The 126,852-nt window shown below is 37.6% G+C and overlaps 2 protein-coding genes across 3 annotated transcripts; one reads left to right on the top strand and one right to left on the bottom strand.

The window, feature by feature from the left end:
* Positions 1–23,364: 23,364 nt before the first annotated feature.
* EFCAB11 (EF-hand calcium binding domain 11) lies at positions 23,365–79,976 on the bottom strand. Its single transcript, XM_032111707.1, is given in 6 exon segments — positions 23,365–24,397; positions 70,352–70,442; positions 71,809–71,835; positions 71,838–71,925; positions 78,341–78,406; positions 79,971–79,976. Coding segments are annotated over 6 exon segments (378 nt in total). The 3' UTR covers positions 23,365–24,297.
* On the top strand, positions 79,471–123,607 carry TDP1 (tyrosyl-DNA phosphodiesterase 1). Of its 2 annotated transcripts, none has more exons than XR_004240700.1 (16): positions 79,471–79,574; positions 80,274–80,824; positions 82,347–82,390; positions 83,029–83,084; positions 85,019–85,115; positions 86,224–86,258; positions 87,347–87,439; positions 89,048–89,218; positions 90,817–90,895; positions 93,696–93,881; positions 94,625–94,673; positions 97,614–97,680; positions 100,480–100,587; positions 102,090–102,192; positions 109,352–109,504; positions 111,985–112,072. XR_004240700.1 is itself a non-coding variant. In XM_032111587.1 (16 exons), exons 2-16 carry the CDS (start codon positions 80,278–80,280, stop codon positions 123,198–123,200), a joined length of 1,824 nt encoding a protein of 607 aa, XP_031967478.1. In that variant the 5' UTR covers positions 79,471–79,574; positions 80,274–80,277; the 3' UTR covers positions 123,201–123,607. The 2 variants fall into 2 exon arrangements, 1 of the variants encoding a protein (XP_031967478.1); XM_032111587.1 differs by lacking the exon at positions 109,352–109,504 and adding an exon at positions 123,127–123,607 and having other exon boundaries at positions 111,985–112,099.
* The last annotated feature ends 3,245 nt before the right edge of the window (positions 123,608–126,852 follow it).

Here is a 126,852-nt window from a genome sequence, read left to right as displayed (position 1 = left end):
GTTCGCTAGCTTGCAGTCAATTCAGAAATAAGTAGTATGCCTGCTGGGCTCTCCTAACACACCTTAACAGAGGTATAATAAAGTGTTATGTGAGCAGACGTTGATACTGACTGACCTGGAGCACAAGTGCTAGCAGTTTTAAGGAAGCTGAGCTTGTATGTGCTGGAAGGAACTTTTGAAGTTCCCACCTATATTTTCTCAGTTGTGCCTAAATCTTATAATTTGCCTCTGGAACTGAATCAAACCACAGAGAGCAATTTGGGCTCATTGTGGTAATGGACAAATTGATGTTGCCTGAGGACAGCAAATGCTCCAACTGCCCAGGAATTTAAGAAGCATCTCACACTTGCTGTGAGAAGCTGAAGTGTGGATTTTTAAGCTGTAGAGCTTGGCAAACTTTGAAGAGGCTTGAAAATTGGATTGATTGAGCTTCACACACAAGATTATTCTTTTAAAATTCCTTCATTGTTTCCAATAAATAGATTGTTGTGAGAACAGAAAAGTAAAGTGCTTTGACAAGAAGAAGGAGCAGCAAGAAGTAGACATTGGCTGACTTCTGTAAATCTGAAAAGAATTACTCTTTTGAAAATAGGAGTCAGATTCTTAGCTGTGGGATAAAAAAGGCTCAATTCCACTGGCTTCGACATAATTGTGCTGTCAGAGCTATCTACCACTGTGTCATAGTCACAAGACACTATTGTACTATTATCATAGATTCCTCATTTTTCTAGTATGGGCAAGGAGACTGAAGGGCTGGATATGGTGGGGAGATAAGTACAAAATAGAAGAAGGGAGAAAAAAACTATAGGGGGAAAAAAGGAATGCAGTGAAAGAGCCCAAGCATCTGCAATGTTAGCCACTGTCTAGGTGTGATTGCTTTGACTACACATGGTTATCATGGGTTTTAAAGGAGCCACACCACATACTTGAAAGAAGTACCCTCAGACCAGCTTTCTTCAGGGCATTGGCAGTGGGAAGCCTGTCTTCCCAGCAAGTCATCTAACACCCTGGTGTCAGAGTACACAGAAGAAATCCAGATAAGCAGAAGCCATGTTGTCAGTCTGGAGGGGACCAGAGATTGCAAGGAAGAGAGAGATGGATGCACCATTGCTGGTTTCATGGGGGCTAGCAGGGAAAATAGTCTCAGTTCATACAACAATTGGGATTGCAGGAATGAATGAAAGGAAAAGAGCTTGGCCCAGCAGGGTCCAAGGACTGTCTACAGGAAGGGCTGAAGCAGGGATTTGGCACCAGGAAGAAGGGTAAAAAAGGGGCCCAGCTGGAGCCTGCAGGACACCAGCAGGCTTGTGTGGCCATTGGGACAGCAGCAGAGGGCACCAGGAGCAGATACAGCAGAGGCCTTCCCTGTGCTCAGATGTCCCATGCTCTAAATGGCCTTGCTGCCCTTCTCTCCAGCTGTTCCTCTTCCTGTCATCAGTTGCCCATACTCAAGGCCTCACCACAGTGCCAACATTCCCCTCATCCTGCTAATTCTACAGGAGCCCTGCGTTTCTCTATGTTGCCCTTGTCCCATGGCTTTTCCTTTCTAGCCACCCTCACCTAGCCACAGGTTAATAGGGAGATCTGGTGGGCTGGAAGCCCACCTGCATTGACCATGTCATGTGCCTGTGCTGCCAATTCTGGCTTCTTAGGACCAGGCCCTATCATCAGCTGGAGGCTCAGGAATGAGCCTAATGACCCATGTTCTGTATAGAGCACCAGTACCTGGAAAATGAGCAGTAGGTACAAAGGGTAGAGGCTTTCTCATGGCTCTGTGTGTGGGTGAAGGAAGAGGAGAAGTAGGCCATGAGGCTTGTCACAAACCTAAAATGGGCAGCAGAGAGAATTTTTTTTGAGGGGGACTACAGTATGCCAGTTGTCACCTCAAGGAAATGAGGGGAGCTGCAGTTCAGAGCAAACGAGTGCCCTCATGGCCCTGAGTATCCATTAGATGACCCAGTGTGGTTGTTCAGCCAAGGAGGACCAGGGACTGCAGCCTATTGTCCATCTGTGCCTGCCAGGCTCCAGCCAAAACAACTCCCCGCAGGAACCTGAACTGATGTTCACTCTCATTTTGCCAGACAAGGAGGGGGAGATGACGAAGAAGTGGTACAAAGATCTGTCTTAAGGCACATAATTAGTGTCAATGAATTCCTGTTTTCCTGTAAGAGCTGTGACTGATTGCATCAAACTCCTCCTGCAGACAAAATCTGAAGAGCACAATATAAAAAATGCATGTTATGCAGAGCCATACCTGTCTTGTTGCTCTCCTACCTGAGACACATCCTGTGTGCCACTGACTTCATTTATCCTTTATTTGATTGAGAACTTATTTTAAAGAAACACCCACTATCTAACTGAGAAGTATCAATTCATATGGATACCTACACTCAAGCGTCAAATATTGAACCCCTTGTCTACTTAATTAAATGCCCGAGAAAGGCAAATTTGGATCTGAATAAAAGCCTCTTGCATATTTATCTGAGTCTAACAATTCTCCATGAAATATTAATGTGCGTGTCTAACTATCTACTTGCACATTAAGACTTCACACTAGTACATACGGCTGGACTTTAGGAGCAGCAACTTGTGAGTAGTTCTCAGTGCAGCAAGGCATCAAGTGCCTGTGAGCATTTTAACTCTTAGAGTGTAATACCCTATACTTCTCCCAGCCCACATATTGTTAACTACTTCTCTCTGCCTTAAACATATGCAAAAAGAAAAGGTAGAGAAAGGGGACTGGGTGAAGGGTATCCACCATCCATGTGGCTCTCAGCTGTGAAATGCTGCGTGTGCTGGGGGTTGTATTTTTGACAAGCCTTCAGATACAGTGAATTTTTCCTAGCACATCCCCATCCTATGAGGAACATAGTCTGATCACAGACACTTCACTTCCTTTATTTAAGAAAACCTTCTAGCAACGTCAATGGGAATTTGAGGAAATGCCTCAGGCTTCCCCAGCTGCAGGCTGCAGTGCCTTAGCGATGTGGAGTTGCTCGTAGTGTATTTGCCATGTCTGAGTCAGACCAGATGATGTAGTCAGAAGATTGTTTTGAATTTGTAGGTAATTTAAGAATAAAATTGCATTGAATGAAACATTAGCTTAATCAAAAAGCAAAATTATGCTGAAGATATCAAACATCACTCAGCTATGAACAAAACTCTGTTATTCCTTCTCTGTGCTTATTATCTCTTTTTATGTCCCCTGAATTAATTTCCCTCGGGTTTCCTACCCTTAAGTGCTGTCTGGTGAGAAGAGTCTTGTATTTGGCCCCTGTTACATGATCCTCCAACAGTGTGCTGACAACAGACATAATCAGCCCAAATGGGAGGCAAAAGATAATCTGGGAAATGACAGCTGCAAACATCCCATTTGATAGTCTTCAGCATGTGCTAATAATTGTTTTCAACACATGCCAAAGAAACACAGTGCAAACATGGCTGTAGAGTGGGCACACATGAGAGCTGAAGAAATTATTGCAAAATCTTCTACCAAATGATAAATGGGAAAAGAATCATTATAGATAATTCCTTGCTGACATACACAAGCAGATGGATCCTGGTCCATTTCTGCCCTCAATTACATGGTGCAGTGGCCAGGCAATTTAAGGGGGATGGCACCTGTGTTAGCAATCCTCCTGCATCCTCCATATATTATGATTACAGGCTAAGTTTTGAAACATGCCTAAGCACAGCTTATATTTAGTTCTGTGAATGAAGCATATTAAATGTGGTGATTAAAAAAAAAATTATTCTATTGTATATCTAATAAAATCTATCTAATAATTATGCTATTATTATTAATTTAGCAAACACAAAGTGTGTAGCATTTTGTCACAGATACGTGTACATTTTTTGAGTTTCACATTCCTTGGAGCACTTACCTTAGTCTAGTGAATGGTCTTTCATCTCCTCAGCCTTTTAGAGGATATATCAGATTAGAAGCAGCTGTAACTTACCTTTACTGTAAAACCATTGAAGTGACTTGGCTTTTTTGGAGATCAGTTTGTTCATCTACATGTATTAGCCTTAAGAAAGGGAACAGAATTCTGGAACTACAAATGTTCTGCTTCTTGGAATACACTTACGCATAGATATTTAAAAATTTATGTCTTCATTGTCATGTAGGACAATGTAAGGAAGTAACTGTTAAGGGAAACTCCATTGACAATATTTTCTGCTTACTAACACTACTAATAAAATGTCAACCTGATTCTAAAAGTCAAAAAATGATGTGCTGGATTTAATGTGAACAACAAGCAAAGATAAAATCAGACTATTCTGGGGGACAGCTCAAGTCAGAGGTCTTGCTATGAGATGAGGAAAAGGAAATTTGTTACTTGGCATGACAATGCTTTTATGTTTCCTATGTATATTGAAAAACAAGATTTACTGTGAGGCTAGTACAGTCTTTCAGTATTAATTTACTTGGTTTAAGTCTTGTTGTGTAAATGTTGCGATAGATAATTTTCTGTAGTCATTTCACAAATACAGCTTTATAAAGATGTCTATGCTGTACATTTTCTGGTTCTTTGGACATATCTTTTAGATTTTACTTTTCTGATAGATAGCTTGAAAAAATTATAAAATAAATAGAGTTACCAAGGTCATCAGATAATTAAAAGAGAGCAAAGGCAGTTGTGGCTGGAACAGTATATTGATGTCCCATTGAAATTATATGTGGAAAGCATCAAAGAGCAAAGTGCCCTGTCTGCACAGGATGTGAGGTGTTGATACACCCACAGAGGTGTGGGGCACTGCATCTGGGTGCAGCAGCACCTCAGCCAGGCTCTCTGCTTTGCTCATGGGCAGGAAGGACACACGGACTATGCACACATGTTCTGCTTTGCCCTCAGCTCTGCTATGGACATGTGCTCCCAGCTCTCAAATAAAGATAATTCCCTTGCCATTGTACTATTTCTCACTTTGAATACTATGTGATAATACCATGAGGTTTAGTATCAAAAGTCTATCTATTGGCATCTCTAAAGCACTTATCTCCATGGTGTAACACTTTAGCATTAGACATGGAGTAAAATAATTACAGTAAGACTGCCTAAGGGCAGCTTGTAATGATGGTGAATATTTTCACTTATACTACTATTTCTATAGGTAGTTTTGAAATAAACAATGTGTACTTACTCAGCTTCCCGTAAAAAGGTTTGTTAAATTCTTTCCATTTTCATTTTTCTGAAAAGAAAACCCTCTACTGAGTTTCGTCCTCTTTTTGCTTCCTGCACTTGAATTTCCTCCTTTACTTCTTTCACATTGCCCTAAAAGATAGGAAAATAAAAAAGGTCAGAATCTTGTAAAAGAACATTTCCAAAAGGTTTTCTAAAGAAAATTATTGTGCTGGCTAAAAGAAAACTTATCTATTGTTTGAGTTATATTGTCAAAGGTTTAGCTAATAATCAAATCTGGTTTTACTATGTTACTATTTCCGGTGAAAAGATATAATAACTAAATAAAATCAGGTCTATTTAAAACTATAATTAGAAGATAGTCATCATTGTAACTAAACTCTGATATAAGCCTGAGAAAACTATGAGTTTCCATCTTAATTCGAATGAGACACAAGACCCCCTGTTTGAGGGACAGTGCTCAGATCAGCAAAGGGACTCAAACACAGTTATGAAAAAGAGACAATCCACTGCAATTATAACAGTCTAATTAGAAAAAAAAGCTTAAATTATTTAAATGGTTTGCAGTGAGTTCCTGTTCTCATGCAGCTTTTTTTTCCCAAAAAATAAGAAGTGTCTTTCATTTTCTTTGCGTACTTTCTCTAGACCTTACCTGGAATCAGTTTGCCACTTAGAATCAGATGTGGATCCATCCTTTTACTGTATGATTTAATAATCCCCCCAAAGCTCCTGGGGTTCTTAAAAGGCCTATACTAATCTTCAGCAAATAAACAACTATCATGTAATTAACAGTTTACATCATTATTTACAACTGAGTAACAAAACTGCCAGCCAATTTCCTTCTCCAAGAAAAAAAATCACCAATGAGATCAATGGGTAAAAGAGAAAGCTTGTAGTTTACCCTTAATTCAACAGGATCAAAAGAGGATTCTTAACAAATCATTGCTTATCCTTATACAAGTTAGTAGGAGAGGTTGCTGAGAGCCTCTTCAGTTTGGGAGCATCGGCTGGGGCCATGGGGGAGAGACCTCAGGGTACACCAGGAAGCTGGCAGAAGGGAGCAGGCCTGGAGCTGTGGGGACACAGAAAGCAGCAGGTTTCCCCAGGGTACTGCAAGAGTTTCATGGACTTGCTCAGCCCGAGAAGCCACTGAAAGCCACAGTTTGGAAAAGCCAAGCTTGAGGGAAGGACATACCCTGCAGGGAGATGGGAGCAGGGAGGAGGCAGGTTTCCAAACCTTGTACTTCATTTTGTGTCAGAAAGCTATGCTTATCTATGGAAAATGTTATCCTGGCTTATTTTAGTATTATAGCATATAAATAAGACAGCAATCTAAGGACTGGACAGTGCTGATATCTTTTCACATGCTCATTTCGAAGAAAGAGAGGGACATGCCTGGCTCAGGGTTGCATCATGGGTGAGTGCTTGTTCCCAAAGCGCTGCTCTGCACAGACAGGAAAGACTCAGGCTTCTGGTGGATTAAGAACAGAAGTATAAAGCAGAGACAACTGGAGGAAATTTACTTTTTAAATTTTTTCTTTATCCTTCATGTTGTTATATTCTTGTTGCATGAAGCATTCAGAAACAATTCCATTTTCAAGAGAGGGAAATTTCAGATTCTCGGCCTTTGAGATGCACTAAGGACAGGTCTCTGGCTTTGAGCAAATGTTATTCCTTATGTAATCATGACAGATGCTAAGGATTTCCAGGGATCCAGCAATCAGCTCTGTCAAAATACTGCCCTACAAACGAGAGTACGCACCACATGCCACTTCCCAGAGCCAAACAGCTTGACATGCTTGTGGCTGCCAGCATGTTGGCAAATTCTGCTTAATGTCTTAAGCAAAAAGGGGTAGAAGAAAGTTTCTGAATAGCAGGTGCCTGAAAGTTTCTGAACAGCAAGCTCTGCTTTCAGAAAGCCAGGGGCACAGAGGAGAGCAGTCCATAGGTTTCTGTCAGCTCAGCAGTGCAGCAAACAAGGGAAGCAGCACACCCCCCTCATTTCCAACTGGTTCCAAGGAGCATTTGAGTTGGATCAAGGCAGAGACACCTCTCTCCTTCACTAAGCACGTCACTTTAAACTGCCAAATTTTCAAAATGTTGAGCAGCCACAGCTCCCACTGAGATCGCTGAGGGTTGTAGCAAAACAGCATGTGTGAAAGATTGTGGGATTTTAGTTTCCACATTTAAATATCAACTTTGGTGTCTGACTTCAGGTGTCCAACACTTACAATGGGAGCTAAAGCAAATGAGCATGTCTGCTCCTGACTAATACTGTTTGGAAAGCCGGGCACACCAGAAAATAATCCTGAGAAGGAAGGTTTCTTTCAGTAAAATAGTTTTCACATAAAGTTTATAAGAACAAAGCAATTTTTTTTTTCCCAGTTTAAATATTTCTTCACATATTTACTCATACAAAATAACAGTCATTTCTAATATGGGACCATATGTGCAGAGCAAATAATAGCAGGTACTGGAGTTTTCTCCAGCATATATTTTCATATCCTCACTTATTCTTCTGATTAGGTTGGAAGCACAGTGCTGGGATGGAGTAATGAACATCTACTCAGTAATTTATGTGACAGGAAATTGAACAACCATCTCCTCAGCCATTATTTCTGTGAATTTCCCAAGCTGTAAATGCATCAAACAGTTACAGAAAAACATAAATTCTGTTAAGCAGACAGTCTCATTTTTCTAGAGAAAAATGTCTCTAGATGGCTGAAATGTTTTGTCTACAGGCTTGACCTGTTGACCGAAAACCTGTAAACCAAATGTTTACTCCTTTGATAATGAATTACCATGGTGGCCTAAATTGTCTGAAAATGTTAACAATTTTAGATGCCCTGTAACAAGGGATAGTAAAATATAGAAATTATGTTGTTTTTAAAAAAACCCAAACCACCCATCTGCTACCTAAACCTCAACACTGTCACAGAATGTTTTAAATTGGGAGTTAAAACTGCTGGACACCCAAAACATTCTTACCCAAATGTGAGCTGGTGCACTTAGAAATGGAGAAAGGGGAGGTTGTTGGTGAGGAACATTCCTCTGACAAGTCCACAGCTAGATGCTAAAGTACCATTACTTACCCAATATTAGGATTAGTGCCACTAGGAGTTTATAAAATTAGTTTTGAAAACCTGGAGAGAATGACAAATTTTATGAACCTGGCAACCATAAATTTATAATCTGAGAAAAATCATTTGAACAAGCAATACTCTGTGGTTCCTTAGTGACCAAAACTTCCATGAAGTTTCATGCTTAGGTGTGCTTCAATTGTCTCAAATATACTGTGTCAAAACCCTCAGCAGCAGCAGCAAAGAGCAAGGTGCCTGTGTCCATTGAGTAGTACAAGTATAGAATTCAATTCTATTTTTTGACTTTGACTGCCAATTTTATGGCACTTCATTTAAGCCTGAATCTCCAAAGAGTCAATTCAAATTAGCTTTCTAATTTTCCCCAAAGAATCTGCTTTAAAATAAATTGAATAGTAACATAAGGCTTAGTAAATGAGTGTAAAATTCAAGTGAACTTCTCTGAAGAAAAACCTCTTTTAATCTGAAGACCAATAAAGCTCAGGTGCAATAATATATGACAACTCTAAAAATAGTTTGTCCTTGCTGGTGGTTTAACATTGGACCAGATATACTTTGTGTAGTTGCAGTGTCTAGGGTTTCATGCCATGATACTGGGAATATGAGTTGTTATTCAAGATTCTGTTTGAAGGCAGACATAAAAATCTTTTTTTGTTTTTTTTTCTTAAGAATTGTCATTTCATCAAATCTTAGTGATGTCATGGCAGAGTACTGGTGTCTTTTAACTTGTTTTTCTACATTTGTGGTTCAGAGTGAGATTTTTGCAGTTTTCCATCACTTACAGGGGCAATATTTCTTACAATTTTACATGTTTTCCAGCACAGGTGTTAAAGTTTCCTCCCTAAGCAGATGATAGGAAGCTGGGAGACTACACACCTAAACCAGGTAACTAACTGGCAGTAAGCACAGGCTACAAGGGACGGAGCAAAGAGGTGATACAGTTGTAGCAGACACCTGCAAATTCCACTCAGTCTTCTTCCCGAGAAGATAGAAAAGAGCGTGTCTGGCCTTGGGCTGGAAATGAAGGCACAAAAGCATAGCTGGCAGCCAGTGGAGTTGTCAGGGAAAAGCTTAGGACACTCACCTAAGGTGATATTAACAGATTTTAACCAATTACTGGTGTTCAGCAGAGCACTGAGCCCAGATGTCCAGAGCCCTTCTGAGTTCTATCCCCATCATTAATTTCCACTATGTTTCCTTGACAATTCATTTAGCTTTCCTTTACAGTTCAGAATAGTAAGTGCTGAGAAAATGCTAACTTTGTCGTATTACATATACAAAAAAAAAAATCACTTTGCATTCTCTTTATACACAGCTACATTCAAGGTGGAAAGCTGAAGTTGAGATAATGTTAATTCCAGACACAGAATCCAGCTGCCTCAGTGTCAGGCTTCCTCAGTAATCTGTCTAAAGGATGGTCAGGAGATGGTGGTGTTCCCCTGTGGAATCTTGTGGCTCTTGCCCCATTGTTGTATTCAGAAAGTTCACTAGAAATTTGGCTGAGGGAGATGTCTCCTGATGCCTCAGCACAGCAGCAGAAATTCAGCTCTCAGTTTGCTCAGTGCTAGTCACAGGAATGTTAATAAAGTATTCAAAGGGAAAAAAACCAAACATACCTTCACTTTGCCTGATACCACATATTTACAGAGGTACCAAGTAGCCACTCATGTTGTCACCTTTTTTAGTAAAAGCAAATGAAATCAACAAACCAGATTACTTCCAATTTATATTTTAAAAATGCGATGAACAGACAAAATAAGCAATTGTTTATCAATGGCTGAGGCAGATCTGTGGCTGAACCCAGCAGCTCCTGCCCCTTGCTCTGTCCTTAGTTGCTCCATGGACTGTGAGAAGAGTTGCCCTTTGTGCCACTGATGTACCACTGATTTGAATATTTCCATCCATTGCAAAATTGTTATGTATGGAAGATACCATCTGCATCCAACAAGTATAGAGTCATGAACCATAGAATCATTACAGTTGGAAAAGACCTCTAAGATCACAGAGTCCAACATTAACCTCATATGACCATCTTTACCACTAAACATGTTCCTAAGTGCCACATGCACACACCGTTTGAACACTTCCAAGGATGGTGACTCCACCACTTCCCTGGACAGCCTGTTTCAGTGCCTGACCACCCTTTCCATAAAGAAAGTTTTCCTAATATCCAATCTAAACCTCCTCTGCACAAGTTGAGGCCATTTCCTATTGTCCTGTCATTTGTTACCTAGGAAAAGAGACCAACATCCACCAGGATAGAACTTTCAGATAGCTGTAGAGAGTAGTAAGGTCTCCCCTGAGGCTCCTTTTCTCCAGGCTAAGCAATGCCATCTCCCTCAGCTGCTCTTCACAAGACTGTGGGCTCTTAGTTCCGTCTAGTAGTTACATGTGAGTTCAACAAGCTGCCAAGTCTTGGTGTTTCGGGAGGAGCTGATGAGGGAATGGCACCATTCCCTCAGGAGTCCTGAAAATATAAAGATGGGGACTTGTGTCTTTCCACCCCAGAGGAGGCCTGGTGTTGTCTCAGGTGGCCAAGCAGGACAGGGGGACCCAGTGGGGGAAACCATCTGTATCCAGGAGGCGAACAAAACCCCAGGTCTGTCCCTGCAGCAAGAACAGTAAAACAATTTACAGAATTGTTTTTTATCAGGACAGACTACACATCACCTCTAATGTAGCTTGTCTGCATTTTGTCTGAGGTTAAACCACCTCAAAAGCTGTGCAGCAGAAGGCGCTGGTGGCTCTCTGTGGGCCATGGGAGCTACCTGGGGCAGCAGGCGGGATGGGGACACTGGGGACAGCCCCAGGGTGGCAGGGCAGGCTGAGGGCACTAGGGAGAGCTCCAGGATGGCAGGGGAGGCTGGGGACACTGGGGGGAGCTCCAGGATGGCAGGGCAGGCTGGGGGCACTGGGGACAGCCCCAGGATATGGCAGGGCAGGCTGGTGCCAGCAGGGGCAGCACTAGCCGTGGGCATCAGGCACATCCTTGGGGACAAGGCCGGGCTCAGGCCGGACACCACCTGGGAACACGGGTCCAGAGCTATGCCAGGCTTGTCGGAGCCCATGGCTGGGCAAGGCTGCGGGCAGCTGGAGACCAGCCCTGCTGTGGCATTGCTGGAGCAGGGGCTGATGGCCCGGGGGGCTGACATGGGGTCCTGAGCCATAAGCAGGGTGGGGTGGCCCTGGGGGAAGCCAGGCAGGGGCAGTCAGGCCTGTCAGTGTCCTTGGAGCCATGACACAAATTCTACTATTTTTATGTTTTCCCCTTTCCTACAGACAGATAGAGCTCTGAAGAACAAAAGCCTCTCTGCATATCTGACAACCTTCGTTAATATTATTTCTGGGTTCTGCTTGAAAAAAATACATTGTAAATATACATATGGGCAATGTGCTGCCCAAGACACCCAACAGAGAACAAATGACAGGAGTACAAACATTCCATAGATACCGTCAGAGAAGTCTTCATTCAGGACACCTCATTATTCACTTAATTATTCATTTTGTTTATTTACAGTGGAGATATTAGACATAATATGGTGTAAGTCCCTAGCATCCTCAAACACCAGATGCTGGCTTTTCTCTCCAGACCCAAAAGGAAAAACCAAAGCATCACTGTGAGAATTAACAAAAGTCCAATTAAATTTCTTGCTAGAATGTTAATATCCCGAAAATAAAAGCAGCAAATTAAAAATAAGCTGCTAGTCACCTCCCTCACTGCTTTTGCACACATTTGAAATGGCAATAGTCTGTGTTTAAAACAAACATTATCAGATAGACAAGAAAATTTTAAAACTGATTTTGAAAAACTAAATACATAATGCTACACCTTTGTCTCGTCTCAAATACAGGTCAAAGGGAAGAGCTGCTAAGGGCATTGCTCCTTGATATGACGAGTTATGCACAAATGTTCCTACAAAGGCATGGGAGATGAGGAGTCTCCATGCAGAATATAGAGGACCACAGCAGGGGTTGGAAGGATCTCAGAGGTCATTCTTTCATCTCCCTGCCCCATGGCAGAATGGGCTAAGCTTATCTTGGCAGGTATGTGTTCAACCTGTTCTAGAGCCTCCCTGTTAATGGGCATTTGACAACTGCTTCAGGGAAGAGATCCCTGCCAGTCGCTCCCTGTTCATTAAAGAATTTTCCCTGCTTTAAAGTAAATCTCACTTGCCACAGTTTAATCACATTACTTTTTGCAGTATCAATGGACATGAAGAAAAGGATTATCAGGGGATTTTTTTCATATCTGCAAGTCTTTTGTGCATTCAAATAATATTTTTGCTCAGTTGTCACTTCTTCCTGTGTTTTTTTCCAATTGCTCTGACACCACCCCGTGCTTTGAGCAGACAAGGGCAGTGCCATATATGTAGGTGTCAAAGAGAGTTTTGCCATTTACTGCAGTGCAGTCTGGCCTGAGCCCCAACCACCTTTTAACCTCACTCTTCCTTCTCCTTTCCTCTGTGCTAGGGAAGCCCTATGGGAGGCCTATAGTGTGATTAAATGGGCTGAGCATGCACTCCATGCTCATAGCAACAATTAAATTTTTCAATTCCAAAACAATAAGGTCTTTTTCAGCCATATTTTCATTCTATTTAGAAAAATTATTATTAAATACACATTTCTTAAAAGGTTTTGACAAGGCATTGCTCTTTTTTTATATCAGGGCCCTACAAAATAATGCAAACTTGTATTAAACAGACTTCCATTTTATGTGTGGGACCGAATCAGTGCTTTCATTATCAATGAGCAACACATCTTAAGTTGCAACCAGATGGCACTTGAGCAATTATGCACATATATTATCTGCTGCAGGGAGGAGAAACATCAAACATATATTGCCAACCTACTGTTGCCCATGTGATTTTTATGATAATAACAGAGACTATTTCACAGAGGTGAAATATTCAGGTTTGCTGTTGATTGATTCAGGAAGGGGTGTTAACAGGTTTTGCAAAACATGCAAAAATGTAGTATTTGCATAGCTGGAGATAAGTAAAATCAGTCATAAAACAGTAGAGTAAGTATTTTATTTCACCAGCACGAAAGATGAACTATGTACCCAATTCTGAGAGGCAGAGACCCTTAGACATGTTTGCGGAGTACTTTGCCTACTGGTATCCTGTGCAAGGATAGATGCTGATGTGGTAAATATTCCTGAAATAGTGATCAACTGTATTCAAAGGAAAGAAAAGTGGTTTTTTACTGGATTGCATGCAGTTTACAGCATGACGGCTTTAAAAGGCATAAAAATGCCAAGTTTAAGATAACCCTAGCCCTAGATTGCAGGTAAGTGAACATCACATATATTTTCTAATATACACTAACAGTGTAATTGTAGAGTTAGATTAACTGCTGTGCTCTGAAAAGTGACTACAAAATGGCATAATGGTATTTCTTGTTTATTGGGCAGCAATGGTTTTTGAATGAAATATAAGTTGTAAGTAAAAAGATGTTTTGTGTAGTTGCAAATCTTCCAACAAAACTTCCAACAGTTGACATGTAACTAGATTACTGTTTTCATACATATCATCAGCATTCGAGATTATGCTGACAAAATAAAATCTTCTCTGATACTTCTGATTCCACTGGCTATGGATAGGATATTGAAAAATGTGCAGGGGTATTTCTCTGCTGTGGAGCACAACATAGAGACATCTACAATTAGCAAGAGAATAATTAACTCAGATATTTGAAAGCATCCTAGTTTCAGTTACTTTTCACTGACATAAATTAGCTCATGTGTATCTTCTTGTCCCAAGTCACACCCTAAGGGCTTCAGAAATGTGTTGTATGTAACTTCAGTGAGTCACAGTTCTAAGTTTCATACTTTTAAAAATTCCACATTTACCTTCACTGGTGCCTATGTAGTCCTGCTAGTGTTGGATTTACATTGGGTGAAATGAAATGCAAATCAGCAGATACAAATAATATTACAAATATTACCATTACAATAATACTATTACAATCATGTCTAAACCCAAAATAGTTTTATGATAGTATAGTTTCTTTCATATTAAACCCACAAATTAATTGTTTGTGTATCTCCCTCAATACTTGAAATGCATTTCTAATGTCATATTCCAAGGTTTCTCAATTGTCCTGAGATGCTCTGGCCAGCCTGACATGACACTGGCAGTCTTGGTCTACTTTGTTTCTGGGTCCTTTTCAGTTTTATTCTTCAAAGCAGTGCCTTTAGTGAGTCTCCATCAGCATTCCTCCTATACAATCAGCAGGACTGTTTAAAGACAGTAACGTTTAAACCTCCTCTTTGCATATAACAACTTTGTCAACAGAAGTCTAAATCTTGTTTAAAATATTGTAAACTAAATTCATGCTGTTGAAAAGTAAATAGAAAATAAAGTAGAAATGAATTTGAAGTCATTCATGTAAGAGTATGAAGATTCAGGCTACCTCTGGAAAACACTGAAATGCAATCTATTTAACATTTGTCTTGGCTTCAAATTCTCCTTCAGAAGAATTTTTAGCTACACTTCCCAGTGATGTACGCTCAAAGGGTCCTTGTATTAATTGAGATTTTATCTACTGGAAATCTCCACTTTTTCATGTAATAACAGGATGTCACATCTATAATGATTGTGTAACACAGGGAGTGAAGAAAACCTCTAAAGTAAGAGATGGAAGATAGGTACTTCAATTATTGCCATTCACTTGGGAAGATGTAGTATTTCCTGGAATCTGAGATTCTCTGTACAATCTCACAGAGAAGCCCACACCTTTAAACACATACAAAGTTACATAAAATAACCTTGCTTATGGTCTTCATTTGTTCATTTTCTTCCATTTTAGGAATATAAATGGAGTATAAAGCACATTCATCCTCATTCTAACGTCCCTTTACAGTGCAAGAATGACATAAAAAGGACCAAATATAAATAATAAATGAAGACAATGCATGAAAGAATACTATACCCAGTCAATATGAAATCACAAGGTGGTACTATACTTATGTCAATCAACACATTTTTAAAAATCAGACCTCGTGAAATAAACTTGGAATTATGAGTCTGCTGTATTAATCATAGAATTGTGAGAGCATTTACTTTGGAAGAGGCCTTTAAGGTCACCAAGTCCAACTATTAATGTTGTTTGGCTATGACAGCCTCTGTGAGGGATTTGATCCCATACAAGTGGCATTCGGATTTTGAAATTACTGTATAAAAGCAATGCAGCATACCTTTATTCAGAAATTTATGAGGAATCTTTCCTGAATGGTTTTATAGGAGACTTACATCGTTGTTCTCTTGTTTTACTATTATGTTACATTTTAATGATTGTGTTAGTTTGCAGATTATTGAAGACCTGCAAATAATTGAGTGGACAGCTCATTATTTTTACCACATTTGAACACTTAATGCAATACACAAACTGCATTGGGAACATCTTTGAGAAATACGGGGCTATGTCATTGAGAGAAATAATTTTCTCATTTTTAGCCCAAATAGAAGTTTTGAAGTAAAATATAACTGAAGGATTTTTGTGTGCAAGTCCATCTTTGAATCTTTCCATCTTTGATACCAAGACCCCTGTTAAGAGCTATAGTCTTGCTGAAAGCATGATAAAAGTAATTTCAAAGAAAGTAGGTGCAAGGGAGAGCAAAGCTGACACTGAAGAATTTCCTCTGTTGTCAGAAGGCTGTGGAACACTATTAATTAGCAGCTAAAATATAATCTCATTTTTACGCTTCCTAGGAGAAAGGAGCATGCTGTAAAACAATACTGAATGATATATCTATATAAAAGATCACAAATATACTTTGAAAGTCTTTGACTGTTTACATTTTCTTATGACAGAGTCTAGGTTTTATTTTTTCAACAATGATTGGAAGGGTCCCAGCCATTTCAAGTTTAGCTTAGCCTGTGTTTAGCAATTCTGGTAAAAGTAAATGTTTGGGGGTTTTGCCTCATAAGTCTTTAAGACTATCAGAGTGCCCTCCAGCTTTCTTAATCTGGTGTCTGTGGATGCTGAAGCAGTATGAGGGGACTGAACTGCAGGGCTGAAGCAGTATGAGGGGACTGAACCCTGGCTTCTGTGCCCTTTCCAAACAGTGTTTCCCACAAGCACCATTGGAGGCAGGCTATTGAACTTAACAGACTACAGACCTGACCCATAGGGCATTTCTGAAGTTCATATTACTTCAGGAGGACAAAGGTGCCTAAATGTCTTTATGTCCCTTGTCCTATGTACACCATTTCTAAATTTTTTTGTTCCATATTATAGGTAGAGAATTGCCATGGAGAACAAAGAACTGCAGTGATGAATCACTGCAATGGAGAACAAATGGGTACAAATCAGAGAGTTACAAAATTTTTTTTTTTTGTGATTCTACTGTTCTTTGTGCCATGACGAACTCTCAAGTAGAGATCCAACATGATTTCTCACCCTTGATTTACAGCCCTCAGTTCTGTATGTCTAAAAATTGGTCTTTTACTGATCTAAATTATAACACATCATCCCAAATTGTAGATCATTACAGTTTTCACAATAAGGAGCAAAACATTATAATTATAGCAACAATTTTAACATAGTTTCTGACCAGTCTTGGTCAAAGCACTTAATAAGTTGCAGTATTAAATGATTTTTAAATAAATCTGTATGACTCACTTTTCTTAAGGTCCAATAAATTTAGGTGATTTGCTAAGTTTAGAAGTCTGCAGCTGTTCTCATGATCATTGTGAACAGAGCAAACCTCTCTATGAAGCAGACTCTGTCTGATCATAATACACCCAGGTTGTGGCACTGCATAGAGGTTTGAACACTCCTTGCCTAACAGGGCAGATGGAGCATGGGAGAGCAGAGGGTTCTCAGCAGATGCTGGGAGGACTCCTCTGCCACTCAGGGCAGCATAGCTGTATCAGCACAGCAGAGCATGGAACTCAAACCTTGTTTCTAGGCAGCATTCTGCATTATATTGCTCTATAGTTTATAAATCCACCAGTGGTCAAGTACCAGTTTGAGGATCTACCTCATGTTCTCAGTGAACTGCATGACTGAGGCTTTCTATGATAGGTGTCTGAATTTTAAAATTCTTCTTTTTCCTATTTATTCATACGAAGTGTCTAATTTTAAAAAGAGACCTTAAACTGCAGGCTAAATCCTGCAGGGTTTTCAAAGTGATGTACTATTAGATTTCAGTACAAGCTAGCACTTTGCTGCCTCAATCATTTTGTAGATTACAAGATCCACTTTCCTATTTGTTCAGGTGCTTAAATATTATAAATAGTCTGACTCCTAATTTTTATTTCTTATTTATTATATTGTCTATATGTATTTTTGTTTATGATAGTAGAATTATATATCATGTATGAATGAAGATCATGGCAAAAATAAAGAGAAATCTAACTGCTTCCTAACATTTTTTCTGAATTAACTCTTACATCCATTTCACTACTGAATCTTAAATTCTTAATATGAAAGCTACAGAACATAAAATGGGAAACATTATTATGCTGGTATATAAAGCCACAGTTATTTCCACAACCTCAGTAGTGAGCATACTTCTGATCATCTCAAAAAGACTGTAGCAGGACTGAAAAAAAGACACAGAGAAAGGAGCAAGTGTGATTGAGAGCAGAATCACGTCTACAGAACAGTACAGGATGGAAGGGAGATGTGAACCTCTGGCTGCTGGACACACAGAGCATGTTAGGGAGGCATCACTCTTCTGCACCCCTATTGCTACATCACCACTTCTACCAACTGTCGGAGACTGCACTTTGGAAGAGGTGGATCCCAGATCTGTCTCGTAGTACAATTACAATTTTCTTGCATTTATCTTAAATTTCAGGACTCTGCTTTTGATCTTTCATGTGGAGAAATTCTGTCTCTGTACAGAAAGGTCTTTGGGCTCCATCATTTATACTGTTCTGTAATTTTCCACGCAGGTCCGACTTCAGGGTATTATTAAAATATCCAATAAAAAGTCTTCATTTCACAAAGCTAACTATGAAAAAAACCAAGTAACACTTCCCCTCCCGAAACATTTAATTAAATGTATTGATTCAGATCAAGACCCTCTCAGAAAAAAAAGAAATCTTTAACCATGTTCTTAATATATATGCTAGTTTATCAGGTCAGGTTTACCTGTCTTCCAAGTGAGGACTTGAAAAATCTAGGATACTTGTGATCCTATCTCAGGGTTGCTTTCTTTTGGCATGGTATATCAGTTCTGGAATAGGGCTTTCCTCTTCCAAGACAGTGCTGTCAAAAGTCAGAATTTCATGTGATTCAACTTCAGAGGCCTTTTGAGATAGATACATATGTCTGTATGCTGCCTTCCCAACAGAGTGGGTAAGCAGAACTTCAAATGTCTCATTATTTGTACTCTTTTATCACTAGATTTCATATTACTAACTCTCAAGATTGCCCTTAGCCAGAAATAGGAATGCTAACAAATATATGACACTTACAAAATTAGTACAATGTTTGACTATAACATGATTCCATAGCATCTGTTACATCTCAATATGTCACTGAATATTTCACAATTATTTAACATCTATCACAGCTTTCCTCTCCAAGAAGGATTAAGTATTTAAAAGTTTTTTTCCTTTCTAGCATAAATGTTCTGCAGCTACTAGGCTTTTCTCAGGAGACCTATCTCAGATCTTTTAACACAGTAACTCATTCTAAGATGTGCCATTGTAGGTGTCTTAATTTTCATAGCTAGTTTGTAAGCCATCTTTGTCCACATTATTCAACTTTTTGCTTTATATAGTAAAGCCAATGGTAAATTAAATTTATATAAATTAGAATGACTCTTTAAAAGAATTTTATAAACAAATGCAAACTTGACTGGGGCACAAAAAGAAATAGTCCTCCCTTGTGTCAGTGAGGGATAACATTTGACTAAGGCTGAGATCTTCTCCACAGCATGGGTATCAAAGCAATTTTAAACACCAGACTCCCTCACTACATTAGCAAATACTTAATTGCAAAACCAGTAATTTAGTAGGAAAGGCTGAGACAATTGGGTTTGTTCAGTCTGGAAAAGAGAAGGCTTTGGGGTGACCTAATTGCTGCCTTCCAGTACCTGAAGGGATCCTACAAGAAAGCTGGAAAGGGACTTCTTACAAGACAATGGAATGACAGGACAAGGGGGAATGGTCTCAAACTGAAAGAAAGTAGGTTTAGATTAGATATTAGGAAGAAATTCTATATTGTGAGAGTGGTGAGACACTGGAACAGGTTGGCAAACTCTGCCCCCACTCTAACTTTGATCAACATCCGAAGGTTCCATTGAAAGGACTAAGAAATATCTTGAGCCATGAAAAAAATCCAAGAGGACACAGTGATGGCAGTGACACTGGCTTTTCTTTCAAATGAAAAACCAGACACGGAGAATGGGATGCCTTGTTGCTGATGGTCAGCTGGACTGCTTGACATAGGCAGGAAGGCTTGGAGAACTTCATGGGGGTGCAATGTAGTCATTGCTCAGACTCATGTCTCTATTAGGTATTGCCACATGTTTCATGTGAGCCCAGAATGGTCTTCTAGCTTATTGTCCTCCAGAATGAATCTTGATTTGCATGCACCATAATGACTCTGCAAACCAAGCCAATACACAGAAAGTGGGGAAGATCAGGAGATTCACTTCAGAACTGCACTGCTTTGAGACAAAATGTTAATGCATGTGCCACCTCTGGGCTCTTTTAAAATTCATCACCAATTTTTTACTTCTTGCAAATAAGAGGCTCAAATATGTACCCTAAAATAACTATGATTTAAACCCCCAGTTGTTATTGCTATTTCTTTTAGACAATGGCGCAATGTATTTTCTCAATTTGTTATTGGAAATCTCTACACAAAATGTTAAACAAACAGGCCTGACTCTTTTTTTATATTTGGGCAGCCTTCCCAAAGAATAGTGTAAGGAATCAAAGCAGGAATGCAGAATGCAATTGTAATTCATCTTGATTTTAAGATGGCATTTCATTGCCAGAGAAGTGTAAAGCTGATATATTATAGTAAATGAGAGTCATGCCAAAGCTTTTCTTTGAACTGTGACATTTCATGTGTCAGCTAGTTACTCTGACTAGTCAGCCACCACCCACACAGCTGATTAAAGATAGAAGACACAGTAACACTGCCACAAACTTAATGTACTATCATTACACAAAGTTTTATTTTGGGAACCTTATAGGGAAATACTGCCTATTCTATGATGTACTGCACATATTTATTTATTTTTTATTCTTCTGATTAATGAATAAATGGGCGAAATATTACTTGACGGGGGAAAAAAAGTAAATGGTAAAAAATATATTTATGTGTGGCCAATCTTGATATTGGGCTTAATTGTCTGAATTATTTTTCAGTGAAAACTCTCCCAGATTTCAGTATACTACACTGGGCAGGCCATCAGGAATGTCATGTTGCCCAAAGACCACAGTTTTACAATTGTTCATTCTATAAATAAAGAAATAGAAACATAGAATGGGATTGGTTGGGAAGGATATTTATAGGTCATCTAGTCCATCCCTCTGCCATGAACAGAGACATCTTTCACAAGATCAGGTCACTCAAAGCCCCATCCAGACTGACCTTGAATACTTCCAATGATGGAGCATTCACAGCTTTTCTGAACTTGTCCAAACTAAACCTACCCTCGTTCAGTTTAAAACGGTTGCCCTTTTTGCTGTCTGTACAAATCCTTTAAAAGGAAATTACAGAATAGTAGATTTCATCAGCTATAGGGAATTACAGAAGCCCCAGGAGAACAAAACAAATATACTTTGATAACATTTATGGTTATATAATCTATTTGCTATAAGATGGTGGCAATTGGCTAAGCATGTAAAGGATACATTTGAAAATAATTTAAACAGATGATCACTCACTTGGAAAGTAAATATTTTCTAATGGATACTTTTAACAAGGAAATCTTGTTTGTTAAGTAAATGAGGTGTCAGAAAACAAGAAAAAGTTTATGTAGTAAGAAAGCAAATGTACTCATTAACTTTGAAAAGATTGTATAACATTCTGGTAAGTAAATCCTGAACATCCCCTGTTCCATAAGGCACATGAATAACTATTTGGTAGAGAGCAATGGCTCTTTAGCTACTGCAACTCATTTTTTTTCAGTTCTGGAGGTTCAGACAGTTCTGGCTCCTAGGGGCAAAGACGGCAGCGATCAAACAAAAAAACTTTATTATCTCGGCTCATATCACTTTTATCATTGATGTCCTTACACTCTTGGAAATGTTGCAGATAAGAACGTCACCTGCTAATGAGTGAATACTCTCATTTTATGTCACTCCAAAGTTAAACTGAGTTGCCAGAGTTGCAGCTGGTAGGCTGTGGTTGATCGTCGCTCTTGGCTCTGCCAATCCTTCCATGCTGACCTTTGATGTCGAGCTCTAACACCAGCAGAAAACAAAACTGAAGAGCACGTAGCCTCATTCAACCAACAGCTGGGTAGCTACTGCTTTTGTTATTTTCCCAAACCATTAGTGAGAATAGGCCACCACCTAGTAAATGTCACTCCTGATTTTACCTGTTTTTAGCCATGGCGGAAGTGTTTCTGCAGTTTGCTAGCCAAAACCCAGACAAGCAGTAACTACTAATTAATTTCCATTCAAGTATTCAAGAGAAAGAGTGTCACCATGGCCTACTCAGTTCCACTTCACTGTGGTCATCAGCAGTTTCTTTCTGTCAGTCCCCATGGAAGGAGAAATGAGAGTACTTATCATCCTTTAATACAGATCTGCTCTTTTCTAAAAAAAATTCCAACATCTTAAAAAAATTTCATTGGCCTCTCCTGGAGTTTATGTTGACTCAGCAATTCAAGTTCACAGCACCTTTTCAAGTCCTTGAGAAAATGAGGATTGAGAACATATGGAAATAAAGGAGATAAGAGCACTTTCCTCTCTAGAGTTCCTTCCCACATAGACAAGATATGTAAATTTCTTACTATTAAAAGCATATAAAGATCTTTCTGTTTGGTAAAATATTTAAGGGAATATTATACTTGTACAATATAGCATATACATTGTCAACTATTTAGACAACAAATCATAGGTATACTAGAAATAAAAAAGGAGGCCATCGTGTTTTTAACTGCTCCTTATGAACTAAATAATTTTTTTTTAAATAAGTAAAATAATAAATAATGATAAAATAATCTATCACAATAAAATAATAGTGCATGGATTTAGTGTTTAGGAAGGGTACAGGGTCTAGGCACCAAGAAAACTGAGGTCTACTGAACAAAAAAATACAGTCTAAGTAGTAACACAGCAAACTGTCTTACATTTTCTCATGGCTGTGCATAGACCTGTACCAACTATCCCTGTGGGATAATAATTCAATCTCCTGCATCTCAGAAGAGCATGTGATGATATTGCTAATTAACATCTATGATGATGATTCTCTTATGAAAACATTAATCTATTGGGGAATGGCATTTCTAAGGCAAAGCTCCAAACTATTAGCATGTCTTACCATCACCTTTCAAAGGCAACACCAGTTTGCTCCCACTGATTAGCAACTAAAGCATGATATTTGAATTACAACTCATTTCATCTAGCAGATACCTGGTTCTTATATACAGAATCAGGTATATCTGCTGATACACTCAGTGTTACCAACTTCCTCTCATTACTTATATATTACCTGCCTTGGAATTAAAAAAGAGAAAGATTTCACTTTGATTGTACCTAGAGAGAAACATACATGTAACAGGAACAGAAAACATAGATATCATTTTATAAATACTTCACCTGTAAATGTGAATGATGTCTCACTGAAATCTGAAAGAAATTGGAGACTCTTGACTTAAGGGTAAAATTGGTACTGTCTTCCTCTTACTGATTGTTATTATTATTTGTTATTTTGCTATTTATTTTCAGCAGTATTAAGTATATGCTACAGTCTTTAGGCTCTCTTTAGGAGAGGATTGCTTCCGGACAGTTTAAAAAGAAAATAATCTCTACTGTAAGCAACATAAAAACTGGCAGGAAAACAGAAATGAAGCCATGGAGTGGGGCATATAATCAGAGACAGTGCCCATAATGAAATCCCTATTTTCTGTCACTATTAATATGAACACAAGAAGACAGTAGGAAGTGATCACAGATAAAATAAATTGAATAAAAAATATTTCTCTCATTATAGCACAGCTTGGATGGATGTATATAAAGTTACAGCAGGTAAGAACATCTCCCAGTTACTGGACAAAAGAGAGCAAGAAAGAGAGAGAGAGAGAGGGTAAGACAACTTTGTAGACAATGACAGCTTCTACCTTATACTGTCCCTCAACTATTGGGAAGTTCTGTGATCTTGCTAGTGTATATACATATGTATATCTCCAAATTCTTGCCTAAAAGTCAGCTGAAGGTTTGAATACACAGAATTTTCAGCCTGCGAGACTGAGGTCCATGATGCACATTTAAAAATTTTATTTTTAACTTTATTAAAATTTTTTTTAAAAGCTGAGTATTTATGCTTGCTTCCTTACATAAAAAGTTCTTGGTAATTGTTCAGAACTAAATCATATAGCCAGTTAACTATTAAATGTTAAATTAAAAGCAATGTTCAATGTATAAAAAAGAACAATATATGTAAGTAAAACAGTAAAGGGAAGACAAATACACTATTGATAAAAAACCCAAAACCAACAGGCATTTAAATCTGCTGTAAATGAATTTAATCTACATGTTTCTATATGTGTGAGATATTTTGGTCTGTCAACAAAGGGCTGTTGAAAAAGTGAACAAGTAAATTTCACAGTAACTGGAAATCAGAATTGCTCCTTTTTTGTCTGTGAAGTCAAAAAGAGAAAGTACAGAGTTACAGTTCCTAAGTGGGGTGATTATGAATCAATTGAGATTTCAAATATTTTAAGCATTCTACACACATATACACATGTAAATTAATACACCCAACTTGTCAACAGCAAATCTTCAAAGGCTGTTCTTCAGAGCTACACTTACAGTCAAAGTTCTTAAAATGCTGGCTGGAACAAATGAAGTTTCATTGATTTTTAAATATCTTGAGATCTGAAGTTTTCACTTTGTCTTTTTACCAGAAAATATTCCTTAGGCAAAGTACATTGGTGATACTTCATCTCGTCCGTACTTCATTGCAGATTCGAACGCTTTGAAGCTGATGCAGCCATCAGAATCCTGATTGACTTCTCTGTAAGGGAAGAGATTTGGTATTTAAAACCCAAAAGACTATGTAAAACAGACATTATACTTAGCTGTAGATATCCAACACCATATTGTTTCTGAAGAGCTCAAGTCCTAAAACTTGAATTCTGTACAAAGAAATAATGAAGTAAAAAATGTTTTCTACTGTTTTTTATAGTGCATCTATATGAGGAGCTCAGTTTTTTAAAAAGAAGAACAAGTATCATGATATATATTCAACAGGAGTTAAAAGTTAATTACAATATGACCTGTGCTAATTTAGCACTAATTTAGATCCTACACCTCATGCCTAATTCCCCAAATTCAATCACCTGTGGCAAAGTTTCATAGTACAACATGCAACCCAAGACCTCTAGGCCTTAAGATAGTGCAAGTTGACATTTAAAATTTCCCTGAGTGCCCCATGACCTTTCACATGCTGCAAGCCTATGTTGAAACAAAGATTATGTTAACAGAAGAACTGCTCCTTGTGACTGTAAGAAAAATAAGCTAATTTGTATGTTATTATATCCTAAAGTGAATATTCCAATAGTCAAAAAAGGTCTCTGAAAAGTGAAAGCTGTCAATATTTATTTTTTGAGACAGAAGCTGGTAGAAGACAGCAATTCAATTAATGACATTAACACACAGGGCTAAGTTTTATTGAATACACTTGGAAAAATTATTTGATGCAGTGATAAACTAGGCTGACAAAATGATATTAATGGTATTCTGTAAAGTATTTGTCTTAGTTCTCCATAGCTTTCTTACTAGAAATGCACTTAACAAAAGTTAAATAATTAAAAAACTGATTAATTGTTGGATTTCAACATTCATTCATCATTTAGAAAAATATTTCATTGGTTTACACCAATGTCCAGACCATAGCTTTATTCCTAATCTAATTATTAATAATTCAATTAATTTAATTAACAATTTGATTTTATTAATAATTCAATTTAAAATTTATTAGTACTGTCAACAATTACAGATGACAAAAAGATTGCTGGAATTATAGTGCTGCAAACTTTGCCATCACCATTAACATTCAATGGTAATATTTGTGCCACCTTGCAGCATGCAAAATGGGATGTAACTTCTACATAGACAAAACTGAAAATTCCAAAATGGTCCATGCTCTTTAGCAGAGGGACATTCTGTTATCCTTTGGATGCTCTGGAAATTTCAAAGAAATTCTATAGTGAAGAAGTTGTTTGGTAATTCAGTTTTCAAGAAAGTCTTACACAAAGGGATAGGATGTCCTGTTTGACTCTTATTCTAAAAACACCCTTGAGAAAAACCTAGTAAAGGTTAAGGAAAATAATCTATATACAACAGCCTCAAATACAGAACTTCAGTTTGCACTGTGTCCTTCCCTTTTCCCTGAAGAAGTTCTACTTAGATTAAAAATTTTTTTTCTCCCTTTCAATAAATATTTTTAAACTTCATTTATTTCAAGAATCTCTCAGACTACCAACTTCCAAACTTTTTGGAAATTTTAACATTGTTTGCTAAGATTCCTCTCATCTAAGCAACCTGTACTAGTGCTTAATTTCACTATCAATGAACTATTAACCTCTTGTGAAGTAGACTTGATCAGACAATGTTCAAGCCTCATGGTGCAATGATGAACCTTACATGCCCATAAACACATGAAATGACAGCCTGACATTATGGAAATGCCTAAACTAAATTCCTTCAGCTCATTTTTGGCTCTGGTGTAAGACTAAAACATGAAGACAATCTATTGCTTTTCAGGTAAGGACACGTTTGAGATATGGTCACCCTTAATCAAGTCTTTAGGGACAACATGATAGCTGGAGATAGACCAGACAGTTTCTTGATTAAAAGGATCCTTTTAAATACCACATATCATAATACAAAGAAATGTAAGCTTATTCACGAGTGAAGGATAAATGCAGGTCATAATTACAAGATGGAGATGCTGTCCTGGAAGCAGGAACTGAAAAGGCTGAGGAGTCATAGAAAGTAATCAAATGAAGATCATCTTTTACTGCAATGCTTTACCTAAGAGTGTGAGTACAATCCTTGAATGTATAAGCAGGATAATATCTAAATCTAATGCAATACAGATTTTATTTCAGAATACAGTGTTAGGAAAATTAGGAAGGAAATACTGTGTCTATTTTCTAGTGCCTGTACTTCAAGAAGGATACTGAGGAACTTAAAAGAATTGAGAAACAAAATTAACAGTAACTATACAAGTTCCAAAAAACATGCCTAGCATGCCTTATAACAAGACATTAAAATACTCTGTGGGGGGGAAAAAAAAAGATAATTAAGAGATTAGAGAACTGATCCATTCAAATCAAGACTACAAATATTTCTCTAGGAAATGTATTTTGGATAGTGAATACCTTTTTATGCTTACAAGGAATGACATACACATAGGTGCAAATTGAAGCCAAAGCTAGGAAAACTCTGAACTTAAATAAGAGGGTTTTTTAAAAAAGAGGTTGATGGGCTATTAAGGTAACTTACCAAGGGACATAGGAAGTGATAATTCCTTTACTTACCTTCCCTTGGCACATTCAGCAGTCTCTAAACCACACATGTATATCTGCATGTCATGATGATGTATATTTATGGCATGGATTTGTCTAACAGCTTTTTGAACTGTTGTGAAGCCCAAGGTGTGAACACCTGCTCTATGATTAAGTATTGCCTCTTATTTCTTTTGAACCTGCAAGTCATTTGATGCTCTTTATAGCTGAAGTACCCTTCTCAGTGACTCCATGTAGCAAAGAGTGCATAAACCGGATCTTAGTTTAAAGATCAACCACTGAGCAACTTTTTAACAAAAAAAATATTTTACAGACAGTAATTACTGTTATAATCTATGCTATTTGCAAGTAATTCAGACCATTCAAAGAAAAATTACAGATTTAAATGCGTGAGAGATTGCATAATAACCAAATAGCGAAATTTGGAGTTTTTTAATATTATGATGAGTTCTCAGAATTTAGTGCTGGAAGATCACTTAATGAGTGTTTTAGAAGTTAATGCTGATATCTGGCTAAACTGAAGTTATTGGGAGCTTTGCTATTAATTTTCAGAAGCCAAAGATTTCACCCAAAATATCTGAGTTACAGGCATAAATCACACCTTTAATGTTTGGAAGCTGCTCTTGAAAGATGGCCCCCAACTTTACATGGTATTTGTTCAACACCCTGAAAGCCACTAACTGACTCTGAATTAAGAGTCACTTTCTGAACTGCCTTTCAGCAGAGATTAGCAAAATATGTTGTAAATAAATGACAAATAAACTGGTAAGTATTTAGCTGTGGTAATCTAAAGAAATGCTACGTCTATTTAAAAGTTACGGATTTTTGGAATCTTGCCAAAAGTAATCTGAAAGTGAGATAGCCTTGGAGTGTTAAATTTTTATTTTCATTTAGCTGAAGCAAACGATGAATTCATACTTGTGATTATGAAAATACTATGTCACGGCATATTGATCTTTATTTCACAGGTCACTATTCATTTGACACTCTTAGCAAAATATAAGAGATATTTCAAGGTATGTAGTGCCTCGGGTAGGTTGTCTGATCTTTCACTGAAAATTGAGTAATAATCAGCATCTCAAGCTACTGACTGTGAGATATAAATTATTCTCTTATACAATTAGGTAATTGAAGTCTTCCAAAATCACCTAAGTGTATTTTCATAGGAAACTGGATTAAATAAATGGTACTTTACACTTCTGACAGGAATATTTTAACCATAAATCCGAATGGAGTAAATGAATAACCTGAAAGACTGATGCTTAATATAAGCTGCCTTTTGAAGTTTTATGTTTATTAGTTCACTGAAATAAGTACTTCTTAGAAAGGAATACACATTAAAATACAGCCTAGCTTTTTTATTTTATAAACGGCTACATATATTCATCAGTCACTTCAGCTTTTTTCCAACTAACCCCACAACAATTTAGATATAGTCAGATATTGAGGTTCCTGAAATAAAAGCATAAATACAGAATTTGGCCATAATATTTCTTCTTTTTGTATGGAAAGACTCTCTCATAGGCCCTATCTCTTAAAGTAGTCATGCAGTTAGAAATAGACTGTATTTATCTGGTAAATAATATTTTTTTCATTAATCCATATCAGTATAAAACATGCCAAAATATACAGTAGAGATTGCAATTCTACCCTGTATTTATCTGGATAATTCAGTATCTGTCCTAAATGGTAATCAGAGAATTAAGCAATCTTTTATATTACTTAAAAAGGAGAGTAGTGAATGCACTGCAGAGCCAGCAGAGACTGCCATTGAGTTGGTTTTCAACAGGTTTGCTCAGTAGGACAAGTCTGTAAAGCTGAGTAAGAGCCAGGATAAATTAAACTGTGCTCAGATCTCTGATGCCATAGCCATACACCAGATATTTATAAGTAAGAAGGTAACTTCAAATTATCTTATATTTCTCCACTATGCCAACATTCTTAGCAATTATTAATTTTACTACTAAAGATAGATGGTTCTCACTTTGACTTTAAAGAAACTGAAGCTGACCTTGGGAAGGGAGTTTTCATTTAATCTGTTTTATGCAGGCAGAAGTTTTCATAGAGACCAATGAGGAGAAAATGTCAGATATATCATATAAATTAAATACAGGAAGACAAATATAACATAATGGATATACCACTGAGAATGAAAACGTACAGGTTCCTTCTCACAGCATTTCTACATGAGGAGGGGTTCATTTTGGTTACTGCTCAAAAAAACCCAAAAAAACAAAGAAAAAAACTATAAAAGTCCTAGAAATGGCTACTTGACTTTCCAAATAAATTCTTCTCTAATGTATGACTTAAAACCAGTAACTATGCATTTAAACTTGGGTAAAACAGCACTAAAAGTTACCATTTCTCTTTAAAAGTCATAGAGTTTGAAATCTGAGGAAATTTTAGATGCTTGTTTCTAAAAACTTTTGGTTTCTAGTTAACTGAGGTATCGTGAGAAACAACAAGTTACAGAGGCTCCTACCTTCCACACACAGTGCAATTTATCAAATGCCTACATGTGAAGGCATAATACATGGCCTTTTAAGCTTTGCTATTTAACAACTATCTTTTTAAGCAGGGGAAGGTATAATGAGATATATACCATATGTATAAGTAAATTATTTCTGCTATAGTCCATGAACTACAGTGATTTTCTTAATTGTCCATATTTTTTCTTCCACACTGAAAGACTCAGTAATATTATATACTAGTCCTCCTGATTTAGAGACAGAAGCATGCCAGGCACACAGGCTGGGTCTTCAAATCATGATTTCCCTGCAACTTACATTTCCCTGGTTTTAGGACATGCCATGAATAGCAGAATTTTTTCACTATTTATTCTAGTCATGTAAATGAGATTAAGCATTCATAAATATTTCTATCATAACTCTCCAAAATCCACAATAATCAGGTTCCCTGCTATCTCATTATTTAGGTGTATACTGTGAGTAAAGAAAAGTTGTGCATTTTCTTTAAATTATTTCAGGAAACTGCTAAGGAGTGCAGTTTCCTGAATTAACATGCTAGATTGTATCTGAACTGCTTTTGAGTACTGTGAGCCATTCAGCAGTACTGCCTTGCTGCTCTCACAATACCTTTATTGTCTCATTAAATATTTCCTACATTTCAAATGCTATGGATGATTTAGGCCTGGAGTCCTTTTTGCAAGTGTTTCTGCTTCTGGTACCCCCAAATAAGAAGGACATGGAACTGTTGGATCAAGTCCAGAGAAATTGATAAGAGGACTGGAGCACCTCCCCTAAGAAGACAGGCTGGGAGAGTTGGGGCTGTTCAGCCTGGAGAAGAGGAGGTTGTGTGGAGACCTCACAGCAACCTTCCAGTACTGAAGGGGGCCTACAGGGAAGCCAGAGGTGAACTCTGTGTCAGGAACCATAGTGATAGGACAGGTAGTAATGGTTTCAAACTGAAAGAGGAGAAATTTAGATATAAGGAAGAAATTCTTTACTGTGAGGGTGGCGAGACACTGGAACAGGTTGCCAAGGGAGGTTGTGGATGTTGCATCTCTGGATATGTTCAAGGCCTGGTTGGTTTGACATTGAGCAACCTGGTCTAGTGGAAGATGTCCCTGCCCATGTCCAAGGGGTTAGCACAAGATGATCTTTAAGGTTCCTTTCAACCCAAACCATTCTGTGATTATATGATTCTGGTCATAGTTCTTTAATGCTTAATTTCAAGTATAATGATGTCTCCCTTTCACTCTTCTGATATGTCTGTGATAATCCAAAGCCCATTTTCCATTAAAATAACTTTTCTCATTGTATAATTTAATGCAATCTGAATTGAATGTCATAGGGAGCAGCCTACTCAGAAAACCCATGGTGATTTCACAGGGAGAAAGGACCTAAGAATCTCACTGCCTTTTTCACTAATTCCAAATTATGTTACATTTTGATCTAACTTGTGTTTTCAAGGAAGCTTAAAGTACTGAAGAAATGCTACTTACCTTGTGATTCAGCAATTTTCCTTTACTGCTTCTCTACATTTTTGACACTATCTTTCCTCTGCTTCAGTCAGAAAGTTTGGATTCAATTTCCAAGGAAACCAGCTTTTCTGTTAAAACTTTATCATCTATTGTATGTGGCCCAGTGATAAAATTTTCCAAATCATGTTTGTCTACTGTATGCAAACTCTATTTAACCCTTGTACTGACATCCTTTTCTTCAATATTCATTTGCTCTATAGAGCCACTTGCTACAACACTCTCCCTGCTCTCCTTGATGCACCAAGCTTCAGAGTAATACAGATACACGATACTTGGCTCTTATACTGTTGGTTCTTGTTTTAACTTATTCCTTGTGACTTGAACAATGCCAAAATGTCTGTAGAATAACATGTTGTCTGCCTGCCATGAGTCAGAGATGACTGCTTTACTGACTTTTTATAAAATAAATAATATCAACTGGAAACCTACACCCCCTACACCTCTGTTGTTTTTAACCTCATATGCAAACTGCTTATGGAAACAGCAATCAAAAGATCAGAACGTTTTCTCAGACTTTCAAAGCAGCAGCCTGTGAAACAAACAGATTCATAAAAATATTCCATATTGTTGCAATGCAATTCCAGAGAGTAAACAGAAACATCACTTGAATATACATTAAACTATACAATGATGACACAGACCTGAAATATTGTATTTCAGTTTTGAATTACTCTAAGAAACTCATGACATGAAAACTATTCAGAAAACAAATACCACCACCAAATAACCTGAAAACAATTGCTAGAGACTGCAGAAATTGACCACATGTATAATCTCAATGGTTGAAGAATAAAGTTTACATCCAGAATTAAAAATTGATTATATCTAGTACATCTGAATTTTACTGCTTTTCCATTTATTTGATATTTCTAAATAAATAATCAGGGAATAATTTAAATTAGGGCCACGACTTTCACTGCATTTAGAACCAAAGCTGTCATACTGATTGAGCAGTGAGAGCAAAAATGACACTTAATGTAAGTAGTCCCTGCTGATGACAAAATGACCCACCCATTGAAGATTCAGGGTTGACAACTTCTTCAACAAGCTGCCTTCTCTTCTGATTAACCACCTGGTTCTTCTAGTCATCCTGCTTGCTTCCTTGTTGATGGGATTCCTGCAGAGCTTCACAGCTGTGTTGTTACCAATGTGTATATTAATTTCACTTCTTTAAAAACCTAAATGTTGAGAAAACCCATTCCAATCTTTAGTAAACACGGAAAAATTATGAAATCCCCCCGTTTTTGCTTCTTGAAACAGGACATGCTATCAGAGTAATGGCAGTCAGAATTTTCAGCTAGGTAGACAAGCATCAGGAAGCATTTAAATTGTACTTTTAATATAGAAATGCACTTCCCTTTACCTTCAATGCCATTCAGTTGTTTTCCAATTATTTTCAAAAGTGGACAACAAATGAATTACTAACAGAGGGGAGAACTCTACCAACAATATATACTACCTTCAGTTGTTTCTTCTCTGTAATAAATACTGTCCTTCTTTTTTTATGTGTGCTGCCTGACTACTGCTCTCAGTAACTGTAATACACTTTCTTCTTGATGCCCTATTTTCTACCTGCAATATACTTTATCCGTTGATGTGTACTTTCCCTGAATTTCTTCTCTCTGAACAATGGAAATAGTCTTGGACACCCTAGACCTGCCAAATTTTGTCCCTTCTTTCTTGACTGGTTCTATTTTCTGAATTCCTTATCACCGATGCCGTGGTTGATCCCATTGTGCCAGTAGTGGTACTTGGGTAGAGTAACTCATCAGTTTCTGTCTGTGAATGCTTCTCAGTGACCAAACTATCCCAGATCCCCTCCACTCAATCACGTCTGCCTTCTTTTTCTAATGACAAGGAAAACTCCATGGAAGAACCTCTGAGCCTCTATGTCTGTTTTCTGCCTCACTTTTAATTGTTTGGTTGTGCAACTGCCCATTGCAGTTTGTCTTCTCACATCTTCCTGTTCTGTTTCACTTAGGAAAAACTATTCACCTTTGAATATAAACAACCCTTGCTTATGTGAGTCTTGTTTACTACTTGTTCTTAATCTGACCCTTAGACCGGATGTACTGAAATCTACAAGGATCTCCAGATTTTATAGGTAAAATAAGAAATGCCTTTCAGAGCTCAAGAAAGAATTGCCATTTGCAACCACCACCAAACATGTGTGCTTGTGGTGGATTTATTTAATGAGCAATTGTTGGAACAATATCATTAACAAATGTTTTAATCACTGATTTGGAATTAAGTAGAACTAATAATATATGTATTATATTAATATCTAATAATATAATTTTATGTACCACATAATCTATAATACACTCTCTAATTATTACTAGGCAGTATTTAATGTGTAATATAGCATATAATAACTATATAATGATAAAATGCTATATCATATTATAAAAAATTTTATTTTTTATGGATTAGTCAGAGAATGATGCAATAGTATGTAATGTGGAAGGCAAGGTACATGGATACAATGGGCTGAATTGTGCATTAAGTTTGCCTGTTCAAACAAAACACTTTTTGCAGAGTCAAAACTAGAAGCCTAGGAAAAAGAAATGTGTCCCCAGTGGGAGGTTAATCATAGAAAGGTGACCATACAGAGCTCTGGAATCTTTCTGGAAAAACAAGCTTTTAAGAATCTGTCGACATAAAGAGTGAACCTTATTCACAAATAAGGGAGAAGTGGTATTTATGCTGCAGATGCAAAATGCCCTGTATAACACCAACACTGGAATACTGCCTTCAGTCCTGGTATCTGTTCTTTAAAAAGAGTACTTAAAATATTAGGTGATGCAGAAACCTAACCTGCCAAAAAATCATCTGGAAATAAAAATTCCTGTTTCCATCAGGCACTGCTGACACGACCATAGTGTAGCTCCATAGAGTTGTTACTTGTATCAAAGTATCAAAGAGCTATTGAACAAGAACCAGAAACAAAGGTTAAGAAGAGATAAAATAAAGAATAAACCCAAAATGTTTAGGGAAAAACAAGTTAAACTATATAGCCTGTAATGTACAAATATTCAAGCAAATATATTTTAAAAAATCTCATTCACTATACTTACGTCAAAAGATCATAGAATTCCTCAGCTCTTCCCATTTCACTAAGTGTAACTGCTTTAAAATCATCATACTTGCTGAGAACTAGATGCCTAACTAACTTTAGAGCTTCTAATTACTCAGTAAAAGCCCTGAGGCTGATTCAGAGACTGACTATTTGTTCCATGGTACTAACTTGCCTGATGAGGAAGAAAAGAGGGAATTGAAAAACAAAATCTTTAGATATCTATAAAGCATTTAATATTTTTCATCCTTTTATCTCTTCTGAATAGATTTATTTGAAAAAATGAAATGCTTTACTTCATGGTTTACATATTTAACTATTTTTATCATTAGTATTCATCTACTGCTGTTGCCTAAAAGTGCCAGTCAAGCTTGAGGTCACATTTAACAAGGAACTATAAAATACAACAGACAAAACCTGGGAAGGAAATGAGCTCATACCTATAAGAAAAAACATGAAAAAACCTAATCAAAAATAGATGAGTAGATTAGTACATTGAAGTGCTGTCTAAATTGGAACTTAGTTTAAAACTTCCTTAAACTCCAAGTGGCAAATGGTCACCCTGCTTTCCACTGCTGCCAGATCTTTCAGACTGCTCATTAGACATCACTTTGCTGAGCCAAGGGTCCACTATGTGACAGTTGTTTACCTTGCTCACCCAGCTTTTGTAGATGCAGAGGAGGGCATGTACCCACCTAAAGCTCCAGTTTAAGTGGCTGATCACCTGCAATCTCCCCATGTTCCTTGGAGAAGTGCAAATAGTTAAACATCATCAAGCAACTAAATTCAGTGTATAATTTTTTCCTCCTTCATATCTTAATGTTTTTTTATTCTAGTATTTAAAAAGAATACTATTCTCTAGCTAACTTCTAGACTGGAGGAAAAAACCCATACACATATATGTATTTAATGTTTTTCTTATTATTTAAAGATGTACTCTCAGATCTTATAAGCTAGGTAGAATCAGATCTGAAAAGATTCCAATAAAATGCGTACTCTGGAAAAGAACAGAGGCCTGATAGTGTTCCAATACTCATTCCTCTAAGTCATTCTTGAGACAATGTTCTAGAAGGGACAAAGTAGATACTCTGGGACACAGGATTCTGTTTTTATAAAAAGACTAAATTTGAGTATTGAAGGTCATGGGCACATGAATAAGCTAAGAGGTGGTGAATTGAGCTCTCCTATCTGTCCAAGGCTGCAAACCCATGGTGCAAACTTGGAAAGAAGTGACAAATGTCCTCTCTTAAGTGTTTATCTTTCGTGAACAGCCTGCTTGGTTCTCATGCTTTCAAATGCACATCTGCTTATTGCTGTGCAGCTGCCATGTTGCAGCAGAGTTTATGCTTAGAACTTCACAAGTTAAGACAGCACTATAAGCACACATCTGAACCCAACATCGCATTCAAAATATATTCTTGCTAGATCTCGATTATCATATTCTTGTTGCCTACACTTTCAGCTGGGTACTACCAATCACCTGTCATGACCTGAACTTATTTCAGGACATGGGATAGAAAGGGCATTACTGTCACTGTTAGACAATCCACATTATGAGCATTGGAGTCTTCCCCGCTCCTTTTTTTCCAGCCTCTCTACAGCATTTGACATAGCCAATGAACTACGAATGGCATGTAAAAGAGGCTGATTATTTTGAAACAGTTTATTTCAAGAGAGTCCTAACCAGAGAGGAGAAGTAGAAAAATGTTCCTCATGGTTCCCTTTTTCTTCAAACTTATTTAAAATACAGACACAGACTGAAAGAACTAGAAAGGTGTCATGAACTCCACTGAAAACACTATGTAGACGGCCTCAGTACTTGAGCTCATGGATGAAAAGCAGAAAGTGGAAGCAGAAACTGAGGAAAAGATAAGTCACACCTGGTAGCTGAAGAAGTACTTGAGCTTGTGGCACAGTACCTACTGGCTGATATTACACAACTCCATTTAAACAAGGCAGTCTGTAATTTAGAACTGATCCTGGACATCTCTTTCTGACAATGAAACAGGTACAGGAATTCATCCCATCTTTACTGTTGGTGATTTGGCCTCTGTAGAACAGGCTTTTGTCACCTTTCAGCTGGACTACAGCAATGCAATATCTTGGGCATGAAGCCATTAGCCCTTGGGAAACTCAAAATAGTACAGAACACAGCAGCGTATTTCCTCTGCAACTATAAGCACATCAAATCTGCTTTCATCTTCTGCACTGGCTACTATGAAATACTGAGCCAAATGTTATGTCTTTGTCATTATCTTTAAGGTGTCCAATAATCCAGGAGCAGAATACCTAAAGGATCAACTGAGAACCTGCAGCTCTGTCCCATTAAGGACAAAACTTATTTTGTGCTGTCAATAGAGATTTGAGGGAGAATAGTTAAAGCAGCTGAATGCTGAAAATGTGCCTAAAATCCAAAGCATCACCTGTTGCTATTGAGTACAAAACGTACTTTTTTTGATCTTAATCTCAGTAACTAGTTCTTTTGTAGTAATAATAACAACACAGCAGTTTGAAACAAATTCACAAAAATGTAGCAAGGTTTTGCTTGCTGTAATAGGAGCCAATGAAGAACAATAGAATCACACTTTTGTATTACCCCTATTTGTTCTGAAAATGACTCAGCTACAAAAATAATAAAGTGTATAAAAATATCTGAGTAGAAGAGAATTCACTGTTTCTTCTAAATGTAGTGGCACTGCCTGTCTTACACGAATCCAGATATTCCAGGCCAGTGACGATTAATCTAACTGTTAAAAAAAAAAAAAAAAAAAGCTACAAATGAGAACAACATATTTTAGAAACCCTCAGGAAAAACCCCAAAATATTAAGAAGTGATGTAAAAATTTCCAAAGCACTTAAAAAGCATAAGGACCAAAGTGTAATTTATTTTCAGTAAGACAGAATTGTAAATGTCTAAGAGACCAAGAAAGTAATGCATGTTAGGCATTTTTAATAATACCATTTAATTTTTATCAGACAGCAATATATTTAAGATTATATAAAAAACTGAATTTCTTATGCCACATCTCATGTGCAAAGATTATATTTTTAAAAGGACTGAAAATCCAGAAACACTGTATTCAGCAAAGAAGGAATATAAATGAAAATTTCTTCAGGGACATATGGATCTTAGCAATTCTCGACAAATTACCAAAATGGAAGCCATACAATATGAACTAAAATATTGGTTTTATCAATAAAAACTGTACTGTAATCAATTCAAGTTAGGAATACTAACAATTATACAATTACGATGTAATAAAAGCTTTTGAAAACTAGTGATTATTCAAGTGAAAGGTCCTGTCTTCCATTAAGCCTTCTCTGAAGCATTAAGCTCCTATTCTCTATACCTAATTCAGGTACAGAAACATTTTGTAATTTCTTAATTGTATTTATTAGTATCAATGTAAATAAAAGAGTTTGATATTTTACCCGTAGCATATCAGTTCCTGTTAGACAGATTTATACTCCAAATGTCACTTGAATATTCAAGTAAGGGAAGTTACAAGGAACCGTAAGTATATTAACTTTAAAGGAAAGAAATCCACCTGTTTAAACATGGTGATGCAAAAAAGGAGATCAAATACTTTCTATTTCAAATATATAATCACTTCAAACTGAGTTATCCAGTAACATCTTAAAGTTGATTATAAGATGAAAGAAACGCGACAGAGATGATAATCATTTAATCCCTTAAGAATGGCTGTTCTGAAGAGCTTTTCACTTTGTCCACAACAGTATTCCAGTACGTTACGATCCAGCTAGAAAAGAAGTATAATGATGAGGAAAATCATGTTTCCAGCAACAGAATTTTCACAGTAATGTGAAGTCCTACATAAGAAACAACACAGGAAAACTGACCACTTTAACAGATCATAGTCTTAGATGAATCGTAGAGTATTAGATGAGTGTGTGGATGCAGTCCTTGGCAGTGACGAGATCATACCATCAAATGTGGTAAGGATTTGTAGCTTCTGATCTCGTGTTGCAGAGATTAATACCTATTTGCCAGTCCTGGATGCTGAGGATATATGCACACAGGACGGGTACTGACTGCACATTCACTGGTATGTTCAAATGAAATCCTAGCTGTGATTCCCACACTGAAGGTGCAGCAGGTGACACATGAATACCCAAGAAGCTCTGACATGGACTGCAGGAAAAGGCAGTTCAGTTGCTCAAGAGAGAGTTTCAAGGACCCACTGAAGGATGCTGGGCTAAGCACAACCTTTCTGTCATGTTGCTGGAGTTCCTTGCTGCTCACAGACGGTGATGGAGCCCAAGAGAAAAGGCAGGTCTGGCACACCCTGAGGTCTGCAGGAACTGTAAGTGCTGTTCCCATGGAACATTAACACCACTTCCTCCATGGTGAGCAGCAGAACACACTTCAGAAATAACTCAATACAGGGAATTCCCTTTTCTACAATTTAAAAGACCATGAAAATGATTGTATAACCTTCCTATCAAGTAATTTTTGCTGAGACTGCTATGACATTTTCAATTTCCATTTTGAAATACTTTGGAGAAACTTGCCTACTATGCAAAATGTTGAAAAATGTTTTAACCAAATGCTCCTTAGTGGTTGAATAAACACAGAAATAACATCGCAATTTAATCAGATTTGCCTGCAGTCTAAAAGACTAGTTTGAATAAGAAAACTAGTAAAAATGCCACTAAAGCAACTAGCACAGCAACATTTGATTAAGCTTGAGTTGTAAGATCTGGTTTGTATACAGGTTACCAAATGTTTATAACTACTACAATTTCTTTTTGCAATATTGTATGTGGTCTAGGGAAGACAACATTCAATAAATGGTATCCTTGTCAAACCATAACACAATTTCCTTAAAGAACAAAATAAAACAAAACCAATGGAAAAATTAGGAACTAATATCAGTTACTGTGCTACGTTAAGGAAACAGTATACATCATAGAGCTCAGGTTCTTAATACTGCCATGTGGTAACAGCAACTGGAATTAGTACATGCCTCTTGACTGAAGCACAGAGACACAGTTATAACAGACTTCTATTAATACTTCACTTGGTAGACCTATCACATTGGATCTTCTACCTTAGGATTTACATGACCAATTTCTTAAACCATGCATGAACTGTAACACTGTTTTAAAGATCCAGTTTTGAACTTCAGACACAGAACTTTTGCTTTACACAAACTGGAAGAATGTGGCCATTTTCTTGCATGCTCTACTAGAAAAAGTAAAACGTCAACAAGACCTCTTTTTAAAACATTGGCATTCATATGAGATTTTGTAACTTGATATGTATTTGGCTTTTAATAACTATGACCATAATAGATAAGAAAGGTGGTGGAAAAGAGTAAAAATAACAGGATGATGTTTTCAAAACCAGAATCTGATTAGACTCAGTGTAAGTTTTCACTGGCACTTCAGAGTTTTGCAAAATTCGTGCATTCCTACAGCAATCTATAGAAAGCTACTTCACATTTTATGGATAGATGTTCTGGTACAACTGCACCCTCTAACACCATAAGAGGATTTAATGCAAAACCTAAATCCATTTGCACAGCATCTGAAATGAACTAGCTTTCCCTTTAACCTTATGTTTTCACATTAGAAGTGAAGAACATACATACAAAAATTGCCACACTAGATCAAATCACTGTTTTAGCTTGTACCCAGTCTTTGACAGCTATCAATAGAGATACTTCAAGAAAATATACTAGTACATGTCAACAGTTCTAAGAATTGAAACAGGCATTTAGGGAAAAACAGGACTGTTCTTCCCAGTGCTCATGGGTATGTGGCTCCCTTATACTCTAAGCGTTCCTATTTTCTCACATAAGTAAAAATCTACTTAAAATAATTTCCTGTACTCATAGGAGTAAAAGACCTGAGCCTTTTCTGACTACTATTGAATTTAGAATTTATATAACATGTTCTGTGTTCGTGCAAGCCTCACTGCATTTTTTTCACAAGATGTTTGTAGTTTTATTACAATAGAAGATAACTGTTACTTCGGAGTTCCTTGACTCTTTTCTTTTAATCATGTCTGTTCTTATTCATCTCTTATTTAAGATAACTGATCCCAATGTTTCCAATTTCTTCTCATGTGCAAGTTTGCCCTTATCTATAATACTTTTTGCCTATTTCTGTAATTTTTCCATTAAAAATAAAGCCCTTCCAAGTCAGGAGGTAGAATTTATGTAGTCTAACTTGTCCTCAAAAAGCTCTGTCTAGCTGAAACCAGTTATCTTGGTTTTATCTAGCCACTGAAGAGAGGGAGAGGAACTTTCTGAGAGGGAGTGATCCCATTCTGCCACAGGCACCTACAACAGGTGGGATGAATCATTCCCTGTAAATAATTCTTAAAAGAAGATGAGAGGTGAGACCATCAGTTTCCATTGAATCACACGGAGCAACCAAAGGAAAGGAATAACAACTATTTACAACATTATACTACAAATATTCCAATATTGTTTCTTTTCTTGCTTGTTTTACTTCCCAACATCTCCATATGTTTCTGATATTGCTGAATACAAGCAGAAGTATTAAATGACACATCTATGACAGTATGGAGATCATTTCCTTGAGAGCTGCTGAATTAATTTAGAATTGAGAATGCACATGACTATTGCAAACCATTTCCTTGGCTACATATAAACCTTCATTCTGTAGGTAATGGTGTTCATCTCTCATTGGGCTAACAATTTCCTTTGAACTGAAGTTTCCATTAGATATCTTGATAGACTCACAGTCTCAACCACCATATATTATCTGACATTTTTTATTAAGCAGTAACTTTGTTATTCTCCCCCTTTTAGTTAATGAATTTATATTAAAATGCAGGATTTAATAAGATGCTATCCTACTATTCAAGTCTCATGTGTGTACTCTTTGGTTTCCCAGACATGGACATAGTCCTAACCCTGAGAGTGACTAAAACTCTGATAAACATGGAAGCTTGTATGGAGCAAAAAGTAAAATGTCCATGGAAGATCTCTGGTATCTTTGTGGAAAGAAACATATTTTTTCCACCCTGAAGTCCCTTTCTGAATGTCAGTGTGCTTTTTCTCCTTCTACATCTGCCAAGGCCAGGTAAAAACTAATTTAAACTAAATACATAAAAGCAGTTAGGTAGACTGGCTTCCCCATACCCAAAAGTCCCAAGAAAAGTAATGAGAGCCCATTATTTAGCAGTGTGGATGTAAAAAGATCATGTGAAAAAGGAGGCAGACAATCTGCAAAAGCGTAGAAGCCTGGAAGGTAAGAGGCTGATGTGCACATTCCAAATGCCGATAGCTGTTTGGCTGTGAAGCAAACCATGGACTGTTGGTAATAACAACCAAGGATTGTTGATAATAACCAAGGATTGTTGTGGGAAAGAACAAGATGTGGCTGGAGAAGGGGCCATGCAGAGGTAGGGCAGCACTTCTCCAGGGCAAACGTCCTTGTTCTTGTTCCCGGAGATAAGCACAACACAGTCCAGTGAAAACACAGGAATGAGACTGAGAAGTGGGCATGGACTGTGGGGGGGGATCAAGACCACATAACAGCCCTGAAGCCCTCTGACCCATATCCAGACAGGTCTAAAAGAACAGACTGCACATGATAACTAATTTACATAGAAAACAAGAAACCTCTCTCCAGGGCAGGGAAAACCTATCTCTAAAAAGGCACCCCCACAAAACCTGGCTGGTGCTCCCAGGACCCTGGACATCCCATCACCTGAATTAACACTGAAGCCAGGACTGGTGATTTCCTCCCTTCCTTCCTCCGTTCTTCTTTCACTCTTTCTTTCTTTCTTTCCCCCTTTCTCTCTCCTCCTCTTTTATTCCCCTCTCTCTCTCCCTCTCTTTTCCCTTACCCCTTCATCCAAAACCCACTGCCATGTGCTAAAACATCACGTCAGGGATTCAAATTCTATGCCGAGTGTGTAATTTACTAATAAAACTTTGTGTGTTTTTGTGGACCCTCTGACTTTTGTCATTCCTTTCAACCATAAGCATCTACGAATCTTAGGTGCTCCCATCCCCTTAAGGGTGGGACATCACGAAAAATCTATGTTTTAGAAAATTTAGTAAATCTTCTATTACATTGTATCAGTAGTTTATATGTAAATTTATTTATAATTATATTTCTTTATTAGAATTTGGTTTTCTCAATGACAAAAAGTCTCTTTGATCAGACTCAACTGTTTATTTTATGCTGAAATACCGCAAAAATTGTCAAGAGCTCTATAAGCAAGAGAAAATCAAATGAAAGCAGAGTAGTAATTAATGTCTATTTTACTATTTAGATATAAATACTGTATTCTTTCCCATGAAGGCTTGTAGGTGCTCTGTAAATAAGTTAAATTTCTGTTTCTCAAAGGAAATCATAGAATTAGAAAGGCACTGCATAAACAGTGGAATGTGTCATTCCACTTAAAAAACTGATATATGAATTTAATAACCAATCATAGACAGAATCATAAAGAAGAAATATGGCTGGCAAACAGATGGTCTAGTGTAGAACTGGAGGTCTGTGTTCAGTTACTGGTGCTTCTATTTGTTCCATGTGTGACACCGGCCAAGCCATTTCATCTATATTTTGTTTCGACCTTCTGTTTACAACACAGAGAGAATGCAAGCCTTCACTCCCCAAACTCCTCTCATTATACACATTAGGAGTGGCTGTAAGGTACCCAGATGATAGCCTGAGGACATGAAAGTTCCTAAGAAATTTATGACACTCAACACTAAGGTAATTCATAACTCAATAGCCTGAATTAGCCTAATCTTAGCATTAAAAATGCAAGAAAACGAAGTTTCTGAATTCCATAGGCAAGTTTCTTGTGATCACAGAAGAAACTGCTCATTATTGTTTTTAATGACAAATGGGAAGATATTTATAGAAAATTAATGCAGCTTTTGTGCACTCTGATTTTTTTCTTCATTGTTGATCGGCTGCTTGAAAGGCAGTATATGTAAATATAGAATGGCTAGGCTGCTCAATTCTTCCTGGAAAGTTAGACACACTATGAAGGGAATTCCATGGTTGTAGAAGAATAGCTTCCCATGCATTTCCAAATGAGTAGACAGTTTCTTAATTTGGAAATCCAACATCCAGTTGCTGTAAGACAAAGAACTTCTTAAGGATATCAGTTGTGATAAAATCAGTGTAATATTGTCTCAACTGAGACAGTCCAAAATTGTCTCAACTCAGATAGTCCAAAACCTGAAAACTTTATGGGAATAATTAATATCTTTCATCAGACAGCTGGATAAATCAGGCCAGAATTATTCAGGCATTCAGTTTTATACACAAACACACACATACATGCACACACGCACACACACATTTATATATATAAACAAAACATTAAAATTCAAGATCATAATTTAAATAGAAGTAAGATAAAGGGAGTTTTAAAAAAAATAAACAAATTTTAGAAAAGAAAGTAGTACATGCTAGATTTTAGCACATTTGGAGTCCACCACTGAAACTTATTTTAAGTGTCACATCTAAACAGCTATGGTACATAAAATGCTTAGCTATAGTGAAAAACAATGAGAAATAATGGTTTAAATGTTAAAAGATCAACTATATCTGACTTATTCAACTCTTACTAGAGCTTACTAATTCTCAGTTTCTATGAAGAAATTACATTTGAATTTTTATTTTGTCAGTATGTGACAATAGCAGTGGAATCTTTGAAAGAAAAATGTTTGCTTACCTTCATTCTACAAAAGCAATTTTGTTCATTGCATCTGACCAGTTTTATCCATTTGTGCAGAATATAGTGCATTTAGTGTTTTAGAAATTACATTTTCAAAGATGATCAGTCCAATAGAACAAAATATTGAAGTGCTGAAAAGTGTATAGCTGTCTGTGAGTTCAGGTGGGCAATTACACAAGACAAACATTATACATTTGTAGTAAATGGTATTTACCTTCATTCCATCCAACCACTTTTGTTATAAAGGCGGGTCATGCTTTTAATTTGTAGATCCTCACATTTTTATTATGCAAACCAATGAAGCAGTAAATTTGTTTGTATTGAAGGGAAAGTTCTGCCCATTGAAACTTTAGTGACAGTGGCATCACAATACACATTTAACCTGATAACTATGAAAGAGAACAATGAAACTAAATTCATATACCTGCTAAGATACAAAAAAAAACCTGTTTAGTCCTTTACTGTGACCTTACTGGTTGTTCACAGGTCCTAAATTCACCATATTTTCCAATACTTCCAGTACTTATTAAGTACTTCTGTGCAGATAACATTGTTTAAATAATATTTTTTGTATGAATTATTTTAGAGAAAGAAAAATAATCTTTCTCATGTATGAATGGGCCAGAAAGCAAATATGCAAGCTAATAAAAAAATAAATCAGTTTAAAATTTCCTCATTCTGTTCACAAAGTGGCATTTGCAGACCAATTCCCATTATCATTCTTGAATTTTTTCCTTTCTCTAAATTAGTATTCATCTTTCCAGACTACTGCTTAAATCTTCAACACTGTTAAACAAAAATATATTTCCTTCCTTCTTTCCTTCCTTCCTATTTATCCATTGTTTCCCTATGTGCTTCCTGTTTGGATAGGATATTTAGAAGGTCCTTATTAAAACAAATACCTCATTTTGAGACAGTGAAAAATTCAAGAGAGAAAGAAAAGTGATAAATATTCAGCCTTAAGTGGTAAAATTCTTGACACACAAAATCAGACTGAAAAAGAAGGTCCAAAAATGGTTTGTCTTTCAAAATAGGACCCACTTCCAGAACACTTCCATTATTTAGATTACCAGCTTTTCAAACACATTTTCAGAACCGAATTAAGAGCATTATTTCACATAGATATAATGGCTTACATGCATTTTTTTCAAAATGTAGAAACATAGTGTTTCAAATGATTCCCTGTCTGAGAACAGAGCAATTATTCTTTTACCTTGCAGTGTCTTAAAAAATCTAAAATTCAACTGGCTAAAGACAGATGATTAATAGATTAATGAGATTAAAACTAAAATGCCTTGCTATAGCCATCTAGGCCCCAAAATTTCCCACCAGTAATGCCTCTGGTGAAGTAAATTATGCAGTTTGGCTTTACAGCTAGCCAATTTTGGCTTTTACCTTAGATAGAACTGCTTTATTTTCAGCAAGCTTTGAAGAAATAAGAGCTGCTTTCCATGGGATAGGTATCTATATATTCATTAAATCTTTTAATTAGCTGATTTAGATAAATGGATGACAGGCAATGCCTTTGACCGTAAAATACTGTTTTACTCTTGCAAACCATCTCCTTCACTACAGCCTTGAATTATATAGTTAAAGAATATCACTTTACATTTTATATTGTTAAGTTACGGCAGTATCATTTTTTACTGTTTATGTCTGAGATATTTCCACAACATCAATATATTGCAAGTAATGAAACATTTAAAAACCTAAATTTCAGTTTAGGAGACTCACTCAGTAGAAAGTTTTGTGAAAAAGATAAAGGATTAGCTTAATTTACAAGAATCCACTCCTGGAACACGTCCTGGGATGTGCAGTTTACCATTCTGTGGCAGAGCCCAAATGACATCACTCATACCTCCTTGGGTGTCAACTGTCCTAAGGGCTACTTTTTACCTCTCCCAAGAAATAAGAAATAGGATGCTCCTGTCCATGCACATCAACTATATCATTTAGGAATGCTTTTTAATTTTCCTTAATATTATGCCTGCTTGAGACAGTGGGAAAAACTCTGATTTTTTTCCCATGAGCCATAACAAATTGCAATATAGAGTATATTAAGTTAGTGAGGGACTTACTTAAACATATACTGAATGCATTCCATCCCTCACAGACCTTAGCCCCTTGTAACTAAGGAATCTAAATTTAACAGTGGGGTTAGCTGCAGGCCTAGCTACAAAAAGTAACACTTTCTTTTCACATACAATTCCATGTTCCTAGATGAAGAACTGAAGATACAATTCCTGTCCAGAATCTTTATGAACCGTGTAGAAATTTAAAAAAAACCAGCCTCTTAGCACTATATATCAAACTGTCCAGCACCATATATCAAACTACAAAATTTGCTTATTGTAGAAAAGCTAGTAGGAATCATCAGATTCGATTTTGGTTGAAAACGAAATGAAATACTTTATTTGAATGCTCCCTCATCAGTCTTACATGCCTATAACCATGGAGGCAGAGTCTATGATGGAAAGATGCAAATTTTGCTACTGATTTCATTCAGCATGGCATGATGTTTCTTGCATTATATCTCTCATATGGTAAATTGAAGTAAAAGTTACTTCTTTTGCCTGATGAACAAAGAAAATAGAACAAACCATAAATACAAGAAAAAAGCATGAAGTTATAAAAAACTGTAGCAAAGATCTGGCACAGTCCCAGATCATCCTAAGAATGGAACTAATTGTGTACAAAGCCAACACACATAAAGCAAATGATTCCTAGAATGGCAGAAACTCACTAATCAAAAGATTTGCATAATAATCATCCATCTGTATGATACACCATATGGCAAACAAGACTGTAATTTCACTAAATATGTTTTTCAGGGGAAACAGGTTGCTTGGGTTTTCAACTAAGTAAAAAAAAACCCAACCTAGTCATAAATGGCTGATACACCCAAGTCAGGGAAAACTTTTGATGTAAATATGAGGAAGGCATGGAAAGTATCATGCTGCAAAATCACACACTCTGAAAAATATATTTCATGTGTGTAACAGAATATGTAAAAAAAAACAGTTTCAAGAAGAAAAGCAGTGAGCTACTGGCAATAAATTACATGTTCTAATCTTCATAAGATTTGTTAACATACATAATTTCAAGTTACTAATGTATCAAAAACTGAATTCCAGCTTAGCTTTCCAGAGCTACACCTGTACAAGTAAAATGAACACTTCAACATTACTTTCTCATACACATTTGAAATAAAAGAAAATATAATCACGATTACACATGCAAGAGATAAGAGTCAGAACTCCGGTATTTGTTTATGTAAATTCTGAGGATATTAATATTGACAGCTTCTTCAGGAAGGGAATCAAAGTGCAGCATATCTATATGAACCATGTACCAGTCTTTCTATATTTAAATAGCTGTGCTTCACCAGAAACATGAGTTCACTGATTTTATAGTAAACAACAATTTCAGCAAAGCAGTACTTTCAATAAGGATTTTAGGAATGCTGGGGAATTGCACACTTCCTCTTTTTAAACACTGATGAGACAGGTTTTTAGGAAAAAGCATTTAAATAGAGTATTCTAGGCATTATAGTATATAAATCCACTGCTTGTCTTTTACAAATTCAGGTGCTTAGAGAAATGTCCAATCAAGGAAGAAACAGAATGCAGCAATAGCTGAATGGGCCTATTTTGTGGATATATTTTTATAAATGTGGTATGGCGAGTGTGGTGAGGAGCATCTTGCCTTTGAACAGGAGGACAGGCAAATCTACTTTTGTAGGCATATATTCTTAGCTGTTCAGAGCTTCCGACAGACCACTCACTAAGAAGATACAAGAATAGTTGGGATTAATTTTTAAGGAAACAAACCTGTTAATTCTCAAGATCTATGGGAGTAAGTAAATAAAATTAAATAGAAGAACAGGAAGAGAGTTGCATAAACTAGACCAAATAATTGCAACTACACAGTAGAAATATGTAGGATTCTTTTATGAATCTAGACTTACATAATGAAATATCTAAGTGGAACTTGCACCAAAAGGAAGTACCTTATGGAACATAATTTTCATTTCTGCTAAAAGGAAGTTCAAAAGGAAGTCCAAAAAAACACCTAAGAACCTAAGAGATTCTGTTGAGAACATGCTCATTTTGCCTCCACTAATCATGATTTCCAGCATGAAAGACCCTCATGTCAGCTGACCTCAAAAGCACTAGAAACTGTCATAGAAATAACAAGAAATTGGAAAGATCTTCCCAAGTTTATCTAAAGGAATGTTACTGAGAACACAAGTGATCAAATTATAATTCCATTCCATGTCTTTGGAGGAAATCCTGTCCCACAAATACAATAGGAGTTAATAATAGTGATGGAATTAGCCATGCACATTTCTTCACATGTAACAGCTTTTATGTGTTCCTATTAAAATAGAATCAGTTCCAAAAGCAAAAAATTCTCAAACTGCTGTGTATAATAACACAATTTTGATCAAAGAAACTTTTAAAATGCAACAAAGTACGGAATTCTGCCTTTTTTCCCTACTCTTCATACTAGTAAGTACTTTGAACAACTGTGTATTTGGAGGAACTGGGCTCTGTTCAAAGAGATTTATAATTGGACAGAGGACTCCACCTTCAATTTACCAGATCTTATCTATGATCTTTAAAGTTCTTAAAACCATTAAACCAATTATTACCCAGTTACAGTGTTAATCTAGTTTCTTACAGGTTAATGCCTCTGCCAAAAACCTACCACCTACAACAGCTCCATGTGCAGTCTCAGCAAAGGAACTAGTGGGTAAAAGCTAGGAAAACCCAGGAATCAAGTGATAAAATCAGCACAAAATGGAATGATTTTCTTACTGTTACGATGGGCTCCTCCAGCCAAGGCTTGAAGCAGAAGAAATGGGCAGTGTAAAACAGAACACAGTGGAACTATACCTACAGTAAATAATTCAGTTAAAGAAAAAATGATTTCATCTAATTTAGGTATGATGTCTCTGTATGGCCATATATGTATGGTATCTCTGTATGCTTATGCAAAATCTTGAATATCTAAGAGACAGAAATGCTCTGGTTTGGATAATTTGCGATTATGGAATTACTTTTGAATATTTGATTTGATCACAAAGAAACAAGAGCTGTGAATTATTTTGCCTTGATTTGTATGACACAAGTTGACCATGGGCCAGCAGTGCCCTTGTAGCCAGAAGCGCCAATGATATCCTGAGGTGCATCAGGAAGAGTGTGGCCAGCAGGTGAAGGGAGGTGATCCTCCCCTTCCATTTGGCCCTTGATAGGTCTCATCTGCAGTGCTGGCATCCAGTTCTGGGCTCCTAAGTACAAGAAAGACAAGGAGCTACTGGAGAGGGTCCAGCAGGAGTCACAAAGATGATGAGGGGTCTGAAGCATCTCTCCTGTGAGGAGAGACTGCAGGAGCTGGGCTGGTTTAGTCTGGAGAAGACAGAGCCCACTCTAATTAATCTCATTAATGCATGTCAATATCTCAAAGGCAGGTGCCAAGAGGATGGTGCCAGACTATTTTCAGTGGTGCCCAGCGACAGGACAAGCCATAAACTAAAACATGAGAAGTTCCACCTCAAGACAGGGAAAAACTTGCTTCCATTGAGGGTGGCAGAGCACTGGAACAGGCTGCCCGAGGAGGCTGTGGAGTCTCCTTCTCTGCAGACATTCAAAGCCCACCTGGGTAAGTTCTGGCTCTAGGTGACAGTGCCTTAGATTAGATCTCCAGAGGTCCCTTCCAACCCTAATAATTTTGTGATTCCTATGATAAAATATTACTCAATTTAAACTATTATCCAGTAAGCTTTTATATGTTACTAGTGTCTAAGTAAAAGTATACTTCGAGTATGGTTTTGAAACACCTTCTTGTGACCTTTAATAATACTATGCTTTTAATTTTCAAAACTGGAGCACAGAATTTCAAGTTATCAGGATCTGCAGAGTCCATAAAAGTTCTACAGTTTTAACCACTTAAAGAATTCAATTGTAATGCTTCCGGGGAACCTTAACATCCACGGTACTTATTTCACAGAAAAAAAAAAAAAAAAAGCATAAATACAAGATATTAATGGGCTTATGTGGACAAGAAATTTCACATATTAAACTTAAGATCCTCAGCCATACCCAGTACATGTAAAAGAAACTGCTTCAGACTCCGTATTTTTCTTAGGTATCTTGCAGAACTCCTGCTACTGATTATGTGTCTTTATGAAAGAGAAGATGTGGGTAAGATAATTAATATTGTCAAGTAATCATGAAAAAATACACACATAGGGCAGGTAGGGGCTTCTAGTTAAAGAAAGTTTTTTACTGACAGTCTTCTGAACTTCTTACATGGTTGCACGTATCTATCATGTTCATTTTAATGAGCTCTACAAAAAGGTTACAGTTTTGACCTCCAGAGCTCAAAGATCAAGTTATCACAGTTTTACTTCTTGTTAAAAAAATCTGGAATCTATTTATATCATGGGCATTATATGACCACTTGTTTTAATGAAAATTGGGAAAATTCTGAAATATGAGTCAAAGTAACATGTTGCCTATAGCTTCAGTGTCCATAATTGATTCATCTTTAAATAATTACCATATCACCTATAACCCTGCCAACACGTGTTTTAAGACTCAGGACTCTCTGGAGAGAACTGTGTTTTATTACTAATTGCTGTAGAGAGAAGATGGAAGGAGAAGGCAGCTGGCTTTAGCTCTACTTCTTCTTCAATGTTAGCATAAAAAACCAGGTAATTATTTCCTTTTCTGCTGGTCTCCATTGTTTCTAGGTTTTTTCAGTGCCCACTTTTACGTAACTGTGTAGCAAGACTAACTGCAGGTTAGTACCAGGTCTCCAATGACAAAACTGCAAACTTTGCCTAATTTTAGCAGCAATGGTACAGTAATTTCAGTTTGTGCTTTACTTTGCTTTCTGAGCAGAGTTAATGAAGGTGAGGCACACACAGAACCTGAGATAAAATACAGACTCCCATGTAATTATTTCTAAAAGATGGCAGGAGCCATGCAGTAGCTCTAAATTTGTTTCCTTTCGCTATAGGACATAGACCCATGCACACTGAGTAACAGAACTATGATACTGAATGTCTTTGAAAATGGATGTTGTAATGGTTGGTTAAAGGGGAAAAAAATACTTGTCCAAGGAAAAGAGAATGACTTTGGGGCCCCTATGTCTGTCTATACTCATAAACTCTGTGTTCAGTTTATGTTTCACCTACAGAGTTTGTGTGTTTTCTTCTGTATGTCTCATTTCTGCGACTCAGTTTTTGATCTGTGAAATAAGAATTAAACCCCATACTTACTTCACTTCTCATTTCCCTCAGCTCTGGTATAACTCCATTTGAGAATGTAACAACATAAAGAACCTGGATATACTGTCTGATAGTTCATAATGCCTCTAAATGGTAGCTGTAAAAAGCATGGTCTTTTCTGTAACTTTTAAAAAACACTAATGGCACTTTGTAATGGCCCAGAAAGCTCAGGTTTGAGCCAAAGAAGAATAAGGGGCACTTCAGAAACTTGTTAACCAAACAGCATTATTAAAACTGTAATTAAATGTCATTCCTTTTATCCAAGCTACATGAGATGGGAACTCTCAATGGCACTTATGCTTCATTGTTGGTATGGGACATTGAATTTAAAGCAGATGATTGGTTTTGACCCAGATCTAGAAATTATATATTTGCATCTCACTGGACTGTCTCACTGGCATCATTTACAGTGCTGCTGCTAGGAGAGGTCTGGCTATATCATATATCTACATCATCCTGTGAGCCTGCAACAAGGGCCTGAGGAGTATCCTGAAGATATTCTCTGAGAATGGTGAGACATGCCTATGGATGTGCTTAATAGCTGGGTACACCATTCCACACACTCATATAGGCTGTCTGAGGGTTATCACCGAGATTAATGTGTTAATCTGACCAATGCAAATGTTTCTAAAAGCAGTAAGAACATAATTACTTGCCTTCTGCTCCTGGAACAGCTGGCCACATGAGGAAAGGCTGAGATAACTGGGTTTGCTCAGCCTTGAGAAAAGAAGGCTTAGAGGAGACCTTATTACCATGTTCCAGTATATAGAGGATGGCTGCAAACAAGATGGAGACTCCCTTTTTACAAGGAGTCACATAGAAAAGATGACGGGTGATGGGTACAAGTTACTCCTAAGGAGATTCCAACTGGTCCCAAAAGGAAATTCTTGCACAATGAGGAAAATCAGCCCTTGGAATAATCTTCCCAAGGAAGTGGTGGATTTCCCAGTGATGGACACTTAAAAGATCCAGACAGGGTGTTGGAAGATGTTACCTAGACCGTGCTTTTGCCAATAAAGTTTGGACCAGATGATCCTTGAGGTCCCTTGCAGCCTGGTATACCATGTACATGGTAGAATTTTTTAGGATAATACTGTACTGAAATCACCCTCTGGGAGTAATGTAAAATTGGGTTCACATTCAAAACCCAACACTTCACTGGCTACTTTCCTATTCAACAGCAGAAAAATTAGTCATCACATGGGTCCAGGAGTGGACCCTGAAGCATCACAGTTATACTTCTTCTCTCTTTGGTCAGGATTTTTATTAGCTGCAACTACCACAAGATTGATTATTCCCTCTAAGCAAAGCACACGGCTATGTCTGCTTTAACAAACAGATTTTTAAAGAATCTCTTTCTTCTCAGGTTAGAACTTTGTTTCTACAACAAGTAGTTTGTTACTTTTGAAAAGATTTTTACTATTAAAATACATATATATATTACCAAGCAAGTAAAATGAAAGAGAATATGAAGATTTGGAAGTGCTTTAAGTCTAAATTCCTCTTATCAACTCTATAGAACTAATAGTTTACAGAATTTTTACCTTAAATCTAAGCCAAAGGTTTGTATACTTTATTGTGTACCTGTGAAAATGGAATCTTGCCTGTGTTTCTTAATGCCCAGTTCGGAGCAGTATTTGTTAACCAATTGGTTCTTGTGCATATGCTGAAGTACCAGTGCAGCTGTTAAAATCCATGGATCTCAGTCAAGAGTGCATCACTGACTTGTCTACACACAGGCCTACAATTGGAATATATATTTGTACAAGATTTAAAGAAAGATTGAAGAGTCAAGATCAAAAGCCAAATCCAAACTAGACAGTCATTATGGTAGAATAGTTTTCTGCTTGCTATTTTCTCTTGGCAACAATATGAGTGTGAGATGGCCAAGGTTTGGTACCTCGGCCCAAGTAACTAGATACTCATTTACAACTGATGAATTCTGGCACAAATTCAGATAAAGACTGAATTTATACACAAGACTGATAAAGAAAGGCTTGGCTTTCTGACCTCAGTAAAAGCTGTCATGTCTGAAAACCTTCAGTTATTCCAACTGCACCAAGTTTTCTATAAAAATTATTATTTACAACCCTGCCTCATCTATGTCAGTGCTGACATTTGGCCATTCTCTTACTGTATTCAGGAAAGCTGAAAGCTAGCTCCCAACTCAAAGACCTTTTATGATCCTTAAATACAGAGAAATTTTGTTTCAACGTTCATAGCACAACATTCCTATACCTTCCAAAACTGCAAACAAGAGTGAAGAGAAAAAACAAAGCAAAAGAAAACACTTTTTTCATCTAACGAACACTTAAAACACGACAGATGTTTTACCATGAGATCACCACATTTTACTTCTATGAAATGAAAGAATGACACGCTCTCTTATACAAAGAGCTTTGTGATGTGCTGATGAGAAGTACTATATACTAATAAGGTATTTAAGAATTTTCTACTGATCACACTCTCCAGAACTATATCTTATTCTACCTTTGATTATAAAATACTCTATCTTCAACTAATGTCTAAAGAGAAGAAAAAAGGCTAATATTCTCTAGATTTTTTATAAAAAATTCTTAACCATATTTGAAGACAGTTAAGTGCACAACTGTACTATAGATATTTTGTCTAAGCATTAGAAAATAAGGCTTTAGAAGAAAAGACATGGACACACTCTTTGGAGAAGCAATTCAAAGATAGCCAAATTGGATTCTTGCTAAAAAAGAATGGTATTATTTCAAATGCTCATTTTCTAAGTAACTGAAGTAATTAAAACTCTGTGATAATTCTATGTTGCCAAATAAACTTTTATTGTATTTTCCATTTATTATTTTGTGGGAGTGTTTTACTTTTTTTTATACTCAATTCACATTTTCATATTTAGTTTTCCTTAGAGTAAGCTATATCATAGTGAGGCATTATTACAGAGGAAGTTGCTGCATATTTTTTTCCTAGCTAATGTTACAGGGAAAAAATCTGTCTACAAAGAATAAAAAAAGTTTCAGTATTTCTCTCCACATTCTTTAAATCTGTTTTTTTCTCCATCTTTGCTTTTCTCATCTTTTTTGTATTTCTGGTTATTATCCATAACACGCCATGCACATGCCTTTTTCCTTTAATTACTTTTAGTACTCACTTGTTCATCCACACTTTTACTGCCTGTTGCTAAGCAACATGCATAACATTAGGATATATTCATTTATCTTTGAACACATTCTACTTCCTATTTGTGTCATTCTTTTCCAATATTTTATCCCATTCCATCCTGCTGTTATTTCCACATTTTTTCACACCTTGTTCAGAGTAACTTGCCTAAGAATACCCACAGAATTTTAAAAATAATTCCTAAATAGCCAATATAGTTTTAATACTCAGTGTTGATGGTATTTCTTTGATTTTTATCTCAATTTGATTAAAAAAGAAAGATTATATACAAAATATTCTGTATGAAGAAAGGTATCTGTTAACTTGGACACAAAGTCAAGACTACAAAAAAAGAGAAAAACCTTCAAAAATAGACCTGCAGAAAGGGTAGAAGACACCATAAGCTAGTACTCAAGATGGATCTTGTTTCATAAATATAACAGGGACTTGGAGGTAGAGAGGAGAGTAAATCTGATGTAGTTAAGACACAGGAGCAAATGTAGGAGTTAAAATGCAGGATGTTTTGGATGAACCAATTGCTTCATTCACTAGGAAACAGAAGACTTTGGTACTGTATGTTTCTTGTAAGATACACAGAATAGCAAACAGGTTAACTTCAGTAAGCTTTCTCTGGAAGACTGTTAAGACTTCCTATAGAGACATCACAGGTGTCTACTTTCAAGCATTCATATTAACACTAAAAATTGAAAAGAACTTGGCCATAAACTATTACAGAATATGAAAGAAATTCAATCACCTGCCATCCTTCAGTCTCCTGTAACTTTCTTTCAGAGTCATGGAACATTTTAATAAATTCTCTTCAAAAAGCCACTCAGGGTTATAGCAGGGTAGAAAGGGGTTAATAAGGTCCTAAGGAATTAGCCTTGCCAATAACAGATGCTGTCAGCATCAATCCAATTTTCTCTTCTAGAAAAAAAAATACTTAGAGGAGCAGAAACAAGTTGTTTAATGAGTAGAGAAATAATGAATCTAGCCTTCCACAGACTTGCTTCAGCTAGCTACCTCAATAACCTGATTCCTCAGTGACTTCTCACTTTACAATATTTCTGGTTCCCTTTATGCTTCTCACCCTTTTCTTTTTCCTTGTTTGGCTCAGTAAGAGACACTACATGCCATAGTTGATTGAAGCTTTAGGTATGTTTAAAAATTATACATATGCAAGAAATGAGTAAATACAGGCTTAACAGATAATTTGCTTCCATTTCTCAGACTGAACTTCTGCCTCAGCTGGAAAACAATATATGTTGCTGAATTATAGAAACTTAGGAAGGTTTAGCTTCTATTTGTCTCTAGTTTGGTTGAAACTGGACAACGTGTTAAAAATAATTAAGGCAGGATAGGCAGAAAGTGTGAACACCTTAGAATTACTTCCCTAGAAAACCAGAATTGTATACAGTGAAAGAAAAAATAGAGTTAGTATTGATCAAAAACCACCACATAGAATGAAAAGCCGAGGTGCTTCCCTACTCCAGAGCAGACAGCATGTTGTAATTCACTCCAGCTACCTGCTCTTAAGTCTTTCTTCTACATGTCAGCACATACACAGTCCCTTCACAAGGCTTTTAACTTTGCCCTTAACTTGGCACTGAATTATACAATAAAGATTGACCTCTTAAATCAATACCATATTCAAGCACTGACAAAAGTACTCTGTACCCCTCTGTGAAAGTATGCCAAACGGCACCATCCACAGGCAATGCACAAGATCTTTAATAAATTGCAGTTACATGATATGTCAATCTTGAATCACTCTTTTGGCACAAAGAAGAAAGCTTTATTCTTTGGCATGGAACTTCATCTCAAATGAGTTTTTCTATTTATTCAAAAAATTTTGTTCCCCTTCATACATGTCTTCCTGGGACTAAGAAACATTAAAACATTAAAAGGCCTTAGGAAGAAGGGAGTAAAAAATTCCATCGGTGCAACAATTTCTCCTAAGATTTTCTCTAATACATGATAACATTCATATGTGAACATGGTTTAGCAGCACCAGCCTCAGCAAACAAGCCAGCCAAGTCAAAGGTCCCACATCCCTCTGGTCACCAAAGGTAAATCACCGCTGGATGTGGCTGGACATCTTCTATCATACTGGATTTTCCTGAATTTTCAGAAGTTTAAACCTACTTAATCTAAATGAACCTAAAAACTATCAAGAATGCTTCATGATTCCCTGTTAAAGCTGTAATCATAGATAATATTTTCTGTAACATCTAAAAGGCCTTATACTATTGTCCTGGTTTTGGCAGAGATAATTTTTTTCCTAGTATCTGGTACAGGGCTGTGTTTTGGATTCAGTATGAGAATTCTGTTGATATCACACTGATGTTTCAGTTGTTGCTGTGCAGTGCTTGCCCTAAGTCATGGACTTTTCAGTTTCCTGTGCTCTGACATTGAGCAGGTGCACAAGAAGCTGGGAGAGAGCATGGCCAGGACAGGGGTCCTGAACTGGCTAAAGAGATATTCCATACCATAGAGCATCACGCCCTGTACATAAACTGGGGGGATCGGCCGGAAGGGACCAATCGTTGGTGGGGAACGGGCTTGGCGTCACTCAGTGGGTGGTGAGCAGTGGTATGGAGCATCACTTGTTCCTCTCTGGTGTTATGTCTCTCTTTCTCCTTTCTATTATTATTATAATTAATTTAATTTGTTTCAATAATCAAACTGTTCTTATCTCAACCTGATTCACATCCCAGCTGGGGGTGGAGTGGCCAAGCGGCTGTGAGGTACTTAGTTTCCAGCTGGGATTAAACCATGACAGTTATCAAGTCATAAGACTATGAAGGAGATCACATGAGACTAGGAGGCTGTATATGGTATCTCATTACATTGAAAGTTCATGAAGATTTGAAAATGAAATATATGTATTGTATATGTATATATGTATTCACTAAATAAGCAATAAATGTATCTATGTGCCTCTGTAGGCTTCATTATGCACTCAGTTCAGCAAGATAACATCATTTCAATTCATGCCAGTGAAAAAATCCTAATCAAGTTTCATAAAAACCTTTAGATAAAGTTTTATGGCATTGTCACCATATTCATTGACATTAATTACTGAGTTCTGGACTTAAATTAGCATTTGTCGTTACCAAAAACTAAATTAACAAAAGAATAGGAAGAAGTGATTTTCAGCTTCTGTATAGGTATTCCACTCCTAAAAGTGAAAGTATAAAGCAAGATAAAATACAAAAATGTCCACTATTACAAGCCATTACTATGAAGAGCAGTTAACATGTAAGAACAGCGTTTTCCAAACCCATTAAAGTCTAACTATGGACACTGCTCAGGGGAAATCAATGATCTTTGAGCACTGATAATATTAGTCACTTGACTTCAGAAACTAGTCACTAAAATCCATACCCCCATGAGTTAACTGTAGGCATATATGATGTGAAGTATGACTATTGTTTACTCTCTTCTAAATGATGGACATAAGCAAAAGCAAAAGGAAATTCACTATGAGAAAGGGCTGATGGTGAAAATACTGCAGTCCCAAACAGGATTTTAAACACAAGAAACAGAGGAATGAGTCTGTAAAACAGTATGACTGTGCTATGTACGTATTTGAAACAAGCATAACACACATTTACTAAGATAAATCTTTCGAAAAAAGAATGCTAAGGTGAGGGCCAGAGAAGAAATGAGTTAATTACAGTCTTGCTATTGAAATGCATCTTTGACTCCTTACGGACCATTTTACTAGATGACTCCAGACATGACTCCATTTGAAGTGTTTATGAAGCACAGTTTGTCGGCATGAAAATGTTTGTCTGAAGAATGTAATAACCTTCCAACATAAGAAGCCAGGAGGAAAAGAACAAAGAGTAGATGTTCCCTTTCTTTCAAATAAAACATAACATGCCCTTTAAAATTACACTAAAATGCTACTTTTTTTTTCAAAATGATTATTTCTCACTATAAAATTAATATTAAAAAATCTATTAGGTCCTTAAATGGGAATAACACTCATGATCGAAAATTCTAGTCACAGTGTACTACATATATTTATGCTTAAGCAGAAGACAATGACACTATGTAATTACATTCCCTAACTTAGGTAAAGAATTAATATTGCATTTGGCATTGTAGTGCATATACCATATTGATGTTACTCAGGGGAGAAAAACCCAGCAGATAAAAACCAATAGAAAGAAGAAGAGATTTGCTGCCAAGTTTGTGATTTAGATGTGTAAGACAAACAGCTTAGTATTTATTAGATTAAGCAAGACACACAGTTAGTTGCAGTAGACAAGACAAATCAAAGCTATCTGACAAGAAAACAAGGGCTGTTAATTTGCTCATTTCCTAGAATTATTTGATTCCAAAAGAGATTAACAGTACTAGGAGTTTATAATCAGGGGAAAAAGACACACACATAAACACAGTAGACAGACTGACTAAGAATATACTAAAAATAAAAAATAAAAATCCTTAATACAAGGTAGTTACAAAAAAATCATTATTTTGCTTTGGTAAATGTACTTACTAGTTAAATTACAGAGATCATTGATTGCTTTCTCAACAGCAAAACTGCATTCTGAGCATGGGAATTGGCTTGCTTTCAGCAAGACTCATAAATAGCTTGGAAATAAGACTTCAAATCATGAAGAACTTGAAGTAATTTCTTTACCTGTTTCTGCAGGCCATTTGGCAATATGAAATGTTGGGTTGTCTTGATAGTAAGAGCTGAATTTGTCTCCGTATGCATTTTTGAGTGTAAGAAATATGACCTCTGCATGTGTCTGAGCAACCCCAGGATTGTTCTCTACTGCTTGAACAGTGCACACTTATTCTAATGCCTTTTACTTACATAATTCTGACAAGGCTTTCAACAGGCAGTCAATCAAATAATCGACTGAAACATGACAAGTAAAACCTTGGTTTTCTTGAAATTGGTTTAAATTTCCCAAACCAATTACTCTGTAATTCTTATAACCAAATTCTGTAAAGAAAACACTTCAACTGGTATAAGAGACTCCACAATGGATAAAACCCATAACCCTATGTATCAAGGAAGTCTTGGTGAATTCTAGGTAGCAGCAAGTTGGAACTGGAGAAGGAAAAAAAGAGGGGGATCTCTGCATCTAAGCTAACCAACAGTTTGGATATCAGCAATGTGCCTTAAAGGTCTAAGGCTATTAGTACTGGATAATTATCTTATGGGAAAACATCCTGAAAGAGAAAAAAAACAGATCCAATTTGTTGAATGAATTTGTCAACATTCAGAGTTTGTTAAACACAGGTATAGAATGCAGGAATACACCTACAATACTCATACAGTATATACACAGCATATGCCATATCAAGATTAGAAAGATTATGTCAGGCCTAGTAGTCCTGACAGAGGACCTACAGCATTGGTGGTACATCAGATTTTTACAAAAGGCTCATTTTGTCTTGTTAATATGTATCTGGATCCAAATGTAAGTGATGAGACCACATCAGGTTATTCCCATGCCATATCATGTGACAATAGAATTGGAAATGTCAACCTTCAACAGCATTGGCAGGGTCTGAAAATAAATAAAAATAATTGATTTAGAAGGGTCCATGCAGAGAATACCATTTCAGCTGTTGTTCAATTCTAGGATACAGAACCTGAACAAGGACAGTTCCTGATTGAAATGGAATTTTGAAAAACTAGGGAAAAAGAATGTTTTTCAACAGCAACATAGCAATAACAACAGGGTATCTGATGAGTAAGTGATTTCCTCCCCTATTACCCACCTATCACAGTGGGCATCATCAGATGTTCCAAATAAAGAATAATTATGGAGCACTTTACTCTCTAACAAGTTTTTTCCCTATTCCTAGTTAATAGCCAAAATGGACAAATAAATAAATATGGTAAAAAATAGTTGTGAATTCATAGGGAGGGGGTGGGATGGGATGAAGAATTAAAAAATTTTAAGATATTAGAAACAAAAGACCAATAGAGTGAGAAATTGCCATGAAAGATCTTTTTTGCAAAGGAATAGAGAATTTAGTGTGAATTTGTATCTTTCCTACAATGACTGCAGTGTACAAACACACTGAAGAAATCTGAAGACACAATTTCTGGCCCCATCTGAGAGAAGGAAATCTAGAGTGGGGCTATTCTCAACAAAGAAGATTTTTTTTCTCACATTAAGCCAGAATTTTCCCCAACACAATGTGTACACATTGCCTCTTGTCATGGTGCATCATGGTGTACTGACTCCTCTTCTGTAGTATCATCAATGTACCAAAACACTAGATGCAGTATTTGCTCAAGAGTAAATGTAATCTCGTTTTTTCTAGGAATCCATAATTAAAAGGGAACCTTCTCTGGACAATAAGTTTATTTTAAGAGAATTTGCATAAGGTATAAGAGATTTGGAACAAAAAATCAGTGGATACATTTTTAAAATTCAGATATTGTCCTAAACTTTCAGATTTTATGGCATTATGCTTTTCAAACTTCTGAGGGAAATATTACAAGAAAAGAATATAAAGTTATAGATCATACCAAACAATTCTGGGAATAGTTGAACTAACAATTCCTGATTTCTTGTATATTTGTATGTTATGACTCACTAACTTTAGAGTCTGATGAAATCTTTGTCGGAAGCTTCTCCACAGTCGGTCTTCCGTGCTTCCGTGCAGACTCTGTGCTGCCTTACTTATTAACTCATATGACATCCCTTTCCTCTGTTGAGGCACTTGCAGCATCTCTCTCTCCTTTGTTCACCTACTTTAATAAAACTTGCAGAAGTCAAATTATTTCTTTGATCTCAGATCTCATTGAAACCAGCCTGTAAGCTCCACAGGTATCAGGAAGTGGACACCTAATATTCTACAATCCTTGTAAGAAGACACTTAAAAATCCCACAAGATTCTTTTCTCACAAGATTTCTCACAAGAAATTCTTGTAAAGTTGAAACAGTAATGCTTTAATAAACTTTGTTCAATTCACAAATATGCAGATTACTAAGAGAACATACATCATTTAAATGCATTAATAACATCCTTAATTTAAACAAAATACTAAAGAAGGGACACTGCAGCTGTGCTATAAAGAATACATGTTGCCACTTAAATTTATTAAATTAAATAATAACATAGTTTGTCTTGTTAAAAAAAGTGCTGTCATCAGGTATTTTTTAAACTACGTCTTAGTTTAAGTTTTGTTAGGATGTAGTGTTACAATATCCCCTTTTAATTGTGTTGTATTTCTGATGCTGATTCGTTTTCTCAAAATGCAGCACAGACTGCAAGAGAAGAGAAAAAATCTAAATCCAAAGAAAATTGCTTAACTATTTGACATGACAGTTCTTTTATCATGCCACAGACTGGCTCATTTTTATTTTTGTCATGTTTTTTTCCTACTATAAAGGGACCCTAGACTTTGCAAAGAAGTTACTTCTATTTCTATTATTCATACTATTTATACTATATTATTCAACTGTATTCTATGTTGGTTTTTGCCTCAGTCATTAATAACACAGGTAGACCTTGGGCTGCTCAGACCCTTGAGTCGGACGACCATGAGTGTGGGAACAGTGACTTTCCATCTGCGGACACGAAAATTGTAAGGGATGAGCTGTACCAGCTCAATGTTCACCAGTACATGGGGCCTGATCCCAGAGTTCTAAAGGAACGAGCAGATGTTATGGCAGGATCCCACTCTGTCATCTGCTAAGGGTCTTGGTAGTCTGGGGAGATTCCTGCTGACTGAATGCTAACCAGTGTTATGCCAATCTATAAAAAGGCTGTGAGGAAAGATGCAGGAAACTGCAGTTAGTCTAACCTCAGTTCCTGGAAAAATTATTGAGATCATTATACTGGGTGACACTGAAAAGTGTGTAAAGAATACCGCAAACATCAGGCACAGTCAGTGCAAGTCCACAGAGAGACAGTCTTGTTCAAACAATTTGATGTGCCTCTACGATATGGTCACCCACCTAGTGGATGAAGGGGAGGTAGTAAATGTAGTTTTTCCTGGATTTTGTTATGGCCTTTTACACTGTCCCTCACAGCTTCCTTCCAGGCGAGTTGTCCAGCTATGGGATGAAAAGTTTCATGGTGTACTGGGTGAAGAAGCGGCTGAAGGGCTGAGCTTGAAGGGTTGTAGTGGATGGGGCTGCATCTGGCTGGTGCCTGGTGACCAGTGGTGTGCCCCAGGTTCAATTCTAGGACCAGGTCTGTTCAACATATTCATCAATGATCTGAATGCAGGAGTTGAATGCACCATTAGCAGGTTTACTGATTATACCAAACTGGGAGGTACTGTTGACTCTCTTGAGGAACAGAAGACAGTGCAGAGGGATCTACATAGATTGGGACTTTTGACAATGACTAATGGGTGGAAATTTGACACATCAAAATGCCGAATTCTGCACTAGGACAGAGTAGAGCCAGGCACTAGTACAGCCTGGGAGAGGAGTGGCAGGAGATCTGCCCCACAGAGAGGGATCTGGGGGTGCTGGCTGGCAGCAGCTCAGTGTGAGTCAGCTGTGTGCCCAGGCAGCCAGGAGGGTGAACTCGGTCCTGGGGTGCATCAAACCCAGCACAAGCAGCTGGTCAGTAGAGATGGTTATCACACTGTACTCAGCTGTGGTGTGGCCTCACCTCAAGAACTGGGTGCAGCTCTGGGCCTCACAATTTAGAATGATGTGAAGATTCTTGAATGTGTCCAGAGGAGGACAAAAAAGCTGGAAGGAATGTCCTGTAAGGAGCAGCTAAAGACTTTGGGCTTGTCTGATTTGGAGAAAAGGAGGCTAAGGGATGACCTCATTGCTCTCTGAGGAGGGGAAATGGAGAGGGAGGTGCTGACCTCTTCTCCTTGTGATGCAGTGACAGGACATTTGAATGGTTCAAAGCTCCATCAGGGGACAATTAGACTGGGCATTCTTTACCAAGAGGGTGGTCAAACCCTGCAATGGGCTTCCTAGAGAGGTGATCAATGCATTAAGCATGTCAGTGTCTAAGAAACATTTGGCCAAAGCTCTTAACAACAATGCTTTAAGTTTTGGCCAGCCCTGAACTGGTCAGGCAGTCTGACGATAAGAAAACTGTCGGTCCCTTTCAACTGAATTACTCTATCCTATTCTATTGATTACAGCAAAACAAATCCAAACACATCAGATTTTTAGTCTATCAGCATACATCACAAACAGAAAGAAGATGCTGTTTATTTTGAAAATAAATCTTCTGTTCTTAATTCTGGAGAAAAATCTGCTTTTAACAAAATGTATGCTCTGAAAGAGCTTAAGTAATAATTTTCCCTTCAGGGTAAAGGTTCAGCTTTGGATGAAAATGAACATGAATTTTTGTCATCTAATGGCATCTAATGGTTTATTTGAAATAAATTTGGTTGGGTCAGTCTTTTTTTCCAGTTTCTATCATCCCATGCAATTAAAAAATCATCAACATCTGTGTGGGTAGTCCCCTAAAGACATCACCTAACTGAACAAATACAAGCTATTGCTAAAAGAACTGATTCACCTTTGAGGCCTGTTGGCAGGTGTATTGTTATTACCACAGATGTTAACCATAATAAAAAAACCCCTCATCTTTGATGTCTATTTTATAGCTGCCATATCCTAATAGTTTTATTATATGTTACAGTTTTATCCCATCTGAAAGAAAATAGGTTGAAAGAAGTATCCTGAGGATATGACCAGCTAAGCACTTACCATGGCATTAGCATATTTTAGTAAGTTTTATTACCATGAATGTATTATGGCAACTGACCACATGCATATCCCTACTTGCAGCAATACAAAATTTAAGGGATTCATGTTAAATATGAATGGTCTCTGCTAAAACAATTTACTCTGAACCTCAAGGACCAATGAAAGAAGGTCAGTGTGAAAGGCAGGAGTGATAACTAAGAGGTAGGAACCAGTGACTCATTTAAATTTGCTAACATAATTTTAAATACTTGTTTGGACCTACCCTCAAAAACAGAAAAAGCACAAATTTTTAATTTAAATATGAACTTAAATTACTAACTCAAAATATTGAAATATTTATTTCATGTAGTAATTTTGCCCAAATTATAAAATGTATGTTGAACTATTTAGAAGGAATAAATGTGCGTGGCACATTGTATAACACTCGCCTGCTACATTTTGCTTTCAAACCTAAGAAAAACCATACCTGTGCTTATGCAAAATCATCTTCAGAAAAAGCGACAAGCAAAAAAGTTCAGATTTTTAAATTAATTTTCTGTATGGTTGGGATAACAGATAGACTTGAGTTATAGCCACTAAAAATTCCATTTTAAATTTTTGTTAGGATGATTTGGTGTCAGATTTATCTATAGTAAAAGATCCATGCTTTCACTGGGTGTGACATAGGTTTATAAAAGCTTGCTGCTCCATAGGAACAGTATGCCCAGTTCCTGCAGGATTTAAGCTAGCGATGTTTTTTACAAGAAAAATGTTAGAACTAATGAATAATTTGAATTTGCACTAATGTACAGGCCTGGCTGGGATGGACTGAATTTTCTTCATAGTTGTATAAGTGGTTCTGTCTTTTGGATCTGTGACTAGAACAGTATTGATAACATACATGTGTTTTGGATACTGCTGAGCAGTTGCTAGCACACCCTCCAGGTTTTCATTTTTTCCACTCTGACCCCCTAGTGAGTAGGCTGGAGGTGGGTATGGATACGGCTGGGACAGCTTACTCAAACTGACCAAAGGGATGTTCCCTACCATATGAAATTCATTGCTCAGGCTGTAAAGTCACTTATAGTATCATTATTGTTGCAATAAAAAAAAGGCTGAAAGAGTTGGGGCCATTCAGCCCAGAAAAGGCTCCAGGGAGAACATTTTGCAGCCCTGCAATATATAAAGGGGCCTTACAAGAAAGACAGATATTTTCACCAAGGCCTGTAGTGACAGGATAGGGGCGATAGTTTTAAAATAAGAGAGGGTAGATTTAGATCTGCTGCAAGGAAGAATTTTTACAGTGAGGGTTGTGAGGCACTGGAACAGGTTGCTCAGAGAAGTTGTGGATGTCCCACACCTGGAAATGCTGAAGGCTCCGATCAGCCTGGTCTAGTAGAAGGTGTCCCTGCCTATGGCAGGGGAGTTGGACTAGATGATCCTTAAAGGTTCCTTCCATCCTAAACGATTCTATGATTCTTTGACATTGTACTTAGCACTAAAAGTCTGGGGAACGGACAAGGAAGGAAGGGAAGTTTGCGGTTAAGGAGTTTATCTTCCCAAGTGACTATTAGCTGTGCTGCTTTCCAGGAAGCAGCTAACATCTGTCTGCTGATGAGAAGGAGTGAATAAATTCTGTATTCCGCTTTGCTTGCATGCGCAGCTTTGCTTCACTTGTTAAAGTGTCCTCATCACAACCCACGAGTTTTCCTGCTCTGGCTCTTCTGATTCTCTCCCCTGCCCCATTGTGGGGGCAGTCAGTGAGTCACTGGCTGGGGTCAACCCACCACAAACAGCAAAGTATGCTGTTAAGTAACTGGATGACAGAATTGGCAACAGAGATAGAGATAGGAAAAGCAAAACAAAACTCATTAGTACTACTACTACCACCCAAAAGACATACCTATCTTTAGGCGTTAGCTCATAATGTTTTCTGGCAAAGTATCAACCCACTTACGCAGAACCTGGGACACATGCACCCTTAATCAATGTGTTGGTTCCCTGTGCAATGAATTACGAAACAGGTACTGCCTTGAAAAAGAACTTGTCTTAGGGTACAGCCTCTCAATATAAAAAACATTCAACTTGACTCTTGTTCCCCATAACACCCTTAGTATTTTTTTAGATAAAGTATGAGGATCTCCTTTTTCTTCCCCAATTCCTCCCTCACAAGGGTGAGACAGAGTGGGTACTTTAAGACAGCTGTTGGATTTTTGTCCACTTCAGAAATACCAGCTAAGGACAGATAGGAAAGTCTGATTAATTTTCCTTTCTGTCTTCCTTGGGTGGGATACTGGTTAGAGAAAATCGTTCTTAACTCTAGTCCCTGACAGGAAATGGTAAATAAAGATGCTGAAACGGGCCCCTTACATTCTGATGTGCAATCTGGTTTGCATCTTCTTTTACCAATGTTAGGGCAATGGTATATTATTTGTGGGCATGGGACAAGCTTTTAACCCATGACTGAAAAAAAAAATAAACACTCTGACATGCACAGGTAGACAAAAAATGGATCTTTTCTATTAGATATGGTCCTCAAGAGATAAGAAAAAAGACTAGTATAGGTGATGAAGTGTGATAATATGAAAGGCTGCAAGACAGTTGCTTAAGAAACAAGAGCAACAAAGGGATAAACTACTGCAGGCATCACCAGAGCTGGAATGACATTGTACTGTGTACTACGTTTCCATAGCAACTAGCCATAGGAAGATGAATGTCTCATATTCACTGTGCTCTGCAGTACACGTCCATAAATCAAACTTGCATAAAAGAGCATAAGATTTCTTCCATGGGGTGGCTCTAAAAAACAGGTTATTTTCTCATTACTAGATAATTACATGAAAGAAATATGAGACAATTAGGTCATTTTTCGTATGGAAAGTACCAATACATACAAAAATACTAATATACCTCTACTGTGTGATACTATCAATCTAAAGGCACAGTAGCATAAAAAGCAGATCATGAGTGCCTCCTTTTCTTCCTTAAGATCTGAGTTATGCTTGCTAGCTTTAAAAACTGTATGAGACTTTTCTGTCCACTTTTGGTTTTTAAGACATTTTTCATCGTTTATAGATTCATCCACATACACGTGGTTGGTTTTCTGCTTACTTCTGTCACTACTTCCATTATCATGCTCTGAGGCTTTAGCATAAAAATAAACTATTTTTCTGAGCAAATGTTACAGCTAGGACAAATATTTTTTCAGCATCTGTAACTAATAATATTGTGTAATTCAAATATGTCATTCATATTCATAACAAAAAAGGAGAACAGTTTTTTAAAATAGTTTTTTAAGAATCTGAATCCCATTTTAAAAGACAACATGTTCACTTACAGACGGCCATTTATCACAAATTATTATTGCAAAGGACTTGACATACTTCATATACATGCAGCTACATGAAGATCAGCAGCACTAGTATAAAGCAATTCTTCTGTGTGCTACCCATTACAGAGAACCTCACCATGAAAGAACATATCATCACACCATTTACCTTAGCAGGCACTTCTGCTACTCCTGTGTCAAGAATGTTGAGTTTTTATGGTACAATGGCATTCTAATTAGATGCACACCAGGTGCATAATAAACCCTTGATCATTTTGTTCAATATGACTGCAATATTAGATCAGAAACAATAAATATTACTCTACTGTTAAGGCAAGATTACAGTCAATTAATACAATCAAACATAAACTGAAAACTTGCCCACATTCTCCGAACTTTAGCAATAGCTGTGTGCAGTACAATACTGACATTTGTAAGGAAACAACCCCTGAGGAGAAAGAACATCTACATTAAATATTATTTTATCAGTATGAGATTATATTAGATATGGTTCTCAAGAGATTTCAGTAATTTCAGCACAGCCACTGCTAATAACCGGCCACAAACTCTGTAGTGAGTTTGCAAGGACTGAGGCTTATCAGGCTTTGTCTGAATTTGTTTGACCTGCCCTGGAGATTTTACGTGCTTTAACTGTTCTTTCAAGTACCACGTGGCTATTTGTTCTCCTTAACTTTATACAGGATAAACACAGCTTTACACAGACAGTAGTAACAGGAATTTCTTCTGTGTAAAATGATACATTTATGTAGAGAAATACAGGCCTGGCATGACAGCAGATGTAAAGACATGGCATGGAGTAGAAAAGGCATGGGATGTTAAGATACAGGGCACAGGCTAACACTGAAGGACCAAGACTAAAAACTCACTTATGATCAGTTAAAGATATAAAGACACAGGAGCTGGACAAAAGTATTTTTATAGGTGACAGAGCAAGGAACAAACACCTGAAATATGTGCCATATCCAGTTATTAGGATGCAATGTGGGCTTGCAGACCTAAGAAGAAAGAAGGTGTAAACTGGGTGGGCAAACATATTTAAATGACCCAAAGTAGATGCTAGAGAGAGAAGAAAGCATTAATATTACACTCCTTCTGGTGAAGAAGTTGGGATAACGGTAATTCACTCCACCATGCCTGTCCTGAACCTATCAGCCTCAGGACTGAGAGGGACAGAGGAAGATTGAGAGTAACTACACAGAAAGGGGTACATTATTAGGAGATGCATAACATAATTAGCTGCATTGAGACATTTTGCTGCATAGTGTTTTTTTCTTTCTTTTTTTTTCAATTATTAAATCTGTACTAAAAATAATTCTCTTATTAAATTAATAATATTTTAGTATATAGTAAAGATAAATATTGGCTTTTAAGTATCAGGTGGGTCTCCTTTGTAGCCATATAAAGATTTTGAGCATAACAGCTGTTTATAGGTAGGTTAAAAGAAAAATCTAGAATAGTCCATTATTCCTTCTTGCTATATTATCTTGCTCATTTTAAAGTTATTTTTATATTAATAATGCATATATATGAATGATAAATAAAAGAATTCCATTTTCAAGCCTGAAGTTCTTTAAAATTAGTCCAACATGTATGGATGCCCTTTATTAGGAGCATTTTGCATACCTAAAAATCAAGTCTACTTTCTCTGAAAACTAAATGACTCTGGTGGGGCCCTTCATTCTTCATTCCTTCCTTGTGTTCTGCACAGCTTGAATACACTTGTTTTCAATTTTACATCTCAAAATATGTTGAGAATTACACTCCATAGCAGAAAATTCCCTGCTCCGTGTGGTAAGCAGAGAAGAGAAGTACTATGAATGTGCCTTGAACTTTCTTCCTACTTCCCTTCCGTTCCTGCCTTTGTGACACTAGACACAGACTTCGCTTATTCTGCAACATTTTACTTAAAGTATAAGAAAATAATGCATGCAATAATGCATTCCAAATTAAAGGAACCAGTAGCTGACAAGGTTTGAAGACAGCATTTCCACCAAAGAGAAAATTTTATAAATAAACATAGAAATCCCTTTTCATTTAACAATATCAGAGACCTCTGAAATATACAAATTAAGCTTTTCCACCCTTGTCTCAATATTTACATATCTTTTACTTTAGACTTGGAATGCTTTTTTCAGTGGAATTCCCCAGTCTTCATCACTGACTGTACTATGGGGAACATCACAGTGCTCCCAGTATACAAACTGCACTTCTTCCAGATGAAATTAAACCGAAGGACATGCTCCCGGCATGCACACAAAGGACTCCAACTTCTAGGGATCATTCAGTCTGTTGGCCAGACTAGAATTAGACCAAGTAACCCCCTCAAAACAAATATTGGGTCCCCATCATAAACTTCTTGCTCTACAGACCTGATCCCTGTGTGCTGTATTGATTGTTAATACACACATAATTTTAGAACTCACATTTAATTAGTCTTCACATTTAAAAATTCTAAAGATCTTATATGTATTGTACATTATTTTACCTAACATAAAAAGTATTTTAAAATTAAGTTCAGTCCCAAAATTTAATTTTGATCTCTGTGGTAAAAACAGGGAAGAACAAGAAACACATATACAAATATGAAAAATAAATATGCTTTGTTTCTTACAGAAATCTATCGTAATACAGATTCTGTGTCACAAATACACGAAGCTTCTGACAAATACCTATGTCCAAAATATTTCTTATGGCTTTCTTTTCATACAGTCTTAATCCAATTGTACAGATCAACTTAGGACAAAACTCTTAGCTCTGTTTCCCTAAAAAAGCTCAACATCCATACTTCTGAGCCAATCTCACCTTGCAAGAAATCTCACCACTACTACCTTGTAATATGCACTACCGTTTAACTAAATTTTTTCAAGACAGCTCTTGAATATGGATTTCCTGATTAGAGGAGGAAAATGTGAAAGCAAATAGTTTTAATCTTCTTAAGAAACAGTACAGGCAAAAAATTAGTTTCTGTACCTGTTAATATGTATTATTTAGTTATTATTTTTATAAATCCTATTTACAGAATTTATATTAATTATTACATTATTTACACATTAATTTGTGTATAATCTTTATTAATAAAGGCACTGAAACTGTAATGGTGCTGAAGCTTTTATCTTCAGCTGCATGATAAAATCTAATAATTTCAATTAACTGAAACAACAAAAAGACTACTATCCAGGAATATGGATCAATTTGTTAATCTTACCTGATGGCTTCAAACACGATTTTTTCAGATAACTTAGGAGAAACAGAATTGAAAGCTCTCTTGAAGTCTTCAAAAGTCAAAAATCCTCTCTCTCTTAGATCAAGATTAGGCAAGAGAAAAATAATATAAATTATGGTATTTTTAAAAACTACTTAATACAATGTTTGCATGTAAGCCAATCAATTCCCCGTTCTGAAATGATGATACACTCTAAGTTACTGCTTTTGCAAAATGTTTTAGAAAGGGTACAACAGAAAGATGAACAGTCTAAAAAAAGATTTTATACTGACTATTCCTTTTTGCCACTGTGAACACTGTTCAAAAGTAATGCACCTACAACATCTACGACTCTCTCATTTTTCATTTTAAAAGTAGGTATTTTGAAAAACTGAACAAACAAATTGAAAATTTCAAATTTGCAAAGCTTTGAAAATATACACTATAAGATATGCAAAATTACTTTTAAAATCTACCCTTTTCATTGACAACTTAGGTACTTTGAACATGGTGTTTCAAATTTTTTTTTCATGAATGTTACAATCCACTTATTCAAATTATTAGCTCAGTTTAATCCTGCTGAATGCATTATATCAGAGGAGTACCAGCTGATCAATCACTTATGTTATGAATTCACTTCCAGATTCATCTGGAAAATAAAGCATCTCAAACAGGGCTACTGTAGATTGTATGCAGCAGACAGCAAGACAAACAAAAGCACAGTGCTTGAAACAGTTAAGCCCTTTGAAATAACTCACTAAAAATAACACTTCAAAAGCTACTTTTAGTTCATGGCAAAAAGCTGAATGCATGCTTATCAGATCATCCCAACATCTGATCTGCCATATGTTTCACTTTCCCTCTTTTCAAGGACCATAGACCTGTCTGAGATGAGGAAGAAAAAGGCAGAGGATCTGAAAGTCCATCAGCCCAGAAGTTCCTGACAAAGTTTTCCTTTTTTCAGTTTGGTAACGGGACATCCTCTGCTGTTTAACATGAATGAGAAACAATCTCCACACCTATTTCCCAACAAGAATGAGAAAAAAACCACCCTTTTTGCTTTGGTTTCCTTTCCTTGGTCTGTCATGAGAAGTAAAAAAGATCTATAGCCACAACCAAGGAAATTGGTAAAAGCTGTGGCATAAATGAGTGGAGAAATATGAGTCATAGAGACATGATGAGAGGCAGTAACAGCAAATAAGTGGGGTGAATGGCCAGAGATTTCCTTTAACAGTTGGAGGAGCTCCTACTACTGCAGACAGAGCTACAGTCTAGAACGCCGCAGTCCACTGACCCTGACTTTATTTATAGTAACATCATCGCTGTCTTTATTAGTCTAGTATGGCTTTATTTGACTTTGCTGCATCCAGGATACCTCATCTTTTTATTTCCTTCAGGTGTTCTGTTTTGCTTAATTGTTTCAGAATTTAATATTCCAAATATTAAGAAAAAATCCTTACGTTGCGTATCAAGAGCTGTAAATATTTACTTGTTCCATTACTGTTTAACTGTGCAACCTTCTTTGCACTCATGAGATTTAAAAACTTTTCAAATAATGGACCTAGAAAAATGTAAAATATAAATAAATCTCCCTGGAAAAAAAAGCCAGTTTCATTTTTCTCCTTAAAAATATGTATGACTATGGTCTACTAATTATGAATAGTTCTAATTATATAAATAAAAAGAAAACTGAAATATTAATCTTCAAAGTTAGAGCATAATCATGAAAACATTTCAATATGGTTTAATTTTTCTCACAGATTTTCTATACTTGGGCATAATGCTTCTGTTTACCTCTATTTTTTTCTTGTTACCTGCCATCTTACGTTTCTTTACACTGGAGAGAAACCTGGACTTTTCTAAGCCAATAGCATTTGCATGCCATGGATAAAGATCCATACTGCATAAACAATCTATCTGGCATCATTCCCAGAACCAAAGTCTGAAATAATGTATAACCTCAGCTGTAGATTCCTGTGAAACTCACAATAAAATTGAGTGTAAAACTGAATTGGTTATTCCTTCTGTACGCTATACGAAAGTCTTTACTTGTACATTTATTGTACCTCTCTAATAAAGAGAAAATGGAAGAAATTAAAATGTAAATCTTGTTTGTCAGTTCTTAATTGACCATTTTTTCTAAAATCAAAGTAAAACATAAAAATTAAGAAACAAAAATCTGACCCCCAAAAGTTGAGGCCTCTTCATAAAACATGCAAAATTCCTGATACAAAAATTCTGCAGATGCATGTTTTTTTGGAAAAGGGATCCCACTTCAGCTCAATATTTAAACACAGATGAATACTCTTTTTCCATAATTTCTGATATATGACTTATTTTCATTTTAAACAAATTAGTTTTCTTGAGAAGGCAAGATGACTGTATCTTACAGGAATCTTTCCTCCATCCAATAAAATAACAAATGCTCTGCACTTCTTTTTCCTTTGATTCATTCATACCCTCTTCTTTCTGCACTGGTTCGAAAGCACAACTCCTTCAGCTCCACCTGCTGTCTCAATTAAAATCTGTGTACAAGTGTACAGATTTCCAGTGCCTATTTGCTTATTCTTCTTGGAAAATCATATATTAAGAACTATTACCCTCTCAGTTTCCAGGATTACACAGTCTTGCTGCTTTCAACTGCTAGGTTCTGTGCATGCACCATTTCTGTAATAACAGAGGTTGCCCAAACATGCTGAACTTGCCTGCATGAGCAGCTTTCCATTCAATTGGATAACTATGGAAGTGAAATGATAAAAAGCAGTATAAGCTTTCCATCCATTTATTCCTTCTCTTTCAGAGTAACATAAGAGCCCAGAAAATTATAGTACACAATTTTCCTTTTATAGAACGACTCCTATAATAGAGTCCCACCTATTCATTGATCTTGAGAGCTGCCGACTCATGCGCTACTAGAACAGGCTGTAAAGCTATGTCAACACACAAAAAGGACATCTTAAAAATTATAAAAGCCTTTAGGCATTAACAAATCCATCATCTATCTTTGTATCTTAGTTCACTATTTTTGGTTCAGATATTCATGTGGTTTTTCTCTTGGAAAAAAAAACCAAACCAAACAATCTTTATATTGTATCTCTTGCCAAAATTAAAGATTTACAAGTAAGGGTGTGGCTTAACAAGCATGTGTTCTAGCATCAACACTAGAATAAACAGAATCAGCTTCCATAACGCCTTCCAAATATATTGATACAAATACCTGTGGAGCCATGTAGCAAAAGGGAAGAGGGAATTTATCGATAAAAGCAACCTCAGCTTTTTGCAACTTCATTTTTTGTAAGAATAATTTATCCAATAAGACTGCCACAGTGACCCCACAAACAGAAAGTTTGGGTGTAGTTGGTAAGGTCAAAGGACAACAAAACCCAAGCAGAAACTATATAAATGAGAAGCTTATTTATTGAATTATGGTGTAAGACTCCAGTATTTTCCCAAGTTAATAGTGTATCATTACCACAAAACTCATAGAAATTTTCATTCGCTTACCAACTTGAACACTAAAAAATTACTAAATACTTTCCTTCATGCCATTAATCAGTATAATGTTGCTATTAAGAAATACCACTTTGAGTGGCAAGAATAAGTTCAAGCTAAATGTAACACAGAAGCACTAAAAGTATTACAAAACGAAATGAAATCTCTTTAATAGCCATGATCAGCTCATTTACAGAATCAAAGCATCATTTAGGTTGGAAAAGACTCCTAAGATCATTTAGTCCAACCGTTAACCCAGCACTGCCATGTTCACCACTAAACCATGGCCCTAAGTACCACATCTACCTGTACGTTAAATACCTCCAGGATCATCATCACCTCCCTAGGCAGCCTGTGCCAATGCTTGATAGACCTTCCGGTGAAGGAATTTTTCCTAATATCCCATCTAAACCTCCTCTGGTGCAACTTGAGGCCATTTCCTCTTGGACTCTTGCTTGTTGTTGGGAGAAGAGACTGACTCTCACCTGGCTACAACCTCCTTTCAGGTGGTTGTAGAGAGTGATAAGGTCTTTCCTGAGCTTCCTCTTCTCCAGGCTAAACAACCCCAGTTCCCTCAGATGGTCCTCATATGACTGACTCTCCAGACCCTTCACCAGCTTCGTGATTTGTACATACTATACAACAGTAGCATCTTCGGTATTTAAGTAAGAAAATATTTTATTCTAATTGAAATAAACCCACCTTTTTTATCCAAAAATAGATGTATATATGTAGTCCTAACAGAGTCCTAATCAATATCCAAATCTCAAAATCAGTATGTCTAAACAAATATGCTTAACTTTATACAAATTTGAGTTCTTTATACACAAAGGAACTGTAATATTCAAATCTAACTTCTGGAGCATCAGCACCCACATCTGTTATTTCCTCTAAACAGTGAAAGAAATTTCTGTTCTAATATTCCAATTGGAAACCATATTTACTGAAGACTAGCTGGATCAAAATTAATTTGGTAAATCTGCCTAAAATAAAAACTTCAATAAAAAGAGAATAAAAAAATGAGGAGGAAATGCAAAAAATATTTGCATCATTTATGCTTCTACAGTTTTTCTGAAGCCCGTCTTATTTTATGTACAATATATTTCCTTTAGTGTCTTTCAACAGGTTCTTACCTCACAACTTTATCAGACAGGAACACTGCAGTGACACATGTTGATTAGCAGATTTCCAAGATTCACTAATGTTAGTGTATTACCAAGATTCATTAGTAATACAAAAGCAATAAGCTAAATTACATGATGAAAGCAATTAAAAAAAAGATTTTTCAGAACTGATTTAGGAGGTGACCAAGAGATCCCTGCAAAACATCTTGGAACAATATAAGGAACAGAGTGCGAGTATATAGCAAAGTAAAGCCGAGGGGTCCACTTTGAGCTATATTTATATAGTTTTTTGACATGACTGAGTGCTTATGAGTCTAAATTCTTACATTTGTGTTATCAGAGTACAAGACTGCACATAACTGCAGCACTGAGACAACCACCTGAGAGGAGACACACAGAAGCAGATTCCAGAGCAACCTAAGCTTACTCCATTCTGGAGAAGGGACAAGCCAAACACGGTGCAAGAAGTTAAGCTAAGGCTTTATGTTCCACCTGGCCTGCAGCACTTTCCCCATGACCGTGTCAGGTATATAAACAGACCAGGGAGTCCTGTTTAGAAAGCTTTGATAAGATGTGCCAGGAGAGCAGCTGGAAGAAGCCTTGAGCTCAGACTGCCCTCCTCTACTCTGGATGCCAGGGTGTCCTGCTGTTGGCATCTTGTTCAGCAGCAGCTGTCGACCTACTGTTGCTTTCCTGTGAAGGTACAGCATTGGGTCAAGGAAAATGCTGGACGTTGGGGGCCTGGCCTCCCAGGAACAGTGCAGAGAGTGCTTTTGGTTAGATCTAAATTTAACAGTAGCAGGAAGGAAACCTCAGCTTGGGAAATGACATATTTTCATGACTACAATTCCTGCAGCCCCCTTTTCATTTGAAACATTAAATGCTAGCAGCTAGTTAGCTGAACGGTTGCTGAAATGTAAGGGCATTTTAGATCACTTCAAACAATTTCAGGGAAAAGAGGATCACTGAACCAAACTGTCAAAGAAAGAAAAAATAAGTCACATAGACATGATTCCTACAACGCTGCTAGTTCCCAGAAAAGACAGTATTTATATGCAAATATACATACAGTATCAGTTCAACAATGAGGTTAATCTCTGTTTTCATTTTTTCCAGTTATTTGCCTCAGAAGGCTTAATTTTAAACATTAACATACAGTAAAGTTCAAAATTTCTATGAATAACCACACTAAAATAATATTTTTAAAATAATATAGCATTGTTATAACAAATTATTTTGAAAAATCAAGTGGACTAGGAACGTGATTCAAATTCTCAGGGTTCACCCTTTCCAAGGAAGTGTTCCTTCATGACATCTAGTGGGTGAAGTTAGTATTACTTCTAATTTACAGAATAAATGCAAACACGACCAAAAAAAAAGCAGCAACAATTTACTAAAAATTCAGTTGCTTGATTGCAGTTGATGATGCTGAGCAATTGCCATTTCTACTGAAAAATCTGTTAGTACGTAGTGCAGTTGAAGAAACAGTTTCACCTTAAGAAGTAATGTGTGCACACTATTCCCTACATCTTGCAAAAGCAATTGAAAGGACTCTCCTTGCCAGGGCTGCTCTTAGTAGTTTCCAAAAAAATACAAGGGCTGTTCCTATAGCCTAGGATTTTGAGAATTTTCAATGAATATACGCAATAACATGCTCAAGAACGGGATCCTAACAATCAACTCTTAGAATTGCAACGTCTGCATTTGGTTCTTCTCTGGTGCACAGAGAAAGCGTGTTTCTCAGAACGAGATTAAAAACCACACACATGTTGAAATGAACATACACAGGACCTCGTCATCAGCAAAAGCAAAACACGTGGCTGTGCCACAAAGCTTACCTAATGCACGCTAGCAAAAGCCACCAAAAAAAGTATCTGTCTTCCCAGGGACCTTGTAGGGGTCTTCACAATGAGCAATAATTGGCTAAGGGGCAACAGTTGCTGGAACTAGGCTCACTTAAGGAGCTAGCAAAACCAGTAGATGACAGAATCAGCCCTAGAACAAAGGTTTCTTAATTAATTTTTGTGCAGCTGCACAGACAAAATGGTCTAACAGGTGGTCACGGTACTGCCTAAAGCCACGGCAGGTGTGACTTGGCACCTTTTCAAGAAGAAGTAACTAAACCTGCACTGCCTGTCTTCCCAGGAGTCCTCTACATCTACTCTCTTTCCAAGGAGATGCCATCAGTGACTCATGCACAGAACCTGCTCTTGTTTAAATGCCTTAAGCATGTTTTGAGTACTCCTGCTGGAAGAAACATCCAGGGAATTTGACAGAACACTTAATTTTTAAATGGTAAAAATAGCTAGGAGAAGATAAATAAGGAAGAAGCTGAGCATTTTCAGATTCGTAATTCAGCAGTTAGGACTCATGTTAGAAGCCTTAAGCATTTTTAGATCTGGCCATAGTTCATTGAGAAAATGTTTACCCACAGCTGAAATGTATCAGAAATTACCACTTTCATAGTTTACTAAAATATTTTTGTGGGTTTTACTCCAAATTATCATAGACACAATTTTGTTTACGACCTTGTCAAGACAATTTTTGTAAAATACGTACTTAATGAAAAAAATAATAATAATTAGTCCCAAGTGGTCCTTGGGAAGAAGATTGCACAAGCTGGAGAAGAAATATGATTCATCACTTCTACACTTTATATATACACTTTATAGTAGATTGGTCTCATTTATTGAAATGCCATGAGAAGGACTCACAGACACACTGTGTTTATTCTGAAATCTTTTGTGTTCTTCACACTCTTTTTTAATTCACTTGTACTTACTTGAGTAAAAATATGACTTCCAAAACTACATCAAGCTATACAATTTATTCTGTATTTTCCTGTGAGTGTGGGAACACAGTATTTCTCTTCATCTTTCTTAAGATTTTTGTGAAGCTGTAGATCTACATTTGAGAAGTCATGGCTAAAAATGTCTAATTATTACTTGAAACTAAAACCAGATATATTTTTGATAATACATGTTTATTATTGGGACATGCAGCAGTTTCACATTTACTGAAACCACTGAAATAAAGAAATTGAACTTACCACTAATAAAAACCAGTAACAAGCTCAGTAAGTCATGTACTTCATATGTCTTGTACACATATGAAATACAATACATCCTTCTGCTCATCGCAGTCTTCAGCAGAAAAGGCAGGAGTTTGATTTTTTTTTAATAAATACCTGCAGATTAGAAAATTACTTTCAGGATCTGTAGGTATTTCTGTTTACCACACCTTCAGCAATTCACTCCAATTAGTGTAGACCAGTCACTACACAGTGTTCTCAATAATGAGACATATATAAGCCGGATCCTCAGAACATAAATGAAAAAGTATATGCCTTTAAGAGTTTCTAGCAAAAAAACATTACTAGACCAACTGTAGAGTCTTCTCTGCTTAAATAGCCTTTGCTATCTTCACTGCATGCTTCAAAAACCTACAGAAAGAAAGTGATATGCGTTAAAAACCAATAAACCTAACCTAGGATTTTTTACTTTGCTTAACTGTTACAGGAAAAACAAAATAAGCACTTGTGGAATAAACGCTATTCATCTACCCTCTTCCAGTAAAATTAAAAATGGGCCGAGTCCATTCAGTTCCGGATTTTTAGGTTAAATTTTTTCATACTTCTACATTTTATGTGCTTATGATGAAAAAACTTTTTGCAAACTTAGAATACACAGTACAAACTTCTAGAAAACAAATGACATTAAATTTGCTTCTACAAGACTGTAAATATTTTCCTGCAAAACACCAGGTAGCTTTAATTTTCAGTTAAGTCAGTACATTGGCAGGAACTATGAGGACAGAGTGCAATGCCAGCGTAGTCAGAAACCATCAAATTTTCTGAAGTACTTCTAGAAAAGAAGTGTTTCCAGAGCCTATACTTAGAGAAGGAAACTATGCACATAACATACAAAACCATCTAACCTTTCTAAGAGCTTTTCCCACAGAAGACCTTCAGCAAGAGTTGGTAACACAGTATCTTAATGTACGGTATATTCACAGAGCATTTCAGGAAAAAGCATTATACACAACTCTGTGGACAAGCACTAAGAAAATTACACAAACCAACTAAATTTTCAGTAATGCTTTTCCAATTTTATTGCGTGCTGGCACTTCCAGAATTTGTTAACTGCAGCCATAAGCTTACAATAAATTTAGAGTAACGAGAACCGAGCGCTCAGTTCACTGCAGAAGCCAAACTGTGCTTTGATGCGGGCCGCGCTCCTCCTTTGATTACTTTTACACCTTCTTTCCTCCCACTCCTTCCCGAAGTCCTCACGCAGTTATCTCATTAGCGGGGCACTTCAGGCACAGCAATTAACACCGCGCCGAACGAGCCATTACGCAAATACCGCACCTGCCCATGATAAATATTAAGGTCAAACAAAGGCCCGTTGGAAAAACTCCGCTCACTGAGCGCCTCCTTGGCGGCTGCAGCCCCTGGAGCCGCCTGACCGCCTCACGGCGGCCGCGCGCCACCCGCTCGAGGGGAGGGGCCGCGCGGGAGGAAGGCGGGCCTGAGCCTGGGCCTGGGCCTGCTCTCGCTCCCCATCGCGGGCGCTGCTGCGGCGCTGGACCGACTGCGAGTCACTGAATGAGTGAGCGGTGCTGGCCGCGGAGCGCGGCGGGCAGGGCGGGCGGTGGGGCCGAGCGGCGTGCGGCCCGCCGGGCTGCAGGGCCGGGAGCGGCCGCCGGGGCTCTTGGGTGCCGTGGCCCGCGCGGCGCCTCCCCCGGCCGTGGGTGATGCCTCCTGTGTGGGGCGGCGGCGGGAGCCGCGGTCGCACGGCCCTCGGCGGCGGTGGGGGCGGCGGCGGCCGGGTTCTGCCGCCGCGATTTAGGGGGAGGCGCGGCGGAGGGGCATGGGGGTGACGGAGGGAGGCCGCGGTCCCGGAGTGTTCCCGCCGAGGCTGCCAGGAAGCGCCGCCCCGGCTCGGCCCTGAGCTCCTGAGTCCTCTCAGTAGAGCGCGCTGGATCGCTCAGTCGTAGGGAAATACCTGCATCGCGCAAATCACATTTTTAGAATGCTTTCCCATCGGTGCCCCTAGCCTAGCCCGTTTTCCATGCGCAGGTTTTCACGTTAGCTGCTTCCCAGTTGATGGTTGCCCCCATTGCACGTGTTTCTTTGTTTTCTGGGCTCAGAAACGAGCCTTGTACACTATGGAATTTTCCTGGAGATTCTGCCAAATACCAAAGCATGGTTCCTTAGTAATAAAGAAATGGGAACTAGGAAGGGAGACGGACTTGAGCATAGCAAAAACATACAATTTTTGTTTGGTGTTTTGTTTTTTCATCCCTAGGGACATGCTTCAGGAGGGTGCACACGGTAAATGGACAGTATCTAGCAGTGATGAAAGCGCCGAGGAAAATTCTGACAGTGAAAAACCATGTACATCTTCCGTATCGGGTGCTGCATGTGGTACGACAAGTGGACCACAGTACCCGTGCTCTGAAGCTAGGAAAGCTGCTCACAAGAGAAAAGCTTCTCCCCTGAAGCTCACTGATAAAAGTCTTTCTACAGAAACACCTCCAGCAGTAAAACAGAGACTAAGCCAAGAAGGCTCAGGTTGGTGTCTTTCTAGTAGTGATGAAGAGCCTGAAGATGAGCAAAAGCATGCCCACAGAGAAACAGTGAAAGAAGAAAAATACGATGCACCCAAAGAGCATCCTTTGAATCTTTGCAAAGATGACAAACTCTCAGAGAATCTGAAAGAAGAGGAGTATAATGAAACATCCAGTGAAGCCCAAGATATCTGGGATTTGGTGAATGGAGGGAATCCTTTCAGGTTTTTTCTTACTAAAGTCAGTGGAATCGAACAAAGCCATAATTCTGGAGCCCTGCACATAAAAGGTGAACAAGTGGCTTCTACAGAAGTAGGCTTTTGGGAGAAAGCAAGAGAATTTTTTTTTTTTTTTTTTTTTTGTTTGTTTGTTTGTTTGTTTGTGGGTATTTTTAAATGCATGTATTTCTTGGTTTCGCTGAGGTTTCATATTCTAAATATACAGGTTTGTAGAAATTGGTTCTGTTATCTGGACCTTTCTCTTTCAGAAGTATAGTGTATAAAGCATTAATTGCTAATATTTTGTTGTAACTTGAGTTAGACTGCAGAAATCTAATGTGTGTTTAGCCAAAGCAAGTCATGCTGCTTCTTATTGCTGCTTTCCCTGTGAGCTAATCTGGAGAAAACTGCTTGTCTTTGTGGCACTTAAAAGGGTGCTATTCTTGGGTGCATAACTGCCTGAGTAGTTATTTGCACTTGCCTTCGTGCTGCTGAGTGGTTTGCATCTAGTAGTTCACTATTACTTGATGCAGTACTTCTGAAGTTCTGTGTCTGGGATTCATGGGTCCGTTTAAATTCAGCTGGGAGAGAGCTGCCCATCAGTCAAGATGGGGTGAAGTCTTCGGTGTGCAATACCGATGCTTCAGGAATGCTCTGTAGTTGTTGTTTGATGTAAGGGGGAAGAGCTTTGTGCAGCTGTAAACTTCCCTGTGGTTAGAAATAAAATCCTACACATTAAAAGACAGAATCAGAAACAAGTATTCATAAGAGAATTGTGTATAGAAATACAATAAAATAAGGCAGAAAAAAACTGTAGTTCTTTGAGGGAGAACAAATTACTCAAGAGCTATACAATTAAGTTGTAACTTTTCCTCCACCTCATGCCTATGAGCACCGCTGGTGTCAGAGACTTCAGTTGCTTTACTGCAGTATGTTTTTATATGCTTTGTGAATTTGTGGCTTTTGGCCTGCCCTCTCTTGGAAGTCCTGCTAGGTAATTAGTTGAGCTGGTGGACAGGCAGTGTTTTTTGTTTGTTTACGTGCTAAACCAGATTTCTGTAGAGCTAAGGTATTAGATACTTTGCGCATCCTAGAAGTTACTTGTTGGGCGTGTTTTCAAGTCGGTGCTGTGCTTCAGTTATTGAGGTTATAAATTCCCAGTTGGCTTAGTTTCCTGTGTCACTATGATTGAACTATGGATTCACATATCCTACAATCAGTCTGCAACAGATAGATAAGCATTAACTATGCCCTTATTGCTGCTACCCTGCCACTGTTCTTCAAGTCCAGTTGCTAGGGGAGAGAGTAGTTTAATGTCCCTTTCTCAATATGATGTTGGACTTTTTCCTAATCAGCTTTTGAAACCTGTTTTTGCTTTGAGAAGATTAATACTTTTTATAAGCATGGGATCCTAAGTGATTCACAGGCGAATCAGTGACTTGAATACCTGGAACAGTAAACTTGTGAAAGCCTCTGTTACACCAAGTCTATGAACAATCTGGCCGTTGTGCTGTGGCAGCTATCAAACTGTTCGAGATGCAAAATGTTTGCTTGAACTTTTTTTATTTATTTATGCTTTAATATTTTTAATAGATATTTTGTCTCCTCTTTTTGGAACTCTCGTATCTTCTGCCCAGGTGAGTTTGCTATTTGCCGAACTGATTTCACTTGCTTGTTTCACTTTATTAACCTTAAACTTGATAATCCATGCTTGTGCCACATAGCTGATATTAGCAGGGAACCTTGAATGTTTTCAAGTGTTGAACAATTTACTGAAATACAAAAATCATCCTGTGTTCTGCTGTAGAATTCAGGCAATTATAAGACTACTTTCTCTTGGTTTTGAGGAATGTGCAACTGAAAAGTGTGTATTTATGCTTATATAAATTATGGTTTTTTAAAGAAAAAACACCTTGCAATCTAGGAATGATATCTTTGTTATTGCCTAGAAGCTTTTGCTACCATTTTTGGTATAAACACGTGGCAAAGAGATGATCCTTGAACCTAAGCTTTTACATTATGTGCATGTGATCCTTTTTTTTTTTCCTGGATGGTAAATTTTATGAGCACTAATGCACACTTTTAAGAAACTTAAATTCATTCTTGAATTGTTAAGAGAAAAGAAAGGAAGGATGTAAAAGTCAAAAATACACCTGTTTTTAGAATATGCTGTATACGATTGAAGCAGTAAGGTGTGATGACTTTACTTGATGTAGTTCATTGATCTAGCAAATTTTTTTGCTTTTTAATGAGTCTGTTTTCTTTTCTATGCAAGTTTAATTACTGTATTGATGTGGGATGGCTTGTAAGACAGTACCCGCAGGAATTCAGGTATGTTTATTTTACAAAGGTGAAATTATGCAATTTCCAGATCATTTCTGTTCATACAAGGTCCTGTTATAAGTGAATGATAAACACTTGTTTGCAGTAGCAGATGATTGTTACTAATTGGATATGCATAGACTCTTAGTTTTCTTTCTACTCTTATTCCACAGTTGTAGTTCTCTGATTTCTTGACTCTTCAAGACTATTAAATGGTCAGAGTTCAGGATAGCTGGTCTCTGATTTTTATTAGTTAACACTGAGGAGGTCCCATTGTGGGCCACAATGACAGGGCAGTAGATGACCTGTAAAGATGAAACAAGAAGCTTTTTGCTATACATTTTACTGAGTTAAGAGCCAGATATTGCAAGAGAAAGGAAGGGTACAAGAAAACTGTATGAAAAGGATCGGGATGATTTCATTGATAGGATGTAGTAAGTTAATGGGTATTGTCATAAAAGCAGTTCTTGTTTGCTTGAAATTCTTTTCTGACAATTGCAAACTCCTGCAGATTAAGTGAGTGTATACTGTGCTGCCTTTTTTTTTTTTTTTGTTACTTTCATTTTACTGGAAGTGCAGTAGAACCAGAGTTCACAGAATTACAGTGGATAAGGCTGGAAGGGACCACTTTGGGTTGAGCAGCACACCATTCCTTGCGGGATCCTCCACTACATATGTCAGAAAGCTGTCATCAATGCTCTCGAGGAACTTCTTGGACTGTTCATGCTTTGCTGTGTTGCTTCTCCAACATGTCAGGGTAGTTAGTCCCCGACAAGAACTGGGACCTGTGGCTCTGAGGCTGCTTGAACTGCTGCTTGTAGAAGTCCTCACCCACTTAGTCCTCCTGATCAGGTGGCCTGCAGCAAGCATCCACAACAGTGTCACCCTTACTTGTCTGCTCATTTATCCTTAACTCATAGTGTCCTGATTGATATGTTCCAAATGTTGCCTCATGTAGAGGGCAACTCCACTGCTGCACCTTCCTGTCTTTCCTAAACCGCATGTAGCCCTTCATGACAATATTCCAGTTGTGTGAGCTATCCCGCCATGTCTCTGTAACTGCAGTGAGATCAAAATCCTGTGACTGCTCACAGATCTCCAGTTCTTCCTGTTCGTTCCCTGTTCTATGGTATACAGGTGCTTTATAGAAGTATTTGAGCGTGCCAATATGCCTTTGAGGGTGCAAAGGGATGTCTCATAGCCCTGTCTTGTGGTTATGTCTTTAGCTGCTTGTACTTGTTGCGTTTATCCCAATCTTCTGCCATCATTCCCTTTAACTGGCAGGAGAGAATATAACTTGTGCTCCAGATGTCTTGACCAGTTGTTCCAAGGCCCTGACATCCCTCTTCTTTGTCTGCAGTCTTACGGGATTTTGTTGCTACTTGCTTGAAAAACCCATAATAATCAGTGTGCTGAGCCAGGTGGGAATTTTCTTGGTGGCGTCTTTTACCTGGACGCCAGGGAGGCAACACACCTTCCTACGGATTGATCTGGTTGGCAGGACCAGAAGTTTAGTTCTAGGAAGTGAACACCAAATTACTGCCAGAATAGACCTAGCTCTCCCCTTTTCCCTATCACATCTTCTCTGTAAGGTAATAATTACTAAATTGTCTTAGATCCACATTGTGCGTATCAATGCTTTTGAGAGCTTACATTTGTCTGTTTCTAGCCATAGGGACAAGTTTCATTCATGATCTTGTATTAGGAGTTTCTATTTTGGTGTCTGCTTTACTACACACTTCCTGTTTTCCAGTGTCTTTACCTTAGAGGTTCTATTGTAGTTACTGCTATTTTGAGTTAGTTAATAAGGCATATTGATTTCAGTGCCATCTTTCTGCTGGGCTATGAGATTTAGGGGCCAGATGTCATAGCTATGTGAAGGAATGGTTTAGACTGGTTGCTGATTTACTTGATGTTTTAATAGTAATCTCCTTTTGTTTAAGGAAGAAGCCGTTGCTGATAGTTCATGGTGAGAAGAGAGAATCTAAAGCTGAACTAATGGCACAAGCACGGCCTTATGAGAATATTAGCTTTTGTCAGGTAATTAACATTTGTATCATCTTTTGGTTGAAGTTAAGCCATCAAAGTCTTCGTACTGATGAAAAGAAACACCTTATGTGGGAAGTTTTTTGTTATACTTTGAGGAATATCCATGCCAGGGCCATAGGAACATGGTAGCAGTGATCCTGGTTGGATGTGATTATGGCAGGCTTCACCCACAAAAGTTTGTACAGAACAGCTGCCCTTGAAAATGTCACAGGGCTCATGGAAGAGCTGCTCACCTTCTCCGCTAACATGTTACACTCAAGTTCTTACAGTGGCTGAAAAGGAAACATTATTTTTGTGTAAAGCACAGAACTTACGCCTAGTGTCACTACAATCTTAAGTCTCATCAAAGAATTATTATTTTCCAAATATGTTTTATACAAGAAAACGCTGATACAAATAATCTCAGTAATACTGTTAAAATTGCTGTGAGCACTCTTCCTGGCATGTGTCATTTTATCTCTGATGTTATGTTCATTGTTTTGCTGTCCCTAAGTAGTGAAGTAATTGGCTTCATCCTGGGGGAGGGATGTGGCTATGGCAGCTTGCCAGTATATCAAGATTTTGGCAGGTGAAGTATATTAATGATCATGGGGAGTTTGTGCTCTTTGTTAGGAGGAGAATGATCTTGGAATTTTGTTCTCTCTGAAGCAGTCTGGTAATCCTGAGTTTCCTGTTGAATTGGTGGACCCAGTACTGCAGGTGTGATCTCGCTGGTGTTCAGCAGTGGGGAAGGTTCACCTCCCTTGACCTGCTGGCAGCATTCCTTCTAATGCAGGCCAGGACCCTGGTAGTTGTCTTTCATGCAAGGGCACATTGCTGGCTTCTGTTCAGCTTGGTGTCCAGCAGGAGCCTTGCGTTATTTTCTGCTGATTATTTCTGAAAATGCTGCTAGTAAGAGATACAAATTGTGGAACAGTTCCAGCAAGAGTTGCATTACCATTTAAAGTCTAGCTGGTAGAAAGTGGAGAGTGCATTAGAAGTATTGAGAAAGAAGATAATGTATTTTTGTGGTCTGTCCACTAGAGAGCAGTGAAATGAAACAAAATTAAGAAGCAATGCACAATAGCAATTTTTAATGATCAACTTTTGAATTTTGTAGGCTAAACTGGATATTGCATTTGGAACTCACCATACGTAAGTAACACTATGAAGCAGAAAGGTCTGCAGCAAAACTGGATTTCACAGAAATTGTTGAGTCTTAAAGTTTCCATAAACATCTTATATTTAGGGATGACAGGATTGTTCTAATTTAATGAGACAAATTAGCTATTGAGTAGATACAAGCTGTGCAAGTTAAACAGTTGAACTGGTCTGAGACAGGTGCACTGCAGATCCTGGCTCTTAACTCATGCCTTAATACCAAAACTGTAATGCAGACTTTATCAGACATAGGCAGGGCAGACACAACACTGGTTTACTGGTTGTGTTTTTCAGTTTCTGTGGAGGATCTGGAAATTAGCAAATTTGGGGGTCATCTCAAAGAAAAAGCTTGAATTGGATATTATAGAAGTGTCACAGAGTGAATTTTGTAGGTAGAAAGCTACAGATAAGAACAGATTTAATCTTATATTTTAGCAGAGATCTTTTGGTTCAGTTTGGGCGTCAGATCTCATCCTTTGGGATCACATGGATATGCTGTCTTTACACAGCTAATGAAAACTTGGATAGGGGAATTTGAGCAGTTTTGTTGCAAAAAATACAGATATGCATGTTTATCTCAGTTACTAGTTCTAAAATTCCTTTGTGCTGTAGCTTGAGTTAAGAGTTATGAATAAATAGCTTTTTTGCCGTCTCAATGGTTAGCTACATACATACCTTCTTTTAAAGTGAAAGTCAGTTTAAGGGGAGGTAACTAGGTTTTAATAAATTCAGCTATAAGTAAAGGCCTTTCAGTGTTCCTTAATTCTTTTTCTAACTACCTGCAAAGAGATAAGTTTATATGAAGATCTGTGCAGATACAGGAAGTGTTCTGCATGCATTCATTTTGCTGTGGGTAATTAGTTGCATAAGATGTTAAGCTGTACTCTGGAATTAAATAAATGGGAATAGTCTAATGACTGCCATGTGAGCTTGGCATGCACATGAATTGAAGTATAAATGCTTGCATGATACACAACAGATTTTGAAAATAATTACCTTGGGGCTTTTTAATGAATTGCTTATTTATCTCCTGCTCTCATTGCACTTGAAATAGATGAAGACTTATGTATCTTTTTTTAAAGGAAAATGATGTTGTTGTTATATGAAGAAGGTCTTCGAGTTGTGATACATACATCCAATCTTATTGCTGAAGATTGGCACCAGAAAACTCAGGGGTAAGCAACGATCTCTAGCAGGTGTATGTTTAATACTTTCCATAGGTGTTTGCTACTGCTGGAGATGGGATACTAGGTCAGGTGATCTAGTATTGCAAGCCTTATGCTCCTAAAATAGAGCTTTGCAAAAAAAAAAAAAAAAATTTTAAAAATTGAGCTTAGAATGCTGGTAGCTAAGTCTGAGCTCTACTTGCTTTCTCCTGTAAACAAAACTGTGTTCCCAGCTGGCTGATAGCTTAAAATCAGTCTGACTGATACAAAATTTTATTGTGCTGTGCTGTCTCTTTATGAAAAAACTTCTTAGCTATTAAGTACCATATATATAGATCTGAAACAGCTATTTAAAAATTATCTTAAATACTGCAAGAATAATGTGGATGTGCAAATGATCTGGTTTTGTCGTGACTGTATCTAGACTGTAGTCTGATAAGTGTTGGGCACTGTTGGTTCTGTAATATAGTAGATGACCTAGTATTTGCCCAGTATCCTTTCCTGAGAAGGAATTTTTTTCTGTTTTATTTCTTGGAAGAAGTTTTTAAACTTAATGACCACCTTGGGACATAATTTTGTTGGGAGCACAAAAAACAGGATTAAGTGGCGTGTTAGTATAAGGGTCCTCAACCTCTTCAGTGTTTTGGCTATTTTTATGGGAGCAATTTTTTAGTTAGATGACCACAATAAATCAGGGTATAAAATTTCTTCAAACTAATGGAAAGTTGCTTCTCAGAAGTTACTGTTACTTTGACATCCATTTTGCTGCCATTAAATATGGCAGAATTTTGAGACTTTGCTTGTCTGAGACAAGCTCTTTGAGTGGCAAAAATAGTCACTGATTTTTTTTTGCCTTTAGATCTTATGAGATCTTATGGCTTTAGTATTTTATGGCAGTTAGCTTTTTAGAAAGCTAAGAAGGCATGAAAATAGCTAGTGGGATACTTAACAAGTTCCCCTACTTGTCAAACATGAGAAATATTTTTCTTTTTTAGCTTTTGCATACTGCAGTGTTATGCAGTATCACAGTATGGTGCTTCTGAATTTCAAAGGATAGTATCAACACATTGTAAAGTTGATAATGCAGAATCTTTGGGCCCTCATGGCTACAATAATGTGTGACTGAAAAGAAATGCCTAATGTTTTCCTTGCATAGTGCCCATCCCATTTTACTCTGATGGAGGTTCTTGAGAGGTGACATATCATTGTGCACTGCTCTTCAAACTACATAAACCTTTCAGATGCGTTAATTGGTGGTTTTCTATGCAGTTGCACAAAGCAGTAGTTCAGCAGAACACATTGCAGTGTTCTGTTGCTATAGAAAATGTTGATGAAAGGACTGGTGGTTGGTAAGTCTGAACCTGACCAGTTTAGCAGTGGTGAAAGCTGTAAGTGTATGTGTGGATAAATGATGAGAATGCTATTTTCATTTGAAAGTGTTAGTTTTATGATTTCAAGTATGAGCCAAGTCTGTAGATGTAAAGACAAGACATCTATAGTTAGTATCACAATGACCTTCAGATGTGCTTTACTCTCGTACTAAACCCATGTGTTATTAATGTGTGGAGTCCTTGTTTATATGGCTGATATTTTTTTTTTTCTTTTTCTTCTTTTAAGAATATGGCTAAGCCCTTTATATCCAAGGCTACCTAAGGGAACATCTGGTTCTGCTGGTGAATCTGCAACTAATTTTAAATCTGACTTAATAAGTTACTTGACAGCTTACAGTTCTCCTGCACTCAAGGAATGGATAAATCTGATTCAAGAACATGATTTATCAGAGACAAGGTATATATAATCTTGTGGTTTTTGTAACTTGCATGTGTGGGTTGTTTTTAATTTTTTCTAAAAATTAAATATCTGTGTTAGGATCTGTTAGACCTTGTGCTTGTTTTGTAGGCTAATCTTGTTTCAGACTTAAGTGTTCAAACATGACCAACTTTTTGCGGTTTTTAAAAATCTATCTTATGTAGATTGTCAAGTTGGCCAACTTCTAGTCCTACAAGCATGCATTTTAAAAGAAGAAAGAAGGGTGCACCAGCAGTAACTTTTCAGAAAGTAGCTGTAAAGTAATAAGGACTTGATTTCATTGATTTCATTTCAGTCTGGCTCAAGTATTTACTCCAGTAAAATTACCAGTGGAAAAAACTGTGTTGTATTGGGTTTGTCATGTAAGAGTGATCATATAAACAAAGCTTACTGGAATGGGGATTTTATTCAAAATAGGCTGTTGTATTCATAAGGCAAAGTTGAATCCACATATCTATATTATTTTTGCCTATAACAGGTATGGATTGGTTTTGGTAGGCAGCGTTGTGTCTAACTGGTCTTGGAATAGTCTTCTCTACTATCACATTGCTGATACTACTTAAAAATAATTCAGGATGCTTAATTTACTTCTAATAAGTAGTTCCACTTAAATATGAGCATTTACCTCAGAAATTGTAATTCGCCCTGACAACTTAATTGCTGTTTTATGATCTGACCAAAAGTTGTTGAAAAGAAAATCTGGAAATGGTCATATACTGTGGTGGAAAATAGAGACTGAAATGTTGTCTAGTTTATACATAAAAAGGTGCTTTTAGCTTTACATGGAGTCCTAAAAGATTGGAGAGGGTAAAAAAGGTATGTACTTTATATAATCAGGTGAGCTAACAGCCTGAGCTGCTGCTGTGATTGCATTGATCATCAACATGAGCCTTAACAGATGAGTTGAGCCCTAGCTGATAGGCATTTATGCATGGGCTAGGAAAGAGTCACTTGTTAGCATAAGGATCGGTTCCTGGCCATTTGATGTACTGTAGGGGATGTTCAGTCGTGTATAAAGTTAGCCATAAGATGCATGCAGTAGGGAACAGCTTCTTAAAGTGTCTGTTTGTTGTGACTTTGAGCAGGTCTCTTTCCTGTTTTCAGGGCAAAATCAAATATGTTACTAAACCCGTTATTAGGACTGTTGAAAAAGCTGTACTTTGCATCTGAACTATCAGCTGCCCAAATGGAAACTCATACCTGAATCGGCTGATTTGGTTGTAGCAATAGATTGGCTTTACTCCAAATCACATGCCCAGTTATGTGCCAAACGAGCTATTTGTGTGTATTGCTAACATCATCTGTCTTCTGCATTTTTGTACACTGAAAAAGATGTAGTTCTTGTCTTGGCTGTAGAACAGCCTGATGGTGCATGACAGCCATATAGGATGCTGTTAATAAATTTTACAGCTGAAAATCTAGTTTTCTTTGTATTGTAAACCCATGAGAGAGATTAAATATTTCTGGTTGCACTTGCGTGTTCAATCTTGCTGCTAAGTTTTACTTAAATACCTTGCTACTTTACAAACCAAAGCACTCCAGATCTACAAAATTCTGTTGTTTTTTTCTTTTTTTAGAGTGTATCTGCTTGGTTCTACCCCTGGACGATATCAAGGCAGTGATAAAGAAAAGTGGGGTCATCTTAGGCTCAGAAAGGTATCAAAACTGTAACCTTTTTTGTTAATATCCTTTCAAATGTAAATAGAATTTTGGAGAGCATTCTTCAGTTCCTTCCGATTTTTCCATCTGTCACCAGTCTTTTAATACATTGTTACAGTTAAAGTTATCAATAACATATATAAGCTTGCAACTTAGAACTTACTCTGTCTACTGATTAAAAAGACAGTTTAAAATGTTTCTATAAGTACTTTAGCAACAAAAGGAGACTAATGAGAAGCTCCATCATTTATTGGTTGCAGGGGGAGACATAGTGAGAAAGCTTGAGGCAAAGGCTGAGGTGCTTGATGCCTTCTTTGCCTCTGTCTTTAATAGCAGGACCTGTTCTCCATGTGTCCAGCTCCCCAAGCTGGAAGACAGGGACAGGGAGTGGAATGAAAGCCCCATAACCCAAGGGGAACTGGGCAACGACCTGCTGCAACACTGAAGTGTACACAAGTCCATGGGACCAAATGGGATCCACTGAGGGAGCTGGAAGGTCCCAGTTGACTGGAGGTTGGCAAATCTGACACCCATTTATGAGAAGGGTTGGAAGGAAGATACAGGGAGCTACATGCCTGTAAGTCTGACCTTGGTGCCAGGGAATGTTACGAAGCAGATCATCTTGAATGTACAGGATAACCAGGTCATTAGGCCCAGTCAGCATGAGTACGAAAGGAAGGTCCTGTTCGGCTAACCTGATCTCCTGTGACAGCCTAGTGGGTGAGGGAGAGGCTGTGGATATTGTCTACCTGAACTTTAGTAAAAGCTTGGACACTGTTTCATATAGAATTCTCCTCCTGGCCTAGATGGGTGCACTCATTGATGGGTAGGAAATCAGCTGGATGGCTGATCTCAGAGAGTGGTGGTGAATGGAGTTACATCCTGCTGGCAGACAGTTACAAGTGGGTTCCCCAGGGCTCCTTATTGAGCCCACCAAGCTGGGGGGGAGTATCGATCTGCTGGGGGGTTGGAAGGCTCTACAGAGGGATCTGGACAGGCTGGATCAGTGAGTGAAGACTGAATGAGTGAAGTATGAGGTTCAACAAGACCATGTGCTGGGTGCTGCACTTGAGTCACAGCAACCCCATGCAGCACTACAGCCTGGGGGCAGAGTGGCTGGAAAGCTGCCCAGTGGAAAAGGATCTGGAGGTGCTGGTTGACAACAGCTGGACATGAGCCAGCGTGTGGCCAAGAAGGCCAGTAGCATCCTGGCATTCTGTGTCAGCAGTAATGTGGCCAGCAGGATAAGGGCAGTGATTTTCTCCCTGTACTCAGCACCGGTGAGGCCACACCTCAGGTGTTGTGTCCAGAAGGGCAACAGACCTGGGGAAGGGTCTGAAGCACGGTTCTGATGAGGAGCAGCTCAGGGAGTTGGAGGTGTTAAGCCTGGAGGAAAAAAAGGCTCAGGAACACCTTTTACTGCTCTCTTACAGCTACTTGAAAGGAGGTTGTAGCTGAGTGGGGATTGGTCTCTTCTCCCAGGTAACAAGTGATAGGACAAGAGGAAATGGCCTCAGGTTGTGCCTGGGGAGGTATAGTTGGGATATTAAGAAAAATTCCTTCAAAGTCTATGAAGCAGTGGAACAAGCTGCCCAGGGAAGTGGTAGAGTCACCTTCCTTGAAGATACTTAACAGATGTGTAGATGTGGGACTTAGGGACATGGTTTAGGGGTGAAGATGAAGTGTTACGTTAATGGTTGAACTCTATTGCCTCTAGAGGTCTTAGGTTTGTTTAGGTAAGCCATAATGGTAAATCTTCAAGATTGCATATATTAAGTTTTTAGGGACCCTTCTTGTTTGGGTCTGGTTTTTTGGTTGGGTTTTTTTTTTTTTTTCAGAATTTGATGAGGTATTTCATGTCCTCTATTAAATGCTTCTCGTAATTGGAGAATTTTTGACCTGCACCTCCTGCTGAAGTGGCATTATTTCATATACTGTCATGAATTTTACATGGAGTTCTACTGCTGTCTGTGGCAAACTTCTGTGACATACAGAATATTTATGTATCACATTGCTTTTCAACATTAGGTTACTCTTACAGATATCCCTTTGCTCATTAAGAGCTTGTCCTTTCTGGTACATGTTGTCTGATGTTTTTTGCATAGTTAGACACAGAATGAAAAAAAAAATAAAACAGAAAAAGCCTGTAAGGGAGAAAGATAGTCTTGTGGCAGATATTTCTGTGATTTTAAAAGTTTTTTAGTGACAATGCAGATAGACCTGATGATGCTATATTGATGACTGAACCCATTAGATTGTGTGTTTGATCTAGAGTGGCATAAAGGTGGCAACTACATGCAATTTAATATCTGTCTATATCCATCTGTTTTTAATGTGGCTTTAAGTTCCATTCACAGCTGAAGAATTCCTCTAAAAGGATCATTTCAGTTTCCTCTTCAATTGTTCTTTTTTCCCCTCTTATTGTAGGCATAAATTGTAGCTGGGTGTCGTGGCTTTAGGATACAAGAGGAATTTTATGTCCAAAAACCACCAAATATAAAAAATATGTGGTTGTTTAATTTATTGTGACTTCTGAAGCTAATGTTTCATGTTTTTAGAGCTGCTAACATTCTTTTCACCCATTATTTAATGGTGTTTAATCTTTTCTTGAAGTGAGTTTATTTGGAAAGCCTGATTTTTTTTTTTTTAATGACAAAGTTAAATATGTAGTATGAATGTTGATCTTTCATTATCAAAAGTGAATTATAGAGGATTTATTATATCAAAAGTGATATCAAACTAATTAAGGTATGCCTTGCCTGTTGAAGTTTAACAGTGCTTTAATTCCTCTCACTAGCTTTTGAAGGAGCATGCTTTGTCAATACCAGCACAGGAATCCTGGCCGCTTGTTGGACAGTTCTCAAGCATCGGTTCAATGGGAGCTGATGGCTCCAAATGGCTGTGCTCTGAGTTCCAGGAGAGCCTGGTGGCTGCAGGCAGCAGTGTGACAACTTTTCATAAATGCGATGTCCCAATTCATTTGGTATGTCTTTTAGATGGTAGTGACCTTCATTTAACACTTATTCATTTGTTTTGGAAATCTTAGTCATTGGTTTGCTTTTAACTTTTGGAAGACAGTAATGGAGTTTTTATCATGATACCATATATATGACACTTGTGTATGATTTGCTATAAAAATGTACCATAATTTCCATCTTCATGACAGTAGATTATGTATCATCTCATCAAAATTTATCTTCTCATTCTATAGCTTGTCTTCCATCAGGTTTTGTAGATGCAGCTGTTTTTTCTTCTAAGATGTAACTGAATCCTTAGTCATTAATACCTTTGGTTATTAGCACAATTAAGGGGAGGAGCAGAAAAGTTTGTGGCAGGAGGTTGTTAAATCAGGGAAAAATGATGGTCAAACGATGCTTTTACCATGTGCTAATTGTCCCTGCATACTCATATCTCATATTTGAGGTGTGAGACTAAAAATCTCATAAAGCAAGGTTAAGAACTAGCTTTGGCTACTTGGAAGTTTTACTTGAGACTTGCTAGCTAATTTTGGTTAGCTCTGTAAGAGTGGTAAAAATACTAGACTGACTTTGTTACTGGCACAAATGTAGTTGTAAGCTGCAGTGTAATTTTATTAATTTTGGAAAATGAAGCCTTTAATACTTATTTTTTTCTCAAGTTTCCTTTAAAGGTGTTTGTTTGAAAATTGACAGCCTGTCTATTTAGAGCAGTGTTACTAAAGTTATTTTTCGTTCTCCCTCCATGAAGGTTTATCCTACTGTGAACAATGTGAGGCAAAGTCTAGAAGGCTATCCTGGTAAGCAGATGAATTCCCATTTATTTGCTTTTTGTGGTCATAATGTCCTGCAAAATCACTTTAGTGGTTGATGTTCATTTAACGTGAAGTTGTCATCTTTCTGAGAATGTGATAGAATGGGTGCCAGTACAATCCTATTACTTTTGCTAGAGCTCTGACCCCAGCTGTCCTATTGTAATTGAATAGAAAGGGCTTTGTGGGCATTGGTATGTAACGTTTGTCTGTCCTAGCCATGTTCATATGTCACTGTATAGAAAAGCAACAGTTCTTGCCCACTGCTCTTACTCCAGCCATCATTTCATTTTGGCAGAAAATTCAGGTTTGAATGTGTCAAGTTCTTCTGTTTTGATTTCAGTGTCATTCTGCACATCAGATACAATGGAGGCTAAGGTTTTATTGGTTTTTTTTTTTTTAATATTGTAATATACAACTGTTTGTTCAGTATTCACATGTTTCTTTTCATGAAGTTACTATATTTGTAAAAGCATGGCCTCAACCTGCCTGAAACAGGAATTGGTACTGTAGTATTCTCATACAAGGAAGCTTCTGTTACTCAAAAGCAAGTCTTCAAAAGGTCAAGGCAATTGGAAGAGATTCCAGGAGTATTGAAAGGAGAGAATTCTTTCCTGTCTTTAGGAAGGGTAAGAAGGTGGATCTGGGGCCCTGTAGGCCTGCCAGCCTCACTTTGATCCCTGGGAAGGTGATGGAACAAGGAATCCTGGAAACAATTTTCAAACATGTGGCAGACAAAGAAGGTGACTCGGAGTAGTCAGCATAGATTTTTAAAGAAGAAATTATGCCTCATTAACCTGATGTCCTTCTATGATAAGTGGCTTGATGCATGAGGAGTGCCCCTAGATGTCGTTTAGCTTAACTTTGTCTTTCAGCTCTGTCTTCTCTAACATCATTACAATGATGTGATGAAGTCCAGGCTGGATTGAGTGGAAAGTGGGGTAGATTGGAAACTGGCTGAGCTGCCAGGCCTCAGAGGCTGTGAGCATTGACACAAAGGCCTGCAGGAGGTCAGCCACTAGTGGTGGCGTGTGCCAAGCACTGGTACTGGGGTCATGCATTAATGTCTTCATCAGTGACCTGGTGGTAGGGCAGAGTACACCTGTAGGGAGTTTCCAGATAATGCAAGCTGAGGAGGAGTAGTTGATGTATTGGGTGATTGTGCAGCCAGTCAGAGGGACTGTGCAGGCTGGAGAAATGGGCAGACAGCAACCTCATGCAGTGCGACAGAGGGCAGTGCAAAGTACTGTGCTGGGGCAAGAGCAGCCCCAGGCATGAGCGCATGCTGGGGGCTAACCAGGGGTGAACAGCTTTGCAGAAAAAGACCAGGTAGTGCTGATGGTCACTAAGCTGAAGATGAGCCAGCAATGCACCCTTGTAGCAAGCAGGCCAGCTGAATCCTGGGCTGTGTTGGAAGTACATTGCCAGGAAGTGACCTATCCTCTCTGTTTAGCACTGGTAAGACTGCTTCTGGAGTGCTGTGTCTAGTTGTTGACTTCACAGTACAATACAGATATGGACATACTGAACCAAGTACTGCAAAAAGCCACAAAGATGAATAAGGGATTGGACCATGTGTCATACAAGGAGAGGCTGAGAGAGCTGCATAATTCTTGGAACTTGGAGAAGAATGCTTTCCTGGGAAATCTTACCAGTGTGTATAAATGTAAATTATAGGAAGAGGCGAAGTAGAGGCAGATGCTTTGTGTGGTGACCAGAGAAAGAACAAAAGGCATTGGATGTACATGGGAATCTCCTGTATCTCAACTTACCCTTATAGCAAAATTGTTTTCTGATGTTTAAATGGAATAGGTTGCTCATAGGGTGTAGAGTCTCTGTTTTTGAACATACTCAAAACCTGACAGGATACTGTACTGAACAGTGTTGTACTGTGTGCTCTGTTCAGCCCTGCTTTGAGCACGAAATTGTTCTAGATGATTTCCAGAGGGTTCTTTCAAGAAACTTCAGTGATTCTTTGGCTTTGCTGAATCATTAAAAGTGTTCCTATTCCAAGCTGGATGCCTATGCTCCTATGCAGGAGAGTAGTTTTTGAATTCTAACGCTGGTGGATTTTGAACATGGAGCTAGATGAATGTTTTCAGCAGTCTTTGTCTTTCTTCTGATTAGTGTTTGGACATATGTAGAAATTGCAGCCAGAGAATTTATAGGTATCTGTGGTTCACAGAATTAAGTTAGCATGTCTTTAAATACTTCTGGTTATGTACAGCCCAGTGACTTCTTACTGTAATTTCTTTCACATTGTGAAATAACTTGGTGAATTACACAATTCTGTGTTTGTGCAAATGAACAGCAGTTAGTGCATTCCTGAGAGCAGTAAAGCTTTTGTAATGGGTTCTTATGGCATCTTCTAGGACATGTTGAATAGAGTAGGCTTTGCATCATGCTTTTACTGCACAACACTAATATAATTCAGTATGCCTGGCTGATTCTTCTTTGTTAAATCCATTTCAAGAAATCACAAGGTGCATTAGCCAAAGGCCAAATCAATACAAATACAATTTCATCATAGAAGTACTTGCTTTTTAAAATAACGTTGTTTGGGGTTTGGTACGTTTGTTCTTACTCCTGAAACCTGCTTGTTTTATTTCCTCTTTATAGTTTGTACGGGTAATGATTCCAATCTGTTGATGTCAAATAGTATCATATAAAAAAACTACCCATAATTCTCCCTGTATAGTTCCTCTTTTTCCTAGTGTAAATATGCTGTGTAGTGTTTAGGAACTTGCTAAATTATAAGAATGGAAAAAACTCCAGCAAGTATATACCATTTTATACTACTGGAGCATTTCATAATTTCCTGAAAGTAACTCATGAAGGTAGCCCACATAGCTTATTCCTCAAGATGCCTGCTGTTTTTAGAATGTCTTTCAAAAAATAAATGTACATGTTCTGTTTTTTTTTCTTAAGCTGGTGGCTCACTTCCCTACAGTATACAGACAGCACAGAAACAGCTGTGGTTGCATTCCTATTTTCAGTAAGTAGAACTCAATTCTTTGGGGTTTTTTTCAGACTGTATGTTTAAAGTTACAGTGCTGTAATGTTTGAGTGTTAACAGCAAATAAGTTGAAGCGGTTACAAGTATGATATTCTTAAACTCCTTAAAATAAAGGCCTTTAGTTCCTTATCTGCTGCATCTTATGTCCAACAGTAGAACATGCTGTTTATCTATAAAAATTATATGGGATAATGTTGCTACTGGATTTAGGTTTCTGTAAACTTTTATTTAAGGTTTCTTCTCTGAACTGGAATAATGTTACTCCTTTTTTTTAACTTAGAGTTGTATTTCACTTTCCCTACTTGTGCCTCTTTATTAGTAGGATTTCAGCTGAACCACAACAGGATTAGGAAGGCTTTTTTTGGTGGTTGCTTTATTTTTTTCTTCTAAGTGCAGCAGTCCAGCTGCAAAAATTCTTGGTCCCTTATGGCAATATCTTTTGTTAAAGATGCCTGACATTTTCTATTAAAAACTTCTATTTCCACATGCTACTGGTTGTGCCAAATTCTAACAGTCTGACACATTCCATGCCAGATGTTTCCCTCAGGCTGAATCTTTAGAAACTTAGATGTGTTTGGAGAACAATGGGAAAAGTTGTTTTGCGAAGATCAAAAAAAAATTATAAAACTTGTAACCTCTTACAAGACCACAACTTCCCATTCCTTTCATCAGAAACTTTTAACTCTTCCAGGCAGAGGTTGCTCTGGTAAGAATATTTACTAAGTAAGATTGTGTTCAGGTGGGTATGTATTCAGGGGACTGAAATAGAATTGCTAGTTGCAGAGATCATCTCCATTCTGGAGTGAAGGCGATGGCTGTTGTGAGCCTTGCTGGTCAATGTCTAAGGAATGGAGCTCAGGCAGAAAGCATATGAGACTTTGTCTCCTGCCTTTAAACTGTGTGCTCTGAGCATATTCAGCAAAGGAAGAAAGCTGCAATCAACTTGAAGCTTTCAGGATTGTTCAGTCATGATGCAAAAAGCAAGAAAATCATAAATCTGGGAGTGCTTGTGCAGTCTTAATTCAGTTTCTGTAGTCATATGCCTCGTGAGAATCTTACTAGAAAAAAGATGTAACCTTTTTTCAGTTAGTCTCTTACTTAGTACACAGAATGTTACTTAAGAATGATATAATTCATTGATTTATTCCTTTTCAATGAGAAAATGCCCACGTACCTGTCTCATTGGGCATACAGGGTCCTGCTCTGGCAGCAAAAGGGCTGTTTCAAGTTCATCTGTTAAATTGGCTGCAGATGGCAGTGGCCCTGCACAATTGCTCTGTAGTAACTACCCAGATGCAGGTCCTTACCCTGCAATAATGCAGGGTAGTAGCCCTTGAGGAGAGCCTGCATGCAAACTCGTACCATAGGGCAGCAGCCAGACAGCAGCTTCTTACCCATGGAACCTGGGACACACAGAAAACAGCAGGTTTCAATAGATGTAAATACAAGATGAGCTGTTTTAAAGACTTGCTATAATGCAAATCTTTGGGCAGTGGAGGGATTAGAGGAATTTAGAAAATTCCTCTTCATACTGGAAAATAGTATGAAACCAGAAGGAAACTAGGGATTCTACCAGAGCTGAAAGGAAAAAACAAAAAACCACAAGGCTTTTATGTTTACAGTAAAGGAGAAGGAATAATTCCTTTTTGCAAGTAGGGAGAGATTAATGGAGTTGAAAAATGGTGTCCTGTAGCCTCTCCCATGAAGAGGCAGGATGTCTGTCCCAGGTATGTAATTTTCATAGTGTCTGTGGGCTGTTTTTCTCTCTTACGCCAGTTGAGTGTATTTAACCTATAATGCAGCTCTGAACTGTAATTTCTCAAAAGAATAATGTGACTAAACTTAATATTGATTTTACTTTTCTGATTGTAGCAAATGATTACTAGACTGCTGTGTTAGATTAGCTACTGTGTGAACAGTGTAATTTGCAGAGTTTTCTCTCTGGTATTATTGCTGGTTTTTCCTTCAAGTATTACTAATTGACGAGGACAGGTTTGCAATGCTTAATAATTTCTGTTAATTGCTACTTTCAGAATATTTGATCAGCTTTCATAGTAGATAAAGTATTGTGTTTGAACAAGAAGTGCTTTTTAATGCCATGACTGCATACCTTCAGTTACATCCATATATTTACTGCTTGTTTACAGTTTAGTTCTGTAACATTGATGCTGAATTAATCCAGCAATGGCTTATTATTTTAAACAAGTTTTTTATATATGCATAGAATGACCTCTATTCTCTTAAGCTCTCAAGTTTCTCAGTGGCTTAGGGGCACAGAAAGGGGAAGAGGAAGAGTAGCAGCAACAATCTACCAATCTAACAATCTCCCTGCCTCTGTGTCATGGATAATAAATTGTAATAAACTTGGGGAATTCAGCGAAGTTTAGTTTGGTGCCAAATTCAGTTTTAGTCATAACCATTAATAGTCTTCAAAGAAGATATATTGGCCAGAAGTTTAGACTTAGTTTCTTGAGTGCTATCTGGAATGGAGGAATGGAAAAAACTTGTTAGGAGAGCATGACACACTGAGGAGAATATCTCTCTGGATTGGTTGTACAGAAAAAAAACCCCTGCTCTTCTGACTACTAGTAGAATTGAAATTTGGGATTAACAGTTCAGTTAAATGTGGTATTTTAAGATCTTCTCTAGGAGAAATAAGTATTGAGTGTGACTGTATAATAAGTAGTGTTACTGAAATTATGGCAGCGTAGTATGAAGAGTATTTTTCAGAACTCAAAGTAAAACCATATATGAAAATAATTCCTTTTGTTTTTCTAGCAAATGGTCAGCAGAGGTCACGGGTCGAACTCATGCTATACCTCACATTAAGACATACATGAGACTCTCTCCTGACTTCCAGAAGATTGCATGGTTCTTAGTAACAAGGTAAACAGCTAACCAATACAGCTCTCACTTAAGAACTTTATATATGTGGGGTTTTTGTCAGCTGCAGTAACAGGTGAGTTACTGCCCTAACCCTCATAATACTTCCATTAGCTATATGAATTTTTGTCCATATTTAATGTTTCTCCTTTGCATTGCCTTTTGAGGCTGCAGATTGAAATGGTTATGTCAGGAATTGCTGGTAAACGCACTAAAATCTTGTCTGAGTTGTGACTGCCAGTTTTGGAGTTCAACACCAACTAAGGTGATAAATATTTTTAAATCCTGGGTTAAGTTTCTTTAAGACATGCTGTGGTATGGTATGAATGTGCTGGTTTCTACAAAAATAGGTATGGGTTAAGCCAAAGTTATCCTTGGGCTGCCCTACTGTTACAAAACTTACAGATACCTAGAATTCGGAATCTCATCTTTTGTCAGATTGAGTTGTTTAGCAGTCTGCCTTGAAGTATAAGCTTTATATTTCTATTGTTTAGTTGTTAAAGAAGCCAAAAGAGGAAGCAAGAAATTTCTTGACTTTAAGGGAGAATGCCTTGTTGTGAATGAAAAATACAGATATGTTTCAGTTTTGATAAAACTGATTTTTATGCAATCGTATATTCTATAGATTATGGTCTTTGTGTCCTTACTCTTAAATGCTCAGTTACTTTAATTTTTTTTTTCTTTATATTTGGTCTCTTTAAATTTCATCACTCATTGATACTGTTGCCTGCAATAGTGGTAGTGATTAAAGTGCTTTTGAAGGGTTTTAAGTCATTTAAATGTGGTGCTCACTCCACCTAACACAGAAATTCATGGTTGCTTTATTTTCTTCTCATGTTTCTTCTGTTCTACCATTTGCTGTTACCAAACAGCATCTGCTATGTCCATCAATTAAAACATGTGTAAGTTTTGTATTGTGCTGTAGAAGTAGGTTTTGACAACATAATTGCATATTTTTTGACTCCCAAATTCATCTACTTTGTAGCAGATACTGATGAAAGATTAACTACAGCATGGTGCTGAATAGCAAATTGAAACAAAAATACCTCTTTGATAAGTATTTGTTTTCATAAATAGATCAAAGAACAAAATGCCAAGAGCAAAGGATACCATTTAACACTCTGTACTAAAATGTAAAATGCAAACCCACTCTGTACTAAATGTATTGTAACTAGTCATAATTGAGCTAGCCTTTAATCTTCTTAAGTCATCAAATTGAAGCTATTTACCAGCACCAAATTCCTTTCTGAAATGTGCAGAGAAGATTCAAAAGGCTGAATTTGTCTTGTAGATCTGTATGACAGAAATAGGCTTGTTTAATTATCCACATGTGTTGTATGAATGCCTTTCTTCATATTGTCTCTGTTGCTCCCACTGTGCTGTTAAAATAGCAATAAGGGAATAACACCCAAGTCACTTTTTGTGAGAAGGCTATTCTGATTGAATTTAAACATTTTCTGTCCTGAAGATTGTGCCTTGCTAGTATGCTTTGTTTCTCTTCTCAGTGCCAATCTATCTAAAGCAGCTTGGGGAGCTCTGGAGAAAAATGGCAGCCAACTGATGATCCGTTCCTATGAACTTGGAGTTCTTTTCTTGCCTTCAGCATTTGTAAGTTCATAGTTCAAGCACAAATCCTGGGATATGATGAAAATCTGCCAATACTTATGAATACATGCATGACTAATAATCCAATCAGTAGGTTCTGTATTTTGAGATTGGAAAGTTAACAGGAAATGGAGTGCATGTGAAGTATTTGTAGAGTCTTGTTTTCCTACACAGGAGGTATGGATTTGGTATTGCTGTGACTTTTGTCAGGCAATAATATTTTAAAATTGTAATGTATACTCTACGTGTTACTGGAAAGGCTGATCAAATCTCTCCTTTTGTGCTTTTTAAAACTAGGCTGTGAGCGTATATTCACATTGAAGTAAGGTGTATGCGTTGTAACTTGAGAAACAATTCATAAGCAATGCTGCACCAATTGCTGTTCTTGCTCATTCTCTGAAATGCGTTTGCAGTCATGTGACTGTCTCAACACATCAAGTTCCCTATTGAACTACACTTGCTGGTTTTTAGCCCTCTACAAAATCCTGTGGTAGAAAGTCCTTAATTGTACATTGTATTTAAGAAAAATCTTCCCTTCTTTGTTTAGGTAGGGTTTTGTCATACTTACATCTATCACCTGATGGGAGGAGATGTGAGGTTTTTGTTACATGGCTGATTCCTCCTTCTTTCTGGTGAGCCTGATAGTACCAAAATATTCTCAACAGCAGTTAGTCCATGATCACAAACCATTCTATCTTCTTCCTGTGTGAAATTTCTTCTTTCCAGGGAAGAAATTGCAAGTTTCTCTGAAAAAGTATTTGTATGCTAAAAGTCCTTAGAAATATTTTGCTGATGAAGAATACTTATTTCCTAGACAACGTTCACAGATGATCACATAATGTTGTCATTTCTGCTGATTAGTAATGTAGTCCCAAATGAATATTTACTAATATTATGACATTGTAAAAATAACATTGTAAAAATATTTGCCTACCGTAACTGGATAATTGTAGTCTCCTGAGATTGCATATTAAGATTGATGGTTTCTGACTGCAGCTAAAGAACTCCTGTATCTCACTCTTGACATTTATGAGTTTGCATAGTAGTGAGGTCTCTGGTATTGTGAACCTTAGAGATGTTATTCTCCAGCATGGTTTATGTGGAAGAAAACATGTTTATCGGAGAGTGAAACAAGAAAAATTCTACAGCTTCTTGTAGTAGGAAGCATTGTTTTTTATATCAATGAGCTCTAAAAAAAAGAAATACCATTTTGTGTAAACAACTATTAAAAACAGAGTAATGAAGCATTGGGCAAACAAAATTGTGCAAAAATTTGACTTTTAACAGCAACTGACCTCAAAGGGATAAATTAATATTCTTGGAAGTTGGCTACTCCAACTTCCAGTTGGTTATCTCCAGGTGTTGCCAAGCAAAGAATTTATGCTACTGGTGTATTTGTACCTAGTAAATGATGGGTTTTGTATAAATATAGCTGATCACCAAATTACACGGTCATGTAGTGTAATTTGAATTTTCTTGTTCTAACTCTGGCTTTTCTGTGCATTATTAGTTTTGGGAAACATTCTTCAAATGGGTAGAAAATCAGGAATATTTGAGTTAGGTTTTTTTGCCAAGAAGGACCATACCTGTTTTAGATCGTACCAATCTGCAAACTTTTCACTTAAAAAACCCCATCGAAACAAAATCTCTTCCCACCTCCCACTACTACCCCCTCCTCCAAATCCCAGGGAGAAACATTTGGCTTGCATTCTGTCCTGAATCTTGCATTCTACACAGGATTTTCTCTATGCACTTTTTTCTAAACTTCCTGGAAGGCTGAAATGAGGAGCTTTTCCTTTTCCAGGCTGAACAATCCCAACTCTCTCAGCATGTCTTTGTAGGAGAGGTGCTCCAGCTCTGTGATCTTTGTGGCCCTTCTGTGGGCTTGCTCTAACAGGTCCATGGTGAGGACCCCAGAGCTGGATGCAGCACTGCAGGTGAGGTCTCAGCAGAGCAGAGGGGCAGAATCCCCTCCCTCACCCCGCTGTCCGCACTGCTTTGGATGCAGCCCAGGACACAATTGGCTTTCTGGGCTGCAGGTGCACATTGCCAGGTCACGTCTGTACCCCCAAGTCTGTACCCCCCAAGCAGCTCCACAGGGGCTGCTCTCAGTGATTTCTTGCAGTCTGTGCTCATGTCTGGGATTGCTCTGACCTGGGTACAGCACCTTCCTCTTATTTTGTAGAAGCTTATGAGGTCCTTGTGGGCCTGTTTCTTGTCCAGCTTCTTGTGGATGGCATTGCGTCCTTCAGGTGTGTCAACTGCACCACTCTGCTTGGTGTCGTTGATGAGCTTGCTGAGGGAGCCCTCAGTCCTGCTGTCTGTGTCATTGATGAAGGTGCTGAAGAGCACCAGTCCCAAGACAGAGCACTGAGGGACATCACTTGTCACCAGCTTCCACCTGGATATAGAACCCTTGACCACAGCTTCCTGGCTGTGTCTGTCCAGACAGTTGTTATCTTCCTAACAGTCCACTCTTGAAATCCATATGGCTCCAATTTGGGGAAATCATATTGAGGTAGCCTTCTTTTGGCCTGGTTTTGAAACCAGAGTTTATGGAGAATGCTGGTCTGTGAAGTTTTGGATGGAAAATAGGAATAAACGGCTCAGATCTGGGTAAGAAAAACATATTGTGCAGTATGAAGTAGAGCCGAGCTTCCTGTTCTTTCCCTTTTTGTCACACTAGTTACTTTAAAGTAGCCATTGTTGGGGGAGTAGAAGGCTTTATCATATCAAAGGAACATCTCAAAACTCAGTGGTCAAAAGCAGATGCTCATGGGAAAGTGTGATGGCCAGACATTTATGTAGTAGTTTATCCCTGCATATTTCATAACTTACAGGCTTATTATGTGAGCGTCTCTTGTCTTCTCTTAGATGTCTGTAAGCTTTTGGCAGTCACAGTCTGCTCTGGCTGAGTTCCACAACTTAATAATGTCACATGAAGCAGTGTTCTGAAAGTTACTCATTTGAAAGTTTTCTCTTCTTGCACTGAAAGATGCAATAACCATGTGATCTCTAATCATCCTTTTCATACCTCTCTTCCCAGAGATTTTTATCTGTTTCTAGATTTAAGAGTTGTTATCCTGCTCAGTTCTTCCTAGGGTGGAGATTTTTTGATCACTTTTACTTCTTTTCTCAATTTTTTTTCCTCTCTATCATTTGGGTTGGGAGGGTGGTGAGTGGAGGGACAAAGGTTGTACTTAAAATGCAAAGATGATTCTGGAGAAAGAGGTCCAGGTATAAAACTTTTTACACAATGATGTTCTCAAGGTTCTCCTCACTGAGTCTGTTTGGCCTGCTGTATTTTTTACAAAGTGGTGTGTAACAGGTTAGTTAACCATTGTGTAAATACAATGCTTTCTCTCTACAGCCCGCACCACTCTTATTTTTGTGAATTATAGAAAGCTCCTATGCAGATGGCTGTACTAAAACCTGTCAGTGTGCACAAGATAGTCTTATGTTTGAGTTTCAGACCTCTCAGAACACAACTTAATTGAAACTCATTTAAAACTTGCAAGAATATGTGACAGTATGTATTTTGGAAGAGAATACTTAGCTCTTTTTCTCCCAATTTCCTGCATATTGATAATTAATTGTGAAGACTGGCAACCGGAAGAAAACAAGTCACCTGATTAGTCACATGATACGGTGAAGGTGGGAGCAAAGCAGGGAGAGACACTACAGCTGCTTTTCTTTTGGTAACAAGGAGGTAGTCAGATAAATCTAATACCGATACTGGGTTTATGTACATGCACTCATCTGATATTCAAGTTGCACTGCTGAGTTTATGAATTTCTTATGCATATGCCCTGCAGTTAACTCTGCATAAAAAGTGCTTCTTTGATAACTTAGTGTGCTTGTCACACTGGTTCATTGTGGTTTTAGAATGCTATGTGGCAAAGTAGTTTTAAGTGAAGATAACAGGGAACTGGGAACAGACTAAAATTTTTAGAAACAGAAGAGTTGGTTCACAGCTAAAGTTACGCAAAGTATAAACTAGATGAAGTACTTTGAAACATAACTGAGCTTTCCTAGGCTCCGAGGAACTATGCTCTAGCTATCAGAATGCTGATTTAATAGTGCCATTTCCTGGTAGTTCTGTTTCCGTATATTATTTCATGCAGTTTTATCACAAAGTTCATGACACTTACCGTGGTAGAAGTTAAGACTTAGCATCAGAGAATCACAGAATTATTTAGGCTGGAAAAAGACCTTTAAGATCATATAGTCCAACCATTAAAATATCCCTAGCAGTGATGGGAGTCGAACCCATGTCCCAGAAGAGATTGGAGCCTTAATCCAGCATCTTGGACTACTTGGCCACATTACCCTGGTGTACTTGCACAGCACACGCTTAATGTCACTTATCTTAAGAACTCCTCTAGCTCTGCAGTTTGTGCCTTCTATTTTCTGCTGAATACAAATTTGGAAGTGGATCGTTCCTCACTTGCTATCAGCTGACTGCCAGTTTTTGTCTTTTTAAAAAAAATGCTTCCAAAATTATGCTTTGAGGTTGGGTCTTGGCCTGGTGTGCTAATACAGACTCTCAGAAATATGTTGAATCGTTGTTCTCAACATAGCAGCAGCTGTTATCGTTTACAGTTTTAGTGTTTAGAGAAAAATCAGCTGATGCCGGCATTAGATCACAAGCTTCTATTGAGTAAAAAATAATGTTTATAGGGTAGATTGTCCTGTGTTTGAACTACATTTCCCTTTCCATCTCCATCTCTGTTTCTCACCTCCTACATCTACACTATCTCTTTTTCAACTTGCTCTTTCAGCTGCTGGGGATTCCTTTCCAAAGGCTGAAATAAAGTACATCTTTAGCAGATAAAACATGTAATGAGAACGCAGTGACCAAAAAGCATGGAGTTCTGGGATGCATGTTCCAGTAATTAGTTTGTTTGAAAAATCTTGGAAGTGACTAATGGAAAGCCTTTTAAGTAAATAGTTCTTCCTCACTGCTTCTGTGTCTGATAAGATGCTAAGATAAATTGAGCTTGACCTGTAAAATAGTACAAAAATTTGTGGAATACTTAAAGCTTTTTAAAGGTTCGTTGAATATGGTTCTAGCCCAGTCAGCTTTCAGAAATACAAGCTCAGAGAAATATAACAGATACTATTAAACTGAGAACTTACCCATAATGTCCTACCTAGTGCTGTCAAATCCTACAATTATAACTAGATAATCAAACCCAGACAACTAACAACAGTATTTCAGATTCTGAAGTGCGGTATTTGATGGTGAATACTCACTGCAGTGAAGTACTGTTTCGTAGTTGACTGTGGGGCTGGGTGTATGAACTGAATCTGGATTAGAGAGCAACCAGGCATTATATATGTGATTTTTCAGAACTGAACTGCTTAAATTTTTGCTGTGTTCAAATAACTGAATCAGGCACCTTCAGTCATAGCTCAACTTTGAGCAAAACCAAAATCAAGTCAGTTAAGCTCTTTCACTGTAACATTAACTCCAAGGCAATGTAGTACCACCTTTTTCTTTGGCTTCTCTAGTTTTGGATGAAGTCTTTCATCCCATAGAAATAGAATGGGAGAGGGAAAGCTGATACAATGTAAGTAAACTAAGATTTTATATGTAGACTTCAGGATGTTAAGCCTTGCTTTAAGTGTTCACAGAACTGCCACAAGGTTTTCAAATTCCAGTGTTAAGACAGCCAGACACATACTTCCCAAACCAAGAAACTTTGGGTTTAGATACCTGAATTTATCACTGTGGGCTTCTTAGCAAAAAAAAAAAAAAAATCCTCTGGTACAGTTGAATAAAGCTCTCTTTTGAGTAATTGTGCCCAGTGTTGAGGAAGGATTTTGCTGTGTATTCTGCTGGCCGGATGAGCATGGCTGCTGTAAAGTTTGTGTGCATCCTTAATTCTTTGCTGCGCAAACTAGCAGGTTTTTAAATAGTTTTGCCTAAGAGTGGACTATTTTTCTGTTTACTGGCATTGGAAACAATAGTCCTGTAGCATCCAGTGGAACGATCAGTTGTCTCATGTTAGAAGTTACTTCAGTAGGATTAAAATGCTCTAATGATATTGGTCTTAATTCCCACTTCAATAGGGCTAGCAATTCTTACCTTTATGTTATGTGATCTCTTTTTTTATAGCCTGTGATCTGCTTTGTGTTGGGGGCAAAAAACCCTCAAAAACTGGAAGGCAGTATTTTAAAAGCTGTTAAACTTCCTTTTCCTATTTTTCTTCCCAATGACTGCTTTTTCAATGTATGATGCTAAGGCACTAATAGAACCCCTATTGGCACCTAAAGTTTTATAAGTACAAAAAGAAAATTCTTTCCCCATTGAGATATGTATCTATTAACATTTCAAAATGTATTGCTGTAAGCAGCAGTCAAAGAGCAAATAAAACTGCAGAGGGAAGAATTCTGCAAGAATAGAATATGGCTGAGGAAAATTTACAAGTCAGACAAAATTATTTTAGGCAAGATCCTGCTGGTTTGTTTTTTTGGAAACAGCAATGAGAGCTGTCAACATTCAGGAAATGCTCAAAACAAAGTGTGTGACTTAACTTCAATTTCTGTGTGAAGATAGACACATGAGTTATTTTTAAAAGCATGTGAATCTCCTCAGAGAGCCTTGTTAAAGAATGTGTTCCACAAACTAGACTCTTACTCCAGGGTGTTTTGAGGAAAACTAAATGTCTTGGCTTAGATGAATATTTCCTGAATGGAAGATCTCTATAGGTTAAATTCTGACAGACAAATAAAACAATTTTGGGATGAACTGGTGGAGTCAAGCAGCATTGGAGGACAGCATCAGAGTGGAAATAAGGCTCTCAGAGGAGAGGAAAATTGCTAAGTACTGAGGAAGAACAAGACAGAGAAAAGCAAAGTTGTAGAATGAGAGAAGGAAGCAAAATACCTGAAAAGAAAGATGCTGAAGTAATACCAGGGCACAGAGTGTAGAAGAAATTAAGCAGAAACAAAAATATTACTAGCTGAAGTAGGTTATGTTCTGCACTGTGCTTTTTGATAGCAAGGGTTTCACAACTGTCCAACTCAGATGGTGCCAGGCAGCAGCTTTGTAATTTGGTGCTGTTGATCAGGCATATGAAGTTTGTTGTAAGAATAAGAACCATCTCACAATACAGCAGAGAAACCTTCTCTGCCCCTTCCACATTTCTTCCCATAGGTTTATGTAGAAGACAAAAGAAGCTCACGGGATGTCTGGGCGATCAAGCCTCATACATGTCACATGCATACTGACAATTTAAATGTCATCTTGTGAGTAGTATCTAGGAATACATACCACCCAGACCCTCCCACCAACTGCAGCCTGACTACTGTGAGTTATGAAAAAAAATCTCTTGGCACCACCACCACTTACACAGTTCCTGTTGTTTGTGAGCTATAGAATCCGTGGCATATTTCACGTTCTTTCTACTGCAAACAGAAGTATGGTTATTTGCATTTTAAATGAAATTTCTACCAATCCCTGAGTGATTCAAATTTGTTGGAAGTAAGGCTATACGACTTGATTGTTGTGTTTTGTCTAAGTAATTACGAATTTTTTTCAGTCATCTTCAAACCCGTAGATGTTTATGAGCTTTTAAAAATAATCTTGTATATTTACAGTGATTTGTTTTGAATGTGTTACTTTTTACCTCAAGGCTAAGCTCCACAAAATGCTGTAGCCTGGTTTTAATGAAGACCTATCAAAATATCTGACTTAAATGGTGTAAGAAAGGGAAGTTCAAACTGGATTTTCATTCATGCAATCCTTCAGCATGGACCTTGTTTGTTTGTTTCCTCTGTTCTTTCATTTAAAAGGCAGTGGCTTTTGCCTAGTCCTGAAATAATACAGTGTTTCTTACATTATAACCTGTAGTTTGCTCATACTTTGGGTCATCAGACAAGAAACATCTATATTCTAAAGGAGATTCTTGAGCTAACTTGCTAGAACTGCTATCTGACATTCTTTGGCAGCTCTCATTTTTCTAGGTTACTATTCTTCTTGACTATTAAAGAAAAAGGTACAAGGCTGCATTGATTCCCATGCTTTGTGTGGTCATGTGGATGTTGCTATCTCCAACTTAAAATGATAACATTTGATGGTGTAAAACTTCAGTGAAGAAAGACTTGAAATATTGTATATAGATGGGACTCTCAATTCAGACAGTATGTGTGTTTGAATACCACAGGATTTTTAGTGGTAATTAAGATGCTTGCTTGTACTATCACAAAACAGTAATGCAGTAAAACTCAGACTGGTGGACCATAGAGCTTGAACAAAGTATAAGTTAATATTTGGACATGAGCTGGCAGTGTGCGCTCACAGGCCAGGAAGCCAATTGTGTCCTGGGCTGCATCCTAAGCAGTGTGGGCAGCAGGATGAGGGAGGGCATTCTGCCCCTCTGCTCTGGTGAAACCCCACCTGCAGTGCTGCATCCAGCTCTGTGCTGAGGACCCCAGCTCTAGGGTCCTCAGCACAGGAAGGACCTGCTGGACTGAGTCCAGAGAAGAGACACAGAAATGGTCACAGCTGGAGCGCCTCTCCTATGAGGAAAGACAGAAAGAGCTGGGGTTGTTCAGCCTGGAGAAGAAAAGGCTCCAAGGAAATTTTATTGCAGCCTTTCAGTACCTAAAGGGGGCTTATAAGAAAGATGGGGACAGACTTTTTAATAGGAACTGTAGGGACAGGATGAGGGGCAGTGGTTCTAAACTAGAAGAGGGTAGATTTAGACTCGATCTAAGGAAGAAGTTCTTTACTGTGAGGATAGTGAAACATTGGCATAGGTTGCCCTGAGAGATGGTAGATGCCCCATCCCTGGGAACATTCAGGGTCAGGTTGGATGGGGCTCTGACAGCCTGCTGCTAGTGAAAGATGTCCCTGCCCAGTGCACAGGGGTTGAACTAGATGACTTTTGAAGGTTCCTTCCAACCCATACTATTATATGATTTTAAAAGGAGATATAGTTGTCAGTAACGTCTTATAAATAAATAAAAAAACTTGATAGCCTTTAAATTTCTAGCCTGTTCTAATCAAACTGTGATTGATTGACAGTAAGCTATTTGAAATCGCAGAACTAAGATTTTGCTTTTGTGTAACTCGCTACAGTTGGGATCCAATTTCTCTGGAGAAGTGGCTAAGCAATACCGTCTGCCCAAGTTACTTGAATTACTTCAAATCTCTGCCTTTGTACTGTATTGCATTTTTTCTTTTTATAGTCCTTAACCTTGTTTGACAGTAATGCTGTCATTCTAATATAAGTGTAGTCTTTGAAGCTTTTGTGCAAGCAGTTTCAGATCTTCGTTAAATTTTTTTGTGTCTGTGGATAATGTTACCCAAGGTGTCTGGGAAGCACAGGTTTGAAGACTTGCTTCTATGACACAAAGGGATTTCTAGTTTAGTTCATGAAACATACTGAGTATCCAATTAATGTGGTCAGGATGAAACTAAGCAGCAAAGAGAAAGCTTTTCACTTTAGTTAAATATTAAACACCAAAGGTGTTTACCTAGTGAACATGCAAATAAGTTGGCATATGTGCAAGGGCCTGAGAAGGCAGAACATAACCAATATGGACCCACATGTGGGGCCAAGCCAATGGATGTAATAAAAAGAGAAGAGCTGAAATAGCAGAAGTAAGAGAAGCTGAGTTTTTAAGACAAAGGTGGCTTCAGGAAGCATCTAATCTCAGTAAAGGAGGCAAAAGGTTTTGTTCATTAAAATAACTCACTGAGAAAACATCTATTGTAGATTAAGTTTGTCTTTTTCCCGAAAAACTAGTAAGTCTTTTCTTCTGTATGTTTCCCTTCTTTCATAGGGATTGGACAGAGGTTACTTTCATGTAGGAAGGAAAAAGCTTCCAGAAGGGAAAGATTCAGCAGCGTATTTTCCTGTACCTTATGACCTGCCACCAGAACAATATGGAAGCAAAGGTAAGGTGTGACTTCAGAAGAAAAGTAGGCTTGTATTCTACATAAAGCAAGCTAGTTGAGTAACTCTGAGTCAGTTGAATACTGCTGTGTTCCAAGGATTTATTTTAACTTTTTTTGTGGTGTGATTATATGCGATGTGATACCAGTTGCACATTCTGCTTGTGACTTCAAAGAAAGCAACTGTAAGGTTCTTTATTTTAATTTTTTTCTTTATTGTTTAAGTTTTGGATCAATAACTTCAATGCTAGTTTTTATTCCTCTTCTGTGATTCTTATATGCATTAGGAAAATAGATATTTGTTATGGAATCAAAATGGTTTTTTGCAGAGCTAATAGGGGAAGGAGTGTTGAAAAGGGAATGTTTGGAAGACAGTAGGCATGAGCTAAAAACAATCCTCTGGAAGTGGAATGTGAAAGAAATACTATCATGCAAATGTGAAAGAATTGCTGTAAATGAGAAGAAAGAAGGGTTGCTTTTGATCCATTCTGTATTTCATAACACTTGAAGAGGTGTACAAAATCTCAACTGTCTCGGTTTCTGAGATTATCTCTAGAACATGCAAATAAGGAAAGTGATAAGTAAGTGTGGCTGTGGGGTGGTGATGATGGCTGAAAAATATAAAAATATATTGAGGATAATATTGGTGTGCAGTCTGCAGTATTTGGGAAGAGAAAAGTTTTATATTTTTGTTATTAAAACTAATGTCAGAAGATTGTAACTAGCTTCCTTTTTGAGAAGCCTTGGTCTAAGAAAGACAGCATCTAGCGCAGAGCTTGATATGGGAACACAGATAGTTTATAGAAACTCAGATGTTTGAGTGAATCTTTGAACTAACAAATGATGTGGAGAGAAAGAACATTTAAAAGCTAAGGAGTCAACAGACTTTATAATAGCATCTTATGCAGTAAATAAAAGTGAAGGCACAGGGTGATTGAAGCTCTGCTGCAGGATCGGACTATGAGCTTGATGCTTCTTCCTGTAGTTGAAATAAGATGGCTTCACCAGCATATTCGTCATTAGGTGATCTGTAGTAAATACCAACCATGAGGTTTCCTCTGTTGGCTTGACTTCTGTTTTTCACCTGTACACTTTCACTCATTCACTTTTCACAGCTCTGTGTAGTCAATCCACTTTTCTCTATAGAGAGGAAAGCCCTCCGTCTTCTTTCCTTCTGGACAGCTTATGGCTATTGTCTGTAGTGTCATGTGATTCAGGCCACTAAGTTTCAGTGATACTGATTAGATCTTTCTAGCTGTACAGTGGTGCCTAGCACCTGTGTGTTATCCATGCTGTGTGCATTCCTGTAGAGCCACATCAGCTGAGCCATTGACCATGTCACTTTTTTAGAGGAGCAAGCCCTAATTGCTTTGCAGCATTTCACAGGTATTTTCCTGTTGGTTCCTAATGCAGCAGCAGCCCTTGGCTCTTACATGTTGCTCAAAACTCCATCCTCTTCCACTACTAAGTCTAGACTGAAGCCTTTGCTTAAAGTTCTGGCCAGCTTGTTGACAAAGAGGCTCATGCCCCACTTAGGTGAATCCCTTCAGCTTCCAACAAGCCTGGCTTCTCATCAGTAGACCCATGGTCATACAAATCCAAACCTTAAATACATCAACAGCTACACTGTCAGGCATTCACCTCCTCAATATGATGTGTGCTCTGTAGCTTCTGTAACTTGGAAAGATTGTTCTGCACTAAGAGCTTACTACTTATCTAGAAGACCTCTTAAGTGGTTTCAGTTTTCCCAGGGAAAAAATAGTTGTCCAGTGTAGAAATGATAATGCGAACTGTTATGTTGTTTTATTCAGTATAAAACACGCTGTTTGAGTACTGTTACTGTCATGTCAGGGAGCTGTGGGGAGCTGACATGAAGGGACTGTGCTGGGCTTTTGAGCTAACTACAGGGTAAGAATATACTACAACTGGATCAACTAACTGTTGTGCTCTGGGATATGTATGCACTCTCTGCTTGTTAACTACTGCTCAAACTGATGGGTTTAGGAAGGTTTTTCTGAGTGGTCATACTTAAATTTTTGGAAATTTTAAAGCACAGATTAGCAGAATCCATGTATGTGTATTCTCAAAAGTTTCATATCTTCCATGTGCAAAAATGTACTGGTGTAGTTAATGTTGTCCTTGCTGTAATTCCAACATGTAACCTATTGCGTTAGTGAGTTTTATGCCTATTTCAACTAACTGTAAAGACTCTTTTCCAAATAACTTTTTTCACTTTCTGCATGGAAAACTTACTTCTCTAGAGAACTGGTTTGACTGTAGTTCTGGTTTTGGGTCCTAGCTTTCTGCTGGGATATGCACAGATGTCAGAATTCAGGTTTGTCTAGGCTTTGGCAGTGGAAGTGAAGTTAGCTGCTTGTGCCGTTTCATGTCTCTTCCCTGAATATTCTGTTTCAGTTCAGCGGCCTCCTGGTGGAAAAGATGTTTAAAGAAATCCCATGTTGAGGGATGGGCTCATAAAGTAATCTGTCCTTAACAATACAGTTGTCAACTCCCAACTCTCTGGAGAGTGATATAAATAGATGTATTTTAATAGTCTTGAGAAGCAAAAATGCAAGTAATTAGCCTTTCCCCAAAGAAACCATATTGACTGATCCTTATAATTGAAGGAGAAAAGGCTCTGGGGGATTTTCCATGAACTTAGATTCTCTAACCATGGGAAAACAAAGTACATGTCACTTTCATATAATCAGAAAAATCCTACTAGGGGCAGGAGGAAGGAGAAGTGGGTAGAATAGTGAAGAGATGGTCCTGAGCAGGGCCATGCATTTGCCATGCAGAGTTCTACTTAGAAGATTACAAAATTCAAAAAAATAAATTGTTTTTTCCTGTACTTGTACAAATTCTAATCATAGATCAGATATGCTTATGGAACGCTATTATTATATAACGTAACAAAATGAAAGAAAAGTTTCCTAGTTTGTGGAAATAATTTAATTGCAGAGATTCTTTGTTATTCTGTCACAAAGACTTTGTCATATTAATTGGTGTTTATCACATTGGACAGAAATTCAGCATGGAAACAGTTACAGTGAAATAAATGCATCTTGAAAAGTAACAAAATATATCTCAGGACATACAATGATAAATTTACCAGCAAATGATGTAAATAATTTGTCTGGTTTCAGCCACAATAATTCATGAGGTTGATCCACAATCTTTTAAAGTCCATTAAGTTCAACAGTAATGAAATAATTTGGCCTCTGCCCTACTTTTCTTGCACCAATATAACAGGGAGGAAAAAGATAAAGTCTTGTCCTACTTTGCCTGGTTTGCCTCATTAGTCAGTAGGTTTCATTCTAAAACTTAAGTTTTAGGCAAAACAGAAAAATTGGGTCTCTTGGAGACACAGTCAAGAAGATTTTTCTTCTGGTTGTTCTTCCAAAGATTTCTAAGGAGTGTAAGTTGAGATCATTGTGAGACAGATAACTTCCTGGGTTTGTACTGGTTTTCTCTCCTTGAGAGATGGATTGTCCCTCACTGAAACGTAGTCATAGGCTAAGCTGTATTCACTGAAGGATTCATTGATGTGTTTTAAGATGTCACCTGTAGGGAAATTATAATGTATTATCTGTGTGGCACATATTTAAAATTTTGCCATTGTTTTTGTTTAGTTTTCAGCTGTATTTCAGGGTTGCACGGTGATATGTTGTACAATATATGAACAGATAAACTCTACCTGCTTCTGTTAGCCAGAGTCATTTGATCTCCCTGAGTGAACAAAGAGTAAAATTTAACTGAGTCTCAAACCATAGCTGGTAGCAGCATAGTCACTTGAAGTTGCAATGGGGAGTGTGTAAGGTTTCTTCTGAGATGAATCATGCCAGCAATATTTTTAAGCACCTTATTTTGACTACACAGGATGATTAAAAAAAACTCCAAAAAACAACCCAACCACCCAATCAAAGCTACCAGCAAACACAATAATGCTTGAAAAATATGTTTGGATCTAAAAATAGCTAGAAAATAATGGATTATATGATCAATTAGCTCAATGAATAGAGAATCTATGCTTTACATGTATTGTAAAAATATATTGTTGTTGTATTATAGTACACTATTTTGGGCTACTTCATTTGGTGTTTTTCCTAGTGAGTTGCACTTAAACTTTTTAGTTACAGGTAAGTGTGATGAGATTTCTGTTTAATTGGCTCTGTTTTCTGCCTTTTTAGGGAGACCTCAGCAGGTGAAACATTTCTCTGCAGTATTATTCTGCCAGATTTTAGATTTAGGTATCTTGTGTACTTAGTATTCTTAAGCACTATTGAAAAGGGGATGAACTAAAAATAAATCTATCAGCAGCTCTTGAGTTATGACTGGGTTACAAGCAGGAATTTATAAAAGCTTTTTCTGAGCTCTTAGTTCAAAATGCTCTGAAACCTTTTAAACCCTCTGGAAGAGAGCCCTATAAAATAGGGGGGTAAATGCATTTTAAAAAAGTTGTTTCTCATTTAATTTTCTCTTAAGTGTATATATTTAGATCAAAGAAAGAAACTATTAGTTGATTAGTACTATATAGAAGATGAATGTGTATGCAAGAAAATAAGACAGGTTCCAACTCAGTTGCGATGAATCTAAAGTTAGAGTGAAGCTACATATTAGTCTGTCTACATGCCAGTTCTGTGAATTGCCTTGGTTGTTTTGCCCTTTGTTGAAGATTTTTCCTGAATGATTCTCACAACTTGTAAAAATGTATTAAGATGTATTTCATTCTGTTCCAGTGGGAAGATCTGTTTTACCTTGGGTAACTGGGGGCTAAAGCTGTCAAATCTCATGCTGGAAGAATGGTGGGGAAATGAGATGAAAATTATCTTTAATACAAGTTCAAGCATTGTGCAGGAATTGACAGTCCACTTAACAATTCATTAGTTCTCTAGCTGAAGTTTTCAACCTCTGACAGCTGTGATTTTGTTAAGGTTCTTTAACATATCTCCCAAGATCAGCTCTCTCCCTTGTGAAGGGCCTTGCTCACTGTTCAGTGTTCCATTGCCACACTTGCATGGAAGAGCAAATTGACCTTTTTCTTGTAACTTCAGATATTCAGTGCTTGATATTTTTTCTGGTTTTCAATGAGTGGGAATTGGGAGTATGGTGAAATTACATTTGGTAAATATTTATAGTGATTTCAGGAAACTATACTAACACTGCATCTCATTTATTACATATAAACTATCGTGCTGGATAAAAGGAAGAAAGACTTCCTGGCATATTTGCTTCCAGATCTGGTAGGTTTAGGTATTTGTGTTTAAACTGTTACCTAAAGAGTTGAAAGAATTTTCATTTATCCTGCTTTGTGCTAGTGACACAGTGCTTAAAAGAAGAGATCGGTGTTTTGTCCAGAAAAGCTATAGGAATTCCTTATTACTCTGGGCTCCCTCACAGGGACCTGCTGTACCTTAGGAGGTCATATAAGTTCTGGGAAAATGTCACTGTGTGTGGTCTCTACCATTCTCTGACCTTTGTTTCTTGTTCTAAGTTCTGGAATGCTCCACTTTCTCTGTCAAGTAGTTAAAATATTTTTTAGGAAATTAAGAAAGATGACTTCTGGGAAAGTAATTAATGTTTTTCAATGACCACCTTTTTTTTCTACTTAATGTTGCAGAGCTGCATGAAACCTGTGTACTTTGTAGGGTTTGAAAGAACTAGACTAGCAGCATCCTCTATGAATTTTTAGAGCAATTTAAGTACTTTCAGTGTGCTTAATATGGTACAAAGTCTTCGAGAATATCCTTTCTTCTTAGTAGATGACAACTAGAAGCTAGTCCTGTTTATAATGATTCTAATAGATTGAACAGAAAATATTTCACTTACTTAACATTCAGAGCAATGGTAAATACAAATCTGAGTATGTTTAGAAGTTTAGTTTGCAGTTTTTCAAGCAGCAAGTGTATATTGTCACTGTAATTCATATCCCAGGATGTGGAAGCTGGGGTTGGAACCAATTTCATCTGTGTTGGTATCAGTTTCCTTCCTCAGCCGAACCAAAAGCATTATTATTGACTGGTAAACCTGCAGTTTGAGTTTGAAGCTCTCATAATGTAGCTTGACATCAGACATGTCCTCAGAGAGCCTCCCAGAGTCCGAGTGTAACACTTGAGTACACTTGTTCTCCCAGCTGTTTATAATGATTGTGAAGAAGTGAACACTTTGCATAAGAAGAAACTTGAGTTATAGAGTCACTATTTAGTTTGGCCACTTCTATGTAGTGTTATGATCAGGTTGCAGATTTGAAGACCAGAAGGAGCCACTTGACTGTCCGATCTGATTTGCCACATGTTGCTAGCCAACTTATTTGAGCTCAAAGCTTATGGTTGGCTCAGGGAGATGTGCTTCAGATTATTAGGTAAGAGCACTCTCATGACATGGCAAATTCACCAGATGGTCAGTATTTTGCTTCAATAGTTGGTCAGGTCAAGAATTTTAAAATGTGGTTTCGTTTGGGTATTCTTTTTCAGGGTAGATATATGATGCCCAGTCTGGTTTTGGAACTTCTATGTGATTTGAGCCATCTTGTGCAGAGATTTGTAGTTGAAGTCTGAGGAAATGTAACAGTATGACATCCTGACAGGTCAGAGTTAAGGTTGCATAGAGGACTTTTACCTGGGCATTTTTCCTTTAGACTATTCTCAAATGCTTTAAATTACCAGCACAAAAGAGTTGTATTATGCAGTATATACATATCTTGCATGTTTCCTTGCTGTGGGGAATAACATGCATATTTTACATCTGGCAGTTTTAAAATAAAGAATAAGATCACTCCTATTCTGACATGACAAAGGCCCTCATTAATTTTTAGCAGATAACATTTGTTGTGTGCAACATGTACATTACTGACTCCTTTCGTATTGCTGTTTTGAGCAATTGCAGTTGATCACCTCCGATAGTCAGCTGAACAGCAGAAGGCCATTTGTGGACAGAGATGTATCTTTAGGGCAAAACATTTAAAGAATAAAAAAAAATTATCTGGTAGCCAACAGTACTACTTAATATCTAGATAAATAAACTGTATAGATGCATCAGTCTCCTGAAGGCCTCTGTAGTTAACCAACAGATTCAGGCTGTCATAACAGAAAAGACTATTACAAAGCTAAGATACTAAGGTAAATGAAACTTGCAGTCCCAATGCCTTAGGTTTTAACTTTTGTATTTTTCAAATTGTGTACTGCTTAGTGTCTAACTCTGAAGCTTCTTGTAGCCTGTTAATTTCTGCTCTCTCATGCTAGGTAGACATAACAAAGCCTCCCCAGGCCTGCTCTCCAAGGACACTCAGACCATCCTAGGCCCAAAAAGTATAAACCAAAAGCCTTTGAGAGGGGGGCGAGCTTGGGGAAATTACATCATTAACTGATGCTTTAATTGGAGAATTAACCCTGATATGCAAATGAACCAGACTTATAAAAGTGTGGAGAACTCATGACTTGTCTTCCCTCTTGGGGTCCATTTTGGCAGTAGCCTCTGGACACCCCAGGGGGGTACCTCTGAAGGCCTTTCAAATAAATACCTACCTTTATTCCCTTATTCTTATCTAGCCTCTGTTTTTAGGTGGCCACTTCAGGAATCAGACCAGCAATATAATTTGAGAGTTCCTTGGAAGGGAAGCTGAAAATTACCCACTCTGGTGTATGGGAAACATGCACACAACAGCCTATCTTACTTAGCAACATATCTTTATATATAAAATTGCTTTGTGCCTTTGATAGTACTCAAATTTTTATCTTCTTGTAGAATCTTTTAGATGAGTACTGCGATTTTGTTGTATAACATTTTTGTTGTATAACATTATCTTCTCATTGAGCTCCCATCATCACATCTCAGTTGCAATATTGCTATTACCTCTCTTACCAATACAGGTTGTTTGCTGTAGTTGAGGAATTTGACTTAATTTGTGATTTAGATATTGCACAGTTTACTGACTGAGGAAATCATCTGTTCTGTGGAGGGAACTTGAAACTCAGTTCATAAGTATATCAAGGGGTTTTTTTATAACAGTTTGGGGGAGGGCTCAAGTATCCTAAGTGCAAAATACTTCCTTTTTTTTTTTTTTTTTTTTCCTCATCACACCAGCACTTTGAGAAACAAAGCAAATCCTGTGTTTAAAACTGCAGTACTGGGTTGTGCTTCTCTTTTATTTCCCAAATAAGTGGTCATTGTCGTGGCCTTCAGAAATCATTGCCTTGTTTGTGACTATTAATATAGATCCCACATCTATTCCCCATCTGCCTTTCCTCCTTCTTGAGATCTTTAAGTAAAATCTTTAAGATTTTTGCATTGAGAGGAGCAAGATTAGTTCCTTTTCAAATGCCGTGCTCATCCAGAGGGAGGGGACAAGAGAGACTGAAGTGTAGTGTGCACCTTTTGCAAATGCTTAAGGAGAAGAGCTTTCCAGATTGGTGCAGCGGGGAGTGAGTTTGCCATGTTAGAATGTGTATGTAGAATGACTTGAAGAATGCTGGTTACTGGTAACCTTTCTATATATGTGAATACTTGTTGCTTTGAAGCTACCTTTTTCAATTAAGTTTGAGGTAAGAATCCAGTCTCTGGATTTAGAAATCAACCAGGAATGCTCTCATCCAGATCTCCACTTAGAGTGCAAAAGACACTGTAGGAAGTGGATCACAAAGATGCTTTTCATTGTGGTTTATACTTTACTATTCAATTGCATGTTCCTGGTTTTGACTGTACTGTCGTCTGTCATATTTGAGAACATGAAGGTTTGGGGTGGCCTGTCAGCATGGATTCTTTAAATGATTATCAGGTGTTAACTCAAAAAGAACTTGTCTTGTTCTCCAGAGCCTCTCTGCCTTTAAGTAAAATGTGGTAGTCTATTCAGTTGTGAGAGAATGTTCAAAATCTGAGTATAACAGAAATAGTGCCCCGCCTGAACTTTCAGATAATGTTTAAGTAGCAGTGGTACTGGAATGGCCCCGTTTATTTTACTGAGTCCTGACTCTAGTGCTGGAGTTTTGCTGCTTGTACATGAGGCAAGAGCAAAGCTGTGGTGCCAGCTTAGTAGATAACACTAACTCCAGTGAGGTGCAGTCAAGACAAAGTTGGGGTATCAGAAATGAAGCACTAATCTTGAAATGTGTGGAAGGTAAGCATGTTAAGGACACTTACAAAAATTATTTAATGGGGCTTTTATTTCCTCCTCCCAAGAAGATCAAAGGAATTAACTTTGAGAAGTTTGGCAGTCACTTTTGTGTGCGACAGTAAGCAGCTACTGTCATACAGTATTTGTACAGAGCCATTGTCTTTCTCTTGCTGGTAATGATGAATAACCTTAAATTGGACCTGACATTTTAAAAAGAGTTGAGTTATAATTTACATCAGCAACAGTTCTACACATGACTTATTAAAATACTATCAGGTGTTTTATAAAATCAACAGCATCCCATCAACGGAACAAAGTTCCAAGTACATTAATAGCTACCTTGAGACACCTTTATTTAGATAGCCACAACTAGAAAAAACTAAATTAGGTATTGAGGCCTCTCAGCATGCTTTAAGGAGATGACTGAAGTTATTTCTGTACATCTTGAGTTTTCCTCTGCCGGCATGGTTTGCTGAATTAAGCAGAGTAACTGCCAGATGGTAGGGAAGTAGGGAAAATGAATAGGTCGAATTTGCATAATGTACTCTTGAGTGACAGATTCCAGTGCTTGAGTGGGACTGGATTTATTCTGATGTCATAGATAGAGGTCAGTATCTGAATGTAGGTTTGAAATCCTCAGTGCTTTCCCCAACATTTGCTTTATTCTGTACCCATTTTTTTAACTGTTAATGTTTACTATCTGGTAAGGTACTCACCTAAAATACGAAAGGTACACATGACTTTCCAGCAGGAGACTGGTAAAAGAAGCTTAGGGAAGTAGTGGTGCTGTATGTTTTTTCTTTTTAAGAGATCACTCAAAGTCTAGATATCCTGCAGTTGAGCCAGAAAACTAGAGAGCTTTCTTGGCAGTGCACTCTGAGTTAAGTGCTATAGTTTCTTCTGGTTTCTGATGCCTCTTATTTTTTATATGCTTTGAAATCACCTGTCCACTGTAACAAAAAAACAACCAACTACCCTATTGCCTGCTTCCTGCTGTAAACAGACACTTCTTAAAACATTTGCATAGGTGGGATATGTTTCACTGCAACATATGGAACCTACAGTACCTGCATTGTACAGATTAATGTCACTGTATTCCTTCAGTGCTCTTTTTGTACATGGAGAGAAGAAGCAGGCTGGATTTATATAAATTTCTTAATTGAGAAAACTCAATGAAAAAAGATTTGAAGGGTTTTTTCTCTATTGCAGTAGGAGTAGCCTGAGAGAAGTAGAATAATAACTTGGATTCCTAGAACAGCTGCATTTCTGCCACACGTATGGTAGGAGGAAGAGCATAGAGCAGGTTGCAGAGCTAGCAGTTAACTCCTGGTGTGTTGCCTTTTTTTTCCAAGAGTGGGAAGAGCTTCTGTATTCTCAGAAGTGGGAGGGAGGGAACTATGTGGTGCAAACCTGTTGCTCATCTGAAGATTTAATGTTTGAAGAAGTGAGGGGTAAATTTGAACTTTTCAGAGGTCAGGCAGTGTCATTCTTAGGTACTGAATTCTTACTGTCCCTGTGAAAAATATTAATATGTTACAGTGCTTATTTATAATTCCATTGGATTAAGAGAGATGCAGCACAAAACTTGCTGGCACTAGGCCAGACCAAATTTGTCTGCATTACTGTACTTGTATATTGTCTGAAGTACAACTCTTATACAGCTGGAGAGGAGCATGTTGGGTTATAACTATATTTAAAATAATATTTGGGGGGAAAGCAAAGCCTTCTGAACACTCTGTATCTTACAGTTAAAAAAAAACTGAACAAAAATTTCCACGAAACTGAAATTGCACATGATTTTATATGAAAACCAGTGGGAATTTTGACCTTCCTCTTCCTCCAAAGGGAAAAGAGGAAGAGAACCAAATTTTGCATTTGATAAATGAATTTGTCATTACTATGTTTTTGTTTTGGTTTACAGATCAACCATGGATTTGGAATATTCCTTACACAGATGCCCCTGATACACATGGAAATATGTGGGTTCCATCATAAATGTTTCTAGTACTCTGTGACATTCCTCTTGCTGACCCTGAGCCTGCCATGCTACTTGAAAAACTAATTTCTGTTCTGTAAGCTATAATGTCTTCTATAATGGCTGATTTATAGTTGAAAGAAACATTAAAATGTTCATAAGGGAGAGATTCTTGGAGAATCTATAACTGTATTATTACACGTGAACCTGCATTTTTGAATACCTTTTTATATGCTTTTTCTTTACTGTGGTTTGTAATACGGTTTTCAAGATGAGAACTGTTCTCAGAGTGTCTCTCCGCATTTTTAGCTGTAATTAATTTAAAAATTACTGGTTTTTGAGACTGTCAGTTGACTCCAGTAGCTGGAATAAAAGTTGTTATATGTAAAATTTAAGTAAAAATAAAGGCAATCTTGTTAATACCTTTTGTTCTGTCTTCTAAATGTGTACATTTCAGATTGGGTTGGAACTTGTATCTTGCAAGTGTTCTACCAAGTGTTTTATAAAATCAGTAGCATCCCATTAATGGAACACATTGCTTATATCAAAAATAGTGTGGCCAGCAGGACCAGGGCAGTGATTATCCCCACATGCTTGGCACCGGTGAGGCCACACCTCAAGTGCTGTGTCCAGTTTTGGGCCCCTCATGACAAGAAAGACATTGAGGAGCTGGAACATGTCCAGAGAAAGGCAGTGGACCTGGTGAAGGGTCTGGAGCACAAGTCTTCTGAGGAGTAACTGAAGGAGCTAGGAATGTTTAGCCTGGAGAAAAGGAGTCTCAGTGGAGATCTTGCTGCTCTCTACAACTACCTGCAAGGAGGTCATAGCCAGGTGGGGATCAGCCTCTTCCCCCAGGTAACAAGCAAGGGGACAAGAGGAGCCTTAAGTTTTGCCAGGGAAGGTTTAAATTGGATATTAGGGAAAAATTCTTCACTGAGGATTGTCAGGCATTGGAACAGACTGCGCAGGGAAGTGGTGCAGTCACCATCCCTGGAGGCATTAAAAGATGTGTGTGGATATAACACTTAGATATGGGTTAGTGGTAGATTTGGTACTATTATTTTAATGTTTGGACTAAATGATGTTAAATACTTCTATGATTCCCTACTTCACATTCAGAAGGAATCTTCCAAAGATGCAATTTCTTTGAAACTCCTAGCAAAGCAATTGGAATGTTGAAAAGTTTAGCCTACTCTAGATGCCCAGTTTCTCATGTTCCTGAAGTTTTGTATTTTTTTTTTTTCAAATTAGTTTGATAGCATCAAGGTTATTATGTTCCAGAAGAATTTTTGTTCAGTATGAAAGGTAATGGAAGGCTGTTTTATTTGGTTCTCTATCAGGATGTTTCATTATGTATAAAGTTGGCTCAGGAGTACATTGCAGCCATTCCGTAGCTTCACCAAAGAAAAACAGGGAGTTTTGGTTAAGTGTACCAGCTAATCATGTCCAAATGAGATCTCTAATTAAAAAGTACTGACACTGTCAATGAGAGTAACTAAACCTCTGCATGAGTCTTCCAAGTAATTTGATGATACATTAATGATAATTCCACTCTGACCAGACACTTAATAGTAATCATTATTGGGGTACTCAGTGATGTAGCTTTCTTTAATTACAGGTTTGTCAGTCAATATTATCAACAGAACTGGTAAATACATTGATTTGTTTCTTTCCTATTATTTTACGATTGTGCTAAGCCTCACCACCACCAATTTGTTGACCCTAAATGCCTGCACACACAGACATTAGGGAGCTATGTGCTCATGGTGCTGCAGGGTAGGGAAAACTGTGTTTCCTGATAATTATGTGCAAGTGACTGTACTGAGGGTAATGGCATTGCATTTGGGGCTCAAGCTCACAAGATGTTAACTTTGGTGTGTGGTTGATTTAAATGTCAGCAATGTGTTTAACTTTTTTTTTTTTTTTTTTTTGCTTATGCCAGTGAACACATTGCGTTTCTTTATTCCACCTTGTTTAAATGTTCTGGGTGTGTGACTGATTACACTGTTCGTGCTCTCTGCACACTTCAGTTTTTCTAGCTATCCACCCAAGAGCAGTGGGAATGGTTGCCTGTTTTACACGAAAATATTCTTTAGAATAAGCCATATTTTCATTTTCTTTTTCAAGATTCCAGTCAATATCAACTTGCTCTTGTTCTATCCTTTACTAGGGAGCACATCCTTAAAAAGCTGCTTTCTCAAGAGACAGTTAAATCACTGCCAAGATCAAAGCTGACAAATAAGGGAATTTGCAATTTTTGATGATCAGTGACAGTAGTACACGTCTTTCAAAACTGCCAGATGATCTTAACCTGCATTAATGCAATAACTATCTCTATGCCCAAGACAAACACAAAAATGACTATTCCACACTAACAAAACAATATGTAAATAAAGAGGAACTCGATAACCTTGAATAATTTGCTGTGGATAGTCCTTCGGGTAGTGTTATTGTTATTCATGTTATTCATGTTATTCATGATGTCATGGGTGCAAGCAGCTAAAGGCTCTTTTTCTTGCTGTGCTAATCCAAGCCACCCTTGAACAGGTTTGGTGGATGGAGCCATTGGTGTGGACAGTGGAGGCTCACTTAATTCTGCTGCCTTTGCTGGCTAAGAGTGCACTAATTGAGTTCTGTCTTCTTTCTGACTGGCAAAGCAGGGAAGTATAGGTTGGTTTGGTTTTTTTTCCTCTGATAGGAACTGCCAATAATTTTAAAGGTACACCAGCATTTTTTTATTGGAAGCATGTGGGTTACCTTTAGCACTTGGCACAGAGTCTGCTTAGTTTGGCTGGCATCTCATCTTCTTATTTTTGGCTATTTAACGTCTTCCAGTATTGCTGCTAATTTTAATTTCCTTGCTGAAGTCTGTGCTAAAGACTAATTAAGAGGGAATAAAAACCTGCAACGTGATGTATCACCTATGAATAACAACAAATAGGAAAAAATGAAACATGACTCCCATCCATCCCTGGCTGCTGCTTTACTGTGCAACGTGGAAAAAAGACTTATCTTTTCCCTGTGCCTGTTGCCACACAGGTGGTGATCCTCTCTTAAACACTGGCCCTGCCCACAGTGCACCCTTGGGGCTCAGACCAATACCCAAATATACTTCAGGCTTGCGAGACAATCAATGGCTATTACACTGACTGTACAATTATCTGCCATTAAGGGAGATTTCTAAGATGTTAATGTTCATTCTCATTTCATTTTGACTGCAACACAGTTATTAGAAAATTGGGGGGGAGGGGAAGTAGATGTTATAGCTCATTAACCTGCTTTCTAGAAACATATACGTAGGTTGTTTTTCACTGGAAAGAATGTGCTTGTACACTAATATGTTTAGCAGAGCTGAATTCCAGCCCCCAGTTATTTAAAAGTAGAATTCAGCACTGTAGCAATGACCAGATATTGCCGAGTTTAGCTTTTCCTTCTTAGAGTGGTATTTCCAGAAGATTTGGATCGAGAGCTCTGCTCTTTGAACCTGCAAATAACGCATTTTAAAACCACATTGCAGCTGGAGAGCTGCTTCTGTCTTCCCTACACAATTTCCCTTTTCCCAATTGCCAAGCGCTGGAGGACAGAGATGTAACACCTTGTCGGGAAGGCAGTGGATAACCAGACCTGTGGAGAAGGAGGTGCCCTCTTTTGGCAAAGGGCGGTAATTTTTAT

The sequence above is a fragment of the Corvus moneduloides genome, chromosome 6 (genome assembly GCF_009650955.1).
Source record: "Corvus moneduloides isolate bCorMon1 chromosome 6, bCorMon1.pri, whole genome shotgun sequence".
In the NCBI taxonomy this organism is placed as follows: Eukaryota; Metazoa; Chordata; class Aves; order Passeriformes; family Corvidae; genus Corvus; species Corvus moneduloides.
This window is presented reverse-complemented; position numbering and strand designations above follow the sequence as displayed.

Coding starts and splice junctions, on each gene's coding strand:
- TDP1 (XM_032111587.1), top strand. CDS start 80,278: ATGCTTCAGGAGGGTGCACACGGTAAATGGACAGTATCTAGCAGTGAT. Junction 83,085..85,018: donor CAGTACCCGCAGGAATTCAG/GTATGTTTATTT, acceptor CTTTTGTTTAAG/GAAGAAGCCGTTGCTGATAG. Junction 86,259..87,346: donor GCATTTGGAACTCACCATAC/GTAAGTAACACT, acceptor CTTTTTTTAAAG/GAAAATGATGTTGTTGTTAT.